Below are 144179 nucleotides of genomic sequence, written 5' to 3' on the forward strand. Positions count from 1 at the left end.
TAACATCCATTCTCATTTTTGGGCGGACAGCGGATTCTGCCAAACCACAGAATGAAACCTGTAGAGATGAGCGAACCGTCGGACTTTTGGTCCGACGGCATCTTCACTCAATTACAATGCCTGCAATGGCTGTGATCCCGGGTGCATAGTTGAGCTCCCGGGAATCTGCGGGCAGGATCTTCCAGGGAATTCAAGATACATTCCTTGGATTTCCAGGGAATGTATCTTGAATTCCCTGGAAGATCCTGCTTGCAGATTCCCGGGAGCGCAACTACGCACCCGGGTTTGCAGGCATCGCACTGGAGTGAGCAGCTTTCGGACCGAAAGTCCGAAAGTTCCACTCATCTCTAGAAACCTGTGGGACCAGCAGAGATGCGCATGGCCAAGAGCAGCTGCGAGCGAGCGCAAGCTGCGGAATCCGCAGCAGGGGATCCACCGGGATCACTGGGGGGCTCGGTTCACACGTTGTAAGAGTGCGGCTGTATGTGCGGCTGTAATTATGCGGCGGTATTTTTGATGGTTCGTGTGTATGCTGGGAAGTATAGGATATGCGGCTGCACAGTGCACACTATCTCTGAATCTACGGCCCTATCGTAAACTGACCCGTAAAAAATGAACAAGACCATTGTTTGCGGCTGGACATGCGGCCGTGGATTGACAGGCGGTCCGTACGGAGTACTTCAAAAATAGCCGGCAATGATGCCGAATGCCGATGCCTCTAATAGTTAATATATTAAATTAATCAAAGACATTTTATTTGTAATCAAGACACTTTCGTTGATCAATAATTTATTTCTAACGAATCCATCATTTTGCAATTAAATATACTGTTAAAAAAAATAGATATATAAATAAATGTATATTTATCTATATATTTATTTTTTGACAGTATATTGAATTGCACAATGATGGATTCGTTAGAATTAAATTATTGACCAACGAAACTGAATTTATTTCCAAGAAAATGTGTTTTATTCATTAAATATTAATTAGTACAGGAAGCTCTATAAGCCGTGAATTCATATGCCGGCAATAGAGCATTCTGTACTAATCATCACTTTACTTTAATGAAAACATCAAATGTTTCTTCTAATTATGTTATGACAATAACATTATTAGAAGAAACATTTAGAATTATATGTGCGCTCAGCTGATTGGCTGTTCGGCTGAGCGCACATATAATAAGCCGGTCCGCAGCACAGTGACTTCATTGTGCTGCGGACCAGCGAAGAGGACACATCGGGGTGAGTATAGAGCTCTCCCCACTCCCTCCCTGGCACTGCACCCCTCCCAGCAAGCAAGGGGGGGTCAGTTAACCCCTTCCTTGCTGGGATGGGTGCAGTCTGACATCAGTCTGGCCCCCCGGGGGTTAAGGGGGATGCAATACATCCTCCCTTAACCCCTTGGGGGTCAGACTGTAAGCAGCGATCTGTAAAGATGCTGCATACTGTAAGGAGCACAACACCGCTCACAATGATGGGTGTTGTGCTCCTGTTTGTGTTTTTTTTGTGTGTTTCTCCCTTTTTGTTTTTCAGATATCGGTATCCTGGGGATTACGTCGGATTCCATGGACTACGTCGATGACCAGCGGTTGTTCTTTGAATTTTTTAAATAAAATGGTCAATGAGGGGTGTGGGGGTGTTTTTATTTGAATAAAAAATTTTTTAAACTTGTGTCTTGTCTTTATTTCTTTACTTTTTAGACTTAGTAGTGGAAGCCGTCTAATAGACGGAATCCATTACTAAGTTGGGGCCTAGTGTTAGCCGGTATAAAATGGCTAACACTAACCCCCTATTATTACCCCAGTACCCAATGCCACCAGGGGTACTGGGAAGAGCCGGGTGCCAGTGGTCCCGGAGCGTCAAAATTGGCGCTCCTGGACCGGGCGGCAGCAGGCTGGTAAGATTTAGGCTGGGGAGGGCCTAAACCAATGGCTCTTCCCACCCTGGTGTTACCCGGCTGCTGTCGTTTGGTTTTTAACCCGGCTGGTTATAAAAATAGGGGGGACCCTATGCGTTTTTTTTAAATTATTTATTTATTTAAAAAAAAAAAAACGCATAGGGTCCCCCCTATTTTTATAACCAGCCGGGTTAAAAACCAAACGACAGCAGCCTGGTAACACCAGGGTGGGAAGAGCCATTGGTTTAGGCCCTCCCCAGCCTAAATCTTACCAGCCTGCTGCCGCCCGGTCCAGGAGCGCCAATTTTGACGCTCCGGGACCACTGGCACCCGGCTCTTCCCAGTACCCCTGGTGGCATTGGGTACTGGGGTAATAATAGGGGGTTAGTGTTAGCCATTTTATACCGGCTAACACTAGGCCCCAACTTAGTAATGGATTCCGTCTATTAGACGGCTTCCACTACTAAGTCTAAAAAGTAAAGAAATAAAGACAAAACACAAGTTTAAAAATTTTTTTATTCAAATAAAAACACCCCCACACCCCTCATTGACCATTTTATTTAAAAAATTCAAAGAACAACCGCTGGTCATCGACGTAGTCCATGGAATCCGACGTAATCCCCTGGATACCGATATCTGAAAAACAAAAAGGGAGAAACACACAAAAAAAACTCAAACAGGAGCACAACACCCATCATTGTGAGCGGTGTTGTGCTCCTTACAGTATGCAGCATCTTTACAGATCGCTGCTTACAGTCTGACCCCCAAGGGGTTAAGGGAGGATGTATTGCATCCCCCTTAACCCCCGGGGGGCCAGACTGATGTCAGACTGCACCCATCCCAGCAAGGAAGGGGTTAACTGACCCCCCTTCCTTGCTGGGAGGGGTGCAGTGCTGGGGAGGGGGTGGGGAGAGCTCTATACTCACCCCGATGTCCTCTTCGCTGGTCCGCAGCACAATGAAGTCACTGTGCTGCGGACCGGCTTATTATATGTGCGCTCAGCCGAACAGCCAATCAGCTGAGCGCACATATAATTCTAAATGTTTCTTCTAATAATGTTATTGTCACAACATAATTAGAAGAAACATTTGATGTTTTGAGTAAAGTAAAGTGATGATTAGTACAGAATGCTCTATTGCCGGGAATATGAATTAACGGCTTATGGAGCTTCCTGTACTAATTAATATTTAATTAAGAAAACACATTTTCGTTTAAATAAATACAGTTTCTTTGTTCAATAATTTAATTCTAACGAATCCATCATTGTGCAATTCAATATACTGTCAAAAAATAAATATATATATAAATATACATTTATTTATATATATATTTATTTTAACAGTATATTTAATTGCAAAATGATGGAATCGTTTACATTTAATTATTGAACAATAAAAGGGACTTTATTAGACAGAAAATGTGTTTTATTAATTCAATATATTAACCATGAGAGACATCGGCTATAGTGCAGAGGATCGCAAACCCCGGTAATAGCAATTCATGTAAACGGTGTTCCCTGCTTTCCCAGATGCATCCAGAGGTGTTTGCATCACTTTCTTAACATTTTATTTGTTATTTTTAGTTGAACCAGATTTCCAAGTAAATGACCGTATGTTTTGAGCCGCATGTCTATTTTTTCCCACGGCAGTAGTTTCACCCGCACATTTACAGCCGCATAAAAAATACAGCCGCACAGTTACAGCGTGTGAACCCAGCCACAAAACTGTATAAACAAAGCCAGTTCAGATATGTATGGCATATCCTGTAAATATAAATGTAAAAATATTGAATTAAATGTTAGTTTTCTAGGTGTGCATTTTAAATGTATCTATGTACTAGGCAGGAATACCCCTTTAATATACACATGGCAAAAAAAGAACTAAAAAATATCTCTGTACTTTAAAGGAGAAGTCCAGAGATTTCTAAAATTTGGCAGCTGGCAGGGGGGAAAATTGATTACAAGTAGGAACCGACCTCTCCCTATACCCGCAGTGAGAGGCAGGACCGGCCTCAGGACCCCCACCGGAAGGCATTTCCTCCGAGTTGTGATGAGGGTCAGGGGGGCATATGCTGCAGATCCCACCAGACAGGTGTTAGGGAGATATAAGTGACAAAACCTAAAGTCGCTGTGTGTAAATTTTAAAATTTTAAGCAGCTGAAGTGTGACAACGATGGCAGCAGGAAGACAGTCAGAGCAGGAAGAAGCAGGATAGGGAGACGTTGCTGCCACTGCTTGGTTCAGCACACTTGGTTCTCTCACCTTTACAGTCGGTGATCAGCAGCACTAAATGTCCAGTCACTTCTATCTCCCCAGCACCTGTTTGCAGAGATCTGCAGCTCTCTACATCTTATGGACCTCACAGCAGAGGCACAACTACCAATGTAGCAGCCATAGCGGCTGCTATGGGGCCCACCGCATCAGGGGGCCCCATTGCCGTTGTGCAATACACTGAGCCCCCTGAGCTGTCATCATTTGCAGCACTAGGTGGCCAGGTGGGCTTCTCGGGTTCTGCAAATATCCTTTTAACTCAGTGGCGAAATTTGGTGGGGGCAAAGGGGGCGGTCGCTCCCGGGCCCACTCAGGCAGGGGCCCACTGAGGTCTCAGACTGTTAATGCTGTCTGCAAAAGCTATTGTCTGCAAAAGCAGGACGCCGGACCCGTGCAGCGAGGACAGGTAAAGTATGCTTACAGCGGGGGAGCCGGGCGGGAGCAGAAGGGGTTAAGGGCGGTATAATTACATACTCGCTGCGGTCGTTTAGACCGCAGCAAGTATATAGTGTATGGGAACTGCCAGGACCTGCCGGGCTCGCAGCGAGAATCTCGGTGCGAGCCCGTTCGTGTGAATATACCCTAAAAGCGTATTACCTATACCACTATTATATTTAGGCAAAGATAATCTGGTTAAAAGGGTTCGCCAGAATTAAAAGAAAAACAGCATAATTGTTTTCTTCCAAAAACAGAGCCACCCCTGCTCTTAGGTTGTGTGTTGTATCACAACTTGGCTCCATACACTTTAGTCGAATACCACACACAAACTGAGGACAAGAGTGGTGCTGTCTGTGAAGAAGGCAGCTATATTTTTCTAATCTTAAGCCCTTTTACTTTTTTTGTGGTTCTATATTCCAGATGTAGAAGCCTCCTACACTGCTCTTTATCCTTATTTACTATAAGAAATGTAGAAGAATATTCCCTTTATTATTCAGAAATCCTTGTCACCTGCTGAGGTTTCCTATGGGTAACAATGGTTGGGGGCCCACTTAGACTCACTCGCCCCCCCTAGGCTGAACCCCTAGCTACGCCCCTGTTTTAACTGCATGCACTCCTGACAAGCAGTTTTGACTAGACTTAGGGTACTATTACACGGAACGATAATCGGTCGAATCGGCCCGATACGGCCGATTATCGTTCCGTGTAATAAATACAATGATCAGCCGATGACAACGACCCTTAGACATTGGCTGATCGTTCATATAGCTTTGGACCTATATTTGTCGGGCGCCGACCGCGCACCACTACGTGTAATAGCGGTGCACGGCCAGCGAATGACGATATACATTACCTATCCACGTTCCAGCGGACTGCAGGAGTAGCCCTGGAACGTGGATAGGTAATGTATGTGGTTTAAACAAGGGCTGCAAGGACATTGGTAACAATGTCCTTGCAGCCCTTGTTAAACGATTATCAGGCCCTGGAATAGGCCCAGTAAACGAGCGACGATCTAGCAGATCGCTGCTCGTTTACAGGTATTATCGGGCCCCCATTGGCCCAGCCATTTCTAGTTATGCCCCTGACTCACAGATTCTCTTTAAAGAGGTCATCCAGGCTTAGAAAAACATGGCTGCTTTCTTACACTCCTGTTTCAGGACAGGGGTTGTTGTTTTTTTTTGTTTTGTTTTGTGCAAGAAAGTAGCTGTGCTTTTTTGGAATCTTGAATAACCCCTTTAAGAGTCTTTTCCCACTTACTTAATCCATTGCGGATTTGATGGAGCTGATTTCATCAATATAAATTCCTAAAATCTGCCACATTCGCACAAATTCAGAGAGAATTACGTACATGTAAATATACCATGATAATTGGTCGCTACTCATGGGCCAGTACTAAGTGCTTGCTTGCCACCCAGGCTAAAATTTGCCTGCCAGCTCCTGCCAGTAGACAAAGCTGTTTGATATAGTATGTGACCAGCAGGGGGAGCCAACACTGAACAAAGTCATAAACAGCCTGTGTGACCATAGAAACACCTATACACAAAAGAGATCATGGAGCACAAACCAGGTAATACTGAGTGCAGACATCTAAAGAAAGTCACCTTCTTTAGAATAGCTTTGAGTATTTCAGGGAATGTGGGTCTTTCATTTACAGAATATTTTCCTTTGTAATGATTGTTTTATATATTTGTACTTATCTCCTTTATGTGTTCTGTTTTTTAACACTTCAGAAGTCTTGAAGAGAGTCTGCTTTGGCAGTACACAGGAAAGGAAACATTTCCCTTATCACTGTGCCCCAGACCGTCTAGGTAATGATCTCGCCCCTATCAGAGGCGCTCCAAACCGCGGACCTGGATGTTACCGATCTGAGGAGGTAGGGAAATGTCATTTTCATCTTTCAGGTTTACACATAGCATATTTCAGCTTTTTTTCAGCAGCATTTTTGGCAAAAAATATAGCATTCATATAATACATATATGTAAATGGAATTTTGAGTAAGTTTGTTACTTGTTCTCTGTTTATAGTCCATTCCTGGCTTTGGCTCAAAAAAAATTGTCAGATAATCTGTTGGTGTAATCGGGCCCTTAGACTAGAGCATGTGTCTCCAAACTGAGGCCCTCCAGCTGTTACAAAAGCACATCATGCTAAAGCTTTGGATTTAACTGTTCAGGCATGATGGGAAATGTAGTATTGCAACAGCTGGAGGGCTGCAGTTTGGAGACCAATGGACTAGAGCTATGCAGCAACCTTGGCCATAAAAGGTTCATGTGGTCAATGATTGCTGAGTTGCACCAAAGGGTTTATGCTGCATGGCAATTAATACAAGTAAATGACTAGCAATTGTCAGGTCGAGGCCACTTGTGGGTCACAACACTATCCCTTCAGTGCATTACAGCGATCTGTGGCCAAAGTTGCCATGTGATTGCAGAGTCAAGGTGAATTGTCTCAGTTGCAATCAATCAGATTCCACTTTTCCTTCCTCACAGATTCTTTGGAAAATGAAAGGTGGAATCTGATTGGTTGCTAGGGGCAACTAAGACAATTCTACTTTACACCATGTTTGATAAATCTCCCCATATGATTCTGTGTCCCACAAAATAGTAGACTACTGTATGTCTGGTGCATTAAAGTCTATAGCCACGTTGCGGTCAGCGCTTAAAAGTTACCTGATATATATGGAAATGGGGCCCCATAAATGATGTGAATAGGTCCCCAAAGGTTTAAAAAAGATAGCATGCATTAATGCTACATTTCCACATACACAGAAAATACCACCTATTTGTGGAGATAACCTCCCTTATCCAGAGTAGAACATTATGCACGGTTTTCTTTGTGAAGACCACCCCATAGAAGAGACCATTTCAATGGTTTCTCACAGAGGTTTCACCCTATGCTGCACAGTATTTTTGGTTTACGTACACATCAGTATAAAGGACAATGTTGGCCTGTGGATATGCTTGACATGCGCGCTGGGAGCTTCATGACAAATACTTAACCCCTTCAAGACCGAGCATATTTGGGCCTTAAAGGGGTAGTGCGTCGCTAAACAATTATTCACTAAATAACACACATTACAAAGTTATACAACTTTGTAATGTATGTTATGTTAGTAAATGGCCCCCTTCCCCGTGTCCCCCCCAGCCACGCTAGGCCCAGAAGTGTAGTCCTCTATACTCACCTTATCCGTGTCGATCCCCGTCCGCCATCTTGTGACAATGATGTAATCTTCAGGCGGGCGGCCGAACCGCTCCGACCGTCCCTCATGCCAGCTGCCCTCTGCCGCGTCATGAGCTGCTCAGCCGCGATTGGCTGAGCATAACTGTGCTTAGCCAATCGCGGCTGAGCAGCTGATGACGAGGCAGAGAGTGGCCCGCACTAGGGACGGTCGGAGCGGTTCGGCCAGCCGCCCGAAGATTACATCATTGTCACAAGATGGCGGACGGGGATCTACACGGATGAGGTGAGTATAGAGCACTACATTTCCGGGTCTAGCGTGGGGGGGGGGAAACACGGGGAAGGGGGCCATTTACTAACATAACATACATTACAAAGTTGTATAACTTTGTAATGTGTGTTATTTAGTGAATAATTGCTTACCGCCGCACTACCCCTTTAACCCTTTGAGGCCAGGCCCAAAATGACCCAGTGGACCGCGCAAATTTTGATCTTAGTGTTTTCGTTTTCCCCTCCTCCCCTTCTAAGAGCTCTAGCACTTTCAGATTTCTATCTACAAGCCATGTAAGTGCTTGTTTTTTACAGGAATAGTTGTACTGTGTAATGGCGTCATTCATTTTACCATAACATGTATGATGGAATTCCAAATATATTATTTATGAAGATATAAATAGGTGAAATCGTAAATAAGAATGCAATATGGTAACGTTTGGGGGGTTCCTGTGTCTACGTAATGCACTATATGGTAAAAGCGACATGATACTATTACTCTATAGGTCAGTCCGAACACAACCATATGCCGGTTACACAGATTCTCTAATGTTATATATGTATTTTTTTATGAAATCCTTTTTTTTTGGCAATTAAATATTAATAAAATGGGCCTATTGTGACGCTTATAACGGTTTTATTTTTTCACCTACGGGGCTGTATGGGGTGTCATTTTTTTCCGCCATGATCTCTAGTTTTTATTAATACCATATTTGTGAAGATCGGACGTTTTGATCACTTTTTATTGATTTTTTTTAATATATAATGTAACATAAAATCGGTAATCTGCGCACTTTTTTCCCTCTTTTCGTGTACGCCGTTTACCGATCACAATGACGCTTGTTATATTTTAATAGATCGGACAATTACGCACACTACGGTATATTATATGTTTATCTATTTATTTATTTTTATATGTTTTATTTATATAATGGGAAAGGGGGGTGATTTAGACTTTTATTGGGGGAGGGGTTTTGGGGTAGTGTAATAGTGTTTTGAACTTTTTTTTTTTACACATTTGAAGTCCCTTTGGGGGACTTTTACATACAGTACTTTGATTTCTACACTGATGATTGCTATGCCATAGGCATAGCATTGATCAGTGTTATCGGCGATCTGCTCATTGAGCCTGACTGTGCAGGCTCAGTGTAGCAGATCGCCGATCAGACCGCACGGAGGCAGGTAAGAGACCTCCGGCAGTCCGTTTCAACGATCAGGACCCCCGCAGTCACACTGCGGGGGTCCCGATCGGTAAGTGACAGGGGACTCCCCCTGTCACTTACACTTAAACGGTCGCGACGTTTAAGGGGTTAATGACACGCGGCAGCGCGATCGCTGCAGCGTGTCATTACCGGTGAGGTCCCGGCTGCTGTTTGCAGCCGGCCCCCACCTGCTATGTGCATAGCGGGAGAAACACCCAGGACGTAAGGTTACGTCATGGGTCGTCTGGGGACAGACTTCCATGACGTAACCCTACGTCCAGGGTCGTCTAGGGGTTAATGACCAGGCTAATTTTTCAAAATCTGACTTGTCTTAGTTTATGTGCTTATTGCTCAGTGATGCTTTAAAGTATGCAAGCGATTCTGTGACTGTTTTTTTTATAACATATGGTACTTTATGATATTGGCAAAATGTGTGTTTTTTGTGGAAAAACATCAAAATATCATGAAAATTTGAATAATTTGCACTTTACAAACTTTGAAATTCTCTGCTTCTAAAACCAGAAAGCCATATCACATAAATTAGTTACTAAGTCACATTATTAATATGTCCTCTTTATTCTGATTTCATTTCGTAAACATATTTTACTTTTTTCGGGTGTTATGGGGTTTAGAAATGTATCAGCAAATTTCCAAAACTGATTTTTTTTTAGGGACCAGTTCTTTTTTTTATTTAAAGTTTTTATTCATTTCAAAAGCAAAGTATTACAGTAAAATGACAATAAGGCAAAGTATGGAAGCAAGGGATGGACAGCGCCATACAAGTACTAAAGGGACATCATAAACGGTGATGTAATAACATCAGTATCACATAAGATAATGTTGGAGCAAGTATACAAGGGGTCATCATAAACAGTAACTGATAACCATGAAACAGTGAGACGCTGACCATATCCAGGTCATTCTAAGTAAGGTCAGAAAGCATTAGAGACTTTCTGGTGTAGTGGTGTTCTAGACAAAGGCCTCGATAGGCCCTGTATGGCAGGTAAATGTAGGAGGTAAACCGTAGTTAGAATATGTGGATAGAGTTTAGGAAAAGAGAAGGAAGCGGAAACAGAGAAGGGAAGAATGTGGCGGGGAAATAAGGGGGGTGAGCCCCTATCCCACCGCAGGGGGGGGGGGTCCATCGGAGAGGTTGCAGTAAGTGTCAGAATTTAGAAACTCTGACCAATAGAACCAGTGATCAGTGTTTTTGGGTGTTAAGGCAATTAAGTCTTCCACACGCTGGGTGAGGTAGACTTCGGCCAGCCATTCCGACATGGTAGGAGGATCGGGGGACTTCCACCTACGCGGGATGACTGTTTTAGCCGCCTTTAGCAGGTGACGGGTTAGAGGTTTCTTGAATTTAGTGGCAGACATATCGAACATGTAGAGCAGGATGGCCTAGGGTGAGTCCACAATAATGACCCCAGTTATTGATTGGATGACGGTGAGGTCGTAGACCAAAAGTATCTGATGGAGGGGCAAGACCACCATATATGCGTCATAGTACCATTTGTGAAGCTGTTCTGGGACCCTATACCATCGGGAGATGATTTTGTAGTTAGTCTCCTGAGCCCTGTTCGCGATCACCGCTTTATGTGACAGTGTGAAGCATTTTGACCACTAAGGTTCAGAGAATTGTTTATTCAACTTGTGTTGCCAGGCTGAGCAGTATGGAGGCTCAGCAGACAACAGCAATCAGTAAAGCAAGGAAATGGCATGCGGGGGGGAAGGAGGAGGGGGGCACAGGCGCTCAAAGTCTGAGAGAGGCCGGTGCAAGTTATGGTAATTTTTAATGGAAGTGTAAAAGTGAAGGAGCTGGGAATATGCATGGAAATTGCGGCCTTGGAGGGTCAGGTCTAGGATGATAGAGGTGAGGGGTAAGAGGCCACTCGGGGTAAGAATTGTGAAGAATCGAAGAGGTAAGAGTTTGGGGTGGCCAGGTAGGAAGGCTGAGTGGTCAGTGACTGACAATAGTGGGCCCTTAGGGTCTACCAAGGACTTTTTAGTGGAGGAAGGGCGGAGGGCCGAGATCAGATGGGCCATAGTAAAAGAGAGGAAGAAGAGTGCAAAGGGGGACAGGGGTTGAGACCAGGGAAGGGCTGCAAGTGAATGAGGATAGATACTGTGCGCTATGCGCACCCATAATTTGGAATCTCGGCAATGAAGTAAGTCCAAAAGACGGGCGTGCATGGTGGCCAAATAGTAGAGATGGCAGTTAGGTAGACCTACTCCGCCTGTGTCTTTGGTACGAGAAAGGATTTTTCGATTGATTTGCGGTCTCCCCGTTGTCCACACAAAAAGCCCAAACTGATGCTGTAGTGAATACCAGTAGAACGAGGGGATATGAATGGTCATCGGTTGTAGGAGGTACAATAATTTTGTCATCTTGAGAATATTAATTCTACCGAACCACGAGAATTCCTTACGGTTTCATAGAGTTGATATTGAGAAGACCACCAGGGCCTATTTAGCAAAATAACCGTGGACTTTGTAAAGTGCGTTTCCATCAAACATATAATCCCCGGCAAATAATTTTTAATCACCCCAAATACTGCGTGTCTTTTTAACCTATCTTTTAAACCCCTTACATTCCAGACCACTATTTTCGTACTCATCCCTCACTTATCAGGTATCCTTCCCTCCCCCTTGGCCTAAATCCAACAGAAGAAACAGAGAAGAGAGTAGAGAAATAGCAACTCCTAAATGGGAAAAGAAAGTTCAGCTTTTTACACCCTATTCCACCCAGGGACCTCCCCCTTACCTCCCCCCCCACCCCTCACCGCCGCCACCCTCCCCCGACCCCCCCTCCACCCCACCCCCCTTCCTCCCCCCCCCTCCCCCTACAACCTATCCCTCCATAGAAAGGCAGGTTCCTACACGTGAGTTTTCCCCACCCAGAACGCTCGTCATTTAATTTACTCTTAACATTCACCAGCCTTGGCTATCCAACCACTTCCCCGTTTCCTCTGGTGTACCAAAAAACCACACTTTCCCATTTGCAACCACACGTAACTTTGCTGGAAACAGTAACGAGTACTTTAGGTCGGCAGCTCTCAGACGTTTTTTTACATTATTATAACTCATTCTGTCCCGCCCAGTTTGGGCCGCAAAATCTGGATATATAGAGATCCTCTGTCCATTATGCATCATATCCCCTTCCTTCCGTGCCCTTTGCATAATGGTATCTCTGTCTCTAGCTGACAAGATCTTCGCTATTATAGGCCTGGGATAGTCACCTGCTGTTATCCTCTTCCCTGGTATCATATGTGCCCTCTCTACTTCAAACCCTGGGGAGAGATATTCCCCAAACCTTTTTTTTAACCATTCATATATAAATGCGGTTGGGTTTTCCCTTTCTTCCTTTTCTGGCATACCAATTATTTTCACATTGTTCCTGCGCGACCTATTTTCCAAGTCTATGGTTTTTTCCTTCATCTCTTTACTGCTATTCTCCAGACTCTCGATGATTTTTTTCATTTTCTGCACCTCATCTTCCACTGTACTGACTCTATTTTCTACCTCATCACATCTTTCTTTTATTTTCCCCATATCTCCTCTAATCAGGTAAATTTCTGATTGGATGGTCCAGATCTGTCCTGTTAGTACCTCTAAAGACACATTACATTTGTTCACTGCGTCCAATATTTTCTCCAAGGTTTCACTGCCTTCAGCTTTTTCCAATTTACTCTGAGCTCCATTTACTGTTTCCTCCAGCAAAGAATCCCCCAACCCCCTGTTCACTAATTTAGCTTTGTTCGTTACTTGCGACGGGGATAAATAAATATTTTTCCATCTTTCCCCCCTGTTTTGTCTCCCTTCCTTCTTTAGTGGGACTCTGCTGATTCTTTTTTGTTCTCATCATTGTACCCTTCAACCCACAGAGTTTCCACCCCTCCTCCAACAGTTCTCCACAGGTTATTCCCCTCTTTACCCACAAGTACAGATAGGCTCACATACAGGGTGGGAAGATCACTGCATACATACAATTACACAGCCCCGCAAAATCTTATCACAAAATTGCATTGCAAATTAAGGAAACATAAACAGAGAACTTCCAACTTTCCACCAAGACCGGCTTTTTTTTTTTTTTTTTTTTTTTAAACTATTTAGTCACTTCAGTGGATCTCTCCGTATTTCCCCCTTAATAGCGCTTGGGCTAGTTTGTATACGCCCCAACTCTATACGCCAGTTAAGTGTCTTTAAATATCTCTTTACCCAGTTCTTGTAAAGTTCAATGCAGCATTATCTCTCTGCACCTTGTGCAAGTTACTCCAACACACCATTTATTTTTACTCAGTACTTATCCCTGTGTGGTCACTCCGTACTCCCGTCAGTTAGCAGTCACACAGTGGTTGAATAAGTCAATTCTGCTCCGCTGATTATGTACAATGAAGCCCCTCCACTAGACCCCCACTGTTTTACACACAGTATAGGTCAGAGAAAACAAAAAGGGCTGATCTCACCATCCGATGCTTTCCGTGGCTTAAAGCTCAAACCACTCTGTCCTCCATGTAGCTAGGCAAAACCCCTTCCTCCAACCAGTCACTTCGGCTATTGGGGTTATCCTCCTTGCTTTAGGCGGACTGGCGTGGCTATGGCAGGCCAGCACAACCGCCGCGGCCTCGTATTCCCTTGCTCGGGATCCGCCTCTCACCCGGCCTCCCGTGCTGCCTGCGATTCGGCTTCCGCTTCTGCCCGGTCAGCTCGGCTCTCACCCGGCCTTTCCCGAGCGTCTGCTTCGGCGTTCGGCTCTGACGTCACCAGTGGGGTATTGCTTCCGGATCAGCTCTGTCTCCTCCCGGCTTGCAGTAAGGGCTCCCGTCTCTCACTCGAGCTTCCCCTCTGCGACCGCCAAGAAACACAGCCTCTCCACAACACCTCCCGCACTTTATCCATACACAGCGGGGCAGACTAGTAATCGAGGGGGGGACTCAGTGGACAGCCTCAGCGTTCATTACTCCAGCGTGCTAGGTGGGCAGGAGAGCTTCACCTCAGCTCCTCCTCTTCCTCCAATTCTACAACTTTTTGCACTAGCATAACTAACAGCACGGTTTCATAGAGTTAATTGAGCCTTGAAATGGGAAAGTAAGGTTTGGAAGTTGTAACTGAATAATGACGAGAGGTCCGGTGGGATGTGTACACCTAAGTATTCAATGCCCGCTGATGGCCATGAAAAGGGGAAACTGTGTTTTAAAGTGGTATGTGAAGGCAAGGAGACATTAAGGGCCTTTGATTTAGTTGCATTTATTTTAAAGTTTGACCACGTGCCGAAGGCTGGCAGTTCCTGCATCAAAGGCGGTAGGGACGTGTGCGGATTAGTGATATAAACCAAAAGGTCGTCTGCAAAGGCAGAGCATTTATATTCACTGTGTCCGATCTTGATGCCCAGGGTTACGTCAGATAGAGGCCAGAAGGTGCTCCATGATAAGCACATAGGGGGATCACAGACTTCCCTGTCTCGTCCAATTGTATATAGAGAATGGGGCCGACAGGGAGCCGTTGATATTTAGACGAGCAGTGGGATTGTGGTATAGGAAAGGATTTTGGAAGTGAGTGTGGGGCCTAGGCCTATGTGTTGGAGGGTGCTTATGAGAGAGGGACAGGATATTCTATCAAATGGTTTTTCAGCGTCTAACGATAGGATCATAAGCTGGACATTGTTCGTCTGGGCGTAGTGCATGATGTCTAAAGTTTTCAGTGTATTGTTGCGGGCCTCCCGCCCCAGGACAAAGCCCACCTGGTCCGGATGGATTAGGTTTGGGAGATGAGGACCCAACCTATTAGCTACTAGTTTAGCAAAGACCTTGAAGTCTACGTTTAAAAGAGAAATGGGCCTGTAGCTAGGGCAGACCTGGGGGTCCTTGTCCGGTTTAGGGAGGACCGCGACATGTGCCAAGGTGGATCGGTAGAGAAAGGGGGAGGATGGGGAGACAGTGTTAAAAGCCGACAACAGCAATGGGGCTAGATCACTACCTATTAGTTTGTAGAATTTGGCCATTGGGCCATCAGGCCCACCAGTTCTTTTTTTAAATGGATTTAGGAGGCTTGTATCCTGGAAATCCCCGTAATTGACCCCATTTTGGAAACTACACACCTTAAAGAATTAATCTAGGGGTAAACTGAGCATTTTGACCCTACATGGGCTTGAGGAAAGTATTCACCATTAGGCCGTAAAAAAATGGAAAATATTCCAATAATAATATTAATTAATAATAATAAATTTTCCAATAATATATTTGTTTACAATACATTTTCTCATTTTGACAAGCAACATGAGAAAAAAAATGCACCACATAATTTGTAACGCAAGTTCTACTGAGTACACTGGTACCCCATATGTGGGCATAAACCACTGTATGGGTATACAGCCGGGCTCAGAAGGGAAGATGCGCCAATTAGTATTTCCAGTTCAGATTTTGCTGCAGAAGTTTCTGAGCGCCAGGTGCGTTTGCAGTGTCCCTGTAGTGTCAGCAGAATAGAACCCCCACAAAAGTCACCCCATTTTGGAAAGTAAACCCCTCAAAGAATTCATCTTGGGGTGTGGTGAGCATTTTGACCCCACAGGTATGAGAGGAAAGTATTCAAAATTAGACAGTAAGAATGAAAAAAAAATTTTTTTCCAATAATATGTTTGTTTAGTTAGAAACCTCTCAATTTCACAAGGAAAAGGAAAGTAAAAGCATCCCATAATTTGTAATGCAGGTTCTTCTGATTACAAGGTACCCCATATGTGGGCATAAACCACTGTATGGGCATACAGCAGGGCTCAGAAGGGAAGATGCGCCGAAGTTCAGATTTTGCCGAAGAAGTTTCTGAGCGCCAGGTGCATTTGCAGCGCTCCTGTAGTGTCAGCAGAATAGAACCCCCCCCCCCCCCCCCGAAAGTCACGCCATTTTGGAAATTACACCCCTCAAAGAATACCTCTTGGGGTGTGGTGAGCATTTTGACCCCACAGGTATTGGAGGAAAGTATTCAAAATTAGACAGTAAGAATGAAAAAATAGAATTTTTCCAATAATATGTTTGTTTAGTTTGAAATATCTCAATTGCACAAGGAAAAACAGAAAAAAGGCATCCCACAATTTGTAGCGCAGGTTCTTCTGATTACAATGTTACCCCATATGTGGGCATAAAATACTGTATGGGCACACAGCAGAGCTCAGAAGGGAAGGAGTGTCATTTTGCTGGAGCAAAACCGCAGCTAGTATTGCATATTAGAATAGCGCAGTTACTAAGATTATGATTATTATATGATATGATATTACAGGTAATCTGGAGGTGTTTACTGGCTATCTGGGGTGGTTACGGCAATCTGGGGTGGTGACAGGAAATCTGGAATGGTTGCGGGCAGTCTGTGGCAATCTAGGGTGGTTACGGCCAGTCTGTGGCAATCTAGGGTGGTAACGGCCAGTCTGTGGCAGTCTGGGGTGGTTATGGGTAATCAGGGGTGATAACAGGCAATCTGGAGGTGTTTACTTGCTATCTGGGGGTGGTTATGGGCAATCTGGGGGAGTTTCTGGCTATCTGGGGTAGTTACGGCCAATATGGGGGTGTTTACTGGCAATCTAGGGTGGTTACTGGCTCTCTGGGGTAGTGATAGACAATAGAGGGGGTTATGGGCAGTCTGTGGCAATCTGGGGTGGTTACGGTTAATCTGAGATAGTTACGTGTAAACTTGTGTGGTTATGAGTAATCTGGAGTGATTACAGGTAATCTGGGGTGGTTACGGGTAATCCGGGGTGGTTACAGGTAGTCGGGGGTGGTAACAGGTGATCCTGGGTGGTTACAGGTAATCCGGGGTGGTTACGGGTAATCCGGGGTGGTTACAGATAGTCGGGGGTGGTTACAGGTGATTCAGGGTGGTTACAGGTAATCAGAGATGGTTACAGATAATCTGAGGTGGTTACAGGTAATCCAGGGTGGTTAAAGGTAATCTGGGGTGGTTAAAGGTAATCCGGGGTGGTTACAGGTAATCTGGGGCACCTGACTTTTTATCCCCTGTGGATACAAAGCGCCGGCAGCATTTGGAACAAGTGATCAGTGGTATATAGTATATACCGCTGATCGCTTGTACCAGGACCACACCGGGTGGTCCAAGACCACCGGGTGGTCCACAATCAAATCATTGCCCCATGCTCTTCCCACATTGCAAGATCCATAGCATTCTTATCTTTTGCGCGACAGAGCTGGTTGTGGGCTATTTTTTTGCGGGAAGATGTGTAGTTTCTATTGATACCAAGTTTTATATACACAGTGGTGCATAATTTGTTCCGGGACGGCGCTTGTAATCCAAATCCATTCTTACACCAAGTAAATTTTCCCATAACAAATCATAGAAATTCAGACAATTGGTTCCACACCCCAAAAATAATGATTTATTATTCTGAATAACATGGAAAACAAATGAAACAAACATTCAGAAACAGCAGAATATGTGATATTATAACTTACTATACAGTAATGGAGAGGATGGGAAACACACGGACTGACAGTGACTGCAGGGAGTATGAAGGAATGAGCAGGGTATAGGGTGAGCAAAATATAGCAGCACTCTCTGTCTGGGGAGAGAGGGGTTACAGCTGTAAAGAGATTACCTCCACAGTCCTGTCCCCTGATGTGAGCCCCAGCCTGAAGTGGATCTGCTATGATTTGGAAGGTGAGGGAAACTTCCTGGGTCAGAGTACAGGGCTGTAGACCCCGCTATAGAGAACATGCCCCTCCTCTACTCCCCCTCCCACCCAGTACAGGGAGCTCTTAAATCAAAGCAATGCTCTTAAAACAAGTCACAATTTTGAAAAACTTTGAGCTCTTAAACCAAAACGCTCTTAAACCAAATTACTCTTAAACCAAGGTACCACTGTATATGACTTTTTGATCTCTTATATGATGTATTTTCTAAAATGGATTGATAAAATACAGCTATTCTAAAATTACAGCGTGTGTCGTGCAATATATTTAATGATTTAGTTTTATAGATTGGGTTGTTATGGACGTGGCGATACCAAATATCTATAAGTTTTGTGTTTTTGATGTGTTTCATGTAATGGTTTGTAGTTAGAGATGAGCGAACCTTGAGCATGCTCGAGTCTATCCGAACCCGAGCATTCGGCATAGCGGGGGCTGCTGAAGTTGGATAAAGCTTTTAGCTGTCTGGAAAACATTAATACATGGATATGTTTTCCACATAGCATTAGGGCTTTATCCAAGTTCAGCAGCCCCCGCTACGCCCAATGCTCGGGTTCGGATAGACTCGAGCATGCTCGAGGTTCGCTCATCTCTATTTGTAGTGTATAGGGAATATAATGCATTTTTATTATTTGGGGGGCTGAGGGGGATGTTTTGTGTATTGGTGTACTTTTTTTTACTTTTACACTAGTGTACATTACTGTACACTAGTGTAATACTGTAAAGTGATCTTTGATCACTGATACAATACATTGCACTACTACTGTAGTGTAGTGTATTGTATTATGCATCATAATGACTGGTAATCTGCATAGCCATGCCTGTCAGGATGATGGCATCTCCATAGTAATCCCAAGGGTCCTCATTAGGCCCCTGGGATTACCATGGAGACCACTGAGGGACTGGACGGAGCCGCGGGATCTCCAATCATGTAAGTATAGGCGCGGCAGCCACCGGAACCAATTACATGCCACTGTCATGATATGACAGCGCCATTTAATGAGTTAAACTACCCGGAGCAGGGGATCCTCCACTCCAGGTAGTTTCAGGGAGCGATCAGCTAAAAGTTAAAAGGCGTACATATTGGAATAAAGCCCATTAGTGACCACCGTGGAAATAAGTATTGCGGTCACTAAGGGGTTCATGTAATATTTTATTGCCAGCGTCATTACGCACTCGACGATACTAAATATGTGTACCTTTTTTTTTTTACATTTATTATTGTATTGGGGGCTATGGGGTTTATATGTAAATTTTATTTCATTATAAATATATTTTTTGTGTGTGTGTTTTTTTTTTTTTTTACACTTGGGGACTTTACTGTAAAATTGCCTGATTACAGGCATATTGCATTGCAGTGCTGATCTGTACTGCAGTGCAATATGCCTATAATAGACAAAGCTGACCAGAATCCCCCTGACGTCATAGCTCCATCGGGGCTGCAGGAAGGGAGAATTCTCCCTTCTTGCAGCAGTATAGGTGCTGCGATTGCACTGATCGCTGCACCTATAGGGTTAACTGCCAAGATCCGGGCTCGGCCCGGATCTCAGCAGTTGCAGCTGGTGCCTGGCTATCACTGAGAGTGCGGTGTGATCCGGGGTGGTCCTGTGTGCAGATTTGCAGATGCCGGTACATCCAAATGCAGCAATGGGTTAAACAGAAAAGTGCCTAAAAACTCAGGGGTCCAGGGCTAATTTAAACAAATACACACTGGCACATAGGGCCAATAGCCCAAAAGGCCCTGAATTACCCCTGAGAAACTATATATAAAACATAACTTTTAATATACACGTATACTTTATATAATAAAATGAATAGTGGAGAACCGTGAACTTGTTAAAAAGACTATTCCACAATCCTCTGATACTGAATAACTAATGTCCACCAGCCACTGATAATCCTTCGTAGCTGCAGACTACTAGGTAAATTAGGACTGTGGATATAGCCAATAATAAACCAACACACCGCCACCACAACTAGTTTCACCCCTTCTTCAGGTGTAAGGCAAATGGCGGTGACCCCAGGTGTGGTTTGGCTTTTTATATGCTCTGTTAGTGATATCATAAGGGGCAGGTAAGCTATGACAGCCAATGATAGTACAAAAAATGCTGTACACCTGTAAATAAAACAGAAGGACCATTCACCTGATGACACATCACGATGACCAAATCACATGTGATGTAAAACGTCATAGAGCCTGCCAATCACTGGCATCTAATCAGCTAGCCTACAGAGATCAAGAAAACTATGCGCCAATGAGGTTCGGTGATCGTTAGTCACAACTGTGCCCAGTCGTCGCGGTCACCATGACGTATGTGCCTCGAGCCGCATTCGCGCATGCGCGTGGACTGAATAATCTTCAGTACGACAAAATGCGACCATGCGCTGATGTCATTGCTGGCGCAGGTGCGCGCACTTATAAATTCAAAGCTCGTGCTAGCGTACTGGCATACTAATGTACCTACTTGCGCATGGGTTCAGACTTAGAAAAACTATATGAATGAAATGTTGAGTGGTCCTAATATATAAATATAATGTTACCGCAAGGTTACTTACGAATGGACCATACCAAAATTTAGATTTGATATTAGATGTAATAATCAGCGAGTCTGCATAGGTTTACAAGTAGTTGGTCCATAAACTATAGCCTATTATGAGAGTACCCAAAGGTGAGAAAATAAATGATAGATTACATATAATACTAATAACTAACCTAAACAGTGCCCTAACTTAATTAGCTAATACATAATTTGCTACTACATATAACCTGACCACCCTCGAACAGGTAGATTTCATTATGTTCAGTAAAAATGCTGGATAGTCATGAGCTATAGATATGATGGAAAGTAAATATAAATGTAAAGTGTCTGGAAGACCAATACACATACAATCCTCTCCTGTATCAATACACTTTTGGGGAGGGAAAGGTACACTCAATGTAATATAACTGAACAAAGAAATATCTCAATGTCATATAAATTAACAAAAGAATATCTCTTGATGATTGTAGCTTCATCCTGGACCTTGGACAACCAGAGGGCAGGGTGAATAGGTAAGTATATAAAAGATGAAAAATACGTGTTATTTGCCAACTGGGACGTTTTAGCACACAAAATGTGCCCACATTCGAGACCAGATTATGTTTATTATAGCCATATATCTTTAACCAAATGTGGCAAGATCCTTTAAAAATATGCGTTGACACAACTTCGATCATCCAACCCCATATTAGTCCAATTATTATAATGGACATTTGGCTATCGCCTTTAAAACCAGAACCAAAGGAAAAGAAGTCTCACGGTCACTTAAAGTAAATACTCAATATTCACAACACCGACAAAATAAAAAGGTTTACAAGAAAGCAGCGTATGAGAATCCCTCATTGAGACCATTGGGGTTTGGGCTGGAGAGGTGAAATATCCATCTCTTCTCTTCACAGAGTAACTCCTACAAAGACCACCGGACCTGGCCCAGGTCCCAACACAAAATCCTATACACAAGACCACCACTTCAATGGCAAAATATTAATCACTTTATTTAAATCACATATAAAATCACAAACAAATGGAGTAAAATTATGTGAACAAGAGGTACTGTACAAATATACAAGAATAATAAGACAGAATAATAAATCTATGGAAAGGGAATAAGTCTTATCTACCACTGGAAATGGTAGATGAATCCCTCTAAATCCTAACGGATGGATATCGGCTGGAGTGTATCTAGACAAACTAAACTAGATACCTGCTATTGCACTAGTCCCGGATGAACCAAAGTTCGCTAATAAATAGACAGTTCTGGGTCACAAATAAAGTTCAATCCCAAAGACCAAAAACAGTACCTGATGTAAGCTGCGTGCTACCACCTCTAACGCACGTTTCGCGTTCCGCTTGATCACAGAGGAGTACTAGTCCCTGCTGTCCTGCCCCTTATATACTCAGACCAAGGATTATCAGGATATAGACGCCTCCTCCGCCGGTCACATGATCACCTGTCATAGCGCGGCGTCCCAACGTCAGACGCGCACCCACGTGTGCGGGGCGCGCTGACGTAACTGGTCGCGTTGCCATGACAGCAAGCCTGTTTACAGCGGAGGTTTGGCGTCTTCCATATCTCTTTCTATGTGTCCCAGAAGCGTCCAATATGGTAACCACAGTAACCACAGTACATGATAACCAGGGCATAATGCAATAGTGACAATAGCATAAAATTTTTTTAAAGCCAATGAATACATGGGGTAAAAGTACATACAAACAAAAAGGTTGTTACATCATAGTTACGAGTGTAATCATGAACCTATATATCAGTGCAAAAGGCTAATGTGTAATATAAAGTGCAAATATATACTAAAGTGAACATATATAAAATCTAAACATATATATATTTATAATGGTTAATAGCAACAGTGCATACAACTCATACATAATGTACATGTGTCTATTTAAAACTCTTATATACTAAATGTCCATAAAGTGCATAATAAAAAATTATTATTTTATTGTTTTATAAAATATAAATATAATATAAAGTGCCAAGTGAAAAGTGCCAGTGTGATAATACCAGTGCTATAATACTATAAATCTGTAAAATATAAATGAAAACAAGTGTATGTAAAAGACATATTATATTTAGAATTGTGTTCAAGTGCACATAAATAAAACTATTACATCCCAAATATTAATATAGACATCAATTAATACAATGTCCCCACCGATCAAGGAACAGTGACATGTGTTACACCTAATACCAATACCCCCAATGACATATTTTAAAACTGTAAGACCCTTAAATATATTTCTCAAAAATAGCTCCTATGGTACGACTTCATTCTTCCTCAAGGTCTTCTCCTCCTTTATTATCTAAAATAATAAAAATTAAAAATTAGTATATAACATATACACTAATCATAATGCAAGGACCCCCGAGAAAATGCTACCGCTATTCCCTACTAGGGCTATAAACTTATACACATAACTACAAAAATGGGGCAAAACTGAGCAATTCATTCAATCCCTTAGGACTTACGCAATCTATTCTCATAATCCATTTTGCTTCCAACTGAGCCAAGGTCTTCTTCCAGTCTCCTCCTCTGTTTCCGATGTATACTCTGTCAATCCCTCTTATTCTCAGCAATTTTCCGTTGCCATTATGACACGTTCTAAAATGTCTCGGGATCGCTTTCAGTGTGGACTCATCTTCCGCCTCCATCCCCCGGCGAATATCCAGTACATGTTCTCGTACTCTCAATTTTAATTTTCGTGAGGTCAAACCCACATAAATCAGGTTGCACGGACATGTCGCGTAATACACCACCCCTTCAGTGTTGCAGGTGATATGCTGTGTTATCTTAAATTTCTTCTTCCCGTCACTGGAGACAAATTCTGTCGCTCTCTCCATATTGGAACACGCTACGCACGTCCCACAAGGGTAACACCCCCACTTCGGGCCCTTCGATCCAAATGCATTTTGTACTGTTGTGCCTCTATGGTAACTGCGCACCAGCATGTCTTTCAAATTTTTTGCCCTCTTGTATGTCACTGCTGGTGTGTCTGTGACCCATTTCCCTATCGTGGGGTCCCCCTGTAGGATTGGCCAAAATTTTTTTAGGATGGTTTTCATCTCTTCCGCTTTATCATTATAGGGAGTTAGAAATCTCACCTGCTCTTGGGTTCGGTCGCGCACTCTCTCTTTTATTGCTAGCAAGTTCTCTCTCTTTTCCCATCTTGCTCGGTCGAAGCCTCTCTTAATAGACCGCTTGCTATAGCCGCGCGATTCAAAACGTTTCGTGAGATCCGTGGCCTGTGTCAAAAAACGCATATCATCAGAGCATAGTCTCCGTGCCCTAAGAAACTGTCCCACTGGTATTCCCCTGATAGTGGGTTTGGGATGAAAAGAGGAGGCATGTAACAAGGAGTTCACTGATGTCTCCTTACGGTATAAATCTGTTTCAATCAGACCATTCCTACCTTTGTAAATTTTCAGGTCCAGAAACTCGATGCTCGCTTGACTGTACTTCAATGTCAACTTGATATTTTTCCCATTGGCATTTAGATCCTCAACAAACTGTAACAAGCTCTCCTCCGTCCCCTGCCAAATGAACAAAACATCATCTATGAAACGGGTCCATAATTGGACCTTATCCACATTTCTCACTGGGTTCGAAAAGAAGAGTTCAACCCAACGTCTTTTTTCCAGACAGAATTGGAGAGACTATTGGATGGAGCGGTGGAAAAAGGGATTATATCTAAGAACACACTGAAATGCCTGCTGGTGGAGAATCCGAGGATGGCCTGCCTATACTTACTACCCAAAGTACATAAAAATCTTAAAAATCCCCCGGGACGACCGATTGTATCAGGGAATGGGAGCCTGTGTGAACCACTAGGTAAGTATTTGGACAAATTTTTGAAACCCCTGGTTGAAAATCTGCCATCCTTTATTAAAGATAAGGGTGACGTATTAAGGAGACTTGATGGCATCACATTAGAGGAGGACATGTGGTTAGTTACCTGCGATGTAGAGTCCCTCTATACCTCCATAGCACATAGGGACGGTTTGGAGGCGGTGCAAACATTTTTGGCAATGCATTACACTGATTGCGATCTGTGCACCTTCCTTCTACAGGCTCTAGAGTTCGTGTTAACACACAATGTGTTTTTTTTAAGGAGACCCTCTACCTACAGCTCCAGGGAACGGCGATGGGGGCGTCATGTGCGCCCTCATATGCCAACCTTTTCCTGGGGCTGTGGGAGAGGGAACTCTTCTTTTCGAACCCAGTGAGAAATGTGGATAAGGTCCAATTATGGACCCGTTTCATAGATGATGTTTTGTTCATTTGGCAGGGGACGGAGGAGAGCTTGTTACAGTTTGTTGAGGATCTAAATGCCAATGGGAAAAATATCAAGTTGACATTGAAGTACAGTCAAGCGAGCATCGAGTTTCTGGACCTGAAAATTTACAAAGGTAGGAATGGTCTGATTGAAACAGATTTATACCGTAAGGAGACATCAGTGAACTCCTTGTTACATGCCTCCTCTTTTCATCCCAAACCCACTATCAGGGGAATACCAGTGGGACAGTTTCTTAGGGCACGGAGACTATGCTCTGATGATATGCGTTTTTTGACACAGGCCACGGATCTCACGAAACGTTTTGAATCGCGCGGCTATAGCAAGCGGTCTATTAAGAGAGGCTTCGACCGAGCAAGATGGGAAAAGAGAGAGAACTTGCTAGCAATAAAAGAGAGAGTGCGCGACCGAACCCAAGAGCAGATGAGATTTATAACTCCCTATAATGATAAAGCGGAAGAGATGAAAACCATCCTAAAAAATTTTTGGCCAATCCTACAGGGGGACCCCACGATAGGGAAATGGGTCACAGACACACCAGCAGTGACATACAAGAGGGCAAAAAATTTGAAAGACATGCTGGTGCGCAGTTACCATAGAGGCACAACAGTACAAAATGCATTTGGATTGAAGGGCCCGAAGTGGGGGTGTTACCCTTGTGGGACGTGCGTAACGTGTTCCAATATGGAGAGAGCGACAGAATTTGTCTCCAGTGACGGGAAGAAGAAATTTAAGATAACACAGCATATCACCTGCAACACTGAAGGGGTGGTGTATTACGCGACATGTCCGTGCAACCGGATTTATGTGGGTTTGACCTCACGAAAATTAAAATTGAGAGTACGAGAACATGTACTGGATATTCGCCGGGGGATGGAGGCGGAAGATGAGTCCACACTGAAAGCGATCCCGAGACATTTTAGAACGTGTCATAATGGCAACGGAAAATTGCTGAGAATAAGAGGGATTGACAGAGTATACATCGGAAACAGAGGAGGAGACTGGAAGAAGATCTTGGCTCAGTTGGAAGCAAAATGGATTATGAGAATAGATTGCGTAAGTCCTAAGGGATTGAATGAATTGCTCAGTTTTGCCCCATTTTTGTAGTTATGTGTATAAGTTTATAGCCCTAGTAGGGAATAGCGGTAGCATTTTCTCGGGGGTCCTTGCATTATGATTAGTGTATATGTTATATACTAATTTTTAATTTTTATTATTTTAGATTGTTGTTTTTAATGTCATGATGTCCTGCCGGTGTTGGAGGAGAAGACCTTGAGGAAGAATGAAGTCGTACCATAGGAGCTATTTTTGAGAAATATCTTTAAGGGTCTTACAGTTTTAAAATATGTCATTGGGGGTATTGGTATTAGGTGTAACACATGTCACTGTTCCTTGATCGGTGGGGACATTGTATTAATTGATGTCTATATTAATATTTGGGATGTAATAGTTTTATTTATGTGCACTTGAACACAATTCTAAATATAATATGTCTTTTACATACACTTGTTTTCATTTATATTTTACAGATTTATAGTATTATAGCACTGGTATTATCACACTAGCACTTTTCACTTGGCACTTTATATTATATTTATATTTTATAAAACAATAAAATAATAATTTTTTATTATGCACTTTATGGACATTTAGTATATAAGAGTTTTAAATAGACACATGTACATTATGTATGAGTTGTATGCACTGTTGCTATTAACCATTATAAATATATATATGTTTAGATTTTATATATGTTCACTTTAGTATATATTTGCACTTTATATTACACATTAGCCTTTTGCACTGATATATAGGTTCATGATTACACTCGTAACTATGATGTAACAACCTTTTTGTTTGTATGTACTTTTACCCCATGTATTCATTGGCTTTAAAAAAATTTTATGCTATTGTCACTATTGCATTATGCCCTGGTTATCATGTACTGTGGTTACTGTGGTTACCATATTGGACGCTTCTGGGACACATAGAAAGAGATATGGAAGACGCCAAACCTCCGCTGTAAACAGGCTTGCTGTCATGGCAACGCGACCAGTTACGTCAGCGCGCCCCGCACACGTGGGTGCGCGTCTGACGTTGGGACGCCGCGCTATGACAGGCGATCATGTGACCGGCGGAGGAGGCGTCTATATCCTGATAATCCTTGGTCTGAGTATATAAGGGGCAGGACAGCAGGGACTAGTACTCCTCTGTGATCAAGCGGAACGCGAAACGTGCGTTAGAGGTGGTAGCACGCAGCTTACATCAGGTACTGTTTTTGGTCTTTGGGATTGAACTTTATTTGTGACCCAGAACTGTCTATTTATTAGCGAACTTTGGTTCATCCGGGACTAGTGCAATAGCAGGTATCTAGTTTAGTTTGTCTAGATACACTCCAGCCGATATCCATCCGTTAGGATTTAGAGGGATTCATCTACCATTTCCAGTGGTAGATAAGACTTATTCCCTTTCCATAGATTTATTATTCTGTCTTATTATTCTTGTATATTTGTACAGTACCTCTTGTTCACATAATTTTACTCCATTTGTTTGTGATTTTATATGTGATTTAAATAAAGTGATTAATATTTTGCCATTGAAGTGGTGGTCTTGTGTATAGGATTCTCTTCACAGAGTAAGTATTGGTCCAAATTTCCCTTGTGTTCACCTAGTTTCATTTGACATATCGCCCATATCTGTAGATGCTAATAATCTCCGCTATGAAAAGCATGTACATGTCGCATAATGTCCATTAATTTTCTGGACATTACCATAAACATTGATGATAATCTAAACATCAAGACATATACCGTAAACCTACTGCGATAAATAACTTGTTACATTGGTCCAGTTGGCACCCTGTTCCATTGAAAAATGGAATAACAAAAAGACAGTACCTTCGAGCCAAAATAAACTGTTCCAATGAACAAGATTTTCAACGTGAATTTAGAAATCCATTGACATCACGTGGCTACCCAAGGAAACCCCTAAAAAAAGCTTATCATAGAGCCTGTACCAGTGATCAATCCACACTCCTTGCAGACTATTTTTGAACAGAGGACCATCAAAATTATCAGATGTTTAGGGACCTATGATTCTGATGCGGTGGAGATTAAAAGGATGCTACAAAAATACTGGGGTATCCTCCTATTGGATGAGGACCTTAGGGAAGAGGTTTGCCATATACCTAATATAACCTATCGGAGAGGCAAAAATTTGCTAGATCTGTTGGTCTATAGTCATCATGTGAATGGCCATATTGCTGTGGGACCTAAAATAGTTGGATCATTCCCTTGTGGGCACTGTGGCTTCTGCCAATATATGCCCAAGACAGAGGACCTCACTAACCCCCCAGTTGATGGTAAAATCTAGCAGATCAGACAATTCATAAACTGCAGTTCTAAGGGAGTGGTTTATGCAATAAAATGTGGTTGCAATAAAGTGGGTCCAGCGGCATCTGCTTCTGACTCGGCTCCAGCGGCCGGCTTCTAGTGACCGGGGACGCCGCAGTCTCACGTGAGAGTCAGCCGTCTGGCCAGCACGCAGCTGGGCGGACCCTGCTCACTCTACCACTCAGCATGCAGTGCCGCAGCTGTTCCGTGGCTGGATTCAGGAGGCCGGACCAATCAGTCTTTGGTCCGGACTCCTGATCCAGTATAAGTACAGTCAGAGCCAGCTTCAAATCGCTGGCTGTTAGGTTAACTCCTGGTCCCAGCTCCCCCATGTCTACTCCTGCGCAGCCCCATCCTAATCCCTTCTGCCTGACCGACTTGTTATTCTGACCCCTGCCTGACTTGTGACTATCCGTTGTTTTGCTGATTCTGTACTGCGTTGCCCGTGTGGTTTGAACCGGCTTTTCCACTACTCTTTATTGTGTTTTGTTTGTCCATATTGTTCTGTGTTTAACATATGTAGCGTAGGGAACGTCTTTGTGGTTGTCCGCGACCGCCTAGGGTCAATTGAGGCAAGTAGGCAGGGTCAGTGGGTGGATTCAGATCTAGGGCCCACTGTCTCTTGTCCTGTCTGTACCTGCCAGTCCTGACAGAATAACCAGCCAAAAAACTGCCAATTGCCTCATAGACAACAGGACCGCCATGTCTAACATCGTGGAACAAATGCAGCGACCCAACTCCATAGTTCAGGAGCTTGCTGTAAGGGTCCAGGATCAGGATACGGCACCCCGACAACTCACTGTGGCCTCCCCAGTACCTCCTGAAACACCCGTGCAGCTCCCAGATAAATTCACGGGGGATAGGAGGAAATTCCGGGCCTTTCGGGAGGGGTGCGAATTATTCTTTAGGTTACGTCCCCGTTCCTCAGGAGATGAGATTCAGAAGGTGGGCATTATCATGTCCCTTCTCCAAGGCCTCCTCAGGAATGGGCATTCTGCCTACCACCTGACTCTCCTGACCTACAGACCACTGACCAATTCTTTTCAGCACTACGACTACTATACGATAACCCGGATAGTGCAGCCATTGCTGAACGTCAGCTTTCGGGGTTGAGACAGGGCAGACGTCCAGTGGAGGAGTATTGCTCAGAGTTTAGACAGTGGAGCGGTCTCTCCACTTGGAACGACTCAGCCCTTCATTTTCAGTTTCGGGTGGGCCTTAGTGCCTGACTGACATGCAGGACATGATGGTAGCCTATCCCACTCCGGACTTACTCGAAGAGAGCATGACCCCAGCTATTCGAGTCGAACAACGGTTAAGGGACGGACAGAAGTAGAGGGGTACTCCTGACCATCCCAGAACCTCTACCTCACCTGTCACTTACCCTAAGCCTTCCCTTCCTGTTTTGCCCACATCCAAGGATCCTATGCAGGTAGACACCACCCACACCAAAGCCCGATGAGCCCATCGCCTGCAGAATAATCTGTGTTTGTATTGTGGGGAGACAGGACACCAGGTTCGGCAATGTCCTTCCAAACCGGGATCAATGCTGGAAAACTTCAGTGCCTGAGAGACTATCGAGGGAGTCTCTCAGGCGCACAGGTAACCTTAAAAAATAAGCTATTGTTGCCTATTTCTTTGACCGTGGGAGATAAAAATATCCTCAGCAAATTTTGTTAATTTTCAGGTTTAGAGGTATGTCCCCTACTTCTCCAGCATCCTGTTAATGTCACTGGAGCAGATTCTGCCCCCTTTGCCCAAGGGGACGTACGATATGTGACCCCTTGCCTGGAGGTCAAGGTGGGGTTAGTCCATGTTGAAAAACGTGATTTTCTTCTTATGCATAATTTGTCGTCTGACGTGATTCTGGGGTTACCCTGGCTGGAAACACATAACCCTGTCTTTGACTGGTCTAGCAGGGAACTTGTACGGTGGGGGCCTAGGTGTGCTTCCCACTGTATTGCTGTGTCTCTCGCGGAATGCTCCCCGAGGGAGGGGGAGATTCCGGAATTTTTGTCTGATTATGCCGATGTGTTTGACGAAAAGACGCTGGAAGGGTTGTCACCCCACAGACCGTATGACTGCAATTGATTTAGTTCCGGTGTCAAATACTCTCGAGGTCGCATATTTAATCTGTCCTGTCCGGAGAGAGAAGCTATACATTAAGGAGAGTCTGCGTAAGGGCCATATACGCCCATCCTCTTCTCCCATGGGGGCAGGGTTCTTTTTTGTGGAAAAAAGATGGGGGTCTCCGCCCCTGTATTGATTACCGGGAACTTAACAAGATTATTGTTAAGTATCAACACTCGCTGCCATTAATTCCTGATCTGTTCAATCAAATTTTGGGAGCTAAATGGTTTTCCAAGGTTGACCTGCGGGAGGCATACAATTTAATCCATATCCGGGAAGGTGATAAGTGGAAGACCGCATTTAATACCCCAGAGGGCCAATTCGAGTAACTCATTATGCCCTTTGGGTTATGTAATGCCCCGGCGGTCTTCCAACACTTTGTTAATGACATTTTTCGTGAGCACCTCTGACGTTTTTTGGTTGTGTATCTCGATTTTAATTTTCTCCTCAGACTGGTCTTTCCATATGATGCATTTTCGTACTGTGATGGAGCTTCTAAGAAAAAATAATCTTTGTGCCAAGTTGTCGAAATGCCAATTCGGTATCCAGGAGGTCTCGTTTCTGGGCTATAACATTACTCCCAATTAATTTAGTATGGATCCGATCAAAGTAGCAGCCATTGAAAAATGGGAACGACCTAACAACCTGAAGGCCTTACAAAGGTTTTAAGCTTCGCGAAATATTATAGGAAATTCAATAAGGGGTTTTCTATCATAGCCAAAGCTCTCACGGATTTAATCAAAAAGGGGGAGGATCTGGTCCACTGGTCCACAGAGGCTATCAAGGCATTCGACACACTTCGGCACAGTTTCTCAGAGGCTCCAGTACTGGCTCAGCCCGATTTCGAGCGCCCGTTTGTAGTAGAAGTGGATGTGTCCGAGGTGGGGGTAGGAGCAGTCTTGTCCGGTTGCGTACTTCTCAAGGAAATTCTCTCAAGCGGAACGCAATTACGATATTGGGAATAGAGAACTACTAGCCATTAAGATGGCATTTGATGAGTGGAGACATTTCTTAGAAGGTGCCAAACATAAAGTTACTGTGCTGACAGACCACAAGAATTTGGTTTATCTCGATACTGCTAAACGTCTTTCTCCACGTCAGGCCAGGTGGGCCTTATTCTTTACTAGGTTTAACTTTGAGATCACCTATCGACCTGGTTCTCGTAATATCAAGGCTGACGCTCTCTCCCGCAGCTTCGACCTCGAGGACACTCCGGAGAATATGGTCGATACGATCTTAAAACCCGGTGTTGTGGTGTGTGTCCTGCAACCAGACCTGGTGACTCTAGTCGCGGAGTCTCAGGATCTGGCCCACCATAACACTCCTGAGTCTGTCCTGTTTGTGCCGCCGAACCTTCACCTCCTATCGATGGATTTTATTACTGACTTAGCAGTGTCTAGGTCATTTGGGTGGTGGTGGATCGATTTTCTAAAATGTGTCACCTCATTCCACTGCGTAAACTCCCCAGTGCTCGCTTACTGGCCACACTGTTGGTCAATCATATTCCGCGCTTGCATGGGGTCCCGTTTGTTGCTAGATTTTGGAGAGAGTTTTGTGGTAAATTGGGTACCTCTTCTGCTTTCCACCCCCAGACGAATGGGCAGACTGAGAGGGTCATCCAGTCATTGGAACAATTTCTGAGGTGTTTCGTGTCTGATCCCCAGGACAAATGGCGGGATTTCCTTTCTCTAGCTGAATTTGCGATTAATTACCATGAGCAACGTTTTACTAAGATGTCGCCGTTCTTTTATAATTATGGGTTTAATCCCAGATACTCCTTGTTCACTTCGCCAAATCCGTGAACCCTTCAGCCGAAGCCATATTGTTGAAACTGTGCACAGTTTGGGCCCAAGCTCATCAGAGCTTGATTAAAGCCCAAGAGTCCTAACAAAAGTATGCTAACAAAAGACGCATATCTGGCCATCAATAAATAACAGGTGATAAGGTCTGGCTCTCTACTAGAAATCTTAAACTAAGAGTACAATCAGGGAAATTGGCGCCCAAGTATATTGGGCCATACACTATTGTGGAGGTCATTAACCCTGTTAGGCTTAAACTACCTACATCTTTGAAAATTCATTCTGTATTTCATAAGGCTCTGCTGAAAAAATATGTGCTGCCGGTGTCCCCATCGCCTCCCCCTGCTCCACTTGTCATTCAGGGCGAGTTGGAGTATCTGGGTACAGGGCTCATTACAGTATCTGATCCACTGGAGGGGCTTCGAACCAGAAGAACGTACATGGGTGGGCGGTCAGGGACATGCATGCTCCTCATTTGGTCGAGCGATTCCATGCACTGAACCAGTCTAAGCCTGGTCCACTGGATAAGGGTCCTGAGATGGGGTAATGTCAGGAACTTACCTCACCTGGGTCCAGCGGCCTCTGCTTCTGACTCTACTCCGCCTCAGGAGCGCGCCGTCGCTCCGCCCGCCGGAGCCGAGTGACGTCACGGAGACCTGATGGCATCCCTAGCAACCAGGGACTCCGCGGTCTCACGTGACTGTCAGACGGCCGGCCTGCACACAGCTGGTCTCACCATTATCGCGACATGTACATGCTTTTCAGCATTTTCAGCATCTACAGATATGGGGGATATGTCAAACTAGGTGAATGCAAGGGAAATTTAGACCAACAGTTACTCCTTGAAGAGACAAGATGGATATTTCACCTCTCCAGCCTAAACCCCAATGGTCTTGCTATGCCCTGGCCCCTAGGGGCCATTCCGCAGTATAGATAGTGCTAACAGGCAGGAACCGGGGCAGCTGTAGGATAATGTGGTCACGGTGTAGGCACGAGGGTAATACAGCTGGAAAGCGGGCCCCTGACCATGCGGGAATACTGGGCATGCGATTCTTCGTTGTCCTTAGTCAGGGCACCAACTATCACACCAATGCCAAGGTTCAGAAACAACGGTAGTTGTATATTTATTGTAACGGTGGTAACTAGTAGCAACAGTCTCTCCGGATGCAACCGGGAATAAGGCAAACTTGAATAAAGCAGAGTAATGGGTGATGCTGCAATAGGCTGTGAGAGTAGCGTGCTGAATGATGGGAGTAGTAGTGAGACTAAAGTTGAGATGCTGGGTGGAATGAGACTTGAATGAAATACTTGCTGTTGATGATTAGAGAAGATGATGATGAGAGGAACTGAAAAATGACTGAAGAACGGCACCCAGATGAGAATCTTGAGACTTGAGACAGGAACATAGCCAGTAGACTGGAGCAGCAGAGCACACGCAGGCCTCTCTCTTAGCAGGGAGAGAGGACAAACACACAACCTATCCCCTATGGGGTAGAACAGGAAGTCACATGGTAAACCCCAGCCAAAAGCTCGATTGGAGTTACCATGGAAGCAGGGCACAGTCACGTGACATCCAGCCATTGCATCATCACACCATTAGGCATACACAGAGAAATATACATGAGAAGTACCATACCTGAACATTGGGAGGCGACATAATACCATTAGGCACTGATACCTGAATATACATGCAATAAATGAATGAAATAGCAGACCTGAATACTGCAGGGGTGACACAATACACGCAGTTTGCAGTGGACCATAGCTTTCCAGAACAGAACTGGTTATAATAAAAGTGTGAGCATAAGAAGGGCTGTTCTGGGACACTGCATACCTCCCTACTAGAAATGAGCCGACCTCGGCGAACCACAAGTTGAAGTAGATGTGGCCTAATGAACATAGAGGACCAGGACAACAAGACAAGAGGAAGGAATGTTAGTGTGAGTGAATATGTAGATGTGTGTTTCCCACGCTCAAGGCACAGGTGATAAGAGAAAATATGAAGAAAAAGAAAACCCTAGTGGCAGGACTTTACCTAGGGGTGCCTAACGTACTCTGGTTACAGGTAGTTAGTGCGTGGACCATCTGACATGGAAGTCAGGACTACTTAACTGCTGGCGGGGGACCCTCAATATTCCAGTCAGTTTGACAGTAGGTTTCCAATGACAATGAGTTACCCTACTGGAAAGAAAACTGTGAAGACCTGTGTACTGCCTTGGGTGTCTGTGTGGAGTGTCTTGGACACCTGAAAGAGAAAGAATAAAATAACAAAAGCAAGCATACATCTGGGTACCCTCATACACACCACTCAATCATACCACACAAGCACTCCATAGGCCAAACACACGAAAAGGTATCCAAGGTGCAATATGTATGAATCAGTGTAAATGTTAAGTATGACTATGTGTAGCAACTACGGTGTGTAGGGACAAGACAGGGGTGAACAGACACTGGAAACAAAAGGAAGGGAAATACAGAAAACAACAAATACTGCGAGGTCTGGAGGAGGATAGGCTCACATAACTCTGAAGACATCTGAAGAAAACTGGCTCAAATAATCTTTCCAGCTGTAGATATAATAATACTATGCATGGAGAAAATAGAAGATTCTTCTGAAAAATACACTCTTTAGAAAATACACTTTCTCTGAGGCTATAGATATAAATATGTAGGCTGACTTCTTTACTCAGAGGAGGAGGAAACTGTCTGACTCTGACATGAAAATATACCCTGTGAGAAAATACTTTTTCAAAAGACACACTTTACTCTGAGACTAAATGACTTTTCTGCTTACTCAGAGGTAGGAAAATATATATATATATATATATATATATATATATATATATATATGACTCTGACAAGAAAATAGACTTTTGACTACTGAAGTGCAATACTGAAGTGCAATCATGAAATACAATAATAAACCTCTGACAATCACATAATCATGAAAAGTGCTTTAGGAAGAACTGTATAAATGTCTCTGTTAGGTAGAGTCTCTTTTGGCAATATAGAACATCGTCCATGTAAAGGCTCTGGGACAGGCACTAGAGAACAGTTTGAGTCAATGAGTGTCCATCAGCACATAGCTGGATGATAATAAGGAAACTTGGTCAGGAGGACCAGGCACGAACCTTGAACGTTGCATAGAACTTTTTAATCACACAGGAACAACAACAAAACAGGAACAGTTTAAAGACTTTGGTCTCTATAGCGGATTATTGTGAAGAGGCGGGAGGAACCTCATTAGGCCCCTTCTCCTTCCTCTGCTTCTTCTTCTCCCACGGATAATAGAAGCGTGAAGGACCCGGAGCAGAAGCATCGCTGGATGCAGTGGTGACCACAACGCTAGGGGTCACTGTGGTGATGGGGGAAATGATGGGAGCTACGTGGTATGTCACTGAGGTGGTCGAGCAGGCGGCTTTAGCCACAGCAGCAGGAGCAGTGGAGTGAGCAGTGGTAGTGGCTGAACCTGGGGCCTTGGAAGCAGCAGTGATAGAGCCCAGAGGTTTGAAATCCTGCCAATCTTCTTCCCAGTTCTCTGATGGAGTGGGTAGGAAAGGCCGTTGTATTGGATTTTTAGGCCTGGTAACTGCTGCAGCCCATGGACCTTTTGGGGACCCTATCAGGGTGTACTCAATGACCTCTCCAGGAGTAAGGTTGTTGAGGTAGGCTGGCTGGTAATCCCGCATCACTGCGCGTCTGTTGACCAGCACCAGCAGTCCAGTGTATGAGTCCATCACCAGACCATAGCCCCGCTGCTTGTCAAATTTTGTGACAGTCCCCCTTCTCCTCTCCAGAGGAACTGCACCTGGCCTGGGTCTTTCCAATTTGCAGATGAAGAGCCGCTCGGATGCGGCATTAGACTCCAGGTAGGGGGTATATGGATTACCCCAGAGTGGGGCGTAATCAGGATAGGGCACTGATGGTGGTGGTTCCGGCACTAGGCTGGCTTTGGCAGAGAAAGCATCACTGGCAGTAGTAGCTGCTGTGGACTGCCAGGCAATAGTGGAGGCTGCAGGCGCAGTAGTAGCCATAGCGGGTGCAGCTTTAGTGGCGGGTAGAGAGAGGGAGAGCGTCCGCTGTATATCTTCCAATAGCTGCATTACTTTGGGCTCCCGGCCGAATACCCATTGTGGAAGGGGCGGAGAATCACGCCCTGGAGGCCGCCATAGGCCCGGAGATATTGGGCCCTTAAGGAAAGTCTTACTCCCGGGATCAGGATCTGGAGGCACCGGTGAAGACTCGTCCAGAATCCGGTCATCCTCAGAGGAGAGCGATGGTCCGGTAGAGAAAGTATAGCGGGAGGAGCCGGAATGCTCGGGGCTGGAGGCACCGCTGAGTCCAGAAGAAGTCTCCTCACCTCTGTCAGGGGAGCTTGGAGTGGAGGCCCGGCTTTGATCCCCGTCTTCGGACCGGACGGATCCCCAGCTGCTGTCACTATCCGAGGGCAGCGGAGCCAGCAGGCATGCCGGATCGAACGCTGGCGAAGAGACAGGAGGCTCCGGTAGCACGAGTACAGCAGTAGCAAGGGTGCACTCCTTGCAGGACGCCATCTTGCTGCGCACTGGCGTGGTCTTGAGGACCTGGGAGGAGGCGGAGCGCAGAGGCTGAAATTCCGGCCCAGTAATCTGCCCGGCAACAGTGACGTCATCTGGCGCAGGCAGCCAATCAGGAGCAGTCAATGCAAAGTCTATGGGAAAAGTCCCGCACTTGGGCAGCATGGCGGTTAACCCCCTCCTCTCCGGGGTATGGCGCAGTTAGAAACTGAAGAGGACAGCGGCCATTTTGTGTACAGTCTAAGGCCCGAGGCACTTCAATTACACCCATGGTGATATGGCAAAGTCTCTTTGGGGTTGCGGCACACTTTTGGGAGCACACACTGCGATCGTTATCCTGTTTGTGACGCCAAATGCTATGCCCTGGCCCCTAGGGGCCACTCCGCAGTATAGATGGTGCTAACAGGCAGGAACCGGGGCAGCTGTAGGATAATGTGGTCACGGTGTAGGCATGAGGGTGTAACAGCTGGAAACCGGGCTCCTGACCATGCGGGAATACTGGGCATGCAATTCTTCGTTGTCCTTAGTCAGGGCACCAATTATCACACCAATGCCAAGGTTCTGAAACAACGGTAGTTGTATATTTATTGTAACGGTGGTAACTAGTAGCAACAGTCTCTCCGGATGCAACCGGGAATAAGGCAAACTTGAATAAAGCAGAGTAATGGGTGATGCTGCAATAGGCTGTGAGAGTAGCGTGCTGAATGATGGGAGTAGTAGTGAGACTTAAGTTGAGATACTGGGTGGAATGAGACTTGAATGAAATACTTGCTGTTGATGATTAGAGAAGATGATGATGAGAGGAACTGAAGAATGACTGAAGAACGGCACCCAGATGAGAATCTTAAAACTTGAGACAGGAACACAGCCAGTGGACTGGAGCAGCAGAGCACACGCAGGCCTCTCTCTTAGCAGGGAGAGAGGACAAACACACAACCTATCCCCTATGGGGCAGGAGATAGACTGAGGTAGAACAGGAAGTCACATGGTAAACCCCAGCCAAAAGCTCGATTGGAGTTACCATGGAAGCAGGGCACAGTCACGTGACATCCAGCCATTGCATCATCACACCATTAGGCATACACAGAGAAATATACATGAGAAGTACCATACTTGAACACTGGGAGGCGACATAATACCATTAGGCACTGATACCTGAATATACATGCAATAAATGAATGAAATAGCAGACCTGAATACTGCAGGGGTGACACAATACACGCAGTTTGCAGTGGACCATAGCTTTCCAGAACAGAACTGGTTATAATAAAAGTGTGAGCATAAGAAGGGCTGTTCTGGGACACTGCAGTCTCAATGAGGGATTCTCATACGCTGCTTTCTTGTAAACCTTTTTATTTTGTCTGTCTGAATATTGAGTATTTACTTTAAGTGACCATGAGAATTCTTTTCCTTTGGTTCTGGTTTTAAAGCCGATTGTCAAATGTCCATTATATTAATTGGACTAATATAGGGTTGGGTGATCAAAGTTGTGTCAACACATATTTCTTAGGATCTTGCCACATTTGGTTACTGGTAGATATATGACTATAATAAAGATAATCTGGTCTCAAATGTGAGCACATTTTGTGTGCTAAAACTTCCCAGTTGGCAAATAACGCATATGTTTTATCTTTTATATACTTACCTATTCACCCTGCCCTCTGGTTGTCCAAGGTCCAGGGTGAAGCTACAATTATCAAGAGATATTCTTTTGTTCATTTATATGACATTGAGATATTTCTTTGTTCAGTTATATTACATTGAGTGTACCTTTCCCTCCCCAAAAGTGTATTGATACAGGAGAGGATTGTATGTGTATTGGTCTTCCAGACACTTTACATTTATATTTACTTTCCATCATATCTATAGCTCATGACTATCCGGCATTTTTACTGAACATAATGAAATCTACCTGTTCGAGGGTGGTCAGGTTATATGTAGTAGCAAATTATGCATTAGCTAATTAAGTTAGGGCACTGTTTAGGTTAGTTATTAGTATTATATATAATCTTTCATATATATTCTTACCTTTAACTACTCTCATAATAGGCTATAGTTTATGGACCAACTCCTTGTAAATCTATGCAGACTAGTTGATTATTATGCCAGTACGCTAGCACAAGCTTTCAATTTATAAAATCGCACGCCTTCGCCAGCAATGAAATCAGTGCACGGGCGCATTCTGTGGTACTACAGTTTTTTCTAAGTCTACGCGCATGTGCGAATGCGGCTCGAGGCACATACATCACGGTGAGCACGACGACTGGGCACAGTTGTGACTAACGATCGCTGAACCTCATTGGCGCATGGTGTTCTTGATCTCTATAGGCTAGCTGATTAGATGCCAGTGACGTTTTACATCACATGTGATTTGGTCATCGTGATGTGTCATCAGAGTGGTCCGTCTGTTTTGTTTGCAGGTGTTACAGTGTTTTTTTGTACTATCATTGGCTGTCATAGCTTACCTGCCCCTTATGATATCACTAACAGAGCATATAAAAAGTCAAACCACACCAGGGGTCACCGCCATCTGCCCCACACCTGAAGATGCCCCGTTTAGGGGTAAAACTAGTTTTGGTGGCGGTGTGTTAGTTTATAATTGGCTATATCCACATTTCTAATTTACCTAGTAGTCTGCAGCTACGAAGGATTATCAGTGGCTGGTGGACATTAGTTATTCAGTATCAGAGGATTGTGGAATAGTGTTTTTAACAAGTTCACGGTTCTCCACTATTCATTTTATTATATATACGTGTAAATTAAAAGTTACGTATTTTATATAGTTTCTCAGTGGTAATTCAGGGCCCTTTGGCTATTGGCCCTATGTGCCAGTGTGTGACAAATATGCACTGCAAACAATACAAAATAAAATAGCCTAAATAGCTGCCATCTTTGACTTCTCCCTAATACATTATTGGGTTGCCCATGTGAAGTGAGGTGTAGCTCCATCCATTCCTGCCAAGGGATCAACAGTAATTTCATAGGACCACCCAAGCCATGTGCTTTATGTATGTATTTAGATGCTGTGTGTATGCACTGGACTCTCAGATTTGAGATATAACCAAACAGTTTATCGCTGGCCTTCTTCTCTGAACAAGACTTACCGCCGTCGTCAGGGCAAGGATTACACATCCTTTACATATCAGGAAACTCCCATAACAAATCCTGACGGACACGGCTGAGCACAGGGGCCTGCGGATGATCGCCGGGTGGGTGGTTGGGGCACGATGTGAGGGAGCTCAGGTGAGCTCAGGGGAAGAGGGGGGCAGACAGTGCTGGTGACCTTGGGGGACGGAGACAGTCAACAGCAGCTAACACGGTCACAGGAAGAGACGGAGGACACGTGATCCCGACACGGAGGGTGGGGGCCAGGAGCAGGGAGTGGTGTCGGGTTGGACTGAGATTTGATGATTTCGTGAGTTTGGTGGGAGTGAATGCATCTAGATAACAGCAAAACTGTGTATGCATAATAAATTCATATTGGAAAAATGGAAAGCTATGGGTGGGCAACATATTAATGCAAAAATTATTTTGAGGGGAATACCCCTTTAATGGATTGGCGCTGGCATGGGGAATTGCCTTCTGGTTCCTGTGCTCGGCACCAGTCTTCTCCCAAGTACCAGTCAGCCCCCATTGTGGCGATATCTTGTCCTTCCTGTGACACGGCTCCATTGATTGTAATGGAGCCGCGTCACAGACGGGAGGGGGTTTCGTTACACTGGAGGCCGGCGGGCCGGTGATCAGAAAAAGACCGGTGCTGGGCACAGAAATCAGGAAGCAATTAAAAAAAACAACCTCTCCACCAGCATCCCCATGCTGGCGTCAATCCATTAAGGTAAAACAAACCCAGCGATGTACCTGATGGTACATTCGCTTTAAGACATTCCTAATGGTTTCCTGAAGGTAAATTCTAGTTACTGTCAAAAAATACTGATGGTTTCCTGAAGCCTCCTGATCAGGATTAACATTAACTTGTGAAGGGACTAGTAATCGCTAGGAATCCCATCTGTGGGGCCCCAGCAGTCATACACTTCTCACCTCTGAATAGATGTTAAACATTGTAAAAAAAAAAAAAAAAAAAAAGCTCTGATAATGAACCACTAAACAGTTCCTTCTTATTTTACTCAAATGTGTTCATTTTGTCTTACTAGGTATCCAGCCTAAAAAACGCTCTGGATAAAAGGCCTACAAGTAAGAAAGGTTACATATTGGGAGCCAGGACAGCGCCACGCTTTCATAAAGACAACCAGGTAAATAGCTCAGTCTGTACAGAGTTGTCGACCACACTGACCAAAAAGCATTACTTCAGATTACAGCTAAAAATATGGCGGACAAAGAAACAGGTTATAATCTAGCAAACAGGGCTGTAGGTAGGAGTAGGTAGGTAGGAGAACTTTGTATGTAAGCTTGTTTCTAAGTGTTGATTTTTATTTTTTATTTTTTTTAGACAAAAGCAAGAAATGAATTTTAAGAAATGTCATGTGTGCCTGTCTGTATTTGCTTTGTTAATGGATGTGTGATTAAAAACACGAAGAGCAGCAGCCTAGTAGTACCAGGGTGGGAAGGCAAATTTATTTTGGCCCTTCCCAGCCTAATAATACCCGCCTGCCACCGTCCAGTCCAGGAGTGGCAATTTTGATGCTCTGAGCTACTGGTACCCGGCTTTTCCCAGTATCCCTCGTGCGGTGGGTACTGGGGTAATGATGGGGGGGGTAGTGTTAGCCATTTTATACCGGCTAACACTAGGCCCCCAACTTAGTAATGGATGACGTCTATCAGACTACTACCACTACTGAGCCTGTAATTAAAAAAAAATAACATACAAAACGATAGATAACAAAAGTATTTTATTAAAAAAAAAAAAAATACCCCCCACATCCCTCTTTGACCATTTTATTAAAAAAAAAAAAAAAAAGAGAGACTTCCGGTCGCTGGTAAGGAGAGCTCCATCCCAAGACCCCACACCGGAGGTTCCCCCGTGCTTCAATAGTCAACTAAAAGGGCTCTGAGCTGGCACATCAGTCCCCCGTCACTCAGCTGCCCGATGGACAAGTTTCTACACGGGTGCGGGAAGCAAGATGACACAGGTGAGGAGGTGAGCAGACAGAAGCAGACACAGCAATGCTCCCAACACATTGAACCGCTACTATTGCAGTCCTCCCTCATTCATCCTCCTCACCTTTTCTTCGACCAGCTCCCTTCCTCACAACAACCTTCATCACCATTACAGGCGTCACAAGCCTCAGACTGTGGGGATGAGGAGCTTATTTCAGGCCTACAGCTTTCATGCAAATCCCTGGCCATCACAGTGGCGAAAATCTTAGCCCCTGACCTTGAGGCGTCTGTTGAATCTACTATTGCAAACACTTTATCTCGTATACAGGCTGAGGTCCTGAGCCACTCAGCACAACTTGGGACTTTAGAACAAAGGGTGTCGCTTCTAGAGGAGGAGCTAATGGAAACTAGATCCCAGGTACACCTCCTGGAACAACAAAATGAGGTACTGCTGGAAAATACAGACGACCTAGAAAACAGGTCCAGGCGCAACAACTTAAGGATTATCGGTTTACCTGAGAGTATTGCACACAACCAACTTCACCAACTGTCCTTAGTAGACTTGCCTCAGGCGCTTGGTCTTAACATGCAGTGTGCAGTGGAAAGAGCCCATCGTGTAGGGCCCCCTCTGTTTGCTTCTCCTACAAAAGATAAAAAACGCAAATCTCACAGACCTAGGCAGTTGATTGTAAAATATGTCAATTATATGGACAAAACTGCTCTACTACAATCTTTTAGAAAATCTCTCTCGGAGGCCAACTTTGGGGTCATAAAATTCTGCTAGGAAATTTTTAGAGGGCATATCCCTCTCCAAGTTGTCAGAGGATGACTTTTTATCCTTAAATGCCCCGGTGACGGAGGTGGAGATTGCCGGACGGCTATTCTGGGGAGTTCTTTAAGAGCCTCCAAGAAGAGATATCCCCCACCCTGAAATCAGTATATGACCATATACTTTCTGGTTATCCAGTGATGGCTTCTAGTAATGTCGAGCACATTAAAGTGTTGCACAAGCTAGGCAAGGACTCGACCCAACCGAGCTCGTACAAACTTATATCTCTTATTAATATAGACTTTTGCAGACTGTTTGGCTCTTATAATTCTACAGTTAATAGCCACACTTCAAGTGCAACCAAAAGCTGCAATCTGCATTTAGTATCTTTTTGTGGCAGAATAAAAGGCCACATCGCATATCTGAAACTCTGTCTTACTAAGGAAAATGGGGGACTACAACTCCCCCATATCCATTTTTACAACCTAGCAGAAAGCCTTAGGCATGTTAGGGACTGGTTGTGGCAATCTTCACACTTCTCCAACTTCTTACTGGAGCAGCAATTGGCCCATCCCTGGCAACTGGGAGCACTTCTACACACAAAATATAAGGATATTCCTCTGACGTTCATCTGTCCTAATCATGGACATGATAGCCACTTGGAAGGCAACCTGTAAGTTTTCTAAACTGCCTTTTTGTATCTCTAAATTCTTACCCTTGTGGCACACCCCCTCCTTCCCCCTGGGATACGAGAATAAACTTTTCAAGGTGTGGAAAACTTTTAATATAAAAGTAGTTGGGGATCTATTGGATATAGAAACAAGTACTGTGATGTCTTGGACCAAATCCGCCAAAAATACTCTCTCCCACCCTCACACTTTCTCCAATTCTCCCAGCTACAAGCATTTTGCTGCTCCATGGCGCAGGGCTTTGCGGCAGTGGAAAAACCCAGAAAGTTTAATTTATTAATGAGCAGCGGTGACAGCCCAGAGTCTCTTTCACTTATTTATCGCCTCCTCCAATCTTTTTCTTTAGCTAACACGGCCTCACAGGCCTTCCATCACTGGCAAACTGATATCCCGGAAGACAATCTGCGTGAAAATCTGTTGAAGGGACTCTCGACTGTCAGAGCATCGATAGTGGACGAGAGGTGGAGGGAAATGCATTTACGCCTACTTCCCAGGCTACTCTAGCATTTAAAGGACACCTGTCACCCCCCGTGCCGGGGTGACAGGCTCCCGACCCCCTGTTAGACCCCCCTATACTTACGTGATCCCGCCTGGTCCCGCTTCCTGAGCCGGCCGGGTCCCGGAGATATCAGCTCCCGAAGCCCGACGCGCGCGCTGACAGCAGAGTCAGACGCCCATAGAGAATGAATGGGGAGTCCGATGCTCCGTCATTCTCTATGGGCATCGGACTCATCCCTGAGCACGCGCGCCGGGCTTCAGGAGCTGATATCTCCGGGACCCGGCCGGCTCAGGAAGCGGGACCCGGCGGAATCGCGTAAGTATAGGGGGGTCTAACAGGGGGTCGGGAGCCTGTCACCCCGGCACGGGGGGTGAAAGGTCCTCTTTAATCTTTCCGACGCTAATGCACCCGCCCACTATCTCCGTAGTTGCCCTAAATGCTCACTGCCCTGGGTGAATTTATTTCATAGCATGTGGGATTGTCCTGACTTACACCGATTCTGGATGGATGTCATTTCATTCATTAAAGACATATCCAGTTAGACAGGCAACCATTAGGATGCCTTTTTCACTATATTCCTACTGATAAGGAAGATGCCTCTTCAAGCATTTACAGAGCCAAAGGCTTGCACATTGCCTTATTGGCGGCCAAAAAATGCATTTTAAGACATTGGCTCAAGGACTCGGTTCCCAGCATTACCAAAGTTAGAGAAACTATTTCTCATTTATTGATCCTAAACAGACTGGAGGCACTGCGCTCTAAAGAGCGTTCCTCTAAACTTTTCTTTCACAAGTGGAGAAAGTACATATCCAAAATTCTGCCTGATGATAAAAGGATATCTATCATGAAACAGTGCTTTTATGGCTTTCTTTCCAAGTTAAAAAAAAAAAAAAAAAAAAAAAAAAAAAAAAAAAGAGAAAAAGATATCATATAAGGCAAGCATGTATGTTCCAGGAGATGTATAACGTTCCTATTTGTTTTCTCTTATGTAACTCTCTTTGGACATGCTGTTCACTGTTTCTAAAAACCTTTTTATGTTCTTCTTCTTTGTATTTAATTTCATGCTTAATAATATCCTTAAAAATGTTTGCAAAAAAAACCCTCCTGTCATCGATGTAGTCCACAGTCTGCCCCACAGGGGGACTGGCATTTTTCTCACAGAAAGCGTCACTAAAGGAAAGCCATATGCATAGGCCTCAAAACCCCAGAGAGGAGAGAAAAACAACACCACAAAAAAAAAAAAACACCATAGGGGAGATTTATCAAACATGGTGTAAAGTGAAACTGGCTCAGTTGCCCCTAGCAACCAATCAGATTCCACCTTTCATTTTCCAAAGAGTCTGTTATGGTCAGTATGGCAAAGGCAGTCTGACAAGACACGGACAGTGAGCCCTGAGCTGACCCCACCCACTGACCCTGCCTAATTGCCACGGACGGCCCTAAACGGCCCGGACAACCACGGAGTCGGTCCCTACACTAAATAGGTGCGACACACAGAGCACGGACAGACAAACAAAACACAATAAGAGGTGTCAGACAAACCAGGTCAGCAACAGTCGAGCGGCGAAGTACAAAAACAGCAAACAGGAGAATAGTCGAGGTCAGATGCAGAAGGTCCAGAATACAGAGATCAGAGGAACTAAACAGGGAGCTGAGCAGGCGATCGAACTCTAATAGTCAGCAGGGAAGGGAGAAACTTGCTGCTTTTTATCTGGGATCAGAGACTAAGTCCAGCAGATGATTGGACCAGCCCTGATCCCAGCAGCAAGTTCAGCTGAGAAGATCAAGCAGAGCAGTAACCCCTGCACTGCCAGGAGTCTGCCAGGAAAAGCGGGTGTGGCTGTCAAATACAACATAATTCAGACAGAGTAAAAAAACACAGACAAACTCAGCGCTTCCTCGACCGCCCAGCATGGACCGAGGAGCGCAAAGTCATATTCCTAACAGTACCCCCCCTCTTATGAGGGGCCACCAGACCCTCACTCAAAGGACCAGGCTTAGAGGGGTTACGGGTATGAAACTGCCGGATAAGGCGTGAGGCATGTATGTCCTTACTGGCAACCCAAGTATTTTCCTCGGGACCGAATCCTTTCCACTGGACAAGATATTGGACAGAATTTTGAACTTGGCGAGAGTCCAAAATCTTGTCCACTTCAAACTCCAGCTCACCTTGGATGACCAGAGGAGCAGGGAGGACTGCTGGAAGCACAGGAACTATATAATTTTTTAACAATGATTTATGAAAGACATTGTGAATCCTCATATTATTGGGTAACTGTAGGCGGAAGGACACAGGATTAATGATTTCTGTAATCAGATAAGGACCAATGTATTTGGGTGCTAATTTCCCAGAAGGGACTCTGAGCTTAAGATTTCTCGTGGAGAGCCACACCTTGTCCCCTACCTGATATTCATGGCCAGATATACGTCTTTTATTAGCTTGTATGCTAGATGACCTCTGGGCCTTAGTCAGGCTCTCAAGAGCCTGGGCCCAGACTGTGCACAGTCTTTGATAGATAACTTCAGCTGAAGGATTTACAGACTCTGGAGAGTGAGCTGACGAATACCTGGGATTATATCCATAATTGCAAAAGAAAGGCGACATTTTGGTAGACTGACTCTCTCTATTATTAAGCGCGAACTCTGCTAGAGGCAAATATTTTTTCCATTTATCCTGAGAACACGATACAAAACATCTAAGAAATTGTTCTAAAGATTGGTTTACCCTCTCAGTTTGCCCATTAGACTGGGGGTGAAAGGCAGACGAAAAGGACAACGAAATCCCCAAACGACCACATAGTTCTCTCCAGAATTTGGAGACAAACTGAACTCCCCTGTCAGAGACAATATTTTCAGGAACCCCATGTAACCTTAGGATATGGTTTATGAACAGCATGGCCAAGGTACAAGCATTGGGGAGTTTTTTCAACGGAATAAGGTGGCACATTTTGGAGAATCTGTCCACCACCACCAAGATCACTGTTTTCCCTTTGGACAATGGCAAATCTGTGATGAAGTCCATAGCGAGGTGGGTCCAAGGTCTCCTAGGTATAGGAAGAGGGTAGAGGAGGCCCTCTGGTAACCTACGAGGGACCTTGGACCTAGCACAGACCTCACAAGCCTCAACAAATAATTTTACATCTTGGGACCAAGATGGCCACCAATATTGCCTTGAGAGGAGATACTTGGTACCAGCAATTCCCGGGTGACCAGCCAGAACAGAACAATGAGTTTCCTCCAAGACTCTAAGCCGGAGATTGGGGGGTACAAAGAGTTTTCCCTCCGGAGTATTTTCAGGGGCAAGGGACTGAGACTCTACCACCTGAGTGGCAAGATCAGGTTGAAGGATGGCAAGGACCACCCCAGGCGCAAGTATATTTTCTGGTTCACCTTTGAGGACATTACTGGCATCAAAACTCCGCGATAGGGCATCAGCTTTGACATTTTTAGAACCTGGACGATAGGTTATCTCAAAATCGAAACGAGTAAAGAACAATGCCCACCTCGCCTGACGAGGGGTTAGGCGTTTGGCCTTGTCAAGGTACAATAAGTTTTTGTGGTCAGTTAGTACCCTGACCTTGTGTTTAGCTCCTTCAAGGAAATGCCTCCATTCGTCGAATGCCCACTTGATGGCAAGCAATTCCCTGTTACCAATATCATAATTTCCTTCTGCTGGAGAAAATTTCCTGGAGAAGTAAGCTATTGGTCGGAGGTTGGTGAGACTCTCAGGGCCCTGAGAAAGAACCGCACCAACTCCCACCTCTGAAGCATCAACTTCAATAACAAAAGGTTGCTCCAGATCTGGCTGGATTAGCACTGGTGCCTTAGAGAAACATCTTTTTAACTGTCCAAATGCCTCTATTGCCTCGGGAGTCCAGTTATCTAGGTCAGCCCCTTTTCTGGTCAGGTCAGTAAGGGGTTTAGCAATTATGGAAAATCCCTTAATAAATTTTCTATAATAGTTGGCAAATCCCAAGAATCTTTGCAAGGCCTTGAGGTTAGTGGGACGTTCCCATTTCTCAATGGCTGCCACTTTGACAGGATCCATACTAAATGAGTTGGGAGAAATTATATACCCCAGAAAAGAGACCTTCTGGATTCCGAATTGGCATTTGGACAGTTTGGCAAACAAGTTATTACTTCTAAGCAAATGCATAACAGTGCGAACATGGTTTACGTGGGAAGACCAATCCGGCGAAAAAATTAGGATATCATCCAAATACACCACCAAGAATTTGCCCAGATGTTCCCTGAATATGTCATTCACAAAATGCTGGAACACTGCAGGGGCATTACTCAGACCAAATGGCATCACCCGATACTCAAAATGTCCCTCAGGGGTATTGAAGGCGGTCTTCCACTCATCCCCCTCTCTTATTCTGATCAGATTGTAGGCCCCACGAAGATCTATTTTGGAGAACCACTGAGCACCCACAATCTGATTAAAGAGATCTGGAATAAGGGGAAGGGGGTGCTGGTTTTTGATAGTGATCTTATTTAGTTCTCGGTAGTCAATACACGGTCTAAGACCACCATCCTTTTTACCAACAAAAAAGAACCCTGCACCCATGGGAGAGCTGGAGGGACGGATGTGACCTTTGCGGAGACTTTCCTGAATGTATTCTCGCATAGCCTCCCTCTCAGGCCTAGACAAATTAAAAATTCTACCTTTAGGGTATTTAGTACCAGGGATCAAATCAATGGAGCAATCATATGGCCTATGAGGTGGCAACACATCAACAGCCTTCTCATCAAATACATCTGAGAAATCAGAAATAAACTCCGGGATCTCCCCCTCCTTGGGGAAGACATCTGCGGCATTCAGCGAAATACAATGAGGAGAGCACTCAGATCCCCATTTTACCAATTCACGAGTGGACCAATCAAAAACAGGATTATGTTTACTCAACCAAGGTAAACCCAGAATAACATCAGTAGATAAATTGTCCATGATTAAAAAGTCAAGCATTTCTTGGTGAATCGACCCAACCTGCACCTCCATAGATGGAGTGACATAGCAGACTCTACCCCGGGCCAAAGGGGCAGAATCTGCACCAGTGATGGTTAACGGATTATTGAGCAAAAGCGGACATGCCTCTAAACGTGACCAAAAACCGGAGCTAATGAAATTGGCGGAGGCCCCAGAATCCACATGAGCAAAACCCGAGACCAATTTGTCCCCCAAACAAAGTGAGATAGGTACCAATAATTTATTTTTATGTTCAAGGGATACCTGTGCGCCTGAATGACCCCCTCGATGGTCACTCAGGCGCTGGAGTCTTTCAGCTGGCTGGTCACGTCTAGCAGGACAGGACCTCACACGATGACCGAGTTTACCACAGTATAGGCAGAGGTTGTGTTGCAGGCGGAAGGCTCGTCGGGTCTTGGCATCTGAGGCTCCAAGCTGCATGGGTTCTTCTTGTGACAGAGGAACAAAAGGAGGAGGCTGAGAAACAGAGTCAATGACAGGAAGAGAACTAGAAGACTCAGAAGTTCCTTTCTCCCTATGTCTGTCTCTGAGTCGCCTGTCAACCCTAATCGCCAAAGTCATTGTTTCTTCTAAGGTGTCGGGGGTAGGGTATACCACTAATAGGTCTTTAAGCTGGTCCGACAACCCCATCCGGAACTGGCACCGCAGTGCGGGGTCATTCCAGCCAGATGACACACACCACTGTCTGAATTCCGCACAGTACTCCTCCACCGGTCTCTTTCCCTGTTTCATGGAAGTCAGTTGGCGTTCAGCTTCAGCTACTAAGTCGGGATCGTCATACAGGAGTCCTAGGGCAGCAAAAAATTGATCCACAGAGGTCAACTCCATGGATCCAGGGGGTAATGAAAAAGCCCACTCCTGAGGAGGACCCTGCAAGAGGGACATAATAATGCCCACCCTTTGGTCCTCATCTCCAGAGGAGCAGGGGCACAAACGAAAAAACAACTTGCACCCCTCTCTAAATGTTCGGAAATGCTTCCTGTCTCCCTTAAACTTTTCAGGGAGCTGCACAGGAGGTTCCGGAAATAGAGGGGTGGTCATGGTCACCTGTCGGGGTGCAGTCTCTTGTTCCTGGACGCGCTCAGCAAGGTTCTGAACCAGCGTGTTCAGACCTTGCATCTGGTTCACCAGAGTCTTCATGGCGTCCATAATGCTAGGTTACCCCAACAAATATTTTAGGCTGACTATTCTGTTATGGTCAGTATGGCAAAGGCAGTCTGACAAGACACGGACAGTGAGCCCTGAGCTGACCCCACCCACTGACCCTGCCTAATTGCCACGGACGGCCCTAAACGGCCCGGACAACCACGGAGTCGGTCCCTACACTAAATAGGTGCGACACACAGAGCACGGACAGACAAACAAAACACAATAAGAGGTGTCAGACAAACCAGGTCAGCAACAGTCGAGCGGCGAAGTACAAAAACAGCAAACAGGAGAATAGTCGAGGTCAGATGCAGAAGGTCCAGAATACAGAGATCAGAGGAACTAAACAGGGAGCTGAGCAGGCGAGTGAACTCTAATAGTCAGCAGGGAAGGGAGAAACTTGCTGCTTTTTATCTGGGATCAGAGACTAAGTCCAGCAGATGATTGGACCAGCCCTGATCCCAGCAGCAAGTTCAGCTGAGAAGATCAAGCAGAGCAGTAACCCCTGCACTGCCAGGAGTCTGCCAGGAAAAGCGGGTGTGGCTGTCAAATACAACATAATTCAGACAGAGTAAAAAAACACAGACAAACTCAGCGCTTCCTCGACCGCCCAGCATGGACCGAGGAGCGCAAAGTCATATTCCTAACAGAGTCTGTGAGGAATGAAAGGTGGAATCTGATTGGTTGCTAGGGGCAACTGAGCCAGTTTCACTTTATACCATATTTGATAAATCTCCCCCAATGTGTGTAAGACAACCTATAAACATTTTTTGTTTTTGTTTTTGCAAAAAAAAATAAAAGCCAAAAAAAAACGCCATGGCATTTTTATTGGCATTTAAAAAAAAAAAAGATGCAGTATGAAGCCAGCCATACTCATTTATATTCTTAGGGTCTGTTCACACGTACAGACTCGCAGCTGAAATCTCGCTGCGAGTTTTGCAGCAAGATCAGATACGAGTCAAGGTCCTGGCAGGTCCCAGTACTACATACAGCTGTCTGAAAGACCGCTGCGAGTATGTAATGCAGCCGCCCCCTTAACCCCTTCCGCTGCTCCGCTATCTGTATATACATTACCTCTCCTTGCTGCACAGGATCCCGGCGTCCTGCTCTCCTGCCCAGCCAATCAGTGTGTTGCCCAGCCACAGCCACTGATTGGCTGGGCGGGAGAGCAGGACGCCGGGACCCATGCAGGAGAGAGGTAATGTATATACAGACAGCGGAGCAGGGTTAAGGGGGCGGCTGCATTACATACTCGCAGCGGTCTTTCAGACAACTGTGAGTATGTAGTACTGGGACCTGCCAGGACCTTGACTCGTAGCTGATCTCGCTGCAAAACTCGCAGCGAGATTTCAGCTGTGAGTCTGTACATGTGAACAGGTCCTTAGTAAAAATCTTATTTTTTAGATGAAGACACCTAGTCCTGCAGAATATCAGCAATTCTGGTCCAGAGAGCACGCATTCTCACCAAGCTTTGCCCCCTTTAACATCAAAGCTATAAGATTTCCAGATAAGAAGACAGATGTTGTCTTAAACCCTAGGTAATGTCTGTATTACTTTCTGTTTAATATACTTGTTGTTGTCTTATTTTTGTCATTTGTATAAACTGTCATTGGAGAGAAGAGAGTATGGTAGAAGGGTGGGGAAGGAGAGCTTGATGGATTCTCTGTACACCAGGCTGGTAAAAGAATATGACTCTGACTATAAAGCAATAGATGGGTGATTACTTTGTTCTCTCCCTAAGTACCAAGGGGTGAGTTGAAAATGAATCTTAAATTGCATCTTAAAGGGGTACTTTAACAAAAAAAATTCTTTCAAATCCACTGGTGTCATAACATGCCAGAGATTTGTAATTTCTGTCTATTAAAACATCTACAGTCTTCCAGTACTTATCAGTATGCTGCTGTATGTCCTGCAGGCAGTGGTATAATTTTTTAAGTTTGACACAGTGCTCTCTGCTGCCACCTCTATCCATGTCAGGAACTGTCATGAGCAGTAGCACATCCTCATAGAAAACCTCTCCTGCTCTAGAGACTGGAAAGAATACACTACTTCCTGCTGGACATACAGCAGCTGATAAGTACAGGAAGACTTAAGATTTTTATAGAAGTAAATTACAATTCTCTGGCACTTTCTGGCTCCAGTTAATCTGAAAGTTTTTGCTGAAGTACCCCAGAGCAGACCAATGTTTCTATCTTTGCAGATGACACCAAGCTTTGTAGTACAGTACAGTCTATGGAGGATGTGCAGATGTTACAGGATGACTTAGACACACTGAGTGTTTGGGCATCCACTTGGCAAATGAGGTTCAATGTGGATAAATGTTATGCACCTGGGTACTAATAACCCGCATGCATCATATGTCCTGGGGGGAGTTACTCTGGGAGAGTCGCTGATGGAGAAGGATCTGGGTGTACTTGTAGATAATAGACTACAGAACAGCACACAATGTCAGTCAGCTGCTTCTAAGGCCAGCAGGATATTGTCATGCATTAAAACAGGCATGGACTCATGGGAAAGGGATATAATATTACCGCACTATAAAGCTTTGGTGCGGCCCCATCTGGAGTATGCTGTCCAGTTTTGGAACCCGATTCATAAAAAGGATGTTCTAGAGCTGGAGAGGGTACAAAGACGGGCAACTAAACTAATAAGGGGAATGGAGCATCTTAGTTATGAGGAGAGATTAAAAGAATTACATTTGTTTAGTCTGGAGAAGAGACGTTTAAGGGGAGAGATTAATTTATTTAAATATATAAATGGCCCCTACAAGAAATATGGGGAAAAGATGTTCCAGGTTAAACCCCCTCAAACGACAAGGGGGCACTGCCTCCGCCTGGAGAGACAAGAGGGCACTGCCTCCGCCTGGAGAGACAAGGGGGCACTGCCTCCGCCTGGAGAGACAAGGGGACACTGCCTCCGCCTGGAGAAAAAAAGGTTCAATCTCCGGAGGCGACAAGCCTTCTTTACCATGAGAACTGTGAATCTGTGGAACAGTCACCACAGGATCTGATCACAGCAAAAACAGTAGAGGGCTTCAAAACCGGCCTAGACAAGTTCTTAGACCAAAATAATATAAATATATATGTATAGAACCTATCATCCCTCCCCCTTCTCTGTATCCATCCCCTCCTTGGTTGAACTTGATGGACATGTGTCTTTTTTCAACCGTCTTAACTATAACTATGTAATCTCTGACAACAATAATTAGTCAAATCATTATAAAATATAGTATAACATACCTTCAAAGCCTTCAAACACTGTCTGGCATTACTCCTGCAACACATCCTGGCATTACTCATGCAACACCTTCTGGCAATACTTATGTAACACCTTTTGGCAATACTTATGTAACACCTTCTGGCAATACTTATGTAACACCTTCTGGCAATATTCATGCAACACCTTCTGGTAATACTCATGCAACGCTTCTTGGCATTACTCATTCAACACGTCCTGGCAGTACTCATGCAACGCTTCTTGGCATTACTCATGCAACACTTCTGGCAATACTCATTCAACACGTCCTGGCAATACTCATTCAACACGTCCTGGCAATACTCATGCAACGCCTCTTGGCAATACTCATGCAACACCTCCTGGCAATACTCATTCAACACGTCCTGGCAATACTCATGCAACACCTCTTGGCATTACTCCGGCAACAACTTTTTAGTTATTTCTTCTTTACAAATAGAAGTCTGTATCCAACCCATGCGGGGGGGAAAATCCAAAAATTATTTTCTTGGTGGTATCTGTGAGACTCTCCATATTTACAGGATAGCTTTTTGTCAGCTGCCGCTGAGATACATCGTAGGAGTTTCCTGCAACCCTTTGTGCACTTTTATTTTGTGGGAGTCAGCCAATCGAAGATCAACCATATAGGGTCCCGAGATACTAAGTTAGTAAGTAGGGTTTTTGTAAATTGGTAAACTATCTGCCAGAACCTTTGGATCCTCAGTTGATAAAGGTGGTTATGCCCCCTTGTCTCTCCAGGCGGAGGCAGTGCCCCCTTGTCTCTCCAGGCGGAGGCAGTGCCCCCTTATATCTCCAGGCAGAGGCAGCGCCCGCTTGTATCTCCAGGCGGAGGCAGCGCCCCCTTGGCTCTCCAGGCAGAGGCAGCGCCCCCTTGGCTCTCCAGGCGGAGGTAGGGCCCCCTTGTCTCTCCATGCGGAGGCAGCGCCCCCTTGGCTCTCCAGGCGGAGGTAGGGCCCCCTTGTCTCTCCAGGCGGAGGCAGTGCCACCTTGTATCTCCAGGCCGACGCAGCGCCCCCTTGTTTCTCCAGGCGGAGGCAGTGCCACCTTGTATCTCCAGGTGAAGACAGCGCCCCCTTGTCTCTCCAGGCGGAGGCACTGCCCCCTTGTCTCTCCAGGCGGAGGCAGCGCCCCGTTGTCTCTCCAGGCGGAGGCAGCGCCCCCTTGTCTCTTCAGGCGGAGGCAGCGCCCCCTTGTCTCTCCAGGCGGAGGCAGCACCCCCTTGTCTCTCCAGGTGGAGGCAGCGCCCCCTGGTCTCTCCAGGAGGAGGCAGTGCCCCCTTGTCTCCCCAGGCGGAGGCAGCGCCCCCTTGTCTCTCCAGGCGGAGGCAGCGCCCCCTTGTCTCTCCAGGCGGAGGCAGCACCCCCTTGTCTCTCCAGGTGGAGGCAGCGCCCCCTGGTCTCTCCAGGAGGAGGCAGTGCCCCCTTGTCTCTCCAGGTGGAGGCAGCGCCCCCTGGTCTCTCCAGGAGGAGGCAGTGCCCCCTTGTCTCTCCAGGCGGAGGCAGCGCCCCCTTGGCTCTCCAGGCGGAGGTAGGGCCCCCTTGTCTCTCCAGGCGGAGGCAGTGCCACCTTGTATCTCCAGGCCGACGCAGCGCCCCCTAGTTTCTCCAGGCGGAGGCAGTGCCACCTTGTATCTCCAGGTGAAGACAGCGCCCCCTTGTCTCTCCAGGCGGAGGCAGGGCCCCCTTGTCTCTCCAGGCGGAGGCAGCGCCCCGTTGTCTCTCCAGGCGGAGGCAGCGCCCCCTTGTCTCTCCAGGCGGAGGCAGCGCCCCCTTGTCTCTCCAGGCGGAGGCAGCACCCCCTTGTCTCTCCAGGTGGAGGCAGCGCCCCCTGGTCTCTCCAGGAGGAGGCAGTGCCCCCTTGTCTCTCCAGGCGGAGGCAGCGCCCCCTTGTCTCTCCAGGCGGAGGCAGCGCCCCCTTGTCTCTCCAGGCGGAGGCAGCACCCCCTTGTCTCTCCAGGTGGAGGCAGCGCCCCCTGGTCTCTCCAGGAGGAGGCAGTGCCCCCTTGTCTCTCCAGGTGGAGGCAGCGCCCCCTGGTCTCTCCAGGAGGAGGCAGTGCCCCCTTGTCTCTCTAGGCGGAGGCAGCGCCCCCTTGTCTCTCCAGGCGGAGGCAGCGCCCCCTTGTCTCTCCAGGCGGAGGCAGTGCCCCCTTGTCTCTGCAGGAGGAGGCAGCGCCCCCTTGTCTCTCCAGGCGGAGTCAGTGCCCCCTTTTCCTTTGAGGGGGTTTTACCTGGAACATCTTTTCTCCATATTTCTTGTAGGGGCATTTATATAGTTAAATAAATTAATCATATTTCCCCTTATACGTCTCTTTTCCAGACTAAACAAATGTAATTCTTTTAATCTCTCCTCATAACTAAGATGCTCCATTCCCCTTATTAGTTAAGTGGCCGTCTTTGTACCCTCTCCAGCTCTCATCCTTTCTAGGAATCAGGTTCCAGAATTGAACAGCGACTCCAGATGAGGGCGCACCAAAGCTTTATAAAGCAGTAATAATATATCCCTGTCCCGAGAGTCCAGGCCTGGTATATACATGACAGTATCCTGACGGCCTTAGAAGCAACTGACTGACATTGTGTGCTGTTCTGTAGTCTATTATCTACATGTACACCAGATCCTTCTCTATCAGCGACTCTCCCAGAGTAACTACCCCCAGGACATATGATGCTGCAGGTTATTACTCCCTCTAGGACACATGATGCTGCAGGTTATTACTCCCTCTAGGACATATGATGCTGCAGTTTATTACTCCCTCTAGGACATATGATGCTGCAGGTTATTACTCCACCTAGGACATATGATGCTGCAGGTTATTACTCCACCTAGGACGTATGATGCATGTGGGTTATTACTCCCCCTAGGACATATGATTCTGCAGGTTATTACTCCCCCTAGGACATATGATTCTGCAGGTTATTACTCCCCCTAGGACATATGATGCTGCAGGTTATTACTCCCCCTAGGACATATGATGCTACAGGTTATTACTCCCCCTGGGACATCTGATGCTGAAGGTTATTACTCCAATCAGGACTTCTGATGCATACGGGTTATTACTCCAACTAGGACTTATGATGCATGTGGGTTATTAGTACCCAGGTGCATAACTTTACATTTATCCACACTGAACCTCATTTGCCAAGTGGACGCCCAAGCACTCAGTGTGTCTAAGACATCCTGTAACATCTGCACATCCTCCATAGACTGTACTGTACTACAAAGCTTGGTGTCATCTGCAAAGATAGAAACATTGCTGTTAATTCCATTCTCAACATCATTAAAAAACAAGTTAAACAGAAGGGGGCCCAGTACTGACTCTTATTACCGGGGACCATTCGGAGTAGGAATCATTGACCACCACTCTCTGGATATGATTATTAAGCCAGTTTTCAATGCAGTTACAGACTAAACTTTCCAAACCCATAGACCTTAACTTACCCATCAGACGTCCATGAGGAACTGTGTCAAAGACTTTAGCAAAATCCAGGTACACTACATCCACAGCCACCCCCCTATCCAGGCTTCTACTTACCTCTTCATAGAAACATATCAGGTTAGTTTGACAGCTTCTATCCTTAGTAAAACCATGCTGGTTATCACTTATTATACTATTACCCACTACATATTCCTGAATGTAGTCCCTTATAAGCCCCTAACATAGTTTCCCCCACAATGGACGTTAAGCTTACGGGTCTATAGTTACCTGGGGAAGTCCTAGAGCCCTTTTTGAAGATCGGCACTACATTTGCCTTACCCCAGTCCCTTGGCACAGTACCAGTCACCAAAGAATCACTGAATATTTCATACAAGGGTAAAGAAATTACAGAACTGAGTTCCCTAAGAACTCTGGGGTGTAATCCATCAGTATGGTTTTAGTATCCAGAACTGGAATGTTGTTTGACTAGGCGAAAGCAATAGGATCACTGAATTAACATAGCTGCGGATTTAAAAGTATGTGAACAAAGGCATGCAAATGTTGGGGTATTAGGATTTGAGTTCCTTAATTGTAAGAAGTCGTTGTCATGTTGTATTTGTCAGGTGTGAAAAGTCTCATTCCTTGTCTCATACATGCCAAATAGATAATAGAAGTTAGAGAGGACAGGCTCTCGACCCCCTGTTAGATCCCCCTATACTCACCTGATCCCACCGGGTCCCGCTTCCTGAGCCGGTCGGGTGACTGAGATATCAGCGCCCGAAGCCCGGCGCGCTGACAGGAGAGTCTGATGCTCATAGAGAATGAATGGAAAGTCAGATGCTCCGTCATTCAATATGGGCATCGGACTCTCCTGTGAGCGCGTGCAACGGGCTTCAGGCGCTGATATCTCAGTCACCCGACCGGCTCAGGAAGCGGGACCCGGCGGGATCAGGTGAGTATAGGGGGCTCCAGCGGGGGGTCGGGAACCTGTCACCCAGGCACGGGGGGTGACAGGTTTCCTTTAAGCCAGGGCCTGGCTTTGGCTAGGTTCCCTGTCAGGGACACAGAACAGCAACTAAAGTTTCTCTTTATGCAAGCAACCAGTATGCAATGCTAAGCTTCCACCAGGGGAGAGAAGCCAAACGGGGATTCATCTTGCCAGGAACCTCTCTAAAACGTAGATGGCAGTTACCTGAAGCTATAGGAACTGACCCCAGTGGGACAAGTTATGGTATGTCTACATATCTCTCTGCACAGAGCAGGACAACTGGGAAACCTCGGGAGTCTGCTTCGCCCAAGTAACAAGGATTGGGGCTCGTACTACCCACCTAGGATGGGTAGCCCGCAACTAGGGGGCATAAAGCGGTCATCCATGAGTACGAGTAGTCATTTCACTTCTTCTGTTCATTCTAACTAACTGTTACGGCAGAACACAGTACTACCTTGGGCACCTACTACTTCAAGCACCTACTCTCTACCTGTGAGCACTTAAGTTATTGACAACTGTAATGATTGTATTGCACCATGGTTACTGTTTTTTTCTCCAATGCACTAGACTCTGGCTTCTTTCTTGCACACCTACACCTACACACCTGTACACTTGGATTACCTCCTCTGTACTGTGGTGCTGCTGCGCCAACTGTCCGGGGTGGGTCCAACACCACTCCAGGCTACCGTGACAATTCCCCCAGTGACCCTAGACCCACTCAGCTACCACACCACCGTACCAGTTGACCCGGGCAGGGGGAACCACCACCAACTCCCCACGCAATCTGACTAGTCGCCGCCACCACATTAGGAAGAAAGGATACGCAAATAGCTCTCACATCTTATAGGCAAAATGTTTTCCCTTCAGGTAAGTGTTTCACTCTATCGAGGAGTCCTAGAACATTGACTGGGGGTCCATGCGGGAGGGGCTGTCCAGACGATCCTTAGATTGTTCGGGTGGGCCTTTTAAGAGAGCAGTTGTCTGCTGACGCTCCTATTACTCGGAGCCACATGCAGAAGGGACATGATCAGGATTTTTTAACCTGTTGCCAAGATTGTGCCTGTCAGCTAATCGTGGTCTTTTAACTGGTGCAATTACACCAAATGATTATCAGCCAGAACAGCCAATAATCCGCCAAGTATGGACGATAATCATTTGATGCAATAGAGCCCTTAAAGAGAATTCACCAATCTAAAAATTATAAGATAGAATGTTTCCTGATTAATCACATATACTTTCAAGGGGGTCATTAGAGTTGGGTAAACAATTTTGATTTTTTTTTTTTAATTTTTCAGTCCTAGTAATTGTTAGTCAGTGGCTGAGAAATTGGACTTTGTGAACAAGCTGCATCCCATCTGGCATCTTAATTATATATTATAGCTTAAGACCATAAATATCCAGATTGATGAGAGGTCCACTCTTCTCTCCCCACTCCAGCAACCAAGTCCAAGATTTTAAAGCGACCCTAAACACAATGTGACCCCCCCCTTCCCCCCCAAAACCACTTGTACCTTCGGATAGCTGCTTTTAATCCAAGATCTGTCCTGAGGTCCGTTCGGCAGGTGATGCAGTTATTGTCCAAAAAAACAACTTTTAAACTTGTAGCCCGTGCCAAACAGGAGTATCTGTGCCCTAACTTTGCACCACCCCTCAGTCCCTCCTCCCCACCCTCCTCATCATTAGGAATGCTCCAGACAGATTGCCTCTTATTCCCCACCTGTGGCAGCCCGGCACATGGGCTGGATCGTTAAGGACCTGTGCATGGAGAACATGTTTCAGTGGTATTCCAAATGATGAAGAGGGTGGGGAGGAGGGACGGAGGGGTGGTACAAAGTTAGGGCACAGATACTCCCGTTTGGCACTGGCTATAAGTTTAAAAGTTGTTTTTAGAACAATTACTGCATCACCTGCCGAACGGACCTCAGGACAGATCTTGGATTAAAAGCAGCTATCCGAAGGTACAAGTGGTTTGGGGGGGGGGGGCAGATTGTGGGTACAGAGTCACTTTACATAAAACCCAAAGCAAATAAAGAACAGTAATTGAAATTATAGAACAAATATTTATCATTAGCACATCCATTTATTTCCCTCAGCATTAAAGAAAAACAGGTTTTACTATTATCAAAGAGGTCAAACTCTGGTAAGATTCTGCTCTGGAAGGTTCCAACTGTGCGGGCGGGGAGCAGATTCTATACAGAAGAGGTCCTCAACCTTTGGAACCTTGTGAGCCATATTCAAGTAACTTCCCTTAAGACATATTAGCATGTTAGATTTGTCTAAACTCATAATAGTTTCCCTTTAAAAATGCAGATAAAGCAGTAGATAGCACTACTTTCACCACTGGCCCTGTATGTGTAGTAATTCGGGGGAGCCAGGTGGTGTTAGCTAGAGCAGATGGTATGTACTGCTAAGGCACTTGTCATGGTGGCTAGGAGTGGTATGTGCCCACCACTGGATATACCTACACAAGCCTGTTAATAGGTTGATGTGCAGGTGTTCATGCAGAGGAACCAGAGTACAGCAGTTTCAATTAAGAAAGTGTAAACTTTACTGTAAAGAATCTTCTTGAAGGAACAGTACAGAATAACTCTCTCTTTTTATGATGCAATTCAGACAAACACTTTGCTGACTGTGATCCCTTGAGCTGGGTTCTTGAGAAAATACTTTGGACTTGAAAACACACTTTTTACTTTGCAGCTTCTCGTTGGCTGATATAGTTTAAATAAAGTCTCTGAATACTTTTAAATAGCTTAGACAGGGGCGTAGCTAGGATTCATGGGGCCCCATAGCAAAAAACTATACGGGGCCCCATAAATCCTGTAGGCCCCCCCCCCCTCCAGCCAAACACAGACAATGATGCACATATACACACACAGAGGCACCATTAACATATATACAGATACGCCACTGACATACACACATATATACGCTGTAATGTGATTACACTAGTGCTGATGTATACACCATGAATAGAGCTCAGCATTAATAGAAGCTGATGCAGAACATCTTTGGGAGCAAACCTGTCAATCACTTGAGACACAACTGACATACATAAACACACACATATACACACCAGTGTTACAGACACTGCTGACATACACACACACACACACACACATATATAGCCACAGATACATACACATACTGACATATAAATATATCCACAGATACATATATACACACACTGACATATACATATATCCACAGATACATATATACACTCACTGACACACATACACAGCACTTACAGCTCCCAGGCTTCCCCCTCCTCCTCCTGTAGTCCGGGCTGATCTTCACATAGATGTATTGAGGACCTTTGGGTCATGTGACCCAAAGGTCCTTCATCCCTCTCCTGTGCCGTCTGGCAGGTCCTGCTCCTCTGTTCAGCCCGCTCACCCGGCACTACAGTGAGGGGGCTGAACAGTGCAGTGGGGGTCCCTCTTCCTCTCTGGACCCCTGGGGGAGCGGGTACCTACCATGAAGGCAGGGCAGGCTTCCTCTGGCCCCCTTCCTGCAGGGGCCCCATAGCAGTCGCCTTCCCTGCCTTCATTGTAGCTACGCCACTGAGCTTAGACTTGACTTGATAATCTAGACATTATTGGCTTGACAAGCTTGACTTTAATGACTTGACTAGCGTCGGTGACGAAGAACTGCCTGCAGGGTTAGGGTTGTATAGGGGCCCTTCCAGACCCTTAGGTACTCAGCTGTGGGGGCTTTAGGGAAGAAGTATCTACACCCACAGTTATGGACATCCACCTATTGCTGTCTGTGGGCACAGAGTGACATGAGAACCAGGAATGCAGGCCCCACCTAGTCGGTAAAACTGGGCATCAGAGACTCCCTACGAACAGGGCCGTATTTACCACTAGGCACCCGTGGTCCGGTGCCTAGGGCAGCACCTTGCAGGGGGGCAGCACCAGGGAACAGGGGGACAGAAAAAAATTATTTTTTTGTTTTTATTTTTTTAGTTTCCCTCCTCCCATTCAGACTTGCCAGTAAATCTGGTGTCTTTTCCAGGGGGGTGGGGGGTATGGTGGTATTGGTCAGGTCTGGTATCGCCAATAGGTGCGTGTAGATGGGGCGTCTTCAGGTTTAGTGCCTAGGGCAGCAGCAGCTGTTAATACAGCCCTGCCTACTAAACCTAGCAATTGGCAGTAGAGCTTATAGCTTTAGTTGCGCTTACCTAGCTACTGACATTTTCCTTCTGTCTAGTTATCAAAATTAAAGAAGGATAGCCACCCAGCGTGAATAGGGATTCACGTTTTTCCGTCCCAACACAGCCTCACCGCATTACCCACTAGGTGGACATACCGGTCCTTCGCAAAAAATTAGCATATAGTGCTAAAGTTCATTCTTTTCCATAATGTAATGATAAAAATTTAACTTTCATATATTTTTGAATCATTGCACACCAACTGAAATATTTCACGTCTTTTATTGTTTTAATCCTGATGATTTTGACATACAGCTCATGAAAACCCAAAAATCCTATCTAAAAAAATTAGCATATCATGAAAAGGTTCCCTAAACGAGCTATTAACCTAATCATCTGAATCAAATAATTAACTCTAAACACCTACAAAAGATACCTGAGGCTTTTAACCCCTTAACGACATCGGTCGTAAATTTACGCCCTCGCGCCCTGGTACTTAGCGCATCAGGGCGTAAATTTACGCCCGATGTTTCCCCGATCGCTGCGTGTTCGCACACAGCGATCGGGCAAGATGGCCTGCTATAAATCATAGCAGGCCATCTTAGCTTCTCGGCACGGGGGGTGGTTAACACCCCCCGTGCTTACGATCGCCGCTATTGGCTAATCAATTCAGATCAGCCAATAGCGGCGATCGGAACCTTTCTGGGTCATCGGTGACCCGATGACCTGGAAAAAAATGGCGGTGGGTGCTGTCCGAGGACGGCACCGACCGCCATTACTGTAAAAAGTAATGGTGGTCACGGTGCCACCGGCCCGATCGCCGATCGAACGGCGATCGGGCCGGTGGCACGGCGATCAGAGTCCCCCAAAATAGTAAATACCTGCTCTGGTCCCCTCAGCTAGGTAGCTGAGGGGTCCAGAGCAGGTATTTGTACATTACTCACCTGTCCCGGGGTCCTGATCGGCGTCTTCCGGGTTCGCAGCGTCCTCCGTCTTCTCCTTCGGTCTTCGGCTCTTTCCGGCGGTCCCCATCGTCTTTTTTCGGCTATTTTCGGCTCCAGCCTCGTCTTTTTCCGGATTTTGCGCTCTGCTGCCCCCTAGCCGCTGATATGTGTAATACACTTATCAGCAGCTACAGGGATATTCAGAATGTAGAAAAAGTTTTTTTTTTTTTTCCAAATTTTTTTTTTCTATTTTCCGCACCCTATCGCCGCTGAGTGTTGATCAGCATCGCACGAAAGTGCGCTGCTAATCAGCAACTCCTCCTTCTTGGCGTAGGGTGTTTTTTTTCTATATCCTACTGCCACGGTCTGCTGATAAGTGGCGCACATAAGTGCGGCATTTATCAGCAACGCCTTTGTTGCCGTAGGTTTTTTTTATACTTACTGTAAAAAAAAACACGTAAAAAACACTACATTACACCACACTTCATTAAATAAAGTTTGACACTACATCACTACATACCCCATATACCATTCCCCGTATAAAGATGGCCCCCAGGGTGTTTTCGGCGTCAGAGGGATACGTTATTATTGCCTCCGACACCGAAACAGCCAGTGAGGATGAATGGGGGGATCCTTCTTTCCTCCATTCATCCTCATCATCCTCATCATCCAGTGACGTGTCTGGGGGTAGCTGCCCCCCAGACACGTCTTTTCCGCCAGTACCGTCCCAATAAGAGATGACGGTGTGGCATGAAATTCTCCAAACTCTGTGAGAGTACCTCTGGGTACTCTTACAGATTTAGGGTACGTGCACACTGCGGAATGGCGAAGGATAACCCTTTGTGCATTCCGCAGCTGGCACCCGCCGGCGGACTGATGCGGGCGCTCGTCTCCACCTGTGTCATAGACTCCATTCTATGCACAGGCGGATTCCATCGTCCATCCAAAGAATGAACACATTGGTCGGAGAGCGGAATCCGCCCGTGCATAGAATGGAGTCTATGACACGGATGGAGACGTGCGTATGCATCACTCCGCTGGCGGGTGCCAACTGCGGAATGCATGAAGGGTTATCTGTCGCGATTCCGCAGTGTGCACGTACCCTTAGAGTGTATGTAGGAAGGGACACCCGAATCCAGCCCCCAAATGCCCCCTCCCCCCCCCATCCTCGGAACAAGTGGGAAGATCGTCCGGGAACTGATCTTCCCACTGCTGGATAAAGGTTACCACCTGTACGGGCATAACTTTTATACCAGCACCCCCTCTTCCGGTCCCTCGCTGCCCTGTAGCTTGCGGCACGATCCGAACATATCAGAAGCAGTAACAGAGCCCTAATATTTAGCAGCCATGGAGCAGACCTAGCACTTCTGGATATGAAGGACCCCGTATCGCACCAGGGCAACATTTTCCAGGTGACGTCCCCCACACTGGAGAAAGGGAGACCCCAGAAGAAGTGCAGAGTGTGGCATAACGGGGGGATCAGGAAGGACGCCATTTTCCAGTCTGACACCTGCCTCTGCATACTGGATCGCTTCAAGGCGCACCACACGTCACTGGAGTTCTACATTATCTAAATTCTGTCCCTTATTCCTATTTCAGGGGTCACGTTGATCCAGGGATTATTCTGATCGCCATTATGGAGTCGGGAAGGAATTTTTTCCCTGTGATGAGGCTACTGTTGTCTGCCTCACGAGGGTTTTTTCCCTTCCTCTGGGTCAACACAGGTTGAATTTGATGGACACCTGTCATTTTCAACCTTATAAACTAATAATTGGCCTAATACCCCCAAATAAATTAGAATTGTCCCTTTTCCCCAGCTAAGTAGGTATGGGCGCCATTCCCATTAGAGGATGCCATGATGCAATTACAAAGCCTCTGTGCGGCCAGGACAGTAGAAACCCCCCACAAGTGACCCCATTCTGGAAACTATACCCGATAAGGAATCTAACAAGGGGGGCAGCCGGGATATGGCCCCCTGGTGACGGCCACATTTGGGACGTGAAAATGAAAAAAATTGTATTTTTTATATTCTCGGCACATGTTCTACGTAAGTGCCCGTCACCAGTGGGGTCCATATGCTCACTGTACCCCTTGATAGATTCCTTATGGGGTGTAGTTTCCAGAATGGAAACTTGTAGAATGGGTCACTTGTGGGGGGTTTCTACTGTCCTGGCAGCACAGGAGCTTTGTAAATGCGACATGGCCTCCATCCTCCATTCCAGCCTCTAAATGGCGCTCTGTCCCTTTGATGGCTTGCCCTGTGCCCATATGGCACATTATGCCCACATGTGGGGTATTTTCGTACTCAGGGCAAACTACCCTACACGTTTTGTGTTCATTTTCTTTTTTAACCCCTTGTGGAAATGGAAAAAATCAAGGCTAGACCAACATTTAGTGTAATTTTTGTAAAATTTTTACTCTAAATCATTAATCTTGTCATGATTTTTTCATTTTCACAAGGGGCTAAAAGATAAAAAAAAACACTAAATGTGTAGCGCAATTTCCCCTGAGTACGGAAATACCCCACATGTGGACATAAAGCGCCATGCGGGTGCAGGGTAAGCCTCCGAAGGGAAGGAGCGCCATTTGGTTTTTGAAGGCTGGATTTGGATGGAATGGATTTCGAGGGGCCATGTTGCATTCAAAAGACCCCTGTGTTGCCAAGACAGTTGAAACCCCACACAAGTGACCCCATTATGGAAACTACACCCCTAAGGGAATGTAACAAGGGGTGTAGTGAGCATATGGACCCCACTGGTGACGGGCACAAATGTGGAACAATGTGGCGTGAAAATGAAATATTACATTTTTTACACTATAATGTTGGTTTAGCCTTGAATTTATCATTTTCACAAGGGGTTAAAAGAGGGGAAAAAAACCAAAATGTGTAGAGCAATTTCCCCCGAGTCCGTAAATACCCCACATGTGGACATAAAGCACCATGTGGGCGCAGGGCAAGCCTCCGAAGGGAAGGAGCGCCATTTGGATTTTGGAGGTTGGATTTGGCTAGAATGGATGATGAACGCCATGTCGCATTTACAGAGCGCTCGTGCTGCCAAAACACTGGAAACCCCCCACAAGTGACCCCATTCTGGAAACTGCACCCCTCAGGGAATCTAACAAGGGGTGCAGTGAGGATATGGACCCCTTGATGACGGGCACATTTGTGCCATGAAAGTCAAAAAATTTCCCTTTCACGTCACATTGTTCCACATTTGTGCCCGTCACCAGTGGGGTCCATATGCTCACTGCACCCCTTGTTAGATTCCTTGAGGGGTGTAGTTTCCAGAATGGGGTCACTTGTGGGGTCCAGTTTCTTGGCAGCACGAGGGCTCTGTAAATGCCACATGGCCCTTGAAATCCTTTCCAGTGAAATTCAGCTTCCAAAAGCCAATTGGCGCTCCTTCCCTTTGGAGGCTCGTCCTGCGCCCCCTTGGCACTTTATCGCCACATGTGGGGTATTTCCGTACTCGGGAGAAACTGCGCTACACATTTTGTGTCTTTCTTTTCCTCTTATGCCTTTAAGAAAATGAAAAATTGAAGGCTAGAACAACGTTTTAGTGTAAAAAAAAAAATTTTCTTTTTTCACGCCATATTGTTTGGAAAATCTGTGAAGCACCTGTGGGGTCCAAATGCTCACCTCACCCCTTGTTACATTCCTTGAGGGGTGTAGTTTTCTAAATGGTGTCCCTTTAGGGGTGTTTTGTAGGTTTTGGCACCCCAGAGCCTCTGCCAACCTGAAGTGGTACAGTCAAAAATGACCAAATATAACGGAGGCATTGAAATTCACTAGGCGCTCCATTATATCTGAGGCTTGTGGTTGCGTCAAATAGCGCAATAGGGCCACATATGGGGTATTTTTATAAACTGCAGAAACGGGGCAATAATTATTGGGGTGCATTTCTCTGGTAATAGGTTTATAATTATGAAAAATATTGGATTACAATAAAATCTCTGCACAGAAAATTAAAATTTTCTAATTTCTTACACACTTGGCTTTTATTTCTGTGACTGCCCTAAAGGGTTAAAACACTTTCTGGATATGCTTTTGCAGAGTGTGGGGGGTGCAGTTTCTGAAATGGGGTGCTTTGTGGGGCTTTCTAACATACAGGCCCCTCAAATACACTTGGGGGCTAGGTTCAGACGCTGTAACTGTGCGGCTGTATTTGCGGCTGTAATTGTGCGGCGGTATTTTTGGTGGTTCGTGTGTATGCTTGGAAGTATAGGATATGCGGCTGCACAGTGCACACTATGTCTGAATCTACGGCCCGATCGTAAACGGACCCGTAAAAAATGAACAAGACCATTGTTTGCGGCTGGAGATGCGGCCGAGGATTGACAGGCGGTCCGTACGGAGTACTTCAAAAATAGCCGGCAATGATGCCGAATGCCGATGCCTCTAATAGTTAATATATTAAATTAATAAAACACATTCTCTTTGTAATAAAGACACTTTCGTTGTTCAATAATTTATTTCTAACGAATCCATCATTTTGCAATTAAATATACTGTTAAAATAAATAGATATATAAATAAATGTATATTTATCTATATATATGCGTTTTTTTTTAAATAAATAAATAATTAAAAAAAAACGCATAGGGTCCCCACTATTTTTATAACCAGCCGGGTTAAAAACCAAACGACAGCAGCCTGGTAACACCAGGGTGGGAAGAGCCATTGGTTTAGGCCCTCCCCAGCCTAAATCTTACCAGCCTGCTGCTGCCCGGTCCAGGAGCGCCAATTTTGACGCTCCGGGACCACTGGCATCCGGCTCTTCCCAGTACCCCTGGTGGCATTGGGTACTGGGGTAATAATAGGGGGTTAGTGTTAGCCATTTTATACCGGCTAACACTAGGCCCCAACTTAGTAATGGATTCCGTCTATTAGACGGCTTCCACTACTAAGTCTATAAAGTAAAGAAATAAAGACAAGACACAAGTTTAAAAATTTTTTTATTCAAATAAAAACAACCCCACACCCCTCATTGAACATTTTATTAAAAAAATTAAAACAACAATAGCTGGTCATCGACGTAGTCCATGGAATCCGACGTAATCCCCAGGATACCGATATCTGAAAAACAAAAAGGGAGAAACACACAAAAAAAACACAAACAGGAGCACAACACCCATCATTGTGAGCGGTGTTGTGCTCCTTACAGTATGCAGCATCTTTACAGATCGCTGCTTACAGTCTGGCCCCCAAGGGGTTAAGGGAGGATGTATTGCATCCCCCTTAACCCCCTGGGGGCCAGACTGATGTCAGACTGCACCCATCCCAGCAAGGAAGGGGTTAAGTGACCCCCATTCCTTGCTGGGAGGGGTGCAGTGCTGGGAAGGGGTGGGGAGAGCTCTATACTCACCCCGATGTGTCCTCTTCGCTGGTCCGCAGCACAATGAAGTGACTGTACTGCGGACCGGCTCATTATATGTGCGCTCAGCCGAACAGCCAATCAGCTGAGCGCACATATAATTCTAAATGTTTCTTCTAATAATGCTATTGTCTTAACATAATTAGAAGAAACATTTGATGTTTTAATTAAAGTTAAGTGATGATTAGTACAGAATGCTCTATTGCCGGGAATATGAATTAACGGCTTATGGAGCTTCCTGTACTAATTAATATTTAATTAATAAAACACATTTTCGTGGAAATAAATTCAGTTTGGGTGTTCAATCATTTAATTCTAACGAATCCATCATTGTGCAATTAAATATACCCCTATCACAGAAAAAGTTAGTGAATTGCCACTAACCACAGGCCTTGGATACGTATAAATCAAAAACTAAATCACAGAGGCGTATCACACTTGTAAAACTTCACATTTATTTATTCGGCTAAAATGCTAAAAACGCCACATAAACCACATTTACTTCCAAATTGCACCTATCGGTGACTACTAGATAACAGTCGCCTGGATCATCCGATCCACATATTTCAGGCGACAACCACCCACAAAATAGTTATTATTCACAAACTGATGTAATAAAAGTAACAGTCATATACTAACTGATACTAAATTTCAATATCGTTACACACAAAAAGTATATTAAATACCCATACCCGACGCGTTTCCCCGTGGTGTGTATCCACGGATCATCAGGGGTTAAAGTGCACTGATCCTAAAACCCACGGTCACATAACATAAACAGAGAAAGCATAAATATATGAATACAGTTCTCACTGAAAGCTGTGACGTAGGTGCACTTAATGCTCTGTTTAACCCTATCAGCAAACAGAGACTGAACTAAATCCCACGGTCATGTACCATAAGGCTGGGTTCACACACTGTATACTTCAGGCTGTATTTGGTCCTCAAGTCAGGTCCTCATAGCAACCAAAACCAGGAGTGGATTGAAAACACAGAAAGGCTCTGTTCACACAATGTTGAAATTGAGTGGATGGCCGTCATATAACGGTAAATAACTGCCATTATTTCAATATAACAGCCGTTGTTTTAAAATAACAGCAAAAATTTGCCATTAAATGACGGCCATCCACTCAATTACAACATTATGTGAACAGAGCCTTTCTGTGTTTTCAATCCACTCCTGGTTTTGGTTGCTATACAGCCTCACAAATACAGCCTCAAATATACATAGTGTGAACCCAGCCTAAACAAGAAATGCAACGATAAATGCCCTTCTCATTAGAAATTATGACGTAGGTGCACTAAATACTCTATTTTGCCCAATCAGCAAACAGATAATAGCCATTCATGGTTGTAAACTGAGGAGAAAAAATGTAATAATGCAAAAGATGGCTCAGCCGAGCCTCTTACTCCTTCCCCTTAGGACTGGTGTCCGGCCTCCATTGGGGCTGCAGTGGTGTACCGCGGGGTGTTGAGGATACCTGTATATCCTCAGGTATCCTCAACACCCCGCGGTACACCACTGCAGCCCCAATGGAGGCCGGACACCAGTCCTAAGGGGAAGGAGTAAGAGGCTCGGCTGAGCCATCTTTTGCATTATTACATTTTTTCTCCTCAGTTTACAACCATGAATGGCTATTATCTGTTTGCTGATTGGGCAAAATAGAGTATTTAGTGCACCTACGTCATAATTTCTAATGAGAAGGGCATTTATCGTTGCATTTCTTGTTTATGGTACATGACCGTGGGATTTAGTTCAGTCTCTGTTTGCTGATAGGGTTAAACAGAGCATTAAGTGCACCTACGTCACAGCTTTCAGTGAGAACTGTATTCATATATTTATGCTTTCTCTGTTTATGTTATGTGACCGTGGGTTTTTTAGGATCAGTGCACTTTAACCCCTGATGATCCGTGGATACACACCACGGGGAAACGCGTCGGGTATGGGTATTTAATATACTTTTTGTGTGTAACGATATTGAAATTTAGTATCAGTTAGTATATGACTGTTACTTTTATTACATCAGTTTGTGAATAATAACTATTTTGTGGGTGGTTGTCGCCTGAAATATGTGGATCGGATGATCCAGGCGACTGTTATCTAGTAGTCACCGATAGGTGCAATTTGGAAGTAAATGTGGTTTATGTGGCGTTTTTAGCATTTTAGCCGAATAAATAAATGTGAAGTTTTAGAAGTGTGATACGCCTCTGTGATTTAGTTTTGCAATTAAATATACTGTCAAAAAATAAATATATATATATATAAATATACATTTATTTATATATATATTTATTTTAACAGTATATTCAATTGCAAAATGATGGAATCGTTTACATTTAATTATTGAACAATGAAAGTGTCTTTATTACAAAGAAAATGTGTTTTATTAATTCAATATATTAACCATGAGAGACATCGGCTATAGTGCAGAGGATCGCAAACCCCGGTAATAGCGATTCCTGTAAACTGTTTCCCTGCTTTCCCAGATGCATCCAGAGGTGTTTGCATCACTTTCTTAACATTTTATTAGTTATTTTTAGTTGAACCAGTTTCCAAGTAAATGACCGTATGTTTTGAGCCGCATGTCTATTTTTTCCCACGGCCGGAGTTTCACCCGCACATTTACAGCCGGATAAAAAATACAGCCGCACAGTTACAGCGTCTGAACCTAGCCTAAACCTGAACAGGTCCCTAAAAATATCTGATTTTGAAATTTTACAGAAAATTTGGAAATTTGCTGCTAATGTTTTAGGCTTCCTATTGTCTAAAAAAAATGAAAGATCGTTTAATAAATGCTGCCAACATAAAGTAGACATGTTGCTAATGCTATTTAATATATAATTTATGTGGTATAACCACTTTCTGTATAAGCAAAAAAGTTTCAAAGTTGGAAAAATGCATTTTTTCACATTATTTGGGGTTTTTTCATAAAGATTCGTTATGAGTATCGACTCCTGGTTCATTACACCAAACAGCCATCATGGGTAAGACTTCCGACCTGACTGCTGTCCAGAAGGCCATCATTGACACCCTTAAGCAAGAGGGTAAGACCCAGAAAGAAATGTCTGAACAAATAGGCTGTTCCCAGAGTGCTGTATCAAGGCACCTCAATGGGAAGTCTGTTGGAAGGAAAAAATGTGGCAGAAAACGCTGCACAACGAGAAGAGGTGACCGGACCCCAAGGAAGATTGTGGAGAAGGACCGATTCCAGACCTTGATGGACCTGCGGAAGCAGTGGACTGAGTCTGGAGTAGAAACATCCAGAGCCACTGTGCACAGGCATGTGCAGGAAATGGGCTACAGGTGCCGCATTCCCCAGGTCAAGCCACTTTTGAACCAGAAACAGCGGCAGAAGCGCCTGACCTGGGCTACAGAGAAGCAGCACTGGACTGTTGCTCAGTGGTCCCAAGTACTTTTTTCTGATGAAAGCAAATTTTGCATGTCATTCGGAAATCAAGGTGCCAGAGTCTGGAGGAAGACTGGGGAGAAGGAAATGCCAAAATGCCTGAAGTCCAGTGTCAAGTACCCACAGTCAGTGATGGTCTGGGGTGCCATGTCAGCTGCAGGTGTTGGTCCATGGTGTTTTATCAAGGGCAGGGTCAATGCAGCTAGCTATCAGGAGATTTTGGAGCACTTCATGCTTCCATCGGCTGAAAAACTTTATGGAGATGAAGATTTCATTTTTCAGCATGACCTGGCACCAGCTCACAGGCCAAAACCACTGGTAAACGGCTTAAGGCCGTTATGAAAGCATTCTGGGCCTCCATAACACCTGAGCAGTGCCACAGGCTGATTGCCTCCATGCCACATGAAGCAGTCATTTCTGCAAAAGTATTCCCAACCAAGTATTGAGTGCATAACTGAACATAATTATTTGAAGGTTGACTTTTTTTTTTATTAAAAACACTTTTCTTTTATTGGTCGGATGAAATATGCTAATTTTTTTAGATAGGATTTTTGATTTTTCATGAGCTGTATGCCAAAATCATCAGTATTAAAACAATAAAAGACCTGAAATATTTCAGTTGGTGTGCAATGATTCTAAAATATATGAAAGTTTATTTTTTATCATTACATTATGGAAAAGAATGAACTTTAGCACTATATGCTAATTTTTTGAGAACGACCTGTAGTTAGGGTTAAGGTGCTTGGAAGAAGTAGGGATGGTTCTTCATCGATAGTCCCCACAAGTGGATCCTAGCCTCCAGACCAGGCCCTGAAATAGACTGAAGCAGGAACAACTCTATCTCTGTAGACTCTGTGTTTGGAAATACCCTGACTAATCTGAACCAAACTGGCTATATCTCACTCTACATACACCTTTCCTGGGCAGGAAAGTACAAGAAGGTACTGACCCTAGCCTGACCCTGGGATAGGTTAAAGAATAGAGGCGGGATAAGTGTGAGGTACCCTCAACAGAAATTGGTCTCAGTTAGCTTACATATAATAACATACAATTGGATAAATAATCAATCATAAGAACCCTTAGATAAAGTCCTCCTTCAGCTGTGCTACATAGAGGATCAAAAATAGAGGGGCACCTAGTGGTGGGAGTACAGAATGTGACCTGCAGTCCAGAGCATATAAATACCTTAGCACACTTACTATTAACAGCAGTGGAACATCTGCTCTGGGGCACTACATATGTATGTATTTATGGCTAAGGATGTATGCAACAATATAAATTGTCATTGACCATATGATCAGAACTCAGGACTCATGGTGAGCTACATAACAGAGAATAGTGAGCTGTGGGTAGATATTTTCCTCAATAGTGTCCCTGAACAGAAACTCCTTGCAGTGTTACTTTTAAGCCCAGCACACCCCGCCCCCCAAAAAATCACCTTTGTAAAATTCCTGCCCATATGCAAATTACCTATATGTAGGCATTGGGGCGTTCCTCACGGTCGAATTCATGTCATGAATGGTGTGAAATATCTTAAAAATGCATTGTTGACTCTCACAGTTAGATAACTATTATGATTAGTTGACCATTACAGTATGCAACACTGATTTGTGAAGTCAAAGTTCCCTTAGGGTCATATGTCTAATTAGAAAAATAAAATCTTCAGCCATATCTATATAATAAAAATGAAAGTCTGTCTGTCTGTCCCGTATAGACTTCCAAACGCCTGAACCATTTGACCCCAAATTTGGCACACAGATACATTGGGTACCCGGGAAGGTTTTAGCGAAGGTCCCATCCCCGCCAGATGTACAGGAGGGGAGGGGGAGGGGGAAGAGCAGCGCCCCATAGAGATGAATTGGAAAATCTCCTCACTGCTCACACATAATTAGCTGCAGCTGCCCAGAGAAAACGGCAGTTGGGAGCCTTAGCAACCAATAGGATGACTGCTTTCATTTTCACAGGGAGTTGTGGTTGCTAGGGAAGCTGCCTCACAATAGATCCACAGAAATAAGTGGTAGACCCCCTACTCCATCTATACAGTACATGTATACAGGACCCCCTACTCCATCTATACAGTACATGTATACAAGACCCCCTACTCCATCTATACAGTACATGTATACAGGACCCCCTACTCCATCTATACAGTACATATACAGGACAGTATTACCAGCTGCTGCTGCCCTAAGCACTAAACCTGAGGATGCCCCATCCTCACTCACCAATTAGCATCAGGATTGGTAGGTAATAGCTCCATACATCACATTTAACACTGCCACACCAGGCCTGACCAATGCCGCAACACTGTGACTGGATAACACCACCATACCAGACCTGACTAATACTGCCATACTGTGACTGGATAACACTGCCATACCAGACCTGACCAATACCGCCACACTGTGACTGAATAACACCGCCACACCAGACCTGACCAATACCGCCTTACTGTGACTAGATAACACCTCCATACCAGACCTAACTAATACCGCCATACTGTGACTGGATAACACTGCCACACCAGACCTGACCAATACGGCCACACTGTGACTGCATAACACTGACATACCAGACCTGACCAATACCACCATACTGTGACTGAATAACACCGCCATACCAGACCTGACCAATACCACCATACTGTGACTGGATAACACTGCCACACCAGACCTGACCAATACCACCATACTGTGACTGGATAACACTGCCATACCAGACCTGACCAATACCGCCATACTGTGACTGAATAACACCGCTACACCAGACCTGACCAATACCACCACACTGTGACTGGATAACACCGCCATAACAGACCTGACCAATATCGCTATACTGTGACTGGATAACACCGCCATACAGGCCCTGACCAATACCGACACACACTGTGACTGGATAACACTGCCATACCATAGTGTAATAGAGAGAACAGGATGGGCACCACCAGGTAAAGGAAAAATTATATGTAAAGCTGGGTGCAGCACACTACCCTAGACACAATACAATATAGGAAAAAAGGAGGGACAGAAAGAAACTAGGGTAACTAAATCAGGCGCACACCAAAATAATTTAGAAAAAAGAATATACTTTATTGAATACCAGCTGAACAAACAAATAAAAACATCTAAAATCCCCGTGAAAGGGGAGACAAACTGCAGTACCTGTAAATAAAGGTAAAACTGCACTGCTACAATAATCTGGGCCAAAGAAATTGCCCAACAGGGATGGGACTCAAAAGGGGAGAAGAAAAAAGTGTATATACAACCGTGTAGTCAAAGAATCATAGAAAAAGTATGTAAAAAAATATATCGAAGAATCACAGAACAATCATAAGAATCATACCCTTGAAATGTATCAGGTCCCCATGTAGCAGAAAAGAATACTGTGACTGGATAACACTGCCATACCAGACCTGACCAATACCGCCATACTGTGACTGGATAACACCGCCATATCACACCTGGCCAATACCGCCATACTGTGACTGGATAACACCGCTATATCAGACCTGACCAATACCGACATACCCCCCCTCGAAAAGACACCAGATTTTCTGGCAAGTCTGAACGGGAGGGTACTGTGCCTCTGCAAGGGGCTACCCTAGGCACCAGACCATGGTTGCCTAATGGTAAATATGACCCTGCAGGTATACAGGACACTACAGGTACACAGGACCCCAAAACTATATGCTACATGTGCACGGGACCTCCACCAACTATATACTTCAGGTATACAGGACCTCCACCAACTATATACTACAGGTATATAGAACCCCAAACTATAAACTACAGGTATACAGGACCTCAAAACTATACACTACAGGTATACAGGACCTCCACCAACTCTATACTACAGGTATACAGAACCTTCACCATCTGTAAACTACAGGTATATAGGACCCCCAAACTTTACACTACAGGTATACAGGACCTCCACCAACTATATACTACAGGTATACAGGACCCCAAACTATACACTACTGGTTCACGGAAACCCAGAACTATACACTACAGGTATACAGGACCTCCACCAACTCTATAATACAGGTATACAGCACCCCCACCAACTCTATACTACAGGTATACAGGACGCCAAAACTATACACTACAGGAATACAGGAAGTCCACCAACTATATTACTACAGGTATATAGGACCCCAAAAACTATATACTACAGGTATACAGGACCTCCACCAATTCTATACTACAGGTATACAGGACCCCCGAACTATATACTACAGGTATACAAGACCTCCACCAAATATACACTACAGGTATCCAGGACCCTCAAACTATAAACTACAGGTATACAAGACCTCCACCAACTATACATTACAGGTATACAGCACCAACTATATACTACAGATATACAGGACCCTGAAACTATAAAGTACAGGTATACAGGACCTTCACCAACTATACACTGCAGGTATACAGGACTTCCAAACTATACAGTACAGGTATACAGCCCCCCCAACTATACACTACTGGTATACAAGACCTCCCTCAACTATACACTACAGGTATACAGCCCCCCCAACTACACACTACAGGTATACAGGACCCCCCTAACTATACACTATAGGTATACAGCCCCCACCCCCCAAACTATGCACTACAGATATGGAGGACCCCTAAAAACTATACACTGTAGGTATACAGAACCCCTCCAACTATGCACTACTGGTATACACTAATTCCACTGATTAACTCAGATGAAACAATATCTTTAGATTTGCCTCCTGGGCACCTTAGAACTAATATAATTAACACACTTACACTTTATACCCGGGCAGCGCCAGGTACATTTTCTAGTAAAGAAATAACAAACAACAAATTAATATTGTTCTAGTCCTGGAACTTATGAACATGATACGAAACTGGGCAGGAAGGTGTCTTGGCCTGGAAGCTTTGGGACACCCGAGTGGTCAGAGGTGCCGTCTCTAGAGCTCAAAACTCTAAGGACAGAGGTAAGAGTTGCAGAGTACAAAAGGAAGTAATGTGTTTGTCCACCTTTCTGTGCATATTTGTATAAAATGTACCTACTTCTACAAGCTAATGTGCATGGGAAGAATGGTTTATTAATCGCAGGATGGATGTGCTACAGTTGTATGTGATTTTAAGTGCTGCAGAATTCATTGGCACTATAAAAATAAATATTATTATTATTATCATCATCATCATAATAATAATAATGATTATTATTATCATTATTATTATTTTTAGGATTTCTCTTTCTTCCTGTTGGGCAATAGTTGTACACCAATCATTTTAAAGACTACTCAAGTCCCAAAAGTCCAACCTCAAAGATGCCCTAAACTATAGTCTATACCTGTCAGTTGAGACAATACAGAGGGGGCATATTATACACCCCAGTATCAAAGCAGTATCAGTCCTCAGCATATTATAGACTCCAGTATTAGGGCTCCAGCATATTACACATGCCAGTATCAGTCCTCAGCATATTATAGACTCCAGTACTAGGTCCCCAGCATATTACACACCGTGGTATCAGGGTCAACAGCACATTATAGACCCCAGTATCAGGGTTTCAACATATTATACACCCCAGAATCAGGCCTCCAACATATAACAGACCCCAGTATCAGACCCCCAGCATATTACAGGCCCCAATGTCAGCCCCCGCATGTTATACACCTTAGTATCAGGGCCCCAGAATATTACAAACTTCAGTATGAGGCCCCCAGCATATTATACATCCTGGTATCAGGTCCCCCAGCGTATTTCAGACCCCATTATAAGGTCCCTCAGCATATTACAGACTCACACTTTCAGGCCTCCTCCATATTACACACCCATAGAGATGAGCGAACCTCGAGCATGCTCGAGTCCATCCGAACCCAATCGTTCGGCATTTGCTTAGCGGTGGCTGCTAAAGTTGGATAAAGCTCTAAGGTTGTCTGGAAAACATGGATACAGCCAATAACTATATCCATGTTTTCTAAATAGCCTTAGGGCTTTATCCAACTTCAGCAGCCACCGCTAATCAAATGCCGAATGATCGGGTTCGGATGGACTCAGGTCTCCACCATATTACACATCCCAGGATCAGGTCTCCCCCATTTTACACACCCTATTAATACTAAAAACATAGGGGAGGTGGCTTGATACCCCGGGAATACCAAGCAGGATACTAATAGATTTATGCCGGAAACCTATGCAAGTCTGGCTTAACGTACTTTCGTAGTCAGTGTTGAGGATAATTGGAGGTCTACTCAATAGGATGAGTATGACGTGGACTGATGTCCCATGTTAATCTGAATATGTAATTCTTGTTATCTTATGATAACTCTATAACTGGTACCACTTTTATGTAAATGTTTTTATGTTCTGACTGGTAATGACAGTGATGTAACCAGAAGACAATTTGTCCATGTTTTTTCTTCTTGTTTCAAAAGTGGGAATATTTTTTTATAAAAATTATCAGATTAAAAAAAAAATCAATGAAAACATAGACACAGGCAACAAATGTATGTTCTAAAAAAATTTTTTTTATATATGTATGCAGCGGTGCCACCAGCTCAGTAGGCCGCTATGGGTCACAGATTTTCCCTGCTTTGCCTCCTTAGTAGAATGAGTAATTGAGTTCTCAGAAGTTTAAAATGGTTTATTGTTTTATTAGTGATGTACTATTTATTTATTTATTTATTTTTTTTTTTTCAATTCTTTTACTTCCCTTTACAGCTTCAAGCAGACAAAGAATTCCGTAAGACTAGAAATCGAGTGGCATATCTGAGCCTGTATTATGACTGAATTAATTTCAGAAGTCATAGAAGTCTTGTGTTTTGAATATTAAATATGTTTTAAATCAGAGCTTAACATTTGTTCTATTTTATGATCAGTAAGCTTACCAAGGAATGTCCCTCCCCCCTTATGTACAACCACATATATGTAGCTCCTGACTCCTCATTTGCTGCATCATCTATGATCCGTGTTATATTTTATGTTGATGATCCTTGTAAACCTTGAAAAAGCTCAATAAAATGTGATATAAAAAAAAGAATGTTCCTACTCTAATCCAATGTAAGTATATCTTGATTAGAGAAGTCCGGCGAAATTTTTTATTTAAGTATTGTATTGCCTCCTAAAAGTTATACAAATCACCAATATACACTTATTACAGGAAATACTTATAAAGTGCTTTTTCCCTGCACTAACTACTGCACCAAGGCTTCACTTCCTCGATGAAATGGTGATGTCACTTCCTGGTTAAAATGGTGATGTCCCGACTCCCAGAGCTGTGCGGCTGTGGCTGTTGGAGAGGATGATGGCAGAGGGATGCTCAGTGCCCTGTGTCCCTCAGTGTCCCCTTGCATCATCCTCTCCAGCAGCCACAGCCTGCACAGCTCTAGAAGTCGGGTCGTGACATCACCATGTTATCCAGGAAGTGACATCACCATGTTATTTAGGAAGTGACATCACCATTTTATCCAGGAAGCGACATCACCATGTTATCCAGGAAGTGACATTACCATGTTATTTAGGAAGTAACATCACCATTTTATCCAGGAAGTGAAATCACCATGTTATCCAGGAAGTGACATTACCATGTTATTTAGGAAGTGACATCACCATTTTATCCAGGAAGTGACATCACCATGTTATCCAGGAAGTGAAGCCTTGATGCAGTAGTAAGTGCAGGGGAAAAAGCAGTTTATGTGTCAGGAACCGGACAGCAGGACAAGACAAACAGTGAGCCCTAAGCTCAGCCCCGCCCACTGTCCTCTACCTATTTGCCACAATCCGCCCTAAAATGGCGGCGAGCAACTGGGCGGCAGTCCCTGCGCTGGCTAGGTGGGACACAAAGACAAGACAGACAGACAAAACACAATAACGAATGGTCAACAGTCCGGGTCACAACAAACGGGCAGCAAAAGTACAAAATCACAATCCGAAGGCAAAGTCAATATACAGGCAGTATGGTCAGGGGCAGGCAGCAAACAAGAATGGTCAAAAGATACTAAGCAGAATTCAGGAGAAGCACAGAAACAGAACCACAAGCAGGCAGAGACTAAGTCAATAACCGGCAAGGCACAGGCAGAAGCTGAAATCTTAAATAGGAGACCAGAAACCATGTCCAGAAAGTGATAGGAGAGACCAGCTGTCAATCACTGAGGCAAAGGCAGGTTAACTGTTACAAGACCAGAAGAAACTAGCAGCACAGACACGGGTGGGGCAGGGAAAACAATTAGCAGACCAGAAGGAATAAGACACAGTTCAGACAGGGCAAAAACAAGGCAAACAAAACACAGAAGATTATGGCCAAAATCGCAGTCTCGGTCGTACCTTACGCACCGAGGACTGCGCCAAAGTTGCATTCATGACATTATGTGCATTTCCCGTAATAAGTGTATATTGGTGATTTATATAACTGTTGGGGGCAATACAATAATTTAATAAAAAATTTTGCTGAACTTCTCCTTTAAAGGGAATGGGTCATCAGAAATATATTTTTAAAGCAACTTTTTTTTATGTTAAAGTGAATGTTCCAGTTGGAGTCAGGAAGGAATTTTCTCCCTGTGATGGGGCGATTGTCGTCTGCCTCGCAGGGGGTTTTGCCCTGGATCAACACAGTAGGGTTTTCCTAGGTTGAACCTGATGGACTCTTGTCTTCTTTAAACCTTATTAACTATGTTACTATGTTACTATGTTAATGCCGTCTGCAAAAGCTATTGCACTACATGTCTGTAGTGGGCATCCTAGACGGCATCAGCACCCGGCAAAGAGAGAGGTGGAGCTGGAGGAGGAAGAGCACCGCCAGGACCGGGTCCAGGGATGGAAGCTGGGCACATGGCCCTGGAGCAGGAGAGAACTAAGCATGTGGTGAGTGCTGCAGGGAGGCTGGGGGGTGGCTGTAAGGTTTCTCTCAGCAATACAGAATGCTTATCCCGTTCCCCTGCACTCAGTGCCCCTCTGCTTCTTCACCTGAACCTGCTGCTGCCGCTATAATATGCTGGGCATATGCATACAGCATAGGGGGCACTAACAGGACAAAAATCTGGTATGTATCAGTATAAGAAGGCTGCATATATAATGTATGTATCAGTATAAGAAGGCTTGGTATATCATGTACATGTAAGAAGGCTGGGGTATATAATGTATGTATCAGTATAAGGAGGCTGGGGTATATAATGTATGTATCAGTATAAGGCAGCTGGGGTATATAATGTATGTATCAGTATAAGGCAGCTGGGGTATATAATGTATGTATCAGTATAAGTAGGCTGGGGTATATAATGTATGTATCAGTATAAGAAGGCTGGGGTATACACTGTATGTATCAGTATAAGAAGGCTGCATATATAATGTATGTATCAGTATAAGAAGTCTTGGTATATCATGTATCAGTATAAGAAGGCTGGGGTATATAATGTATGTACAGTGTCGGACTGGGATACCTGGGGCCCACCAAAGGAAATGATCCTTGGGGCCCACCAGTATACTAAGACCAACAAAACACATTACCGGATCAAAAGTAACAAATATTACCACCACATACTGACTAATACCCCCGCATACTAATACCACCGCTGCTACTGACTAATACCACCACATACTGACTAAAGTCACTGCTGCTACTAAAGAAAATCCTCTGTACACAGACCACTATCATCTCATACAGTCATATAGTGGTACCCAGCTCTACACAGGATCTGTACTCCATATACATTACAATGCAGTTATATCAGGTGACTCACAGGGATCGTCTTCTCTGATCAGAGTCGTTTCTCTTCTCCGAGACACGAATCCACAGAATCTGCCAGAGAAACATATTAGGCTCCTCACCCTGGCACAATCCTCATCCTCCTCATCTCAAACTGCACATCTTTACACCCTCATTTAGTGGGTAGGCTGACTGTATGTGACCCCCCTTATAGTATATGCCCCCCCTTATAGCCTCCTTATAGATACCCCCCTGTATTATCCCCCCTACAGATGCACCCCTGTATTATCCCCCTTATAGATGGTCCCCCCGTGTTATCCCCCTTATAGATGGTCCCCCCCTGTGTTATCCCCCTTATAGATGGTCCCCCCCGTATTATCCCCCTTATAGATGGTCCCACCCTGTGTTATCCCCCTTATAGATGGTTTTCCCCTGTGTTATCCCCCTTATAGATGGTACACCCCGTGTTATCCCCCTTATAGATGCCCCCTCGTGTTATCCCCCTTATAGATCGTCCCCCCGTGTTATCCCCCTTATAGATGGTCCCCCCCTGTGTTATATCCCTTATAGATGGTCCCCCCCTTTGTTATCCCCCTTATAGATGGTCCCCCGCTGTGTTATCCCCCTTATAGATGGTACACCCCCCTCCTGTGCAAAGCAGATTTAAAAAAAAAAAAAAAAAACACCACACAACTCACCTTACAACACGCTCCGCCATCGACTGTCTTCTCCCCCGGCTGCTGATCGGCTTCTGCACGGCTTCCTGTTGTTGGTCTCAACTGCTTGCGGACTGCAAGAGGACTGAAGCAGTGTGGCGGAGGCCCAGTTTCGCCATGGGGGGCATGGGGGAAGGGAGGTTTTCTGTCACTTTGTCACGGCGGTGTCCTGTGCTCCGGGCCGCCGCCGCGACTTCCCTCTGCCCCATGCAGCCGCCGGGGTCCTTGTGCAGGGACCCGGCGCTGCTACCTATTCGGCCCCGGGGGGCGCCTTACCTAGTCCCGCTCCTGTCTCCGTCTGTGTCTTTAAAGGGCCAGTCCGCCCCTAATTGGTTAGTTGCTCTAATCACTCCCTATAAATTCCAGCCCTGCCCCACTACAGGTGTTGGAGCCTCTGCATGCTTCCCATAGCGTTTGGCCCAGCTCCCTGTAGTTCCTGACTGTAGTTCTTGTTCCTTGTTCCTGTCCGCAGTCCTTGTCCCTAGTCCTTGCCCGCTGCCTTCCCATTGTTCCTGAGTCCTGTCCGCCACCTGCAATCACGCCTACAGATCTCCTGCCTACTGCTCCTGCACGCCTCGCCTGCCGTCACTAGCAACCAAGCCAGGGGTAGCGACCTGGGGGTCGCCTGCCGCAGCAAGTCCATCCCGCCTTGCGGCGGGCTCTGGTGAAAACCAGTGGCCCCTTAGACTCTGCTCCCTGGTGAGGTTAGTGCTATCGCTAGTGACGGTTCAGTGGATCTACTACTCCAGGCATTACAGTAGGCTCCAACCATGGATCCCAGCGAGGTGCCTGATCTCCGTGACGTAGCCAGAGTAATCGCTCAACAGGCTCAACAAATCCAGCAACAGTCACAGCAGATCCAGCAACTGACTGCCGCCTTACAGCAGCATATTACAGCTTTCGCTCACCACCACCTGCAGCCTCCTCGAGACTTCGACTGGCTCTCCCGAGTAAATATGGAGGCGATCCCAAGTTTGCAGGGGATTCCTGACTCAATGCACCATGCATATTGAACTTTTAGGTAGTCAGTTTCCCACCGAGCGCTCTAAAGTGGCTTTCATCATCAGCCTATTGGAAGGTAGAGCTCTGGCCTGGGCCACGCCGCTGTGGGACCGAGATGATCCTGTTGCTGCCAATCTCCGAACTTTCCTGGCCGAGTTTCGCTTCGTCTTTGAGGAACCTGCCCGTGCTACTTCAGCTGAGACTGCTCTCCTCAACCTCTCTCAAGGGAGCTCCTCCGTTGGTGACTACGCCATCCAGTTCCGCACCCTGGCAGCTGAATTAGACTGGAATGAGGCCGCTCTAATAGCCACCTTCAAGAAGGGCCTATCCAGTTGGGTGAAAGACGTGCTCTCCGCCCGCGACCTCCCTACATCTCTGAACAATCTAATCCGTCGCCATCACCGCCTAGCACCGGTTTTCCAGAATCCTGTTGCTCCTGTACCCCAGTAGACTCCTGAGATTCCAATGCAAGTAGAACGAGTTCGCCTGACTCCTCATGAGAGGGCTCGCCGACTAGAGCTGAATCTCTGTCTCTATTGCGGTGGCTCTGATCACTTCCGGCAGAGATGTCCCCAACGTCCTCAGTGTCCGGGAAACGCTCGCACCTAGGTCTGGTAGGAGAGGCCTCCCTAGGTGTGAATGCCACCTCTCCAAGATTGTCTATGCCAGTTTCCATCCAGACACCCTCAGGACAAATTCACCAGACTACTGCCTTCATCGACTCCGGGTCTGCGGGCAGTTTCATTGCAGCTACCTTGGTCCAAAGATGGCGGCTACCCGTGATCCAGCTAGCCTGATCCCTGTCTATCTCCTCGGTCACGGGCGAGACTCTTGCTGAAGCTGTGCTCTACCAGACTGCACCTCTAGTCCTCCAGGTGGGCGCTTTGCATCAGGAGAAGATCTCCTTCTACGTCTTGCGCCATTCCTCTTCCGACATCCTGTTGGGTCTACCTTGGCTGCAATTACATACCCCTAAGCTAGACTGGAGAACCGGGGAGATTCTTAGTTGGGGTCTGGACTGTCCTAACCGGTGTCTGAAGCTTCCTCAGCCCAAGTGCTCTGTGACATCACCTGACTCCGTCAAGCCTCTACCCGGCCTACCGGCAGAATACCGAGACTTGGCTGACGTCTTTTCTGCCAAAGAGGCAGACTCTCTACCCCCTCACCGGACGTATGATTGTCCCATAGACCTCCTTCCTGGAACTTCTCCTCCACGAGGTCGGGTGTACCCTCTCTCCGTGCCCGAGACTGAGGCTATGTCTTCCTACATCCGGCAGAACCTACAGAAGGGTTTCATTCGCAAATCCACATCCCCTGCTGGCGCAGGATTCTTCTTTGTACAGAAGAAGGACGGTTCTCTTCGCCCATGCAAAGACTACAGGGGCCTAAATAAGGTGACAGTCAAGAACCGTTATCCTCTTCCACTTATCCCTGAACTATTCGACCGTCTCCATGGAGCCAATATCTTCTTTAAGCTGGACCTCAGGGGAGCGTACAATTTAATCCGTATTCGTGAAGGAGACGAATGGAAGACCGCTTTTAACACCAGAGATGGGCACTACGAATACCTGGTCATGCCATTCGGCCTATGCAATGCCCCAGCGGTTTTCCAGGAATTCGTTAACGACATCTTCCGAGACCTCCTCTATGTCTGTGTCATTGTCTATCTTGACGACATTTTGGTCTTCTCCCCTGACCAGCAGACTCACGTGACACAAGTACGTCAGGTCCTACGAAGACTACGGGCCAATCATCTGTACGCCAAGCTAGAGAAGTGCGTTTTCCATCAGCGCAGTCTTCCGTTTCTTGGGTATATCGTCTCCGACCAGGGTCTAAAAATGGATCCGGCCAAGCTCTCAGCTGTTCTCCAGTGGCCACATTCTGTGGGACTCAGAGCTATCCAACGCCTCCTAGGATTTGCCAACTACTATCGGCAGTTCATCCCACACTTCTCTACCCTGGTCGCACCCATTGTGGCCCTCACTAAGAAGAAGGCGGATCCCAGGCATTGGCCACCTGAGGCCGAGCAAGCCTTCACTAGCCTAAAGTCAGCCTTTGCTTCTGCTCCTGCGCTAGTTCGCCCAGATGCCACCAAGCCGTTTTCACTTGAGGTCGACGCATCTTCAGTAGGCGCTGGAGCCCTCCTCTCGCAAAGGGACGCATCAGGCAAAACCCGAACCTGTGGGTTCTTCTCAAAGACTTTCTTCCCTGCCGAGAGGAACTATACTATTGGCGACCTTGAACTCTTGGCGATTAAGTTGGCACTGGAGGAGTGGCGTAATCTAGAGGGGGCTAGGTATCCAGTAAATATATACACGGACCACAAGAACCTTCTCTACCTCCAATCGGCCCAACGTCTCAATCCCCGGCAGGCCAGGTGGTCGCTTTTCTTTTCACGTTTCAACTTCGTTATCCATTTCCGTCCGGCTGAGAAGAACGTGAAAGCCGATGCTCTCTCCCGAGCATCTGACGTCATGGGACAAGAGGACTCTCCTCGCCACATTATACCTCCCGATCGCCTAGTGCCAGTCGCCACATCCACTCTTCAAAGATTGCCTCCCGGTAAGACCTATGTGCACCCTGCTCTTCGAAGACGGATATTGAAATAGGGTCATTCCTCTATGGTGGCCGGGCATCCGGGAGTTCTAAAGACCGGGCAACTGATCTCCCGCCACTACTGGTGGCCCAGCCTACTCCAAGATGTCAAGGACTTTGTGGCTTCCTGTACCATCTGTGCCAGAAACAAGTCCTCCCGTCAAAAACCTGCCGGCCTACTTCAGCCCTTGCCAGTTGCAGACCGCCCCTGGTGCCATATAGGCATGGACTTTGTCACAGACTTGCCTCCATCTGTGGGTAACACTGTCATTTGGGTTGTTACTGACCGCTTCTCCAAGATGTCCCACTTCGTTGCTCTTCCTGGACTACCATCAGCTCCTCGCCTGGCCCAGCTGTTCTTTCAGCATATCTTCCGCCTACATGGTCTTCCTCTTCATATAGTGTCTGACAGAGGCTCACAATTCGTCTCCAGATTCTGGCGTGCTCTCTGCTCTCAACTCCAAGTGAAGCTGGACTTCTCATCGGCCTATCATCCCCAGACCAATGGGCAAGTGGAAAGGGTCAATCAGGTCCTTGGCAATTATCTTCGACACTTCGTCTCCGCTCGCCAGGACAACTGGTCCAGTCTGCTTCCATGGGCAGAGTTCTCCTACAACCATCTGGACTCGAGTTCCACAGGCAAGTCACCCTTCTATGTGGTCTATGGGCATCACCCTCGTCCTCCTCTGCCTCTCTCCATCCTCTGAGGTCCCAGCCGTGGAGGAGTTGTTATCTGACCTGCAGTCGATTTGGGAACAGACTCGACAATCTTTGCTCAAGGCATCTGACCACATGAAGGACCAGGCGGATAAGAGAAGAAGATCTGCCACGAATTTTCTCCCAGGTGACAAAGTCTGGCTCTCAGCCAAATATGTTCGACTCAAGATTCCCAGCTACAAGTTGGGTCCTTGATTCCTCGGTCCTTTCTCGGTGCTAAAACGCATCAACCCTGTCACCTACAAACTCCGCCTACCCCCTACTATGCGGATTCCGAACGCCTTCCATGTTTCCCGGTTCTCCAATAAGTCTTCATTCACTGCTCCACAAGCTGTCTCTGACGACGTCTACGTTGTTAAAGACATTCTGGCCATGAAAACTGTCAGAGGGAGACGGTTCTTCCTAGTGGACTGGAGAGGATTTGGTCCTGAGGAGAGGTCCTGGAAACCCGAGGCTAACATCCTGGACCAAGATCTCATCAAGAGGTTCCTGCAGGCTAGAAAGAGGGGGAGGCCAAAGGGGGGTACTGTCACGGCAGCGGCGGCGTCCCGTGCTCCGGGCCGCCGCCGCGACCTCCCTCTGCCCCATGCAGCCGCCGGGGTCCTTGTGCAGGGACCCGGCGCTGCTACCTGTTCGGCCCCGGGGGCGCCTTACCTCGTCCCGCTCCTAGGGCGCGCGCGCCGGCTGTCTCAGATTTAAAGGGCCAGTCCGCCCCTAATTGGTTAGTTGCTCTAATCACTCCCTATAAATTCCAGCCCTGCCCCACTACAGGTGTTGGAGCCTCTGCATGCTTCCCATAGCGTTTGGCCCAGCTCCCTGTTGTTCCTGACCGTAAACCTTGTTCCTGTCCGCAGTCCTTGTCCCTAGTCCTTGCCCGCTGCCTTCCCATTGTTCCTGAGTCCTGTCAGCCACCTGCAATCACACCTGCAGACCTCTGCCTGCACTCCTGCCTACTGCTCCTGCACGCCTCGCCTGCCGTCACTAGCAACCAAGCCAGGGGTAGCGACCTGGGGGTCGCCTGCCGCAGTAAGTCCATCCCGCCTTGCGGGGGGCTCTGGTGAAAACCAGCGGCCCCTTAGACTCTGCTCCCTGGTAAGGTTAGTGCCATCGCTAGTGACGGTTCAGTGGATCCACTACTCCAGGCGTTACACACTTGACTGGAAAAATGAGGGCCCAGCCAGGTGACAGCATTTCTAGAGGTGCAGCACTGTCACTGTTGGGGGGCCCTGCCACCCAACAGTGACAGTGTGTTAACTGTGTGGGGGTCTGGGGCCTACCGGAGGATCCTCCGATCCTCCGGTGCCCCAGTCCGACACTGTGTATGTATCAGTATAAGAAGGCTGGGGTATATAATGTATGGTGTATCAGTATAAGAAGGCTGGGGTATATAATGTATTGTGTATCAGTATAAGAAGGGAGGGGTATATAATGTATGTATCAGTATAAGAAGGCTGGGGTATACAATGTATGGTGTATCAGTATAAGAAGGCTGGGGTATATAATGTATGGTGTAACAGTATAAGAAGGCTGGGGTATATAATGTATGGTGTATCAGTATAAGAAGGCTGGGGTATATAATGTATGGTGTATCAGTACAAGAAGGCTGGGTATATAATGTATGTATCAGTATAAAAAGGCTGGGGTATATAATGTATGGTGTATCAGTATAAGGAGGCTGGGGTATATAATGTAGGTATCAGTATAAGAAGGCTGGGGTATATAATGTACGTATCAGTATAAGAAGGCTGGGATACAATATGTATGGTGTATCAGTATAAGAAGGCTGGGGTATATAATGTATGGTGTACCAGTATAAGAAGGCTGGGGTATATAATGTATGGTGTATCAGTATAAGAAGGCTGGGGTATATAATGTATGGTGTATCAGTACAAGAAGGCTGGGTATATAATGTATGTATCAGTATAAAAAGGCTGGGGTATATAATGTATGGTGTATCAGTATAAGGAGGCTGGGGTATATAATGTAGGTATCAGTATAAGAAGGCTGGGGTATATAATGTACGTATCAGTATAAGAAGGCTGGGGTACAATATGTATGGTGTATCAGTATAAGAAGGTTGGGGTATATAGGTATATAATGTACGTATCAGTATACGAAGGCTGGGGTATATAATGTATGGTGTATCAGTATAAGAAGGCTGGGGTATATAATGCATTGTGTATCATTATAAGAAGGCTGGGGTATATAATGTATGTATCAGTATAAGAAGGCTGGGGTATATAATGTATGTATCAGTATAAGGAGGCTGGGGTATATAATGTATGTATCAGTATAAGGCAGCTGGGGTATATAATGTATGTATCAGTATAAGAAGGCTGGGGTATATAATGTATGTATCAGTATAAGGAGGCTGGGGTATATAATGTATGTATCAGTATAAGGCAGCTGGGGTATATAATGTATGTATCAGTATAAAAAGGCTGGGGTATATAATGTATGTATCAGTATAAGGAGGCTGGGGTATATAATGTATGTATCAGTATAAGGAGGCTGGGGTATATAATGTATGGTGTATCAGTATAAGAAGGCTAGGGTGTATAATGTATGGTGTATCCGTATAAGGAGGCTAGGGTATATAATGTATGTATCAGTATAAGGAGGCTGGGGTATATAATGTATGGTGTATTAGTATAAGGAGGCTGGGGGATATAATGTATGGTGTATTAGTATAAGGAGGCTGGGTATATAATGTATGTATCAGTATAAGGAGGCTGAGTATATAATGTATGGTGTACCAGTATAAGGAGGCTGGGGTATATAATGTATGGTGTATAAGGAGGCTGGGTATATAATGTATGTATCAGTATAAGGAGGCTGGGGTATGTAATGTATGGTGTATCAGTATAAGGTGGCTGGGGTATATAATTGACATTTTGTATATAATTGATAGATATTGATAGGGCCATCTCTAGCAGACATTGTTCTGGGGCCCTTCTGTGTTTTACCTTTTTCTAGGGTCTGTTTGTGGCTGTGAAAAGTTTGGCATGGTGGGAAATACAAGAATTGGTTTTGTTTATGCTTAGAAGCACACCCCCATATATCACAATAGCGTATTGAACTGAACATTTATTAGGACATATACATTGGTAGTATTAGATCTGAGGGGGCGGCTGCATCTTCACGGCCAGTTACAGCAGCTGCAGCTTGCCTGGAATACTAACCCCTCTGCACATTTCATGGAATAGGTAACTCCAGCTGCACAGATGTAGAATTTGTTTGCATTTAGTGGGTTTACATGAAGGCCATCGGTTTTATCCACACAGAAGTTGGTGTCCACATCCTGAGTGGGAGGATCCGTTGGAGGAGTGACTGGAGGCTCAGGGGTAGTGTCTCCAGGGTTAGCTGTGCTTGTAGTTGTGGTGGGGGTACCTGGAGTCGGAGTTGTCATGCCGCCACATATCTCTCCAGGACAGTTCACAGTTGAACCTAAATAAATTATAGAGAAAACATTAAAGCTAAAGTCCAGTTACTTGTTTCTCATAAAAATACAATAAATATCAATATTGTCTACAAAGCTCTTTACTGTTGCACCATCCTAAATTTCCATCTAGTATATATCCTTCTATAGTGCTCCATTCATTGAGAGGAACTCGCTGACCCCCCTAACTTTCCCAGTAAGAGATTGATCTATTGATTTATCATATATCCATCACTAGGATCCCTCATTTCCTCCTCATTGCAAGAATCTAGTAGGGAAGAGTTTGAATGGAGCGGTACTGTCCTAGTCACTGGCCCCAGTGGTCACATGTTCAAGGGGCTGCTGAGTCAAGTTATTTGCTGCATGGGCCCCATTCACACTGTACAGTTTTTTTATTATTTTTTTCTCCTACTCTCTCTCTCTCTCTCTCTCTGGGAAATTTGTTGACAATCGAGGAAAACTTGGAAGATAATAAAATGAAGATATACTGTATATATAGAGAGAGAGAGTTAAATGTTTCATTGAATGTTTAATGCAGACTGTGGAAGAAGAAATATCTTGCTCCTGTGTGGGCTAGAGAGGATCCTGCATCATTTCTCTTTTGAATGGTCACTTACTCTCCAGTAGGGACTTCAGGTGGCTGATGAGTGGATATTTCCCTTCATTACAAAAGCTTCCCTGGAAGTCATCTAAATCAATGGCCCAGACCATAGCACCGCCAAAGCCGCTTTCTTTTAAGAATCTCACCTTAAGGGAAGAAAAACAACATATAATGATGATGATGATGATGATGATGATATCAGCAGCCGCATTACATTATTATTATGCTTATAAAGAATATATGATTTACAATCTGAAGGGGGTAAAGTCCAGCAGGGGGCAAAAAATCATTATGGCGGGGGTGGGGGAAATTAAAAAATACATTATGCTCACCTGTCCCTGTGCCCCTGCTGCGCCGCATCCCCAGGCTCCCGTACCCCGACGGGCGTCCTCTTCTCCCGTTTTCCGCATACATCACGACCAAGGATGAACGACACAAATGTGTGGGACGGTGATTGCAGCAGTGTCCCGTCCCAGTCACTGACTGGCTGAGTGGGGCATCCATCAACCGTGTTGTGACATAGTCAGTGGGGAGCTAAGAAGACTGGGGTACAGGAGCCGGACATGGCACTGCATGGGCACCAGGACAGGTTTTTTTTATGTTCCCCCACCCCCAGTCTGGAATATTTTTTCCCCCGGCGTCAGACTTCCTCTTTAAAGGGGTTGTTCACCAAACATTTTTTTTCTTTTAAATCAACAGGCAACTGGAAGTGCCAGTGATTTATAATTTACTTCTATAAAAAGAAATTCCAGTCTTCCAGTACTTATCAGCTGCTGTGTGTCCTGCAGGAAGTGGTGTATTCTCTCCAGTCTGACACAGTGCTCTCTGCTGACACCTCTGTCCATGTCAGGAACTGTGCAGAGCAGCAGCAAATACCCATAGAAAATCTCTCCTGTTCTCTAAACTGAAAAGAATACACCACTTCCTGCAGGACATACAGCAGCTGATAAGACTAGAGATTTTTTAATAGAAATAAATTACAAATATCTGGCACTTTCTGGCGCCAGTTGATTTAAAAAAACTAAATTTTGGTGAATGGGGTTGTTTAATCCTTGGGGAACCATGTGTAGGACTAGTAAGATTAGACAACCAGTGTAACTTTCTAAGTAACTGGTTAGTGCTTGCTGGTCATCTATGAATTCATTTTGCATTCCCGAATATTGCAGAAAAAGGGGCATGCCTTTATTTTAGACTGGTGTACTCATACGTAGTGTATGGTGGTCCTTTCTATCTATTAGAGCAGGGGGTCACATCCCAGTCACTAATAGCCTATAGGTCTGCAGGGCCTACAGGATATGAGGATGAATGGGGGAGCAGGATGCTTACAGCTCATGCTCTGCCATTCCCTTTCACTCTATCTGCATTCAGAGAACACAGGTTAAAGGGAATCTGTCAGCTCCTGGGCCTTACCTGAGGTGCTGGAAGTGTGCTGTAGCTGGCAGCCCCCAGTAAGCATGGTGCCTTTTTGGAAATTTTCCGTGCAGCGTATTATGTACAATCTTATGTCTCCTACTGTACAAAAGAGTCACAGAGCAGTTGTTCGTGCCACACTCTGGCATGCATCCTCCTCCCTCTTCATGAATAATCAATGCTGCCAGGCCTCCTGCTCGCTCAGCTGTCAGATTGCAGATCAGTCCTCTGTAGGCAGTTTCTGTCTGAAAGAAACACTCAGGTATAATTGAATCTCTTCTCCCTAATGTGTTGAAGCTGTGGTCTAGTGGTAACTCACCTGTCTAGAGACCTGACAGCAGTTCATTCTCTGGTTTGAATCCCCTGATGGAAATTAAATAGATGTCTTTTTTTTTCTCATTATTGTATCATTTTTAGGCTATGTTCACACACAGTATTTTTGCTCAGTATTTTACAACGAAAACCAGAAGTGGATTGAGAACACAGAAAGGTTATTTAATAGCAAATAATTACTGTTATTTTAAAACAACGTCCAATATTTGCCATATTTGCCATCCGCTCAATTTCAACAGTGTGAGAACATAGCCTTTCTGTGTTCTCAATCCACTTCTGATTTTGGTTGCAAAATACTGAGCAAAAATACTGTGTGTGAACATAGCCTTAAAAATGATACAATAATGAGAGAAAAAAAAAGACATCTAATTATTTGCATCAGGGGATTTTCGCACCAGAGAATGAACTGCTGGCAGGTCTCCAGAGAGGTGAGTTACCCCTAGACCACAACCCCAACACATTAGGGAGAAGAGATTGCTTCACACATAAACTGCCTACAGAGGACTGATCTGCAATCTGACAGCTGAGCGAGCAGGAGGTCGAGCAGCATTGATTATTCATGAAGAGGGAGGAGGATGCATGCCAGAGTGTGACACTATCAACTGCTCTGTGACTCTTTAGTACAGTAGGAGACATAAGATTGTACATAATCCGCTGCACGGAAAATTACCAAAAAGGCACCATGCTTACTGGGGGCTGCCAGCTACAGCACACTGCCAGCACCTCAGGTAGGGCCCAGGAGCTGACAGAGTCCCTTTAAAGTGAAACTGTCACCCCCTGTTTGCATTTTGACACAGGTGCTCTCCACAGGTGTAAAGGGTAAATGTTACAGCTTTCATTACTTATTTTATATTATACCTCATGGTGCTTGTTCTGGTAAAAAGTTGTTTTTATCACATGTGGATTGGTATATGTGGACGGGGCCTCGCAGCCTCGCGGCCTATGTGCCACATCGCTCCGCCCCCTAGCCCCACCCCCATCCGTGACATCACTGCATAGGCCCTGCCTCAGCAGCAATAGGAAGGGCCAACCTAAAGCTCTAAGCCCCACCCCCTAGATTGTCCTACACCAATGGCCGATGAGGGGGCAGGGCCTATGCGGCGATGACGTCGCGGATGGAGGCTGGCCTAAGTGGTGCTAAGGGCTGAGCGATGTGGCACATAGGTCGCGAGGCCCCGCCCACATATACCAATCCACAGGTGATAAAAACGACTTTTTACCAGAACAAGCACCATGAGGTGTGATATAAAATAAGTAATGAAAGCTGTAACATTTACCCTTTACACCTGTGGAGAGCATTCAAAATGCAAAAAGTGGGTGACAGTGTCACTTTAAGGGTGAGTGCGAAATAACATCCTCTTTCCTCCCCTGCTCCAGCGCTGGTGGCTGCATACAGCCGCTGCAGCCCCCGGGTCCCTGTCCGCTTTCCGGACTGAGCGGGGACATGTGAGGTCTCCTCAGCCAGTCAGCAGCCAAGATGGGACCCCACTACGGCCGCTAACAGGCTAAGTAGACCTCACACGTCACGACCCAGGTCCCCGCTCAGACCAGGAAGAGGCCAGGGACCCGGGGACCAGAGCTGCTGTATGCAGCCACCAGCGAGGATGTAAGAGGATGTTATTTCTTTTACCCTCCCACTCCTTAGCACTTGCTAGAAAAAAATTGGTCTGGCCGGACTTCCCCTTTGAAGCTCCAGAAGTTATGTAAACAGCTCCATGAATGGGAAATGGGCAAGTTGCAGTTAAATAGGGCATTTCTAGCAGGGGCCTGATGCCAGAGGCACCTCTACCACCCCCCACAGCTTGCAGGTGGTCAGTGCTCGAGCGGTTGCACCACCTGCCCAATGCTATAAACTGCCCTGGCTATATTGCTATATGACCAGGTAAAACCTGTAGAGAGCATGGTTTCTTCTTGTAAAGGCTGGGCATAGGGGGTCTTCCTAGGGTGGGTGGAAACATATACCTATGTACAGTAGGTTGCACCTAAAAGAAGATACATATATACGACTCGACTCCTGTATCATGTTGGATTAAAGTTTTTTGGAACTACTTTTTGAAAGCCCACATTAAAGTAATCATAGCACAGCAAGGATTTACTAGGATATCTAAGGATCTTCTGCTATTCAGGTGGGCCAGTCCGACCCTACTGTTGTGCCTAAAAGCATATCAGCCATTTCAAACAAATTTCAAGATACAATGTACCTCAGCCAATGAAAGACTGACGCAAGCCTAATGGTGCGTTTACACAGAGAGATTTATCTGACAGATTTTGAAAGCCAAAGCCAGGAATGGATTTGAAAAGAGACGAAATCTCAGTCTTTCCTATATGACCCATTCCCTGTTTTTAGTCTGTTCCTGGCTTTGGCTTCCAAAATCTGTCAGATAAATCTGCCTGTGTAGATGCACCATTAGGCTATGTTCACACTACGGATGAGACCGGTTACTTAAGTACCGGCCGGATGATCTTTCCTCCGTGGAGCTCTGATGCGGGCGCATCAGCACGCGCCCGCATCAGAGCTTCCCATAGCACAGAGTGAAGCAAGCGGCCGGAGCCGCTTGCTTCACTGTGTGAACTGACAGGTCCTTCTGCGGACGGAATTCATTGAATTCCGTCCGCAAATAATGGACCTGTCAGTTGTTTGCGGCGCCGCATGGGAACCGGCAGGAGCGTATACGATGTGTGTACGCTCCAGCCGGGATCCCATAGTAAACAATGCTATGTTCCACCTCGCAAATCTACGGCTGTAGTTCTGCGGCGAGAACTACGGCCGTAGATTTACGTAGTGTGAACATAGCCTTAGGGTCCATTTATACAGAAAGATTATCTGCCTGATTATCTGTCAAAGATTTAAAGCCAATGCCAGGAATGGATTTGAAAAGAGGAAAAATCTCAGGCTTTTCTTTATGACCTGATATCTGTTTATAGTCGGTTCCTGGCTTTGGCTTCAAATCTTTGGCAGATAATCTGTCAGATAATCTTTCTGTGTAAATGGACCCTGAGTTGAAGTATGCACACCCCCAGGATATGTAAACTGGCTGCCATAACTATCAATGTGTCAGGGTGTTAGATTCTCAGTGCGCACTATAAATTTATAACTCGGAGCAGACAGTCAATATGACTCTTGAGGTGCATCCATAACACTGTTGTGTGTACACAGGAGACGTAGCACTATTTCTGGCTGTGATATGACGTCTAAATGGAAAGCTTCTGCTCTGTAGGCTGAATCTCTTTGTCCCTGGACTTATGGATAAAGCCTCTTCAGACTCTTCAGACCACCAGGTACCTCCTCTTTAATCTGACCCACGGATAGAACGGCGCTGTCACGGGGAAGCCGGTGCCGTGGTACCGGGGCTGAAGCACAGGAGGCGGGCCGGGCAGCCCTCAGTGGGAGGAAACCCCCGCTCCTCTATGACGCGGCTCCATTGATTCTAATAGAGCCGCGTCATAGAGGGGTGGGAATTCCCTCCCACTGGGGGTGGGCCGGCCCGTCTCCTGTGCTTCAGCCCCGGTACCTATGAATAGAACAGCGCCGTACACGCTTCCCCGCAACGCCGCCGTTCTATCTGTAGGTCAGATTAAAGAGGAGGTACCTGATGGTACATCCTCTTTAGGCACAAATGAAGAAGAGTGCTTATTTGTTATATTTATAATAAAACTTACTTTGCATTCATAACTTTCTTGGTCATCAAATCCAACCCACTCATTATCCTTGCAAGCATACGGCACTCTTTGGTCAGGAATCCATTTTACTGTGGTTCCTTTAAGCCAAGTGCAGATCTAAAGAGAACACACTGTGGTTTAGAATATCATTTAATGCAGTTATTAGCTATAGCCCTATAGACCTGAAAATCCGTCAATCATGTACTACAAATGGTATATCTCCTGATTATTACAGTATTAGGCCATGTTCACACAAAGTTTTGTATTAATCACCACTGTTGTTGCGAATTTGCAATAATGGCTGTGATTAATACAAACCTTTCGTACACTGCATTCTGAGGGAATCCCGGCAGGAGTGTATACACATAGGGAGACATTTATTAAGTCCAGCATTTTTTACGCCAGGCTTAGAAATGTCCCTGCAACTCCGGAATTCAAAGGATTTATGTAGAGGCGCACTGGGTCGCAGAATGGCCGGTGTCATACGCTGTGTGAACATGGCCTTACCCTGATAAGAGTAACATTATAACCACCTTTATATTAAAAGAGTTGTCCCATAAAATCAAGCCTAAAGCTCAGAATAGGGCATAACTAATAACAGGGGTCTGACCAGTGGAACCCATGAATTTCATGAAGGGGCCCCCAGGTCTCCACTGCGAAGGGATCAGGATCCTCCAAAGATGCAATGCTGTTATCTCCAGCTGTTCCCATAGAGAATAAGTGGCATGACGATCATGTGTGTACACCGTTACTCCATTCATCGGGGAGAGTTGGGTCTGAGATTGCAGGAGGTCCCAGAAGTCAGACCCCCCAGACGTCCCACTGATTTCTCATGTTCTAACCCTCCACACAGCCCCAAACCTAACCCTCCTGATTAGCACCAACCCTGAGGGTTAGGGTTGTTGTGTAGGCAGGGGATAGTTAAGTTAGTTAAGATAGTTAGTAGTAACCTTAAACTGACCCCTAAACCTGAAACGAAACATTCGGATTAGGGTCGGGGGTCCGGCAGGGTCTGATTTTGGCTGCTAGGAAGCCCGGAGTAGAGCAGCCAATGAAATTCGGCCGGGGCGGGGCTTGCCTGGAGAGGTCCCTTTACAGTATGGGATTTAGTCACTACCACTATGTAAGTGCCTCAGTGTACAAAGCTGTGTGTCTGTGTGTGTCTGTATATATATATATATATATATATATATATATATGTTGCTGGCTCTGTGTGTGTCTGTCTGTCTGTCCCTGTATGAGTATATATGTTACTTGCTGTATGTATTTGCCTCTATGTACAGCGTGTGTGTGTGTGTGTGTCTGTCTGTGTCCCTGTATGAGTATATATGTGGCTGGCTGTATGTGTGTGCCTCTGTGTACAGCATGTGTGTGTGTGTGTGTGTGTGTCTCTGTCCCTGTATGAGTATTTATGAAGCTGACTGTATGTATCTGCCTCTATATACAGCATGTACGCGTGTGTGTGTGTGTGTCTCTCTCTCTCTCTCTGTACGGGTATTCCTGACTGTATGTGTACATAAGACTGTATGTAAGTGCCTGTTATACAGCGTCTGTGTGTCTCTGAATAGTTATATATGTGCTTGACTATATGTGCCTCTGTATATGTACTTGTATGTGTCTCTATGTCCGTATGTGTATATGGGACTGTATGTATCTACCTTTGTGTACAGCATGTGTGTGTATGGGTGTATATGTGTGCATGTATGCATGTATGTATGTATGTATGTATGTGCTTGTGAGCAGTAGTGGATTATAATAGGGGCGTTTCAGGCAGCAGCCCGGGGCCCTGAGCTCCTGGGGGGGCCCATGACCACCCAAAAAGACTTGTACTTTCTGTGGTGTACTGTCTCCTGGTTACACTTCCGCCATGATTTGCAAAAAAAATTACTGTTTTTTTACGGCAATTTTGCACAAATCAGGACATCATGATATTATCTATCCCGTACTATGAACGCCAGGCTAGTGTTACCATAGTTACAGTGGAGTGGGGGGGCCCAGGCTTGGTGAACAGCCCGGGGCCTATGGTAAAGTTAATCCGCCCCTGCTTGTGAGCACAGCATGTGTGTGTTTCCCTGTATGGGTATATATGCATAGCTTCCAACTGTCCCGGATCCTGCGGGACAGTCTCGATTTCGGGGTGCTGTCCTGCCGTTCCGAAATGGTACCCAGGTTCCCAGTAAAAGAAAAACAACAAACCAGTAACTCACCTGTCAGACGATCCGAACAGCTCCTCTCCCAGCACAGCGCGCACTCCCATCATCCTCCGACTCGGGCAGCAGCAGGATATAGAGACACTGCCTGTGCCGGGTGTCCCTGCAGCCTCTATAATTCATGACAGAGGCTGCAGGACACATCTGGCACAGTCAGTGTCTCTATACCCTGCTGCCCAAGCCGGAGGATGATGGTAGTGTGTGCTCTGCCGGGAGAGGAGCTGCTAGGATCAGCTGACAGATGAGTTACTGGATTGTTGTTTTTCTGGTGGGGCACTATATTAGGGGGATCGGATACTATGTGGAGCACTATATTAGGGGGATTGGATACTATGTGGCACACTATATTGGGGGGGATTGGATACTATGTGGAGCACTATATTAGGGGGCTTGGATACTATGTGGGGCACTATATGGGGGATTTGATACTATGTGGAGCACTATATTTGGGGGATTGGATACTATGTGGGGGCACTATATTAGGGGGATTGGAAACTATATGAGGCACTATATTGGGGGATTGGATACTATGTGGGGCACTACAGTATATTGGGGGGTTTGGATACTGTGTGGAGCACTATATTAGGGGGATTGAATACTATGTGGAGCACTATATTTGGGTGATTGGATACTATGTGGAGCACTCTATTGGGGGGATTGGATACTATGTGGAGCACTATATTTGGGGGATTGGATACTATGTGGAGCACTATACTAGGAGGATTGGATACTATGTGGAGCACTATGTGGGGGATTGGATACTATGTGGGGCACTATATTAGGGGGATTGTATACTATGTGAAACACTATATTAGGGGGATTGGATACTATGGGGGGTACTATATTATGATATTTTATGGGGGCTGGAAGGGTGCTTTGTATGGCAGGGCTGCTTTTTAGTGCCAGTCCGGCCCTGTCTCCCTCTCTGTTCAGTTGTATCCGCAATTGCTGATACAACTGGCAGGAGCTCACTGCTCCCTCTTCTGCCTTCGGGACTCCCGCTCTGTGTAATACAGGCCGAGCGATTAGCTCTGCCATCATACACAGAAGCCAGACCTGACCAGAGGAGGACAGAACCCCAGAAAAGAGCAGGAACCTGGACAGGTGAGATCCCTAGAACTATTATTAGTTATTACTATTATTATCCCTAGAACTACAACCCCCATCATTCCCCGCTAACATTCATGATAGGAGTTGTAGGTTTGCAGCATGTGGCTTTCCAAGTTGCAGAACTACACCACTTATCATGCCCTGCTGACAGGTTATGATGGGAGTTGTGGGGCAAGTCAAATTTTGCACCAGGGCCCATCATCCTTTAGCTACGCCCCCGGTCCCGGCTCTCTGCCTGTGAGTGCGGTCTGTGGGGGTGACTGACAGGGAAAAGAGATGTCACACACTGCCGGGACATAGAAGCCTCATTTCTTGCCAATCCTCCCTAGTTATGGCCCTGTCTCTGCCCCGATGTCTGGATAGACATAGGCATCATTTTTTTCACATAAAAGGTTACTGGATTGAGGGAAGAAATCCAGGTAGGAAACATGACCCAATCTATTGGGAACTGCTAATGCCTTTATAAGCACAATCACCATGATTGGTTCCTTTTAAGACAAAAATATGAAAAATATTATTTCCTTATTATGCAGATTGAGAAAACAATAGACGCTTTGTTAAATAGAGGAGATGAATCAGAACCACTAACAATACTGCCAGAAGCCTGATAGACAGACAAGGTGTTAGAAGTTCATATCAGACTCCACTTTAAAGTGTCACTGTTGTTTAAATTTTTATTTTTTTTTTCTTGCAGAAATCAATAGTACAGGCGATTTTAAGAAACTTTGTATTCGGGGTTCATGAAAAAGCTGTTTGAATGTCAATGGAGAGGGGAGGAGTGGAGGAAGATGAGGCACCAAAACAGGACAGCAAAGAGTTAATTTACAGCTACATCACTGGCTATCTCCTCTAACAGTCAGCACTGACCTCTCTGACCTCTGAATACCAGCTTTCACACAGGTCCCACTGTGTAATCCTTTGTTCTCTGCTCTCTGCTGCCGACTAATCTCCCCCCTCCCCCTCCATAGGTTACACAGGGTCCGACTGTGTACAAGAGTTGAGATCGTGTATATAATGGAGGAGCCAACTACTGCTTAGTATACAATATGACGTCTTACATATAAATATAAGGTGCTAGAGGTTTGCATGGGCCCTCTGCTGCCACCAATGTTTGTGTCGAGAACTGCAGCTCCTGATCCCCTCCTCTGCTCAAGTGCTGCTGTACAGTGCTGTACAGAGCAGGGTCTCTGTATATTCATATATGCAGTAGTAGCTGGAGGAGGCTGTAGGACACAATGCTGTGTCCGGCAGCCTCTGCACAGTGGGCGGTGATCGTGCTAGAAGCAGAGCGAGCAGTGCAGAGGCTGCCGGACACAGCGATGGCGTCAGCCCCCCTTCCCCAGCAGTACACAGGGACCCTGCTATGTATACAGCTATTCAGCACCACTAGATCTGAGCAGGCAATCAGGAACAGCTTAGGTAGCCCTGCAATTCCCAACACAAATGTTGGTGGCAGCAGAAGGGTCAGCATCACACCTTACCTCAGTCAACAGTATATATATATATATATTTATGTACATATATAAATACAAAATACAAATACAAAAACAATAAATTTTTTAAAACAAAAGTTATATTAGAACGTAAGCTAACTTTATTAAAGCAATGTATTTTTTTTTTCTTCATTCTCCAGAGTACACCTTAAGGCTATGTTCACACTACGTATATGTCTGGCCGCATATTTTCGCGGCCGGACATATACGTGTTAAACTCCGGCCGAGAATTTACGCAAGTTGCGGCCGACTACGTACGGACCGCAAACTTACGCCCGTAGTCTACTTACGCTTCCCAAGCGCCCTGTGTAGCGATCTGACAGCGGTCTTTTACTTTGAAATCTTCGCCTAGCCCCGGACACCCCACAGAACCTTTTGGATCGGCATAGAAGAGCGGAAAAATGAAGAAATCACCACTACGTATGGGACCGCATGTTACTCTACGGGCGTAAGTTACGGCATTTTCATCCTCAAACAACGGTCTGGTTCATTTTTTACGGCGCCACATAGGATCCGGGCGTAAGTTCGTACATAGTGTGAACTGTGCAGCCGTAGATTGTATACTTTCCATTGTACACAAACTACGTAAATCTCCGGCCGCTTATTCACGGAATGCGCTACGTCCGGAGACTTACATAGTGTGAACATAGCCTTAAATTGTGCACATAATAAAGAAATATTATTTTTTTATATATTTAGATTTCCATTAGTCGTCCTACACCTTCTGTGTAGGTTTATATAAAATCTAGCGTAAGAAAAAAAAGATAGTTATGAACAGGGCATGGCAATACAGCCGTATAGGCCCATACATAGCTACATATAACAAATTCACATAAGCAAATAGATATGTAGACAAAAAACACCCCATGACAGTGACCCTTTTGTGCTATTGTGTGTCCCTAGGAAATGGTACCTCATAGTAGGCCCAGAATCCAGCTTCCCTGGTGTACGGCCCCGCTGATCCTGCTCCCGACACAGGAATCCCCACATCACATTTCTTAGGATCTGGGTTTCTGAACGTTCGGCCATAAGTTGGGAATCCAATTAAAAGCTTCTCTGCCGGGACTCCATTGTCCTTCCAATAATTCATTGCAAAATTCTAAGAGCAAAGTGGACATTTGACGATTGAGTTACAGAGCGTGGAGGAATGACCAGACCGCATATGCTGAATCCTGAACAACACAACACAGCAAACTTTAAGGTCGCTCTTACACATTGCAGTACTGCATCAAAAATGCATGCACATTTGGAGTTTCATTGAAGATACTGCAGCATACTTCACAGCCATTACATAGTTCTATAGATTGCAAATTACTTAAAAAAAAAATAATTCTCCAGTTTTACAGTACTTATCAGCTGCTGTGTGTCTTATGTGAAGTGGTGAATTCTGGGAATTTGGACTCTGGGCAGTTCCTGACATGGACAGAGGTGGCAGCAGAGAGCACTATGTCAGACTGAAAAGAATACACCACTTTCAGGACATACAGCAGCTGATGAATACTGGAGTTTTTTTAATGGAATTTTTTAACAAATCTGTATAACTTTCTTACAGCAGTTGATTAAAAAAAAATCTCTGGAGTACCCCTTTAAATATATATAATGGCAGTTATTGATTACGACCATCCAAATATTCAACTTGCTCATTATTTACCACCTGTTTTTTGTTTTTTTTATCAGTTCACGCATTGTTTTATTTTTACTCAAAAAAGAAAAATACTATTGTATTATACCAAAAATGTTAAAATAATAAACTAGTCATTTTATTTATCATTAGGATTCGACACTATTGTTTAACACTGTCCAGGCCTAGCTGCATGCTTGTCCAGAGGCTTGCATAATAAAGTGCACTGAGTGGGAGTGCATATTTAGGCCAGGTTCACACTATGTAAAAACAACGGCCATATTTCATAACAACTGCCATTGTGCAAACAACGGCCATTTTTCTTTTTTACAAATAATGGCTGATGTTAGCAGAACTACGGCTGACGTTATGAAATACGGACGTTGTTTTTACATAGTGTGAAGCTGGCCTAAAATGCTGAGAGGGTTAATCACAGTGAGTTCATCAGCAACTAGACCTCGGATTAACCCTCCCAGCATTACAAATAAGCTACAATTCATTATACATCATCATATATCATCATACATTCATTATACATTATATATTCATCATACATCATCATACATCATACATTCATCATACATCATCACACATCATCACACATTCATTATACATTTATCATACATTCATTATACATCATCATACAATCATTATACATTTATCATACATTCATTATACATTATATATTCATCATACATAATCATACATCATCATACATTCATTATACATTCATTATACATTTATCATACATTCATCATAACATTCATCATACATCATTATACATTCATCAAACATCATACATCATTATACATTCATCTTACATCATTATTCATCATACAATCATACATTCATCATACATCATACATTCATCAAACATCATCATACATCATTATACATTCATCTTACATCATTATTTATCATACATTCATTATACATTCATCTTACATCATTATTCATCCATTATACATCATTATGCATTCATTATACATCATCATACATTCATCATACATTCATCAAACATCATCATACATCATTATACATTCATCTTACATCATTATTCATCATACATTCATTATACATTTATCATACATTCATTATTCATCATAACATTTCTTACAATGTTAAAGTATTCTAACTCTCCGTAGTCGGCGGACCCCTTGCACAGAGGGCTGTTGTGTCCAGACTGAGTGTCCCAGCCCAAGTCATTACGCTGATAAAATCCAGTAATCTGTGGAGGAACACAGCAAGGTCATTCCGGGTTCATGCTCAAGATTGCACAAAATGTAACTTACACCATATACTGTAGACTCATCATCCTATGATCTTCTATTACACAATGAAAACCACCAACCATTACAGAGCAGTCACAGCGCAAAGCTTTGCACAACCCCATGATCTCTATGATTTTCTTGCTTTATTTAGACTCACTCTCCGATATTTGCCATCTCATATCCAGCATCTATGGTCCCTTTCCCTGCTGACACCGCTGCTGTGATAAGAAGCCTTGGACGACCGGATGATTTTGATTCTTCGCCAAATGCATCCAGCATTTCCTAATACAGAAAAGAGAAAAGCAGGTGACTCCAAAGCAAACGGTCATCTCCAGATCAGGCTCAGAGCTGAAGGGTCAAGGAGGCGGGCCTGGGCTTGATTGACACACAGCTTGTATTTCCAGTACTGTCCATAGCCTAAGAAAGGAACCTGATAACCAAAAGATCTGTTCAGTATGCAGCAATGCCATTATCTGTAGTAAAATAATAAGGAACAGTAAACTATAAAACTAAAATAACTGGGAGAATAAATAATATTGTTCAAGACCTATTCATATCGGATTTATTCCTATTCACTTAGGGTACTATTACATGGGCCGACTACAGCCGGATCATTTTATGAAACGAGCCCTGATCTGCTAGATCGGCGCTCGTGTAATGGACCTATTAGACAGCTTGATAATCGGCAGCAAGGGCTGCATGGACATTGTTAGCGATGTCCATGCAGTCCCTGCCCAAACACCTGACACCTTACCCGGTCCCGGTGGCTGCAGCGTCAGCTGACAGGTGGCTTAGCCAATCACAAGCTGGGACCGCCATGACCTGTGATTAGCTAAATGGCCTGTCAGCTGACCGGCTGCTCAGACGCTGCAGCCACTGGGACTGGAAATCTGCGGAGCACCGGAGAGGAGACGGGGAGAGGTAAGGTGTTTGGGGAATTGTCAGCTGTCAGCTGCCCTGAGGCAAGGATAACATAGTCTGGAGCTTCAGCAGAACCAAGCGTGATATCAATGTGATCTGATAGGATGAAATGTCATATGTCACATAGCTGCCATGGCTGTTATTATGAAGAGAAGCCAAATTTGTGAGCATTGCCTTAATGACAAGTAACGTCAAGTCAATCTTTAAACAATGATCATAAGAGAAAAAAAAAAGCATTGCTTTAAAGGGGTACTCTGGCGAAAATCTTTTTCTTTCAAATCAACTGATTTCAGAAAGTTATATAGACTTGTAATTAAATTTAAAAATCTCAGTCCTTCCCATACTTATCAGCTGCTGTATGTCCTGCAGGAAGGGGTGTATTCTCTCCAGCCTGACACAGTGCTCTCTGCTGCCACCTCTGTATTTGTCAGGAACTGGCCAGAGCAGCCTCAAATCCCCATAGAAACCTCTCCTGCTCTGGACAGTTCCTGACGTGGACAGAGGTGGCAGCAGAGAGCACTGTGTCAGTCAGGAAAGAATATATTACTTCCTGTGAGACATACAGCAGCTGATAAGTACTGTAAAATTGGAGATTTTTAAATAGAAGTAAATTATGACTATCTGAAACCAGTTGATTAGAAAGAAAACTATTTTTGCCGGAGTATCCCTTTAACCAATGTAACATTCTATCACCAGCTGTGAAACAACAGGACCGCACAAGATGTGTTTTCTGTAAAAAGCAATATTGTAAAACAGTTGTAAACAAGCAGATGTATAAAGTGTGAGGCCTGACCTGTATCAGTATAGTAAATATCTGCTTATCCTCAGGAGGGCTACCTCGAGATCCTGGGTACTCAAAATCAAGGTCAATTCCATCAAAGTCATATTGTCTGAGATACGCTACCACAGACTGAATGAAAACTGACCGGTTCCCAGCAGAAGCAACCATATCTGTGAACCTAAAGCCAAAACATGGAAAGCGGTAAAGAGATTTAGGATTTCATTTAAAAATAAATAAATATATATACATATACAGTGGTACCTTGCTTTAAGAGTAACTTGGTTTAAGAACGTTTTGGTTTAAGAGCTCACAGTTTTTCAAAATTATAACTTGGTGTAAGAGCATTGCTTTGGTTTAAGAGCTCCCTGTACTGGGTGGGAGGGGGAGTGGGGGAGGGGCATGGTCTGCATAGCGGGGTCTACAGCCCTGTACTCTGACCCAGGAAGTCTCCCTCACCTTCCAAATCATAGCAGATCCACTTCAGGCTGGGGCTTACATCAGGGGACAGGACTGTGGAGGTAATCTCTCCATAGCTGTAACCAGTGGCGGATTATAATATGGGCGGTTTGGGCGGCCTCCCGGGGCCCGAGGCTCCAAGGGGGCCCATGCCACGCCGCCCACATTATGATCTGCCACAGCTGATGCGCGGCTGCCAGAGGTGTCCCATCCTATCCCCGGCAGCGTGTGCATCAGAGAGCTCCCCGTGCACCTGTGGCTGTGACTTCCGGCGCACGGGGAGCTCTCTGATGCGCGCGCTGCCGGGTATAGGACGGGACACCTCCGGCAGCCGCGCATCAGCCGGGGACAGACCAGGAGGCTCGACGGGGGAACGGGTGGCAGATGAGTTGTGTTCTGTTTTTTTTTTTTTTTGTGTGTGTTATCTGCTGTGCACAGGGGGGGGGGGGGCAGAGGGGGACCATCTATAAGGGGGGGGGGGTAGAGGGGGACCATCTATAAGGGGGGGGGAAGAGGGGGACCATCTATAAGGAGGGGGGCAGAGGGGGACCATCTATAAGGGGGGGAGAGGGGGACCATCTATAAGGGGGGGCAGAGGGGGGCCATCTATAAGGGAGGGGCAAGAGGGGACCATCTATAAGGGAGGGGGGAGAGGGGGACCATCTATAAGGGGGGGCAGAGGGGGGCCATCTATAAGGGAGGGGGGAGAGGGGGACCATCTATAAGGGGGGAGGAAGGGGGACCATCTATAAGGGAGGGGGGAGAAGGAAGAGGGGGACCATCTATAAGGGGGGGCAGAGGGGGACCATCTATAAGGGGGGAGAGGGGGACCATCTCCTATAGGATTAGCACCCTCCTCTCCTGACATCCTCTGTGCTGCTGTGACCTCTCCTATAAGAACAGCACCCTCCTCTCCTGACATCCTCTGTGCAGCAAGGGACCAAACATTATATTTATTGGGGACAGCATGGGGGGGCATATATGGATATGGATTATATATATTATATATATGGGCATATATGGATATGGATTATATATGGATTATAATGTGGGCGGATTGACCGGGGGGGGGGGGGGCAGGTTGAGTGGACAGCCCGGGGCCCAGGGTACATTTGATCCACCACTGGCTGTAACCGCTCTCTCCCCGGACAGAGAGTGCTGCTATACGGTACCCACATCTGCCCTGCTCATTCCTGCAGTCTCTGTCCGCCCTTGTGTTTCCCATCCTTTCCATTACTGGACAGTAACCTATAATATCACATATTCTGCTGTTTCTAAACGTTTGTTTCATTTGATTTATTAAGAATAAAAAAAAAAAACATTATTTTTGGGGCGTGGAACCAATTGTCTGCATTTCAATGATTTCTTATGTGAAAATTTGCTTTGGTTTAAGAGTGATGTGGATTACAAGCGATGTCCTGGAACGAATTATGCTCGTAATCCTCGGTACCACTCGGTACCACTGTAATCTCTCCATAGCTGTAACCCCTCTCTCCCCGAACAGAAAGTGCTGCATTTATTTGCCCACATCTGCCCTGCTCATTCCTTCATGCTCCCGGCAGTCTCTGTCAGCCCTTGTCTTTCCCATCCTCTCCATCCCTGCTATAATGTGCCTGCACTTACACTCAGCCATTCGCACTGCTGTATAGAGAAGTCTCTGTCACTGTCCTCCTGCACAGCTCTGTGATTCTCACTTCCTGATTGGTTCATGCTGAACACACCCCCTTCCCCACTGCTGTCATGTAACCACACAGATCTCTGACAGCCGCCCTGCTTCTCTATTCTAGCCTGTTGTACTACACTGCTGCATTATGGGGATCTGCAGTTCCCCATAATCCACAAACTGCTGCTGTTTTTCAGGTTTATGAAGTTAGTATGCATTATAATCCACATGCTGATTGCTATACTGTACAGTAATTTATAACAGATTTAGCTGTTTCTGAACATCGGCCCCGGATCGAATTATACTGGTAATCCAAGGCATCACTGTATATATATACAGTGGTACCTTGGTATAAGAGTAACTTGGATTAAGAGCGTTTTGGTTTAAGAGCTCACAGTTTTTCAAAAATGTGACTTGGTTTAAGAGCATCGCTTTGGTTTAAGAGCTCCCTGTACTGGGTGGGAGGGGGAGTGGGGGAGGGGCATGGTCTGCATAGCGGGGTCTACAGCCCTGTACTCTGACCCAGGAAGTCTCCCTCACCTTCCAAATCATAGCAGATCCACTTCAGGCTAGGGATTACATCAGGGGACAGGACTGTGGAGGTAATCTCTCCATAGCTGTAACCCCTCTCTCCCCGGACAGAGAGCGCTGCATCTATGTGCCCACATATGTCCTGCTCATTCCTTCAGGCTCCCTGCAGTCTCTGTCAGCCCTTGTGTTTCCCATCCTCTCCATTACTGTACAGTAACTTATATTATTACATATTCTGCTGTTTCTAAATGTTTGTTTCATTTGTTTTACATGTTATTCAGAATAGTAAATCATTATTTTTGAGGTATGGAACCAATTGTCTGCATTTCTATGATTTCTTATGAGAAAATTTGCTTTGGTTTAAGAGTGGATTTGGATTACAAGCACGGCCCCGGAACGAATTATGCTCGTAATCCAAGGCACCACTGTGTATATATATATATATATATATATACATATATATATACACACACACACACACACACACACAGGCTTACTTTTGCGTTCCAAAGTTCCAACCACCAATTGCCAATAATGTCACCAGTTTTGGATTGCTGAAAATAAGAGAACAAAACTAAATCTTAGTATTTGGTTTATACAGGACACAGGAGCTGGATGGACGGACCTCTTGTAGTTTATGTTCTAGACCTGAACAATGGGCAGATACAATGATGCTACGGTGAACCCAAGGAAAGGGGAATAATATTACTGACATACCAACCTCTGCTTTAGATCATTAAACTGTTTATACAGGACGTCATCATTCCACTCATACGGCGCAATCTTATGTTCGCTCATGGTGGCGAAGGCATATATGAGATGAGTGCAGAGCTGCGGGTCAACATTCCCTGGCATGTACTTTCCCTGGTCAGGCCGATACTGGGACCAGTTTGTAAAGTAGCAAACCAGCTTGTAGGTAGAACCTTTAAGGAGTAAAGAAAGATCAATGTAATTCTCAGTGTAATGCACAATGTGTCCTAACCCAAAGGCTATCCTAATCCAAGTAGTATCCTAATCCAAGTGATATCCTAATCTTAGTGGTATCCCAATCCAAGTGGTATCCCAATCTAAGTGGTATCCTAATCCAAGTGGTATCCTAATCCAAGTGGTATCCTAACCCAAAGGCTATCCTAATCCAAGTAGTATCCTAATCCAAGTGGTATCCTAATCCAAGTAGTATTCTAATCCAAGTGGTATCCCAATCCAAGTGGTATCCTAACCCAAAGGCTTTCATAATCCAAGTGGTATCCCAATCCAAGGGCTATCCTAATCCAAGTGGTATCCTAAACCAAAGGCTATCCTAACCCAAGGGCTATCCTAACCCGAAGGCTATCCTAATCCAAGTGGTATTCTAATCCAAATGGTATCCTGATCCAAGTGGTATCCTAACCCAAAGGCTATCCTAATCCAAGTGGTATCCTAACCCAAAAACTATCCTAATCCAAGTGGTATCCTAATCCAAGTAGTATCTTAATCCAAGTGGTATCCTAATCCAAAAACTATTCTAATCCAAATGATATCCTAATCCAAAGGCTTTCCTAATCCAAGTGGTATCCTGATTCAAGTAGTATCCCAATCCAAATGATATCCTAATCTAAATGGTATTCTAATCCAAGTGGTATCCTAATCTAAAGGATATCCTATTCCAAGTGATATCCCAATCCAAGTGGTATTCTAACCCAAAAGATATCCTAATCCAAGTGGTATCCTAACCCAAGTGGTATCCTAACCCAAGTGGTATCCTAACCCAAGTGGTATCCTAATCCAAGTGATATCCTAACCCAAGTGGTATCCTAACCCAAGTGGTATCCTAATCCAAGTGGTATCCTAACCCAAGTGGTATCCTAATCCAAGTGGTACCCTAATCCAAGATACAGTCTAGCATTCTGTCACCTTCTCCTCCAGCTTCTTCTTCACTTGCTCCGACACTGTACTTCTTATTTTCATGCTTTATTTGTAACTTTTATTTAAATATTATTTTTAAATAACTTTATCTTAACATATGACATCATTCAGTATCTTACCCAGCTGAATATGCAGCAGCAGAAATAGACCTGTGTCATGGAGAAAACAGAAACATCATTTCTATACAATGGCAACACAGTCCATGCTGAATGTATGTACAATTCCTCCAAGGCCCCTTATTGTATGACAGCTCCCAGTAATCTTTTACTAATAATAGAGACCCAAACCCCACAGGGACATACTAAGAATAGAGGAAAACATTGATAGACAGTGAAGTAACAATGGTCATGGCTCTTACCCGCCCAAAGCAGCATCTTGCTCATTTCTCTGTCTGTCTCGGCACTGTCCAGGAGTCTGGGATGGCGTTTTATAGAGAAGGATTGAGCGATATCAGTGTGGGAGCTGGACAGGTGGATCCAATGAAAAAAAATTCAGTCGTAGATTTTAAAGAAAAAAATAATAAATAAGTCTTGGCAAAAAAATAGAGGCAGCTGGGAGCTTGGCATAGATCTTGAAATAGCAAAGCTGGAATGGTACTAGGAGGATTCTGGCTATCAGGCGCAATGAAAAATAGAGCAACAAAACACAGCAATCACTGATCTCAAGGAGAACAGTGAAAAAAATCCAATGGAGTACTCAATTAAGAGTCTCCATTGATTGCCCCCTACAAAATTTGAATATGCAAATAAGGGGTCTGTGGAGTCTCAGTTACGAGTCTCAAAACATGGGAATAGCCAGATATCCCTCTCTCCAGAGAAGGAAGCCTGTTGCCAAGGGGTGCCCCCCAGTGGGGAGAACACTGTTCTCTTTGAGTTCAGTGATTGCTGTGTTTTGTTGGTCTATTTATCATTGCCCCTGATAGCCAGAATCCTGCTCCACACTGATGAGGGGCAACGACCCTGAAACAGCTGTATGTGGATGGATGCCTGCCTTGGTAACCCATGTCTTATGTCGTTACACTTGCAACAGAGTCAGACTTTGACTTATAGGGGCCACCCTGGTGTTTCCCTATTTAGGTCCCAATGCTCGCAACAGAGTGAGGACCTGAGGGACTACATATCAGGGTGGTTTGGTGTTCTTCCCACTGGGAGGCACCCCTTGGCAACAGGCTTCCTTCTCTGGAGAGAGGGATATCTGGCTATTCCCGTGTTTTGAGACTCACAACTGAGGCTCCACGGACCCCTTCTTTGCATATTCAAATTTTGTAGGGGCCAATCAGTGGAGACTCTTAAATGAGTACTGAGTGCATAAACCTGATAACACAGCAGCAGTTTGTAGATACAGAATGGAGCTGCAGATCCCCATAATGCAGTAGCGTAGTACAACAGGATAGAATAGAGAAGCAGGGCTGCTGTCAGAGATCTGTGTGGTCACATGGGGAAGGTGGTGTGTTTAGCATGGACCAATCAGGAAGTGAGTATTACAGAGTTGTGCAGGAGAGCAGTGACAGAATCTTTTCTTTTTAGCAGTATATATGGCTGAGTGTAAGTGCAGGCACATTATAGCAGAATTGTGAATAGCTGAGTGTGAGTGTATAACAGGAATGGAGATGATGGGAAACACAAGGGCTGACAGATCTGCCATTAATTGGAAGGTGAGGGAGACTTGCTGGGTAAGAGTACACTGCTGTTGACCACCTTGTGTAGGCAATGCCCCTCCCGCACAGATTTTGTAACCAGAAATTTTTATTAACATTATATTTTTTTTCTGTGTTAGAGATGAGTGAACCTCGAGCAAGCTGGAGTTCATCCGAACCCGATCGTTCGGCATTTGATTAGCGGTGGCTGCTGAAGTTGGATAAAGCCCTAAGGCTATGCGGAAAAGATGGATATAGTCATTGGCTGCATCCATGTTTTCCAGACAACCTTAGAGCTTTATCCAACTTCAGCAGCCCCAGCTAATCAAATGCTGAGCGATTGGGTTCGGATGAACTCGAGCATGCTCAAGGTTCGCTCATCACTAATACAGAATAGAAATGAGCAAACCTTGAGCATGCTCGAGTTCATCCGAACCCAATCGCTCAGCATTTGATTAGTGGTGGCTGCTGAAGTTGCTCATTCGAGCTTGGTACTCCTTCGAGCATTAGGGTAATCGATGGTACACGTTACTCGGACGAGCATCTCGCGATACTAGAGAAAGTCTGTTTCCTGTAAGTTTGGGTGCTATTTCGCAGCCAATAAACATGCAGGAGACTCTTTGGTACATCCTGCAATCACGTGGGACCCATACATGTCGATAGCAGCGATTGGTTGGCCACATCAGATGACCCTGCCATATAAAAATCTTGGCCAGCAAGGCTAAGCTCATATGCATGCTGGAAGAGATTAGGGACAGAGCTGCTGCTGGTCAGGGAGAGCGTTAGGGAGGGAATTAGCGTTCCAGTAGGCAGGGAATACTAGCGAAACAATCAAACAGCCCTTGTAAGGGCTTCAAATCGTTTTTAAATTATATTACTTCAGACTTCTGGCTGGGACTTGCAGTGCAGCTACCACGATTTCAGCAGCACACTGTGGTGATCGGCTGTTGGCAGAAAGGGGACATTAGGTGTTGCTCACAGACCCCTAAGAAGTGCTCAGTACTATTTTATTGGGACCACTAGTATATTTTCTGATTTCTGTATTTCTTACGCAAGGCCTATCTAAGTTCACTACTGCTTGCACAGAGTAAAGGGGGTGTCACAGAGTGTGTATAGGTGCAGTCATCACCAGTATATCACAGCCCCACAAAAAAATAGTGGGACCACTAGTATATTTTCTGATTTCTGTATTTCTTACTCAAGGCATATCTAAGCTCTGTATACTGTGCAGTGTCAATAAAATGGTGAACCCAAGGGGTAAGGGTCGAGGAAGGGGGCGTGGAGTTCCAAGCGATGCAGTGGGCAGAGGCCTTGTTTCAGGGCAGGGTGACACAGGGAGCAGTGGCACACCACAGTCATCCACTCCCTAGCTTCTTTGCCCAACTCACAGGGTCTCATGGTAGACTGATATTGAAACCGCAGCAGTGTGAACAGGTGATCACGTGGATAGCGGATAATGTGTCCAGTAACTTACCCACCACCCAGACTTCCACGCAGTCCACCCACGCTACCCAAGGGAGTGTAACCCTTGCTCCAGCAGCTCAGCCTCCTTCCCCACAGCCTGGCCCCTCCAGGGAAAGAAGGGATTCAGATCCACCACCACCAACATGCTCCCAGGAACTCTTTTCTGGACCCTTTCCTGAGTCTCAGCACATTTATTACAAATTTATTACAAAGACTGCACAGTGTTTTGCTCATTCTGGAAAGATGATGCTCAGTGATCCACAACTCAAGGATCTCTTATCAATATCTTTCTCCTTTAAGAGTGGATTATTGGTTTTGTCTGCCCATTCACTTGCCCATCTTTCCAAATGAAATATGAGAAGGATCTTCACATTAAAATGCAGAAACATGTGTTTCTTTTATTACCAAATAGTGCTACAATGAACAATGCAAACTTTACTGTCTAATTCTGTGTTTGTCTCTCTCACTTTTTTTTTTTTGTAAAATTTGGAAACCGAGTGGTAGACTTTGTCAGTATTCTGTTCTGTATACAGACCTGTGTGTGTCTATATACAGACCTGTGTCTGTCTGCTGGCATAAAATGATAACAAAACAAAAGAGGAAAACTGAAAAAAAAAAAAATCAGACCCTGCTCAAACTAAAGAAACAAATGACAATTCTAGTTGTTGGGCAGCACATAATTAGTAAGGACCTTTTTAATGTTTTTTTTTAAATAAATAATTTTTATTCCTCATTGTGTCTCCATTGGACCTGCGCCCGTGGACATCCCTAGGCGGAGAGGAGGTGTTTTTTTGTATGGCTATTGATCCTGCAAGGATTTCCCTGGGGAGAGGCTGCGGTCCTGCTATAAGCGATTTTGAGTGGTGTGCCTCCCTTTGCACAACATAATCAGATGAGGGCCTTTCAATCTTTGCTCTTACTGTACCTAAAGTATTGTCTGATCTGTGCTATGGAGCGCTGTTTTATGTGCTATGGAGCGCTGTTTTATGTGCTATGGAGCGCTGTTTTATTTCCTTGTATAGCGCCACAGGAGACTGAGAATGAAGGTAATTTTTCACACGCTCTGTAGATCTTGGAGCCTATAGAATGTTAAAGGGTATCAGTCACTAGATTTCTCCTTGAATGAGTGTAGCCTAAACTAGTGATAGAAATGCTAAACAGATCGGTGTATTACTTACATTATTTTGTTCAGCCGTTCACCTAATATGCAGGAGAATAGGATTCTTGCTCCCCCGCCCTCCAGCTGCTGATTAACAGTTGACAGCCTATACACAGCATGGATAAATAACTGTCAATCAGCAGCTGGTGGGCGGAGTTTTTTACTGCTCATGAATATCCAGGACTACCGGGCTCACACACATAATGGCAAGGACTACTTATTGTCCATGTTATTCAGGAGGAGATCATCTCTGGATCAGCTGCACAGGACAATAATAGTGATCCATCTTTCTGTTTAGCTTCTCTGTTTATGCATCCCTTAGACAGGGCAACATACAACATACATAGAGTCTCTGTAAGCTGCGGGCCGGCATCGGCAACTCCCAGCGTCATGTATCATTATGGCGCTGAGAGCTCCGAACCTATGAAAATCTTCCTGCTACTGTAGTGACACTGCTCCAAAGGTTTGTTTTTTGCAAAAGTGCCAAAAAATCCCATGTCCAGATGTTAGCTGTAAGGGAATGAAATGATATAAAATGAAGAACTCTCCGTCACTGAGCGAACAGAACGTATAAGGGTTTTGAGCTGCTGTTAGTTCTGTCTTTAAATGATCAACAGATGAGAAGTAGTTTTTAAACCCAACAACCCCCCACTATATACTGTACAGTACACTACAGAGCAGCACTATATACTGTACAGGACATTACAGAACAGCACTATACTGTACAGGACATTACAGAGCAGCGCTATATACCGTACAGGACATTACAGAGCAGCGCTATATACCGTACAGGACATTACAGAGCAGCACTATATACTGTACAGGACATTACATAGCAGCACTATATACTATACAGGACATTACAGAAAAGCACTATATACTGTACAGTACATTACAGAAAAGCACTATATACTGTACAGGACACTACAGAGCAGCACTATATACTGTACATTACAGAGCAGCATTATATACTGTACATTACAGAGCAGCACTATATACTGTACACTAAAAAGCTATGTGTGGGGGCACCCTCTATGTTGCTCTAAAGGGGTTCTCCGGGATGTAAAAATAAAATTTATTTTGCTGAAAAGGTTTACACTGAAATAGAATAAATTGATCTGCCAGACATATTCATTTCAGATAAGTTAACCTCAAGCATACATGAGTTTGTTTAAACTCGATCATGTGGCATTTGAATAGTGGTGGTTGATGAAATTAGATACAGACATAGGCCATAGGTGGTATCCATGTTTTCCAGGACTTCCTAGGGCCGAACCCAACTTCTTCAGCCACTGATAATGAAATGCGGCACAACCAGGTTCAGGCAAACGCATGCTGGAGGTTCACTCCTCTGTAATGTTCATATATTCCGTTTAAAAGTTCAGCAATAATTTAAAAAAAAAACAATGGCTATGCCATAAAGTAAGCCAAAGTCAGCCATAAAGCAAGTGAAAATTAAGCAAGGTGTTTGCATATCAGGACTCTGAGAAAGGAGGTAATCGCTATGTTGACAATCAAAATGATGGCCGTTTTTATCGGACGACAGTCAGTTAACAACAAATGGCGGCCAGGTTTTGCGCTGTAAATCAGGGTACCCTATTTAACTATATGCAAATAGGGCTGCTAAGATTCAGTTACGAGTCTTGAAACACAGAAGTAGCCAGATATCCCTCCAGGGAAGGACCTAGCAAAGGGGATGGCTCCTGTAAGGAGACCACCAATACCACCATATTAAGTGGCCCTTCAGCCAATACCCAACTCAATTACGAGTCTAAGGATTTCTCGTAGATTGCAGAAATAAAGTTTTTTTGTGGGAGTGGGACCATTCTTTCAATGTAAACACACACCCAGTGAACTTGCACTTACACTTGTACTTAAGCGGGATACTCACTCTTGGAGGGGCGTACAGGCACACTGCTCCCTCACCAGGAACACCTGTCTTAGATCCTCCTTGGATTTGCACCGTCCGTCCAGGGACTAGTGGTCTGCTGTCCTCCACTGTGGACCCTCACTCAAGGGCAGAGACAGGTACCGACGTGTACAGTAACAAAGTATAACATTTATTGCACAGTCGGGGCTACAACCCCTTCCTCAGAGACACATAAACTACTAGTGACACCACTGCATTGGAAACAATTCCCCTCTACATCTCCTTCCTCTTTCCACCACACCCAGAAACACGAAATCTAAGAACATCACACGCAGTCCACTCTAAAACCATACGAAACTTCAACAGTTTAGATTTTCTTTAAAACGTTGTTGACCTTAAAAGCGACAGTACATATAAAAAAACATTTCAGCCCTATACTTATTCCAGCATTTCATTTAACCCATTTGGTACTAGTGTATTGACTGTAAAAATCCAGTATGTTTTTTCTTACACAGTCTGCATTTGCGCCATGATGTTGTGCAAAGTGCCTTGAAACACTACGTTTCTCATACTTACGGGTTATATTGAACCTATATGTATTAGTTCTCTTTCGTAATGTCTCTGTCGTAATGTTCTACCTACTGTGTTTCCCCAAAAATAAGACAGTGCCTTATATTAATTTTGGTCTCTAATAGACACTGTCTTATTTTCAGGGGATGTCCTGTTTCTGTTTTTTATTTTGAATACATGGGCAAGTCTTGCAGATATTTTTTCCACATTTATTAATTCCTATCGGCTGTTTTACTGAGTCTGATGATAAGACCAGGGAAATACCAAGGCCAGGTATCCATCCACAGACAGCTGTTTCAGGTTGTTGCCCCTCATCAGTGTGGAGCAGGTTTCTGGCTAGACGGCAGCAATGCCTAGTAGAGCCATATGGCAAACAGATCACTGATCAGGGAGAAGAGCCAAAGACAACACTGTCGGCTGCTGATTAAAGCGCTCAACACTGTGAAATCCTAGGCACAATGACTATAAGCATGTCATTAGCATGCCTGGGTTATCTGGGCGCTGGCGCCCTCCTATTGGTTGATGGAATGATACTCTTGCATCGCACACCCCTTAGGCTAGTCATGAAGGTGAGTTTAGAGCTGGAAAAGCCAGGAGCCAATATGTTTGTCGGGCAGGTACTGCAGAGATGGACATGCTAAAAGGAAAGTAACCGACTCTAATCAAACATCACCTGTGAGTCACTGGATGTAGCTGCATAGTAACATAGTTAATAAGGTTGAAAGTACAGAAGACCTGAAATTATATAAATATATATATATATATATATATTTATTATTTTTTAATCATATTGTTTTTATGATATTTGCAGACAGAAAAAAATCAATTACTGCACACATAATACAAATGCCGTAACACATGTCAACTTATTTAAAAACCTAACAATAGCATAACCTTAGTATAAACACCTAAGATGCACCAGGGAGCGAAATCTAAGGGGCCGCTGGTCTTCACCAGAGCCCACCGCAAGGTGGGTTGGAGTTGCTGTGGTAGGCGACCCCCCTTAGCTTGCTAGCGAAGGTGGGCGAGGTGCAGCAGGAACACAGCAGGACTCATGGTTGGAACCAGGACAGCAGTCACAGGCAGGAATCACGGGCAGAGCTGGGACGGCACGCTGGGGAAGAATGCAGAGACTCCAAGAAGTTTAAATAGTGAAAGGCTTCCGCCAATTAAGGGCACACTGGCTCTTTAAATCTAACTGGGCGGGGGCGCTCGTGCGGAGGAGAGGAGCAGGAGCTTGGAGCCGTGAGTTGCCCTGCAGGGTCGAAGATATGATGGCGCAGGCTCCTGCAAGTGGGGTCCAGTGTCCGCCTGTAACAGACAGCAGGATGAGCGGGCACGGCAGCAGCATTTCTCTTCCAGTTCCTTAACCCTTTTACCTTAACCTGTCTTCCTCAAATCTAAATCCTCTCTTAATCCCCCTCAAAAAAAGCTTTGGTGGAATCCCACACTATTAAAAAGTTTATCCGGTGCTTCAAAAACATGGCCACTTTTCTCCTTCTCTTGTCTCTTGATTGGGTGAGGTTTCAAACTCCGTTCTATTGAAGTAAATGGAGCTTAATTGCAAACCACACCTGAACTGGAGACAAGAGAGGGGGAAAAGTGGCCATGTTTTTAAAGCGCTGGATAACCTCTTTAAATCAGTGGCTCAATGTCCCAACTAAATTCCAAAAAAATTCCTTACTAGCTCCAATCAAACTATCAAATGTCTTAATCAAATTAAACCAATGACCCTTGATATGTCATAAATTATCGCATCTCCTGTCCAGTCCCTTAATGATGACCTGGAGAGGAGAGTGGTCCGACATGCCACAAGCTAAATAATTAACAATTCTTTGGTTTATTCTTTCCCACCACAGTACAATATCTATCCTTGACAATGAATTATGTAATTTATTATAGCTTCCCTGGGTTCTGACCCTCCCTAGATCAAGCCAGCCTACTCTAGCGGTGTCCGAGCAAACCCTCCTCCTACCATCTGCACGGAACCTATCTTCATCAAGCACTAAGTTGAAATCTCCAAGATTGGGCTCCCTTAAGTCTCCCTTCCATTACAGACTTCCGTTATGGGGGAGCATAATAAATAAAAGCCAATGTAGAGATATTTCCATCTACCATGTAGGAAGATAAATCTGCTCTCAAAATCGGTCTTAACATTATATTCTTCCCACTTGGTTTTCCCATTTACCAAATCTGAAACACCCGTAGAGTAAGGAGAGTGGCAGGAATGATACAGACGGCTCGATGGGCGAGTAAAGACAGCGGACTCTCTGATCCACTAAATGTGTTTCCAGTAGACAGACGAATCCTGCAGAGCTTTTCCTAACTAAATCCATCACTGCCACTTACTGCAACTCTCTTCACTCTGTCCCCTTGCCCTCTTATGTTCCATACTATCAACTTAGTGTCTTTCCAGTTTATGAAAATTAAATTTTATAAGAAAGGGAAAAAAGGCAAAAACCCCAAGAACGACAGCCCAATCCCTGCCCCCCCCCACACACCCCCCCCCTTACCCCCTTATGACCCACAAGAAACCATGGCTCTCTAACCCTTGCGGTACCCACCCATGCTTCTGCCCCCACCATTATTATACCACATGTTTCAATTGTCTGATCATGGCTTCAAGTCCTGCAAGATTATCCACTCACTTACTTCCTCTATTGTAAAAAAAAAAAAAAAAAAGGGGGGGGGGGGGTTATCCTGGAAAGGTAACCTGGTGTTTGGTTGGGAATGGGAGTGACTATCTGACACCATTGATCTTCAACCTCTTTTTCACCCCTTTTCTTTTGTGTTTCTGTGGCATAATCAGAGTATACCGAGATTTTTTAAAACCATGTGTGACCAGCCATCCTCTCTGCCACTCTCTAGCAGCCCGCAAAATGACTTCTCTATCTTTGGATAGAGAGAATTAAAGTGTCACTGTCATGGCTTTTTGTTTTTTGCAGAAATAGTACAGGCGATTTTAAGAAACTTTGAAATTGGGTTTGTTAGGCAAATATCCCATTACCTGCGTTAAAAAAGACTTTCCCCAGGTCCAAACCCCCCCCCCCCCCCCCCTTCCTCTCTCCTTCACTGCTCAATATCAGGAAATTTCGACTCTTTTACATCAGTCGGGTCCTGTCTGTTCTATGGAGGGGGGAAGAGGGAGATTGTTCTCTGCTCTGTGTTCTATTATCACTGTTCTGGGAGAATATTGGTCTTTATATAGTGGCTGTTATTTGGTGCCAGTATAGTGGTATTATCCAGTCACTTTATGGTAGGAGTAGTGGGCATGGTGTGATGGTATTACTCGTATTATTGGTAATATTAGTGTTTTATATAGTGGATTGTATTAAGTCACAGTGTAGCGGTATTAGTTAGTGTAGGCAGTGCTCATGGTGTGGTGATATTATTTGTTACTTATATACTGGTAGTATTGGAAAATTTGGGGGTTTGCTTAGTAACAGTATGGCAGTAACGTGTACAGTATGGCAGTAAGGTTTACAGTGTGGTGATATTTGCTTACAGGTGTTATTAAATATGACAGTATTATCATGCACAGAAAATTCTTACCTATGTTACCATTATATATCCTAAAATTCGTCCTGGGTCCCTATTTATACCTGACATAGGAGACAGAGATAGATAGATAGATAGATAGATAGATAGATAGATAGATAGATAGATAGATAGATAGATAGATAGATACTGTACATAGATAGATATGATATGTGATGAATATGGACAGCCCTGTCCCTATTTATGAGTTTGTAGTTATATTATATGTGGTTATAAAAGTGAAACACTATAGACTGTTATGTGTATTCCACTCACTATACTTTGGCTTGTCCAAACATCATAAACTCTGGGCAGTTATTTAGGATCTCTGGTCAGGAAACACCAGGCCTGGTTTATTGAGGGTCTCAGGAAACCTGGAGTTCTTATCTACTTCAAAGAATGGATAGACCCACTGAAGCACAACACCCCCCCAACCATAGGACAATGGTTCAATTACAGGACATATGCAATGAGGTGTCCCTGGTCCTCCCCCATTATCACCTAATCAGCCAATTAGGGACAACTCATTATCCTAATCACCTGTTGGGCAGCTCGGAAAACTAAGCTGAGTTTTGACTGTATAAAATATGGCGGCAACAGCAAAACCTGGTGGCAGTGTAGGGGGTCAGTCTGACTGAGCTGCGATCCATGATTTCTCCTACCCCCTGGGAAGGCAACAACTATTGTAAGTGTCAGATAGTTTCTGCTTATTTCTCCCTTTTATTTTATACTGTTATTGCATGTATGTATGTCATCTTATTTACCTTCTTTTTTGTAAGCACTGTACCTTTTGTTTATTAAAGCTTAAAACTGTAATAAGTTTGGTCCTTGTATGCTCTAACCTTTGGATGTAGTGTTTTAACCCTGTGAGTGCCACTGAGTGGTGTTGTGGGTTGACAGTGTCCTTTCACACTTAGGCTATGTTCACACTATGTATCTGTGCGGCTGTATTTTTTTTATGCGGCTGGAAATGTGCGGCTGAAACTACGGCCGTGGGAAAAAATAGACATGCGGCTGAAAACATACGGTCATTTACTTGGAAATCTGGTTCAACTAAAAATAACAAATAAAATCTTTAGAAAGTGATGCAAACACCTCTGGATGCATCTGGGAAAGCAGGGAAACAGTTTACATGAATCGCTATTACCGGGGTTTGCGATCCTCTGCAGTAATGCCGATGCCTCTCATGGTTAATATATTAAATTAATAAAACACATTTTCTTTGTAATAAAGTCCCTTTCGTTGTTCAATAATTAAATTTAAACGAATCCATCATTTTGCAATTAAATATACTGTTAAAATAAATATATATATATATAAATAAATGTATATTTATATATATATTTATTTTTTGACAGTATATTTAATTGCACAATGATGGATTCGTTTAAATTAAATAATTGAACAACGAAACTGATTTTATTACAACGAAAATGTGTTTTATTAATTAAATATTAATTAGTACAGGAAGCTCCAGTAAGCCGTTAATTCATATTGCCGGCAATAGAGCATTCTGTACTAATCATCACTTTACTTTAATGAAAACATCAAATGTTTCTTCTAATTATGTTATCACAATAGCATTATTAGAAGAAACATTTAGAATTATATGTGCGCTCAGCTGTTTGGCTGATCGGCTGAGCGCACACATAAAGAGCCGGTCCGCAGTACAGTGACAACATTGGGGTATGAGTATAAAGATTTCCCCACCCCCTCCCCTGCATTGCACCCATCCCAGTAAGGAAGGGGGGTCACTTAACCCCTTCCTTGCTGGGATGGGTGCAGTCTGACATCAGTCTGGCCCGAAAGGGGTTAAGGGGGATGCAATACATCCTCCCTAAACCCCTTGGGGGCCAGACTGTAAGCAGCGATCTGTAAAGATGCTGCATACTGTAAGGAGCACAACACCGCTCACAATGATGGGTGTTGTGCTCCTGTTTGTGTGTTTTTTGTGTGTTTCTCCCTTTTTGTTTTTCAGATATCGGTATCCTGTGGATTACGTTGGATTCGGTGGACTACGTCCATGACCAGCGTTTGTTTGGTATTTTTTTTTAATAAAATGGTCAATGAGGGGTGTGGGGGTGTTTTTATTTGAATAAAAAAATGTTTCCGCTTGTGTGTTTTCTTTATTTCTTTACTTTATAGACTTAGTAGTGGAAGCCGTCTAATAGACGGAATCCATTACTAAGTCGGGGCCTAGTGTTAGCCAGTATAAAATGGCTAACACTAACCCCCCATTATTACCCCAGTACCCAATGCCACCAGGGGTACTGGGAAGAGCCGGGTGCCAGTGGTCCCGGAGCGTCAAAATTGGCGCTCCTGGACCGGGCGGCAGCAGGCTGGTAAGATTTAGGCTGGAGAGGGCCTAAACCAATGGCTCTTCCCACCCTGGTGTTACCAGGCTGCTGTCATTTGGTTTTTAACCCGGCTGGTTATAAAAATAGGGGGGACCCTATGCGGGTTTTTTTTTAAATAAATAAATTTTTTTTATTATTATTTAATTTTTAAATTTTCAACAGTGAACTACTTATACCATATACACAATACGTACAGTACAAAATACATACAATTACCCCTCACCCCCCGCCCCCCCTCCCATTCGGCACAACAGGTAAAAAAAAAAAAAAAACACTCCAATCACGTTGCATTCCACCTAGCTTTGCTGCTCACTCCACTTTCCCCATATCTTCTTGTGTCTACTGCTTGCTCTCCTTGAGGCCCGGGCGGATATATACTCATATCTTTTAATTTTCCCCACTAAATTAATCCACTCTTTCAATTAAGGAGGATCATCATTCACCCAGTGCCTTGCGATCAGCACTTTAGCACAGCCGAAAGCCCTTAACAATAAAGTACCATTCTCCCCATCATCCATGATTCCCCCCAAAACAATCTCCACAGCCGTCAAGTGTAGAGCCCTTTTCAAGCATCTCTCCATATATAGTATTATTCCCCTCCAGAAGTCCTTCACCCTTGGACACTCCCAGATCAAGTGAACAAAATCGGCCCTCTCAACACCACACTTCTTACAGCAGATGATCCCATTACCCTGAAACCTAGACAGGGATTCAGGTGTATAATAAAGCCAGTACAACATTTTTTAAAAAATAACCCTATGCGCCATACTGCTTGAAGCAATGCCAGCGCTTTTAACACACAGACTCCAGGTTTCGTCTGTAATTGAGCCAAATGCCTTCTCCCACCTAGTTCTCACCCTAGTAAGTTGCACCACATTTGTTTCCCTTATGAGTAATTTATAAACTTTAGTGAGAATCTTACATCTACTCCCCCCTTCTAAACTCTCTATCACCTCATGTGATTCAATAACAAACTTATGTTTACACTGAGTGGCATTAAACGCATATACAACTTGAGCTGGGTTCACACTATGTATATTTGAGGCTGTATTTGTGAGGCTGTATAGCAACCAAAACCAGGAGTGGATTGAAAACACAGAAAGGCTCTGTTCACATAATGTTGTAATTGAGTGGATGGCCATCATTTAATGGCAAATATTTGCTGTTATTTTAAAACAACGGCTGTGGTATTGAAATAATGGCCGTTATTTACTGTTATATGGCGGCCATCCACTCAATTTCAACATTGTGTGAACAGATCCTTTCTGTGTTTTCAATCCACTCCTGGTTTTGGTTGCTATGAGGACCTGACATGAGGACCAAATACTGCCTGAAATATACATAGTGTGAACCCAGCTTTAATATACCAAAACTTGTGACTATCATTTAGTGCAAAATTAGCCTTTAACACTTCAAACGGGATAGGTTTCCCTTCTTTAAATAGTTGACCTACTCGTGTAACCCCCCTAACCTTCCAAAAACTAGCCATCTCTTCTCCCATAAATTCTCTATACTCTATATTCCCCCAAATAGGTGTACATGCTAAGCCTCCCTTAATCCCACATAATTTCTTAATCCTGGCCCATACCCTTAAATACAGATGCACAAAAGAAAAAGAAGACCCTTCACCCAATGAAGTCCTCCCTGATTCCATTATTTCAAGCACATTACCGCCCTCCCCAATAAGTCCCATTGTGTAGTTCAAAACGGGTGAAGAGGTCCCCCTCGCCAAACCGCGGGCTCCCACCGCAATAAAATAGAGCCCGAAGTCGGGGAGGGAAAGACCCCCCCATCCCTCCGGCTTGGTCAATGCTGTATATTTTATTCTTACTTTTTTCCTTCCCCAAAGTAACCTATTAATCATGGCCTCAATCCTCTTAAACCAGGAATCCGGAATCCAGATAGGGGATGCCTGGATATAGTATAGAATCTGAGGGAGAAGAATCATCTTAACAACTGCCACTCTATCCGCAAGCGCGAGAGGAAGCCTTAACCATGTATCTATTTTTTGTTCCACTTTTTTTTCTAATGGTTTTAAATTAAGGTCCATATACTTCTTTACATCCACCGCAATCTTAACTCCGAGATACTCTATTACATCAACTGTAGAGAGCTGTGCCTCCCCTAGCCCTACTTCCAAGTTCTCTAACCCAATGGGGATAACAGCGGACTTAGCCCAGTTGACTTTCAATCCCGCCAAATGGCCAAACTCCGACACGATTCTGATAATTTTTGGAATGTTCTCACGGGGGTATTTAACAAACAACAAGATGTCGTCCGCATAAAGCAGTATTCTTTCTTTCCCTCCTTCAATCCCAAACCCTTCAATCTCACTATCCTTCCGAATTAATTCCGCAAGTGGCTCAACGTATAAATCATAAAGAAACGGAGAAAGGGGGCAACCCTGCCGAGTTCCCCGAGCGAGGGTGAAATCAACAGTTTTCTCGTCATTAACTATTACTCTCGCAACTGCTCCTGAGTACAACAACTTCACCCATTCCACAAATCTGGGACCCAGGCCAAAAGCCTCCAAAGTCCCCCAGAGGAAGCCCCACTCCACCCTATCAAAGGCCTTCATAGCATCCAAAGACAGGATGGAGTGGGGCGCCTCTGTACCAATCTGTACATTTGCAAAAACCCTCTCGATATTCTCAAAAATCAAACGCCCGGGCAAAATACGGCCTGCTCCCTCCCAACTAAGTCCGGCAATACCTTGGACAATCTCCCTGCCAAAACCTTTGCTATAATTTTGAAGTCGGTATTGAGAAGGGAGATCGGCCGATACGACCCCACTGCTCTAGGATCTTTCCCCTTCTTCAGTATCAAAACAATATTAGCTTCCCTCATAGAACTCGGCAGGGTCCCCCCTATACAGGATTCATGAAACACCTCCAAAAGCTTAGGCAGGAGAGACTCGACAAATTCTCTATATACATCAAAAGGGAGGCCGTCAGAGCCCGGAGCCGTGGAACCAGAAAAACTTGATAATGCCAGTTTAAGGTCCTCTATCCCTATTTGTCTATTCAAAGCAGCCTGTTGCGCCTCTGAGGGCAACGGCAGGTCTAGGCCATCAAAAAAAACCTTCAAAGCCTCTCCACTCACCTCACTTTCAGAAGTGTACAGTGTAGCATAAAAATCTCTAATCACCTCTTTTACTTCCTCTTTCTCATTTAACAACCTTCCCTGCCCATCTAATATAGCGGATATACAGTTTTTTTCCCTTTGGGCCTTCAGTATCCCAGCCAGCATTCTGCCTGGTCTCCCAGCCTCTACAAATCTCTTCTGACCACTGAAGAAAACCTTATGCTGGGCCTTCTCTCTCAAAAAACTGGCATATTGGTCCTGTACCTGTTGCAGAAGTTCCATATTATTCCCAGAGCTATCTTCTCCCACATTTTTCTCCGCCTCCTTAATAGAACGTATCAACCCCTCCTCTTGGGACCTAAAAAGCTTCTTTTTCTTACTTATTTCCTTTATAAAAATACTTCTTAGAAATGCCTTAAGCCCATCCCATACATAATGTATGTGGGTTGATCCCAGATTGGCCCGCCAATAATGTTCAATTTCTGCTAATATAAATTCTTTATTATCAATTATAGTGAGCCAATGTGGGTTCAAGCAAAACCCCCTTCTTGATTGATCTACTTTTTGGGTGAGATCTATCCTGACCAACATCGGGGAGTGGTCAGACACAGATCTGACCTCATATACCATTTTTTTAATAAACTTCAATGCCACATCATTGCAAAAGGAAAGGTCTATACGGGAGGCAGATTTATGGTGGGAATTAAAACAAGAAAAAGTTATTTTATCCCCATAAAGGGATCTCCACACATCATTCCAACCCACCTCCCCAAAAAACCTAGACAAAGGCGTAGTTGTCCCCCTTCCACTAGATTTCCCTCCACTTCTATCTAAGCTAGGATTCATCACACAGTTGAGATCGCCACAAGCAATGAGGGGGAGATGTTCATTACCCTGCATAAACCGGACCAAATCCACCAAAGGCTGTAAAGAGAAGGGAGGAGGTACGTATATAAATGCCAATATCATTTGAGTTGAGAAAACCACACATTGGAGGAAAACGTATCTACCCCTCGTATCACAACTACATTTTATAATCCTAAATGGTATCTGATTGTGAACAAGTCCAATAATCCCTGAGGAATAGTTGGAGAAGCTGGCGTGATAGTTAATTCCACTCCATTTCCTTCTGAGTCTATCTATTGTCTCCATAGTACAATGAGTTTCCACCAGGGAGACAATTGCTGGTAAGTGGTACTGTACAACATCATAGATCGCAACCCTCTTCAAACGATCTCCAGTCCCCCTAACATTCCAACAAAAAATACTGAAACTCATTTAAATAGGGAAAAGAGAGGAAAGGAAAAAAAAAAAGGGAACACCTGCCATACCGACACCCATCCCACCCACCCCCCTCCCCACCCTCCCCCCTCCCCCCCCCAATCCCGCCCCCCCCCCCCACAATCCCCCCCCCCCACCACACGGCTCCCAGACGCTGGTCTTCACCAATCGTCCAAGACGCCCCTCCACTTGGTCGCAAATTCGCCCCCCCCCCCCACAGGCTCCACCCCGACAAGAACCCCTCAGGATTATCGGCCCCATTAGCCTGAAAAAAATGCAACACATATTACAACGTTATTGCTACATCGGGACTGGATCAGCGTCCCTTTCACAGCCTCTCAAGGTCCAACCATTCCATTGCTTCCTGCGCATTAGAAAAAAAACGAACAGAGTCTCTGTATACCACACGCAATTTCGCAGGGAACAAGAGAGAGAAAGGGATCTTCGCATTAAAAAGTCTCTTCTTAACATCCCTGTAGGACATTCTTCTCTCCTGTGTATCTCTCGAGAAATCTGGAAACAGAGCTATCTTGGCACCATTGAACAGAATTTCCTCTTTCTGCCTTGCCAGCCTGAGAATTAAATCCCGATCCCCTGACATCATTATTTTTATCAGCATAGTCCTGGGCCGGGAGCCAGGGGGAGGTTTTTTGCAGGCACCCTATGGGCTCTCTCTATGGAAAACAGCGGGGACAAGACCTGTGCTCCAAACGTGTCCACGATCCATTTCTGACAAAATTTTATTGGGTCCCCCTCCTCCGCCCCCTCAGGAAAGCCCAACATACGGATATTAGAGCGCCTGGAGCGGTCTTCCAGGTCGGTGACTTTAGCCTGAGTGGAAACCAGCTGACCGCGTATTTCCTTAACCTGGAGCCTCAATTCTCCCAAAGATTTCTCAACTGTAGGCACAATTTTTTCTATATCCGTTGTTCTGTCACGAATTTTATTTACTTCGTCTCTAATTATCATTACTTCAGCCGACATTGTGCCCACCTGTGATGTAAGATCTGATAAGGATTTATTACAGTTCTGTACCTCCTTCAAAATGACAGATAGCATATTAGGTTCCTGTACTTCTTCCCCCTCCTCCAAATCTTGCTCATTCAAAGGAGGCCCATGCAAAGGGCTATTAGGCTGTACATGCCCCGTGCCAGGAGGTGGAGATTTTAAATTTGAAGTATTCCCAGAGGGAGCAGGGGACTTCAGATAACTGTCCATCCTTTGCCCCTTGTGGGGGCCCTTTGGGGAGGCTGCCACTGGGGGTTTTTTGGAGGAGCCCTTTAGAGGCATTTTAATCCTAGGCCGATGCTGTTCCACCACGTATACAGCCAGTTACATCCGGGCCCCTCTTCAACTCTAAGGGTTAGAAAGGAAGAGGGTAGGGGGAGGGGGGAAAACACGTAATTTAGTATGCCGGCAAGACACCATTGAGAACACTGTTCCCTCCAAAAACCTATATGTTAGACAAAGTGATGTCACAAGTTCCATATTCCACAAGGACAATTCGCCTGCAGGTTAACACGATCAACTAATACTTCAAATCGCCCCCATATGTTAGAAGCGGTGTAGGGTGTCCAGGACCAAACTCCAGTTATGCACAGTACACAGAGTTCCAAAACACAGTCAGCTGGGCCAGGCCAACCGCAAAAGCGATCGACCCCCCCCCCCAGCAGGAACCCCCACCACAAACCCCCAGGGCACCCATGTCCGTGGAGAGCACTGCTCTAGTCTTACTGTTATCCTGATAACACAGGCTTCTTTCAGCAGGGTAACATCCACCAGCGTCCCGGCTCAGGCTTCCTTAGCACACTGCCACAAAAGCGTGCGGATCATCCTCTTCTGCTCTCCAACAACCAATCCGGGTGTCTCAAGGACATCACGTGACCCAGAGCCGGCAGTAGAGTCCCACCGGGGGAGGGAGGGGGAAGCCTCGAGCCGACTCCACATCTCAGCCGACCCCGGCCCCCCCCCACCCCCAGCCCCGCACCGGTAATCCACACCGGACGAAGAGCAGGCGATGCAGCGCCGAGCCGGCTCCAGAGCGGGGGGCCGCCGGTCATAGCCCCCGACGGAGCCGACCCACCAGGTAGGTGTCCGAGGCCGCATCGGATCCAGGCATGGACGGAGCCCCGGCGGGAGGAGGGGGGGCGGGAGGACGGAGCGAACGCGTCTACGTCATGACGCTGCGACCACCCATGCTTTAAATAAATAATTAAAAAAAAAAAAAAAACCGCATAGGGTCCCCCTTATTTTTATAAACAGCCGGGTTAAAAACCAAGCGACAGCAGCCTGGTAACACCAGGGTGGGAAGAGCCATTGGTTTAGGCCCTCTCCAGCCTAAATCTTACCAGCCTGCTGCCGCCCGGTCCAGGAGCGCCAATTTTGACGCTCCGGGACCACTGGCACCCGGCTCTTCCCAGTACCCCTGGTGGCATTGGGTACTGGGGTAATAATGGGAGGTTAGTGTTAGACATTTTATACCGGCTAACACTAGGCCCCGACTTAGTAATGGATTCCGTCTATTAGACGGCTTCCACTACTAAGTCTATAAAGTAAAGAAATAAAGACAAGACACAAGTGAAAAAAAATTTTATTCAAATAAAAACACCCCCACACCCCTCATTGACCATTTTATAAAAAAAAAAAACACCAAACAACCGCTGGTCATCGACGTAGTCCACCGAATCTGACGTAATCCACAGGATACCGATATCTGAAAAAAAGGGAGAAACACACAAAAAACACACAAACAGGAGCACAACACCCATCATTGTGAGCGGTGTTGTGCTCCTTACAGTATGCAGCATCTTTACAGATCGCTGCTTACAGTCTGGCCCCCAAGGCATCCCCCTTAACCCCTTGGGGGCCAGACTGATGTCAGACTGCACCCATCCCGTCAAGGAAGGGGTTAAGTGACCCCCCTTCCTTACTGGGATAGGTGCAATGCTGGGGAGGGGGTGGGGAGAGCTGTATACTCACCCCGATGTTGTCTCTTCGCTGGTCCGCAGCACAATGAAGTCACTGTACTGCGGACCGGCTCTTTATATGTGCGCTCAGCCGATCAGCCAATCAGCTGAGCGCACATATAATTCTAAATGTTTCTTCTAATAATGCTATTGTGAGAACATAATTAGAAGAAACACTTGATGTTTTCATTAAAGTAAAGTGATGATTAGTACAGAATGCTCTATTGCCGGCAATATGAATTAATGGCTTAATGGAGCTTCCTGTACTAATTAATATTTAATTAATAAAATACATTTTCGTTGTAATAAAATCAGTTTCGTTGTTCAATAATTTAATTTAAACGAATCCATTGTTGTGCAATTAAATATACTGTCAAAAAATAAATATATATATATATAAATATACATTTATTTATATATATATATTTATTTTAACAGTATATTTAATTGCACAATGATGGATTTGTTAGAATTAAATTATTGAACAACGAAAGGGACTTTATTACAAAGAAAATGTGTTTTATTAATTTAACCCCTTAAGGTCAAAGCCTATTTTAGTTTTTGCGCTTTTGCTTATTCCATTTTAAGTTTAAAAGTCCATAGCGCTTGCATTTTTTCACCTAGAGACGTATATGAGCGCTTATTTTTTGCTAAACCAATTGTACTTTGCAATGACACGCATTATTTTTCCATAACATATGCTGCGAAACCGGAACAAAATAATTTGCGCTGTCAAATTGAAAAAAAAAACGAATTTGTTTTGATTTCGGGGAGTTTTGCATTTACGCCGTCCGTTCTATGGTAAAACTGACTTGTTATGCATGTTCCTCAAGTCGTTACGATTACTATGATATATAACATGTATAACTTATATTGTATCGGATGGCCTGTAAAAAATTCAAACCATTGTTAACAAATATACGTTCCTTAAAATCGCTCCATTCCCAGGCTTATAGCGCTTTTATCCTTTGGTCTATGGGGCTGTGTGAGGTGTCAGTTTTTGCGCCATGATGTGTTCTTTCTATCGGTACCTTGATTGCGCATATACGACTTTTTGATCGTTTTTTATTACATTTTTTCTGGATTTGATGCGACCAAAAATGCGCAATTTTGCACTTTGGAATTTTTTTGGCGCTGACGCCGTTTACCGTGCGAGATCAGGAATGTGATTAATAGTTCGGGCGATTACGTGTGCGGCGATACTAAATATGTTTATTTATTTATTAATTTATATTTATAAAATGGGAAAAGGGGGTGATTTGGACTTTTATTAGGGGAGGGGATTTTTTATTAATAAAAACACTTTTTTACTTTTTTTTTTACTGTAGCTAGAAGCCCCCCTGGGGGACTTGTATATAGACAGCACTGATCTCTCATAGAGATCAATGCTGTGTATATACACAGCAAAGATCGATTAGATCGGTCATAGATTACTATGGCCTGCTGCAGGCCATAGCAATCTATTGCCGAGCCGGGATCAGCGTCATTCCGACGCTGAGGCCCGGCACGGGCAGAAGAACGTCCCACTAGACACCAGGGACGTGCGGCGCAGTGCCTCTAAATGCAGCTGTCAGGTTTGACAGCTGCACCTAGAGGCTTAATTAGCCGGCGCGGCAACGGGACCCGCGCCGGCTAATAGAGGCACTGCCCGGCTGCACATGTCAGCCGGGATCAGCGCCGTTCAGAGCGGGGTCCCGGCGGGACCCCGCTCTGAACACCCCGAGTGGCACCATGACGTATCAGATACGTCATGGGTCGCTAAGGGGTTAATATATTAACTATTAGAGGCATCAGCATTCGGCATCATTGCCGGCTATTTTTGAAGTACTCCGTACGGACCGCCTGTCAATCCACGGCCGTGAATTTGCACATTTCCAGCAGCAAACAATGGTCTTGTTGATTTTTTACGGGTCCGTTTACGATAGGGCCGTAGGTTTATACATAGTGTGCACTGTGCAGCCGTATATCGTATACTTTCCTGCATACGCATGAACCGGAAAAATCCGTCCGATGATTTACCGCCCGCAATACAGCCGCACAGATACATAGTGTGAACCTAGCCTTAGGGTACTATTACACCAAGCAATTTTCCGACGACTAACGATTAATGATAAACGATCTTAAACGACCGCTAAGGCAAACGACCCGAAATCGTTCGCCCAAGTACACAAAACGATGATCGTTATTTATGATCGTTCTTGCGGTCATTTAGTCGTCGCTATTGCGTACGTTTTAGCTGTGAATTCTTATTCCACCAAACAATGTGCGAACGATGAGCGAACGATCAACGATAAAAATAGGTCCGGATCCTATTAAACGATCAACGTTTTCTCGTTGGTCGTTTAATCGTTGCCTGCTATTACACAAAATGATTATCGTTCAAATCCGAGCGATTTAACGATTTTTCGAACGATAATCGTTCCGTGTAATACCACCCTTAATTTGAAAGGTAGTGGCAGCGTGTGTGTTGAGGTGCTGGGACTGTGTTGGGGTGTGATTTATGATCAATTGCCACCTGAGTAGAAGGTGAGTGCAAGATTGAGTGAGTGGAAATAGATTAACCCCTTGCAGTGGCATCCCCGTCACGTGCTAGTAAGTGTGTATGTGACAGAGATAGATAGATAGATAGATATGCTGCGTTTACACGAAACGATAATTGGCCCGATCATACGATTAACGATGTTGGAGTAACAATTTTTTTTCATAACGATCAGCATTTAGACGTACGATATATTGTACGGAATTTCGTTTTGAGATCGCTTAAGCCTATCTCACACATTGGTTAAATCGGCGAACGACTGTTTACGCGGAACGATCTGCAAATTTTTTGCAAACGACGATTTTAGAACATGTTGTAAGATCTAAATGAACGATTTCTCGTTCGCCTTTGATCGTTATTGTGCAAATTCGCATGATAATCGTTCAGTGTAAACGCAACGATAGATATCCAGTAGGAAATGGCTATCTAGCAGCTTATTATCTAGCTTTGAATCCTTACTACTTATACCGCCATTATATGGAGTGCAGACATAGTCAGGATAAAAGGGATTTAAAAAATATAGTAACTTTTGTCCAAAAACAGCACCATTCTGTCCTCAGACTGTGTGTGGTTATTACAACTTGGCTCTATTCACTTAAATGGAACATAGCTGCAATACCTCACACAAACTGAAGAAGAGTGTGGCGCTGTTTCTGAAAGAAGGTGTCCATGTATTTCTCCATGTATTCTAAGATGTCCATTCCAGGTCTAGGGATGTAGATCTCAGCAGACAGGTGTGAGGGAGATATCACTGAGAGGACCTTTAGTCCAGTGTAAACTTTTATAATTGTCCTTTTCATTACCAACTAAAGTTTCACAACAGCAGCCGCAGCAGCAGCACCCTATACGTCCATCAGTCAGAGCAGGCAGGGGTGGGGGCACAAGGTTCTGCTGTGGCTCCACCTCTGTGACACTTCAGCTGGTAACGAAAAGAATGATTATAGAGGTTTACACTGGACTAAAGATCCAGTCCCTGATCTGTACGCTGGGATCTACAGCTGTGCACCTGGTATAAGGGCACGTTCATACCTAATCCAATGCGGATTTGATGCTTCTGATTTAATCAGTTGAAATGAATCCATAAATATGCCACATCAAATCCACAGCAGATTATGTTATAGCATTATTTTTAGGCGCTGATGGTGGGGTTCACATGTTTAAGGGAGTAGTGGGGACATGGCTAAATGAAGCAGAATTTGCTACAGCATGTATTTTACACGGCTATCCATGATATGGTATGTGGGCTGCTGGGGTTTGATTGCCAGGGCTGACTTTAAAGTGACTGTACCACCAGGCCCAGGCTGAAGCACTGGAGGTGGGCAGACCAACCCTTAGTGGGAAGAAACCCCAGCTCCTCTATGACATGACTCCATTAGAATCAATGGAACCCTATCATAGAGGGGCTGGGGTTTCCTCCCACTAAGGGTGGGTCGGCCCGCCTCCAGTGCTTCAGCCTGGGCCTGGTGGTACAGTCACTTTAAGTCCCAGTCCGGCCCTGCTGCTTAGGGGGGATACATGCACTGTATGTGGCTGCTTAGGGGGGAGATGAAAGAGAAAAACAACCATGCTGCAGGGGGGAGGGGGACACAGATATTGGCTAAAAAGGCATAAACTTACAATAAAACTTACAGCACCAGAGAGGGGGGCTGTCATCACATGCTCTCTCTCCTACTCACTCAAGGTATGCCGGACAGTGGAGTACAGGAGGGGGTGTCAGGAGCAGCAGCGTGCAGGAGGAGACAGGAGAACCGGCCCCGACTGGGCACAGCATCCAGTCACTACGTGGGCCCCACAGGAGCATGGGGCCCGCATTTCCCGGGTGCTGATGCCGCCTGGGGGGCCCACTACAGACATGTGCCATGCTGAGCTGACATTTTAGAGTCTGAGCCTGACGGGCCCCTCTATTGGCCTGGGCCCCTGTGCAGCTGAACAGGCTGATAGGTCCGCCTCTGACCATGATGATTTCTTCCAGCTGCAATTCATCTCCTCAGAACCTGACAGACAAACATTTTCCTTCAACTTCCTTCCCTTTCCCCTCCTATAGGCTCCCAAACTGTAGTAATGCCACTGCTTGGTGTCAGTGAGTAGGTAGGTAAGTGTGTTGCCCCCTGTATGTAGGATCCCCTGATGTGCCCCCATATAGGCACATCGGACATGTATATACAAGTATACAGCTAAGTACTACAGGATATGCATATATATAAGTATACAGCTATGTACACACTACAGAACGTATATACACAGGTATACAGCCACTACAGGACGTGTATACACCGGTGTAGTAGGCCAGAATAACCCCCATCCAGAGTATACCCCAGGGTATAAAATAGCCTAGGCCAAACTATACCCCTCCAGGCCAGAATATACCCCGGGGTATAAAATCGCCTAGGCCAGAGTATACCCCGGGGTATAAAATAGCCTAGGCCAAAGTATACCCCGGGGTATAAAATAGCCTAGGCCAGAGTATACCCCGGGGTATAAAATAGCCTAGGCCTCTTTCCCGATGGTACCGGGTCCCAACAAAAGTTCATTCCATGATACCGTCAGTGCCTGATCTTTGTTGCCGGTGCAGCAGTGAGAAGGGCACTATGCTACACATATGGTGGGGGTGTGACAAGCTGACTCCGTTCTGGTCAGGTGTCTTTGATGCCTTCAGGGCGATTTCGGGGCAGACGGCACCTAGGACGCCCCAGGTGGCGCTTCTTTCTATACTCTCCGGTGCTATAGGCCGACAGAAAAAGAGTATCCTACATTTCTGTCTGTCTGCAGCTCGGACAGTTATTCCTCGCCATTGGCGCTCCACGCAGGTCCCCACCCTAGCGGAGTGGCAAGCCGAAATGTCACACCTCCATCGTATGGAGGAATTGTCTGCTGAAGCCTCGGGATGCAATAAACGGTACAAGACGTTCTGGTTGTCTTGGCTGTTATTCCGGGATTCTCCTGCCTTTCAGGCACTGTTTACTGCTGGGGTACCTCCTGAGTTGCCTATTTAATCACCCACCGCTCTCTCCCCCGTGGGGAGGTGGTCCCCTTGGTCAGGGCAAACACCCCCTCCCTCCCCCCGCTTCCCGCCTTTCCTTCCCTGACTTCCCTGTTCACCCCTCTACTTGTATACTTCTTTCTATATCTCTCTCTACTCACCCCCTTTTTTTTTTCTTTTCTTCTTTCTTGACAAGTTTATTCGCTGGAATGTTTTTGTTATGAGGGATGCTCCTCAAGCGAGTCACAGTTCTTATCACTCAGCTGTCATTTGGCCTGGGGGACTCACTGGATGTGTTCCTACCTCATAGGCGTATCGCTACATATGGACGCTGTGCAGTTCTGAGAGAGCCCCTATCACTCCGTCTCCTATCTTCAGCGAATTTTAGTTTATTGTGTTATGTAAACTTTGGGTCCTATGTCTGTTGTGATGGACTCCTCTTTGTACTTATACTTTGTGTTTTTACTTGAAAATTTGAATAAAAACTGATTATACATAAAATAGCCTAGGCCAAAGTATACCCCGGGGTATAAAATAGCCTAGGCCAAACTATACCCCTCCAGGCCAGAATATACCCCGGGGTATAAAATAGCCTAGGCCAGAGTATACCCCGGGGTATAAAATGGCCTAGGCCAAAGTATACCCCGGGGTATAAAATAGCCTAGGCCAGAGTATAAAATAGCCTAGTCCAAACTATACTCCGGGATGTAAAATCGTGTAGGCCAGAGTATACCCCGCTGTATAGAATAGCCTAGGCCAGAGTATACCCCGCTGTATAAAATAGCCTAGGCCAGAGTATACCCCACTGTATAAAATAGCCTAGGCCAGAGTATACCCCGGGGTGTAAAATAGCTTAAAATAGACTATATCTCTCCAGGTCACAATGTTATCACTTTACTGGTTTTCTCACACTGTCTCTATGCGACGCCCTGGCCCCTGGGGGCCACTCCGCAATACAGATGTTGGATGGGTGCAGGAATCGGGGCAGCTGTAGGATGTAGTGGTCACGGTGTAGGCACGAGGGTGCTACAGCTGGAAGCCGAGCTCCTGACCATGCGGGAATACTGGGCGTGCGATTCTTCGTTGTCCTTAGTCAGGGCACCAATGATCACACCAATGCCAAGGTTCAGAAACAACGGTAGTTCTATATTTATTGTAACGGTGGTAACTAGTAGCAACAGTCTCTCCGGATGCAACCGGGAATAAGGCAATCTTGAATAAAGCAGAATAATGGGTGATGCTGCAATAGGCTGTGAGAGTAGCGTGCTGAATAATGGGAGTAGTAGTGATACTGAAGCAGAGATGCTGGGTGGAATGAGACTTGCATTGAATACTTGCTGTTGATGATTTGAGAAGATGATGATGAGAGGAACTGAAGAATGACTAAAGAATCGACACCCAGATGAGAATCTTGAGACTTGAGACAGGAACACAGCCAGTGGACTGGAGCAGCAGAGCACACGCAGGTCTCTCTCTCTTAGCAGGGAGAGAGGACGAACCCAACTTGTCTCCTGAAGGTGGAGGACAAGACTCGACTCACGACCTACCCCCTCTGTGGCAGGGAATAGACTGAGGCAGCACAGGAAGTCACATGGTAACCCCAGCCAAAAGCTCGATGACCATTGGTGTTACCATGGAAGCAGGGCAAAGTCACGTGACATCCAGCCATTGCATCATCACACCATTAGGCATATACAGAGGAATATACATGAGGAGTACCATCCTTGAACACTAGGAGGCGACATAATACCTTTTGACACTGATACCTGAATACACATGCAATAAATGACTGAAATGGCAGACCTGAATACTGCAGGGGTGACACAATACACGCAGTTTGCAGTGGATCATAGCTTTCCAGAACAGAACTGTTTATAATGAAAGTGTGAGCATGAGAATGGCTGTTCGGGGACACTGCATCTACTTTGTTAAAAAGTGCGCTGTCTCCTATCTCTGCAGGGCTTCCAGGTCACATCATATGCTGATCCATGTATTACACGTCATGTGCTGATCGGTATATTACACGTCATGTGCTGATCGGTGTATTACACGTCATGTGCTGATCGGTGTATTACACGTCATGTGCTGATCGGTGTATTACACGTCATGTGCTAATCGGTGTATTACACGTTATGTGCTGATCGGTGTATTACACGTCATGTGCTGATCCGTGTATGACGTCATGTGCTGATCCGTGTATGACGTCATGTGCTGATCGGTGTATTACACGTCATGTGCTGATCGGTGTGGGACACGTCATTTGCTGATCGGTGTAGGATACGTTATGTGCTGATCGGTGTATTACACGTCATGTGCTGATCGGCGTATGACACGTCATGTGCTGATCGGTGTAGGATAGGTTATGTGCTGATCCGTGTATGACGTCATGTGCTGATCGGTGTATTACACGTCATGTGCTGATCGGTGTAGGATACGTCATGTGCTGATCGGTGTAGGATACGTCATGTGCTGATCGGCGTATGACACGTCATGTGCTGATCGGTGTATTACACGTCATGTGCTTATCGGTGTAGGACACGTCATGTGCTTATCGGTGTATTACACGTCATGTGCTGATCGGTGTGGGGCAAGTCATTTGCTCATCGGTGTAGGATACGTCAGGTGCTGATCCGTATATTACACCACATGTGCTGATCGGTGTATTACACGTCATGTGCTGATCGGTGAAGAACAAGTCATGTGCTGATCGGTTTAGGACATGTCATTCATACCTCCCAACTTTTGCTGGGAGGAAAGAGGGACAGTCACGGCAATGTGTTACGTCCCCTATAGCCACGCCCCCGTAGCCACACCTCCATAACCGCATCACCTATTACCATTATAAAGGAAACAAATATTACCACCAGATCTTTACTGCATCGTGACTTATCTCCTCCATACCATTACTGTATAACATCCACTATACACAGAGCAGTTCTCTCCCTCAGCAGTGACCATATAGCAGTAGATGAGGCTGTACACCTGCTGACCTTATAGGTGATTATATTGCAGGCATTCAGTCACTCACAGGGGACGTCTTCTCTTGTTGATCACTTTTGTGGTTCTTCTCTCCGGCCATCTGCGAGACAAACATTTTAGGCTCCTGTCTCCAGTATAATCCTCATCTGCTTCACAGTAGGTACAGACCCCTCTGTGCCTCCATATCCCACTGTAGTAACCCCCATCTCCCTATAGGACACACTGTAGTAACCCCCATCTCCCTATAGGACACACTGTAGTAACCCCCATCTCCCCATAGGACACACTGTAGTAACCCCCATCTCCCCATAGGTCCAACTGTAGTACCCCCCCTCCCCCTAGTTAATCCAACTGTAGTAACCCCCATCTCCCCATGGGACACACTGTAGTAGCCCCCATCTCCCCCACACACTGTAGCAATCCCCCTCTCCATAGTAAATCCCCCATAGTAATCCCCCATTTGTTAATCCCACTGTAGTATCCCCCCCTCATCATAGGTCCTACTGTAATAATCCCCCCTCTCATCATAGGTCCCACTTTAGGAATTCCCCCCAATCATAGGTCCCCCTGTTGTAATCCCCCCATCATAGGTCCCACTGTAGTAATCCCCCCTCTCAACATAGGTCCTACTGTAGTAATCCTCCATCGTAGGTCCCCCTGTAGTAATCCCCCCATCATAGGTCCCACTGTAGTAATCCCCCCATCATAGGTCCCATTGTAGTAATCCCCCATCATAGGTCCCAGTGTAGTAATCCCCCCCATCATAGGTCCCAGTGTAGTAATCCCCCCTCTCATCATAGGTCCCAGTGTAGTAATCACCCCTCTCATCATAGGTCCCAGTGTAGTAATCCCTCCTCTCATCATAGGTCCCAGTGTAGTTATCCCCCCTCTCATCATAGGTCCCACATGTAGTAATCCCCCCATCATAGGTCCCCCTGTAGTAATCCTCCCCATCATAGGTCCCACTGTAGTAATCCCCCCATCATAGGTCCCAGTGTAGTAATCCCCCCTCTCATCATAGGTCCCAGTGTAGTTATCCCCCCTCTCATCATAGGTCCCACATGTAGTAATCCCCCCATCATAGGTCCCCCTGTAGTAATCCTCCCCATCATAGGTCCCAGTGTAGTAATCCCCCCTCTCATCATAGGTCCCAGTGTAGTAATCCCCCCTCTCATCATAGGTCCCACTGAAGTAATTCCCCCCCATCATAGATCCCAGTGTAGTAATCCCCCTCTCATCATAGGTCCCAGTGTAGTAATCCCCCCTCTCATCATAGGTCCCACTGTAGTAATCCCCCCTCTCATCATAGGTCCCAGTGTAGTAATCCCCCCTCTCATCATAGGTCCCACTGTAGTAATCCCCTCTCTTATCATAGGTCCCAGTGTAGTAATCCCCCCTCTCATCATAGGTCCCAGTGTAGTAATCCCCCCTCTCATCATAGGTCCCAGTGTAGTAATCTCCCCTCTCATCATAGGTCCCACTGTAGTAATCCCCCCATCATAGGTCCCACTGTAGTAATCCCCCCCCATCATAGGTCCCACTGTAGTAATCCCCCCATCATAGGTCCCACTGTAGTAATCCCCCCATCATAGGTCCCAGTGTAGTAACCCCCCCCCCCCATCATAGGTCCCAGTGTAGTAATCCCCACCTCATCATAGGTCCCAGTGTAGTAATCCCCCCCCTCATCATAGGTCCCAGTGTAGTAATCCCCCCTCTCATCATAGGTCCCAGTGTAGTACCCCCACCACCACCACCACCATAGGTCCCAGTCTAGTAATCCCCCCTCTCATCATAGGTCCCAGTGTAGTAATCCCCCCATCATAGGTCCCACTGTAGTAATCCCCCCTCTCATCATGGGTCCCAGTGTAGTAATCCCCCCATCATAGGTCCCAGTGTAGTAATCCCCCCTCTCATCATAGGTCCCACTGTAGAAATCCCCCCCCATCATAGGTCTCCCTGTAGTAATCCCCCCATCATAGGTCCCAGTGTAGTATCCCCCCCCATCATAGGTCTTAGTTTAGTATCCACCCCCCCCCCCCCCCTTCCAGGCAGACCCATCCCTAATAGAAAATAATAAAAAATATACTCACCTAGTCAGGGATTAGTCACAGAGCTGTCTGTCTTCTCCCAGCTGCTGCTGTGGTCACAGGTCGTCAGGGACAGAGCAGGAGGGAGGCAGCCTGACACACAGCTCCTGCCCCCGCAGCTCACAGCTCCAGCCCCGCGGCTCCTGCTTTCATCTTCTCTCTGACCTTTCACTGACCTGCGACGTCACCAGCAGCCGCGGCAGCACACAGGGGATAAGAGGAGAGAAGAGGAAGGCAGGTACCATGCGGGACTGGAGCAGAGAGCTTCCAGGGCAGCAGCTGACCTGTGTGTGAGGCCGTGTGCTCCAGAAGCTCTCTGCATGTGACTGTCTGCTCCCTGAAGCCATCTGACACTGTCAGCAGCCGCAGGAGCCGCCGACACTGTCAGATGGCTTCAGTGACGCCATGAGGGGGGGCGACGGGACACAGGGGGGCCGGTCCGGGACAGCGGGACATCACCCAAAAATCGGGACTGTCCCGCTTGATCCGGGACGGTTGGGAGGTATGCGTCATGTACTGATCCGTGTATTACATGTCATGTGCTGATCGGTGTAGGACACGTCATGTGCTGATCGGTGTAGGACACGTCATGTGCTGATTGGTGTATTACACGTCATGTGCTTATCGGTGTAGGACACGTCATGTGCTTATCGGTGTATTACACGTCATGTGCTGATCGGTGTGGGACACGTCATTTGCTGATCGGTGTATTACACATCATGTGCTGATCGGTGTGGGACACGTCATTTGCTGATCGGTGTATTACACATCATGTGCTGATCGGTGTGGGACACGTCATTTGCTGATCGGTGTAGGATACGTCATGTGCTGATCCGTATATTACACAACATGTGCTGATCGGTGTATTACACCTCATGTGCTGATCGGTGAAGGACACGTCATGTGCTGATCGGTTTAGGCCACGTCATGTGCTGATCCGTTTATTACATGTCATGTGCTGATCGGTGTAGGACACGTCATGTGCTGATCAGGTGACTGATTCATATTCACCCGATAATTGGCCAATGCAAAGTTAAAGTTTCAGGATGTTATGATTTCCTTATATTATGAACAGCCAAGTTTTTCTGGTTGAAGTGCGGGGCATTTATCATCTACACTTTTTTTTTTTTTTAGCAGGCGGTGCTTTGTATGGGCTGCGCAAAAATAATTATTAGACGCAATTGCCTTGATACATCTTTTATGTCTAAGGCTGGATTCACACAGCATTTTTTGCTGTCTGTTTTTTTTCAACCATTTTTGTAAAAAAAAAAAAAAAAAAAACGATTTAAAACGAATCAAAACGTATCTTTTTTTAGCGTACATAAAAAAACATGGTGGACCATATTTTTGTGTACACTAAAAAAACTGATGCATTTTGATCCCTTTTTTTAACCTTTTTTATTATGGAAGTCAATGGAAAAAACGGATCAAAACGGAGGCACTCAAATCCATTTTTTATCCGTTTTTTGCAAAAAGTGGATGGAAAAAAACAGACCTAACCCGGCCTAACACAGCTTTGCTAAAAACCTAAGCTAGGGGAGGATTTTGCGCAAAAACTGAAAATTTGCACATGATAAATCTAATGATAAAAGTAGTTACTACAAAACCCCGCCCCCTCCCAGTGCAAACATTGAAAAAACAGCAGGTGGCGGAAACTGATGGAAAATAGCGCAAAACCCTTAATAAATCTTGCACATATTTTGCACAAATCTCCTTATTAGCAAAAACTAAAACAATAGTGCAAACACAATGATAAATCTGCCCCAATGTATTTAGACTTTTAAGATTTTCATCAGCAGCTTCTCACTTATCTCAGCAGACAAAGTCGAATCCCCAATAAAATGGTGAAAAAGTAAGGAATTCTTGTGTCTATCACTCACTGCTGCTGATTTCATGGGGGCAGGGCCGTTTTAATACATTGGTGGGCCCAGTGCACAGCCCTCAAGAGTGGGCCCCCCCTTACCTTTCTGCACATTGTATAATGTACTGAATTTGCCCCCACACTGTATCAAGAGCCCCAATACATACAGTAGTTACCTTATAACACTATTTCCACCATTCAGTGATTACATATTACATAAAAACTGCACTAAACAAAACAGAAAGATATCACCATTGATACCATTACATAATACCGCCACATCATGACCCCTAACAGTACAAGCCTATAACAGAGTGAAGTTACATCCAGTGACTCACCGGAGGCGTCTTCTCCGATCAGAGTCTGTCACCTTTTCTTTTTCTCTCCATCCAGCGTGGGCCACCTTGAAGTCTTCTCCTGGCTGTGAATCTTCTCTCCAGAATCTGCCAGACAAATATTTTAGGCTCCAACACATACAGTAGTTAGGTCCCTTGTACCCCTATACAGTAGTTACACCCCTCTGTACTCCTACATAGTTACACCCCTCTGTGCCTCCATAGTTTTAAGGTGTCCCTGTAGTATATAGACCCTCATGTGCTCCTCCAGTTATATACAGCCCTCCTGTGCGCTCCCCCATTAGTATATAGCCCCCCTGTGCACTCTCCCCAATAGTATATAGCCCCCTGTGCTCACCCACAATAGTATATAGCCCCCCTGTGCTCTCCCCCAATAGTATATAGCCCCCCTATGCTCTCCCACAATAGTATATAGCCCCCCTGTGCTCTCCCACAATAGTATATAGCCCCCCTGTGCTCTCCCACAATAGTATATAGCCCCCTGTGCTCTCCCCCAATAGTATATAGCCCCCCTGTGCTCTCCCACAATAGTATATAGCCCCCCTGTGCTCTCCCCCAATAGTATATAGCCCCCCTGTGCTCCCCCTCAATAGTATATAGCCCCCCTGTGCTCTCCATAATATATAGCCCCCTGTGCTCTCCCCCATAGTATATAGACCCCTGTGCTCCCCAATAGTATATAGCTCCCCTGTGCTCCCCAATAGTATATAGCCCCTGTGCTCCCCAATAGTATATAGCTAACCTGTGCTCCCCAATAGTATATAACCCCCTGTGCTCCCCCATAGTATATAGCCCCCTGTGCTCCCCCATAGTATATAGCCCCCTGTGCTCCCCAGTAGTATATAGCCCCCTGTGCTCCCCATAGTATATAGCTCCCCTGTGCTCCCCCATAGTATATAGCTCCCCTGTGCTCCCCCATAGTATATAGCCCCCTGTGCTCCCCCAAAGTATATAGCTCCCCTGTGCTCCCCCATAGTATATAGCTCCCCTGTGCTCCCCAATAGTATATAGCCCCCTGTGCTCCCCCATAGTATATAGCCCCCTGTGCTCCCCCAAAGTATATAGCTCCCCTGTGCTCCCCCATAGTATATAACTCCCCTGTGCTCCCCAATAGTATATAGCCCCCTGTGCTTCCCAATAGTATATAGCTCCCCTGTGCTCCCCAATAGTATATAGCTCCCCTGTGCTCCCCCATAGTGTATAGCCCCCTGTGCTCCCCCATAGTATATAGCTCCCCTGTGCTCCCCCATAGTATATAGCCCCCTGTGCTCCCCCATAGTATATAGCCCCCTGTGCTCCCCCATAGTATATAGCCCCCTGTGCTCCACAATAGTATATAGCCCCCGTTCTCCCCCATAGTATATAGCCCCCTGTGCTCCCCAATAGTATATAGCCCCGTTCTCCCCCATAGTATATAGCCCCCCTGTGCTCCCCAATAGTATATAGCCCCCGTTCTCCCCCATAGTATATAGCCCCCCTGTGCTCCCCAATAGTATATAGCCCCCGTTCTCCCCCATAGTATATAGCCCCCTGTTCTCCCCCATAGTATATAGCCCCCTGTGCTCCCCATAGTATATAGCTCCCCTGTGCTCCCCCATAGTATATAGCTCCCCTGTGCTCCCCCATAGTATATAGCCCCCTGTGCTCCCCAATAGTATATAGCCCCCGTTCTCCCCCATAGTATATAGCCCCCCTGTGCTCCCCAATAGTATATAGCCCCCGTTCTCCCCCATAGTATATAGCCCCCGTTCTCCCCCATAGTATATAGCCCCCTGTGCTCCCCAATAGTATATAGCCCCCTGTGCTCCCCCATAGTATATAGCTCCCCTGTGCTCCCCAATAGTATATAGCCCCCGTTCTCCCCAATAGTATATAGCCCCCTGTTCTCCCCCATAGTATATAGCCCCCTGTGCTCCCCCATAGTATATAGCCCCCTGTGCCCCCCCCCCCCCCCCCCCCGTAGTATATAGCTCCCCCTCCCATATAACA

The 144179-nt window shown here is 45.3% G+C and overlaps 2 protein-coding genes across 2 annotated transcripts; one reads left to right on the plus strand and one right to left on the minus strand.

Annotated features, from left to right (window-relative positions):
- The first annotated feature begins 6149 nt into the window (after positions 1-6149).
- CIMAP3 (ciliary microtubule associated protein 3) lies at positions 6150-78336 on the plus strand. Its single transcript, XM_069945380.1, has 6 exons — positions 6150-6173; positions 6337-6479; positions 40816-40914; positions 51217-51350; positions 76197-76314; positions 78050-78336. Exons 1-6 carry the CDS (start codon positions 6158-6160, stop codon positions 78116-78118), a joined length of 579 nt encoding a protein of 192 aa, XP_069801481.1. The 5' UTR covers positions 6150-6157; the 3' UTR covers positions 78119-78336.
- Positions 78337-89128: 10792 nt separating this feature from the next.
- LOC138768064 (acidic mammalian chitinase-like) lies at positions 89129-109838 on the minus strand. Its single transcript, XM_069946079.1, is given in 12 exon segments — positions 89129-89506; positions 90116-90245; positions 95503-95619; positions 101229-101414; positions 103054-103136; positions 103139-103164; positions 103365-103489; positions 104922-105087; positions 108057-108113; positions 108281-108482; positions 109584-109613; positions 109823-109838. Coding segments are annotated over 12 exon segments (1446 nt in total). The 3' UTR covers positions 89129-89198.
- Positions 109839-144179: the final 34341 nt, after the last annotated feature.

The sequence above is a fragment of the Dendropsophus ebraccatus genome, chromosome 11 (assembly GCF_027789765.1).
Source record: "Dendropsophus ebraccatus isolate aDenEbr1 chromosome 11, aDenEbr1.pat, whole genome shotgun sequence".
Classification (NCBI taxonomy): domain Eukaryota; kingdom Metazoa; phylum Chordata; class Amphibia; order Anura; family Hylidae; genus Dendropsophus; species Dendropsophus ebraccatus.

Bases quoted from the DNA above. Each gene is read 5' to 3' on its own strand.
- CIMAP3 (XM_069945380.1), top strand. The intron at 6,480-40,815 runs GTAGGGAAATGT...TTGTCTTACTAG, and splicing joins GATGTTACCGATCTGAGGAG to GTATCCAGCCTAAAAAACGC. The intron at 51,351-76,196 runs GTAATGTCTGTA...ATATTGTTCTAG, and splicing joins GATGTTGTCTTAAACCCTAG to TCCTGGAACTTATGAACATG.